Source organism: Scomber japonicus, chromosome 12, assembly GCF_027409825.1.
Source record: "Scomber japonicus isolate fScoJap1 chromosome 12, fScoJap1.pri, whole genome shotgun sequence".
In the NCBI taxonomy this organism is placed as follows: Eukaryota; Metazoa; Chordata; class Actinopteri; order Scombriformes; family Scombridae; genus Scomber; species Scomber japonicus.
The window spans coordinates 20,072,076-20,216,254 of record NC_070589.1 but is presented as its reverse complement, the minus strand read 5'-3'; the positions used below and the strand labels follow the sequence as shown (position 1 = coordinate 20,216,254).

Below are 144,179 nucleotides of genomic sequence, written 5' to 3'. Positions count from 1 at the left end.
CTGGCACCCCCATCGTGTTTCCAGCCGCTCACGCTTCACATGATTGGTCCGCCTCCCGCAGTCTCAGCCACCAGAAGCACCTCCTCTCATAAACCTCGTCAGAGCGGAGCAGCGTTTCCCATTAGACTTCCAGGAGAAGCACAGGCTCACAATTACGGACTTTGCTTGCGACTTATGGCACACGACTAACCAACAGGTATGAAAAGCGTCTAAATGTCTCTTCTTTTTTTCCCCCTCACTCACTGTCTTTTTTCCTTTCTCTCGTGGCACACACAGAGCTGGTATATGAACATCTGGCTCGGTGTGAGCAGCAGGATCTAAATAATCATTTCGAGGCATTATTGTTTTATCGCTCCAGCCTGCCTCTAGGCTCTTATCTGTTTTGGCTCTTATCAAACGGTTATCTCTTTTGCTGTGAAGACATATTGCGTTTTGTTTCCTATCTGTTCTCTCTCTCTCTCTCTCCCTCTCTCTCTCTGTGTGTGTGTGTGTGTGTGTGAGAGAGAGAGAGTGTGTGTGTATGTGTGTGTGTGTGTGTGTGTGTGTGGGAGGACAGGGATTTGACACGGATGGATCCAGTGCCTCTTAAGAGCGCTTGATGGGGTTGCATGGCAGTCACTGTGGTTTTGGGTGTGTTTTATTGGAGTTGAACAGATGACACGAGCGTTGAAATGAATAATCAAATATAGTAAGGTTAAGTATTTTTATAATTATAGAAATATAATCTGCGCGTTTAAAGATGAAAACAAGCCGTACATCAGCGGTGCGTCATTCTAGAAACTTGGTGAGTTTCTACCGGGATGTTTTGGTGTCCGTAACTTTGCGCCATACTAGCAAAAACTAATTTTTCCTCTCAGTTTCCTATTAACACAACGATTCCCAATCTTTGTTTCAGGGTAGACGACTCCCTCACCATTTTTGTTAACCCCTACGGTGTATGGAAAGTGCTCCTGGATGGACCTGGGCGATAACAGCTGGTCCATGGTGAAGCGAGAAGTATCCAGCAGCCCAGGGTCACCGGCTGAACAGACCTACCTGCCCGGTGACAGCAGGAGGGACGGTCACACCCCTGATGAGCTGAGGACACCGGCGCCTCCGAGCGAGCTTGACGCACTAGGGCATCGCCGCTCCGACGGCAGATCACTACACTCCTACGTTCACTTCGGACACCATAACAACACCCTGACCACCGAGGACATCCCGCTGTTTACGGATTTAGACCAGGGCAGCAAACTCGTCCTCTCCAGCGGAGCGCACAAAGCGAGCTTGCTAGTGGACCCATCCGACATGTACCAAACACTGGCCATCGCCGCAGCCCAGAGCCAGACTGGATATGATTCCTCCTCTGGCGGTTATATGCACTCCAACCCCAACTCTCCCGTATATGTGCCCAGCTCCCGGGTGGGCTCCATGATACCCAGCCTCTCTTATCTACAAGCCAGCGGCCCTGCGCAGCCCAGCCACGGCGTCTCCAGCCACTCGGTCTGGTCGCAATCCACCCCGGAGAGCCCTTCGTACAGCACCGGGAGCCCGCACACCTCCAGCCGGTTCCACTACCCTCCAAGCCCGCCTATGAATAACGGGACGCCCAGGGACAGCGGCTACAGTAATACGCTGAATGTGAGCAGCAGAGACCAATACGGCCTCTCTCGGCCCCTCAACGGAGCCTACCCGAGTCCATACTCTCCGTATGTGGCACCACAGCTGTCCCAGTTGTCCTCGCCTTGGCCCGGGGGACCTTTTGATAACACGATGCTGCACACCTTGCAGAGCAGAGGTGCGCCCTTGATTCGAGGACCAAATGGAGGTAAGGAAAATGCAAAACACTGGTGGAAATAATAGTCTCAGTGTCTGGGGGGAAGCGATAATGATTAAAAGCCACTATCCACTAATGCTCCATTGGACTCTGTTTTTAACATAACGTGATCTCTCTGTTGAGGTCAGAGCTAAAAAAGTATTTCTGAAGAGTTTAAAATAAAGTAGGCTACCATAAGAAATATTCTGAAATGATGATGGATTTCGCCCGAGAGACCGTGTGTGACATTCCTATAAAAATCGGCCTATTTGTGTGCGCGTCCACGCAGGCCGAACTGACCCAAATAGTCTGTGTCAAACTTTGAAAATATAAATATAAATCGTCACAAACTTTTAACAAAGTACGGCGATACTGAAAGTGTCTGGTTTAAATATTTTACTACATTAAATTGGTGCCAATGTTTTATCAAATTCACCTGACACATGCGTGCCCGCTGAAATAAACTCACCTCTGGCTGTTTTTATGTTTAAAAGTTGTGTCTGTGTGTATATGTGGCTGATTTTTCACCTTTTCTTTTTCAGTTTCAGAGATTTTGGATGACATGGGGGAGAGCAGAGAGTGCGTCAACTGCGGCTCCATCTCCACGCCGCTCTGGAGGCGCGACGGCACGGGCCACTTTCTCTGCAACGCCTGCGGCCTTTACAGCAAAATGAATGGGCTGAGCCGGCCATTAATTAAACCACAGAAACGGACGGTAAGCAGGGGACCACTTAACAGCTCCATTTCCTGCCTAGTTATTTTAAACGTCGAGTTGGAGAGGTCATCACTGAGGATATTCATAGTATGCTTACATGAAAGGAGACCCGTAGGCCATGTACCAATCTGTATTTTATATTTTTGTTGTTTAAAAAAAATTGTTTGAATACATCTGTGATTGATGCTGAACCCCCCCCCCCCCCCCCCCCCCCCCAACACACACACACACACACACACACACACACACACACGCACACACATACATATATATCATTTAGGATCAGTGCTTTTTGTGAAAGATCGTGACACATAATGTGTCCAATCATTAAGCACAATGATCATTAATAATAATAATAATATATCAATCAACAGTCATGTAAATTAATTGGGTACAGGGTTGGGAAATTTTATGGCGAAGAAGGCTTTTAAATGCACCATTTTTTTTAAAGTTTCGATTTTAAATGAATTGAGGACTCTGATTTAATTGGACCAAACCCATCTCTAAATGGAGGGCGTTTACTAACATAATCAATCATTCTCTTAATTTCTGTCACTCTATGACGAAGTGAACCGACAATAAGGTTAAATCTCTTCCTGGTGCCATTATGGCGCAGCATTACGCATAGTTTTTAGTGGGAAACCTGGTCACGTATCACTCCATGAAAATGAACATCCTGTTAAAAAAAGCGTGCGTAAATGGCAGCTTAATTGACATCATAATAGACAATGTGTTATTAATAGGAAATAGGCAGTGAATGGCCGGATTGTTATTAAATAGTTTGAGTGTGTATTCCACTTAAAACAAAAAACAAACAAAAAATGGAGATTAGGCTAAAGACAACGATTCCAAGTCACGTCGGTTTGACAAACCTGTTCTCTATTAATGTACTGATTATAATGATTCATTTTATTTTACATTTGTTACCAGTCAACGTCCAGAAGGATCGGCCTGTCTTGCGCTAACTGTCAAACCAGCACGACTACTTTGTGGCGCAGAAACGCGGAGGGGGAGCCGGTGTGTAATGCGTGCGGACTCTACACGAAATTACACGGGGTGAGTCCACATTTTTTCATTTCATATACCATTAAAAATGTATTCTTTTATTTTTATTTTTAGCATCACTAAAAACGATTAAATTCTCTACAGGTACCTCGGCCACTCGCCATGAAGAAAGAGGGAATCCAGACAAGAAAAAGAAAGCCGAAAACCTTGAATAAAACGAAGGGGTCCTCTGGTGAGTTACTGCAGCTATGAATGTGACTAATTCTAATCAAAATGCTGCTTTTATAAGAATACATTAACAACGTTTCTTTTATTAATATATTTTTTAAAGGAAATAACAACGCTGTGTCTATGACTCCAACGTCCACCTCTTCATCCAATTCTGAGGACTGCTCGAAAACCAGCTCTCCGTCTGGGCAGGTGTCAGGGGTAAGATTAAAAACATTTTTTGAATTAGAGCATCAAATACTTTCAGCTTAGCCCATACGATTGTCTAATGTGGTACAGACAAATAAAACATGTGTAGGCCTATGTAGGATTTATAAACTGAGACATTAAATTCTAGCCCTTTTTTATATGTGAAACTTTGCCCACACTATATTCACAAGGTATTATCTCACATACTCTTTGCTACAGCAGGTGTTTTGCCAAAAAAACAAAAACCCTCATGATAGCAGACAGCTACTCTGGGATGATGATTGTTGCTATAATGAAGAATGGGTCACCATATTATATCAAATTAAGATGAGTTTCACATTGCTCATTATGTGGTGCTTTTTCCAGCTGTGTCATGCAAGTGGCATCCCAGTCCTAACACTAGTCACAAATTCCAAATAAGGCTAAATGCTTATTTTACATTAAACAAGCAACGTCTTGCTTTTCAAACACAGCTTGGGACTAATATGGGACTAATACTTTGTCCTCTGGTGCTTCAGGTCAGTTCATCTGTGCTGTCCAGCTCAGGGGAGGGAACAGGCTCTGGATCAGCAGTGAAGTACCCGGGACAGGATGGCCTGTACACCAGCGTGAGTCTGTCCCAGCCTTCAGATGTAGCTCCAGTGAGGGGTGAACCCTGGTGCCCCTTGGCTTTAGCTTGAACATCTAAATCTTTGAGAGGACAGCATTTTCCTGGACCCTCTGTCTGGATGTTAAGTAGTGTGGAAGTATTCGGGGGCAATGTTTTTTTTCCTTCCTCACAGCTGATACAAGAAGAGGTGGACAGATGGAAAAGAAGGGTGATCTTCAGTCACACTGCAAGCTTGAACCGAGTGTGGAATATGTGGGTTTCAGATTGGTGTGGGGGATCTTGTTGCCTTAAAAAAACACAAAGGGAATCTTCTGGGATGAGGCCAGATGATCAATCAGGTGGCCGGGCTGTGGATGGTTTCTGGACCTATCGTGCACTCGATATCTCTTCCATCCATGGCACAGAACCAAATGTTGGTTCTCAAACGAAAGCCATCGTGTATATAATGGATTTCCTCTCTGAAGAAAACGCTGGTGATTGGATCCCGGTGCTTCATAAAGCGCTATATTCTTTAAGAACATTAAGATTTTTTTGTTTTTTCTTTCCACAACTGGAATCACACCACAAGTGCCAAGACAACTTTTATGAATCAAAAGAAAAAAAATATTTATAAATCTTCCATTGTTGAAAACATGGCTATGATTGTTAATAAAGATATCAATATAGAGTAGAAGTTAAACCATTCTGATGTCTTCTTTTCTAATTTTTGTTTCTTTTTAAGTGGTTGTTTTTAAGTAGTACAGTAGTGTTGAATATGCACATGTTTTCCACTGAAAGCTCTTACTGTATTTGACTGAAACTAGTTTGGTTTAAACAGGGTATCAATGACTATGTCATCTAGTATTTTTGTTTAATTATTTTCAAAAAATGCAAATAATCAGTTTCTCCAGACTAATTTTTAATATTGAAACATTGTAAGCTGTTGGGTAACAGTAAAGGACAGATTCACAATTTTTGAAGTCTGTCTTACAACAACAGTCATTTGCTGAAATGAACACTGAAATAGGTTTTGTTAGCTGTAATCATTCTTCCTGTTCATACTGACCATCAGAAGATCCCCTCCAAATGTGATTACAGTGTGAGTGATAAGGGACAGTCCTTGTTTTCAATAAAAATGTATTCAAAGGTTTATCTTAAGATAATATTAGGCATCAATTGTCTTAGGTAGTAAAATAAAGAGGGTATCTTCCCCAGTCTTTTTATTTAAATAAATCCTCTTTGTATTTCCACAGTAAATGTTTTCCTGTTGAACTACCTGTTGAAGGATAATATCAGAAAGAGGCAATTTGGCACTAAAAAGATGTTGAAACATTGAACACTTCTGACTAATTTGGATGAGCAAAGTCTTATATGAGCTTCAAATAAACTTGCATTGAAAGTGCATTATGAAGGGGTCTTCTAATGGCCAGTATGAACAGTGATTGATTACAGGAAGAAAAAAAAGTGTCAGTGTTTATCTGGGCACATGACTGTTATTTTAGGACAGACCTGAAAAATTGTGAACCTGTCCTTTAAGGTACTATTCTTATAGCCATGGTGGACTAAGAGCAGAGCTACAAAAACTCTTTTACACGTGAAGCAGTTCAATGGCTTGTTTGAACAAAGCACACCCAGAATAGCTGTGGGCCTACACACACTGACCTTTATGTATGTTTAAGACATAAACTGCGAAAGAAGACTGTTGGCTGCTTTACCTGACTCTATAAACCTTCCACACTGCACACAATCTGTTTCATAATTTTTACACTAAAATTAAAGCAAAGTGAAGGGTGAGGTCACCTCTGAACAAATCCATGCTGCGGTGATGCCTTTAACTAATCCATGTAAGGGTTAAAGGGAGTGTAATGGCCTAATAGTTTAACATGATGAAGCACAAAAGTGGACGATTGAAACCAATTCCAATACTTTTTTCCCCCATCAGAATGTATCCCCAAGTGGCATAAAAATTTGAATGGTATGTTTGATTCTTCACACTGTACGTCTCCATGTCCTGCAGCAATAGTTGTGGGTGGAGTCTCGTTGCAAATAGCCATTTTGGACCACAAAACAATTCTTTGCTTCAGCTACATGTTAAACTAAACTAAACTAGCAAAAAAGGGGTAAATGCTTATATTTAACACACTTCATCCAAAAAAAAAGAGCATGTCATTCATTCTTCTGGACTTATTTATTTTCTTTGGAAATATAATGTTTATTTTAGCATTGTTTTGTTTAAATACTTCTGTTGTTTTTTTTTTCTTGCTGAAATTATTTTTATTTAAATGCAGTCCAATAAATTGTCTTGGTGATGCGAATGAGCTTGCATTTACCCTGTGTTTCAAAGTAAGAGCATCAGTATTTCGAAGTTGTGGAAAGAACCGATGTTCTTGCATAATGATAATATTACTCAGGCATATTTCTGTATGTGGCAATCACAGCCTTTACCTACCCATTGCTCTGACTGAACAAAGACTGGATCACTTTGTGTCCTCAGATGTTTAAATGGCTGTGACGGAAGCTAAAAAAAAAAGAGTGAAAAAAAAATTTGATCATCAAAAAAATGCATTTAAAATAAAATAAAAAAACATGCTTTTTCTGGATGGTTTGCTTCCACATTCTGCTTATGTTTCATTAAAGCAAGCCTTTACTCTTTCTGACAGCTTTTTTTACTTAAGAGTTTTTCTTTTCTGCCGGCCCCACAAAGGCTCAAAGCAAAATCCACTTTCCTGTGTCCTCTTGAACCAGCAGCTCAAAGTACCTGTCACAATGTTTACTGTACTTAAGCGAATATGGCCTATGAGTAATACCACATGAAAAGATTTTGGAGATGGTTAAGATTTATGTCTGGGCTTAGCGTTATCTGTCTGCTCTTTGACACATTGATTTAGCCGAGTTTATTGAGTGTTGAGGAATGCGCTACACTGCACAACAGCCACATCCACGTTTTGGAGATGAGCGTTGTTATTGCACTTCTTTCTCTTTCTTAAGCAGAAGATCAATAATCTTTGACATCTGATTGGAAAGATACAGCCATTACAGCCATTTGTTTTCGCCAAAGATCATTCATCACAAACTTTTATTCTTCATTGTTAGTCTTAGTAGTGAAATGGAAACGTTTGGTATGTGTTCATTTACTGCTGGGTGTTATATAAAACCCAATTTGACACAAAGACCACCGGGCACAGGTCCTTGAGCTCCCAAGCAGCTAAATCACCGAACCACCTTTAGATATGTAAATTCAAACTAGTGTTGAACTCAAAACAAGAGCAAATATTTATAGCTTGCTGGATTTATGAAGTGGCCCTACCTTGGCACTGTCTGACTGGTATCCATGGTGCTGCGAGGGAGGAAATATAAACACAACATTGCAGAAATCCTCCCCGCACTCTCATCTGGATAGATGTGTGTCGAGGTGAGGGTCACATCAACAACCATGTTCGCACAAAGGGATGCAAACGGCAAGCTTATAGTTATTATCTGTGAGAGTGATGGAGTGTTAGTGATGTTTGTCACAGAGTTGCAGCCTTGGGACAGAATGGCGTAGGTGATCAAAAGCTGGAAAGAGGGCGACAGAAACAGAGGCACACACACAGAGAGAAAGAGGGAGCATACAGAGATCTTGATGGCTGTGCAGGGTTGAAAGTCCTCTGAAAGTAAACAACACAGACTAGCCCAGAAGCAGCAGCAGACTGCAGGCCCCAGGGCTGTTTGACCATGGGGCAGCAGCATAGTATAGCCCAGCAGCTCCCTCAGGAGATACCCGTTGATCTTTCCATGCTGCCTTTCAAAGGAGAACACCGCTGGCCCTGCCTCCGGAAGAGATGGGATCTCTGACTCAGCCCTTTTGGGTTTCCTCGACAGACACGGGGGCACATTCTGGGAGAAAAAACATTTAAAAACATGATAGCTGGTCCTGCTTGTGGAGACTCTTTAGATTTGGAGTACCATCAAAAGATTTCCCTAATGGAAAATTAACTGTTTGTGCGTGTAAACGTTTCATCATTCTGGATTATTATTTGATTTATTCACCATGTCAGTTTCATAGAAAGCCAACTGGTGCTTTCAAAGCTTTGTCCACAGAGTGTTTCACCTCTTCAGTTTAGCAAACATATCCATAACTGTAAAGGAAAGAAAAAAAGAACCTCCTCCACCCCAGTCATAAACTCTGTCAGTCTTACTCACATGAAGCTACACGCAAGGGTAAAGTTCAGTTCAAAACAATAAGTAGTGGTGTAACTCCTCTCTCTCTAATAATAAAACAGCAGTACTGTTGTTGAAACCAAAATTATTTGAAATACTTGGCTCTGCATAGTGTCATGATGATATCATATCACTATGTATAGTCAAATTAAGTAATTACAGAAACCGTGGGAGTCTTTTCAGGGAAGGTTGGGTGTTGGAGCGAATGACACTTCTGGTGGAGAAACGTGAAAACCACTGGGTGGGACACAAGTCCTTTGCCTGACTCTGAGTGTGTCAGAGTATGTATGACACCATGTATGTGTGTGTGTGTGTGTGTGATGACTAATGCCAGGAAGTTGTATACTGAATAGGATCTAATGGAGATATGATTGAAGTTTGGAAGTGGAGGAAAGGAGCAAAGGATAGTGGATTTATTATGTGGACAAAGGAAACTTTCCTTGCCAACTTGTAACCTTTTAACCTGACAGTGAATCAGAAGCTGAACTGGTTTTATGGAAACAAGAGGTCAAACATAATGCTGTCACGAACCACAGTACTTCTGGGAAACTACATCATTTTTAACTCTCTGATAGCTGTCCAAATGAAAGAAATGTTTGTTATTCACATAAATTATTTGATTTGATGCTCTTTCATAAAATTCAACTGTCAGTAATAATTGAAATATGATTAAATTTTTCAACCATCCAAATGTTTCACCCCTGATAATAATTCCAACATGGACCTGATACCAGTGCCCTCTGTCACCAAAATGTAATATCTGTGCCTTGCTGTGTGCTACTTATTTTTGTAATCTTTATGTTAATATAACATGAGAGCAGTGATTGCTGTTGCAATACAAAACTGAATCGTGAGCTGCTGTAACTGAATAATATAACCGATAATGGTTTGTAAACAATACATTAAAATGCAAACATATGAACTCTGCTAAATGTAGATTTGTCATGTTAAGGCTCATATCTGGTCCACTTATCTATCAGTATAGCTATCACTTAAATATCTGTGGATGTATTAAGCAATGTGGGCAGTGTTGTAGATTAATGAGACTATTTTATGGTAGAGTTTGACTTCTTAAAATGATTTTTGTGTCAATGTGATCTTAAAATGTCAGGTTATTTGGTTGAATTGTTTGATCAACCAAACTGACATTCCTGTGTGGTCATTTGCCCTCCATTGACAGTTTCACAGTTAATTTTGATGATTGATCTATGCTACAGTATATCAGTTACATATCATGATATCAATAAAATGTCACATCACATGTAGTGCCTGTTGCCCTCTTTAATTTGAAACAACATTAAATGGTGTGAACCATTCAATCCTAAATATAAAATATGGGCCTTATATCTAATGCTGGGTTGGAAATGCACAATATTTGCTTTACTTTATTTATCAATCAGGGAAAACACACAATAATAATTTGATGTAAATGTGTCATATTTAGCCAAAAGGCAAATTTTCATCTGCAGTCTGTGGGAAAGTTGACGTTGTGCATAAAAATTGACAAACTTCATTGCTGGCTTCATTGTTGATTTTCACTGTGCTTCTCTCTCCTATCCTTTCTTCCTGTTAAAAGGGAGTTTTTTCTTGCCACTGTTGCCAAGTGCTTGCTCAGATGGGAATTTTGGTACTCTTTAAAATTAAAACCTGAAGAGTTCGGTTTAGAACCTGCTCTATGTATAAAGTGCCTTGAGATGACTTGTTGTGATTTGGCACTATACAAATAAAGATTGTTTGAGATTGATTGAAACAAGACAAACTAAAAAACAGAACACATATAGGAGCATGATGCATACATGAAAAGAAACCTAGTTAAAACCATTGAAGAACAATACAAAAACAGATACTACACATCAAGAACTACTAAACTATTGTCCTACAAGAAATTACTAATGACTGATGTTTAAAAAAATCTTTTCATGCTAAAGATCTTATTGTATTCCAAAATATTACAGCAGTCACTTAAAAAAAACATTACAATCTCATGTCACCTCATCTGACAATGTGACACTACTGGAGGTAGTTGAAGGTTTGGCCTGCCATTTACTTGAATATTATGTTAAACAAATTTTGACCTGTAAAATTACCAGAAAAGAAAGCCATTGTCACCCCTATTGTCAACACTATATGAATTAAGACACTGAATTCAACTGAGTGATTGACAAAGGCTGCACTGGCTGATTTGAGACTCATTGATATTTTCTTTTACAAAGAAATTTAAAAAATGGCTTAAATGTCCTCCAACCTTAAAGTATATTCCTGTAATTGAATATTTTGGTATCTGGTACTGGAAGCTCAGTCAATGATCTGCATTCAAACATTCAAAACAAATAATATGATGTTGTGATTCGTTCGTGGCATTGCAGTGAAAATGTTGTTCATGTTCTGTGTTTGTTCAGTCTGTTATTCCTTCTAAAGGTGCTGGCTACTGAGAACTTTCTGCAATGAATAGTGTACACTTGCACTTGTGTATACAGAAACACACACATTCGAGGTCATTGTGAAGGGTGGATGACTGAAAATTTGATTTAAGTGTGAGGTGCAAACATTTTCTCTGTATGATGAATTGTTTACAAAAGCTAATTACAAAAAGATGCATAGAAAATGTTTTACTTCAAGACAGACAACCTGCAGTGTGGACATTTGTGTTGTTTTGTGGATAACAACCAAAACATTTTTCGTCTACAGTATCATGACTCAAGATCTTTTTGCCTTCCATGATGAGATTGAGGAAGGGACCCAGATTGGATTGTTACAAAGCTTAAATAGATGGTGCCTTGGAATAAATGCTCTGACAGGGCTAAGATACATGCCAAACCCTTACTTCTGCCTTTAATGCACTTCCCAAAAGTATCATAAATATATAATATGAATAATTTAGGGCCTAACACAGACCCTTGAGGAACCCCACAAGTTACCTTCAATTGATTTGACTTTACATTATTTAATTGCACATATTGATATCTGTCATCCAGGTAACTTTTCATCCACACGTATGCTAACCCTCTTATACCATATCTCTCTAGTTTATTCATCAATATACTATGAACAATAGTATCAAATGCCTTTTTTAAGTCTATAAAAACACCAACAGTACATTCCTTGTTATCTATTGCAGTAGATTTCCCTTCCACAAGTTCCATCACTGCCATTGAATTGGACCTTTTTGCTCTGAAGCCATATTGGCTATCACTTAAAAGATTGTGTTTCTTAATATATTTATCAAGTCTATGAGCAAATAATTTTTCTAAACTTTTTGAGCACTGCGGAGGTAGTGATTGATTACTTGTGCATATGGTTTAGATATCTGTGGGTAATGGTCTTTTACTTGTGCATTCATTAATGCTGCTCATGCTTAAGTTCTTTTTCTATTTATTAACAAGACTAAAGGCTGATTTATGCTTCTGTGTCGGACCGACGGTGTAGCTACGTGTAGCTCTCTACGTCGACGCAGACCCCTACGCCTTAGCCTGATGTGTACCTCCAAAAAATCCTAATTATGCGTCACGGCAAACGCGGACCGCAAGGACTGTGATTAGTCCAGTCAAAGCGTCAGTTCCTCCGGCAGTTGCTTTAATAATAATTTTAAGTTGCTTTATATTAATAATGAACAAAAGGTATGTATTTTCTGTTATTAGCGCACATAGCGCAATGCTACATGCTACTGTGACCGGAAGATAAACAAGGATACAGATAGAGACTCCTCTGAAACCACACACACACACACACATCCACACACACACACATGCACACACACACACACACCCCCTAGCAACATGTTCCCTCGACGCAGAACTTCGAAAGGACAGGAAAGTGACCGCATAACAATGACGCCGTAGCAACGGCGTCGCTCCAACGCAGAAGGATAAATAAGCCTTAAGGGTCAACAGCTGTGCTAATTGAGAAGCTCAACTTTTAGCGTTTGGCATCAATGTCAACTTAGTGGCTCGCAACACCAATGCTAACTTGATGATGTTTAGCAGAGATATGGTTTATCACGTTCACCATCAGTTTAGCTTGTTGGAATGCAGCTAGCACTAATTAGTACAAAACTAAAAGTGCAGCTGAGGTTGATGAATGTCATTAGTTTTGCATGCTAATGGACAAATTCAAATGATGTGGATTATGTGGATGTGTATCAAATTTCATGGCAATACAGGTAGTAGTTGTGACATTTCTTTCAAACACTTTTAAACCTGGAGGTGGCACTAGATCTACATCACTACATCGCAAAATTGAATGGTAATCCATCCAATAGTTATTGAGATAGTGGCGGCCTGAGCCACACTGCTAGCATATTTGACTTCATGACTGACTTGTGATTTCTGATCTGTGTTGAGCTGCTAATGACATAGAGCTGCTAAAACATATTCATATGAAAATGTTGAGGATTGTTATTCTGACAAAAATGCACAAACTTAGATGGCTGCCATATCTAGCCTGAGGCAGTTTGATTCAGGAAATTATCCCTAGCTAAAAATAAATCAAATACATGGATATAAACCAATATAACACCAAAATGGTTAATGACTGATATTTTGACTATAAAATGTTGTTGCTATGCTCTGTTGTTGTCAACTATCCAGTAAACTCCCTTTTAACGGTAGAAGTTTCTTCTAACACAGTGTGAAGTATGTGATGTATGTGACAGGCTCGGCACAATTTGACTATCAAATCAATCCCTAATACTAGACAATGCTGTGCCAGCTGTGTCAGGTTGAGCTCTGTTACTCTTTAATGGAAAAGTTATTTCATTACCAAGCTCCCTGCTGAAAGAGGTCTGGGCTTTGAAACCCAGCCACTAAATCATGTAACTCGTGTAAGTATTCTCTGCTGCCGTGATCCAAGCAGTACGCTGAGATTCTTGGGAGTTCAGAGCAAGGTTATGACTATCTCTCCTCTCCTACTAGGAGACAGTCAGCCTTGTGTCCAAGGCGTTTTGAATTAAGCTCAGTGCTCTCGCGTATGGGAACCTGAGCTCGCCGCCAAATGCAATACTTCCCGGAGTATTTCTGTCAGAACCACGGCCTCTAAAAACAAAACATAGTGAAATCACAGCAGGCCTGTTTTAATCAATTAAACATATGTCAACAAGCAGTATGCTGATCATTGCCTCGACAGGGAGAGCAAATTCTCTCTTGGTGATGTATGATCAGAAGTCAATTATGATTGTGAGAGGACTTGCAGATGTAACTGAGAAAATGTACCATGTGGATTTGTGAAAATAGTTGTTATGAATCTGTCTAAATTGTTTAATTTCCGTTGCTGTTATCTTAATTTTTCAGTTGTTATGTCAAGGAGACAGAACAATAAAGCAAGTCATAGAGAGGTGGTTTCCATGCCTTATGATGTGTTTGTTTGCGTGTCTATGTTTGACTTGGATGATGCGATAAGTGGAAACTGTGCCCTCCTGACTGATATTGGTTGTTTAGCTCACCAAACTTCTAGAGAATCATGGAGTAAAGCTTTAGTCACTCGGTCAACTTGAGTGTAGTTTGGTGGGGTTTTTCTTACCAGCCCCTCCTTGATCCTACCCAGAATGCAACACCGCATCTCAGACTTTTGGACCCACACTCTCTCAGAACGAGATATGCTTGTGTAAACACCATGTGGCCCACTGAAGTCTTGAAATGTAATAAATTTTCATCTGGAGCTCAAGATAGCAGCAAAGCCACTACACAGCGAGGATAAATTGCAGGATGCTGAAGGCAGCCTGACAGAAGAGCCCAGTGAGGCTCCTCCTGCCTGCTGATTGGACGGCGCCCCGCTGAGACCTCTTATGAACACTCCTGATAACCAAATGAGCATCCTAAATAAATAACAGGCTGACGCATGGCAGACTTCCAAACAGAAGATACAGCCGCTCATTAAAATCTCACCACAGTGAAACTAGATTTTTTTAAATCTTCTTACAAATTTACAAAATAACTACCTATCTAAAACAGACAGGGTTGAATGTTATATATTCCTTTTTATATATCCTTTTGAACTGAATATACAAAGAAACACTGCAGCTTGTTACAATTTTGAATTTATTTTCTATTGATTATGATAATATTGTATTCAACAAATTCATCTCAGAAAGTAACGATACTGCTTAAAATAGATCCACAAGGCAACAAACACAAGTAGTCACATGATCTTACAGGTTGTAAACAAACCCCCGGGTCAGTCAAATTTATTTTAGAATGAAAGCGGTCAGTAAAATTACAACCCAAACTGTCCTTTGTGAACGTCAACCACAGGTTATGACTGTTAGTGACTGCTACATTCTGCGCAAGGTGTCACATGACCGTTGGGGGTAGTTGAACTAGCACTACCACAATGGAGCTAATCTACTAGCATTTTTCCTGCTAGCACATAATATCACAGTGCGACTTATTATTACAGTGTTCCATAACAAACCAGCCTGGCTGTGGTCTAGACAATGTTGTTTTACGTGTATTTTTATGTTACAACAAATATATTTCAGTAGTAATTGATATGAAAATTACTTTTCTGGCTGATTACCTAATCTATCTAATCCTTATCTAATGTTTTTCTGAGACATGTACAACGACATTGTCAAGTCAACGTCATTTCAGCAAATGCCCTGCGATGACTTCAGTTTGTAGTCAAGTGACAAAGCCCACTATGTCAAAGAAAAGCTGATATCATAGAGCATTTTCTTTAAACAGACCACTGTTCATTTCCCGAACTAAAAATAAAACATGCAACGCTGTAGTCTTCCTTTTCCACAGTATAGACTGTTTTAAGTCTTATGTGAACCCAGTGACTGAGCTCAACAACAGAGCTGCTTCCTTGTGCTCCCCTGACCAGGCAGACCCTTTGGCTGAGGCGACCAATTAATTATAGACGTGACTTTAAAACTTCCTGTTTTTCCCTCCTTAATTAAGCCAATCTGCCCCGCTGCTCTAAAGAGAGGAAATACCTCAAAATAGTTCCCAATTTCAGCACATTCAATTATTTCGTGCCCAGTACAGATTGCATCAGTCGTGTTAATGCACAGATCAACAATGTTTGATCACAGGGAAATGATGTCTGTCATTTCTTCCTGCTTCGCCCCGAATAATGTGGGAATTGTGAGGAGAGTCTGTGCCCGAGGTGGGCACAACCCGCTCATGGATTAGCAACTACGTGCCTTCAGTCAGGCCCATCCAACATCAATCTCTGCCTGAGATGTTTATTATTACACTTATTCTGAGGAGAGTGGGAAAAAAATTCCCTGATTTATGCCTCCACTGTTACTCTTTCCTGTCCTCATTTATGAAAACAAAATTCCAGTGGATTCCTGTCGTATTAACACTAAGCAGTTATGAGGTCAAGCTTTCACTTGCACTGCACAATTCGACCGGCCGGCCACATTATGTGCACAGATATTGTGCTGTTTGGTGCAACTTTGCTGTATAGCCTTTCCACAGCCATGTAAACTGAGCAAGACAGTCGGCACATAAATGTAGAAACTGACCTTGACAGCAGACATATCTCTTTTTCTGCTTTTCTTTTTTTTCAGTTACATTAAGTCTATAGCCAGTGTTCAAGAGCAGCAAGTCAACTTGACTGTTATCATAAATGCACAACACTTGCTGAATACCTGCCAGGGTTTTTCAGTGGTGCCCTTTTCAACTTTGAACTGAAACTCACCTCCAGGCCTCACCCTCACTGTTTTTCACTAGGAAACAGGAAAAAGGAGGAGAAAGTGAAGACGTACATGGACGCAAAAACATGGCTGGAACATTTTAAGAGGGGGAATTTCTTTAACAGTTTTTTCTTTAGAAATATCTCGAAATTTGCCTTTTTTTAAGAATAGAGCACAATAGAAAGTGACACATTCTTTCATGAACCATATCAGGTGAATACTTTCTATTGTTCTTTTCTGTGGTATTTACAAACCAGTGACGTTGACAGTGGATCTACTGTGAGCGTCTGCTCTAACACGATCATAGAAAATTACATACAGAGTTTATTTGTCACATAACATATTTATATGTGAATACTATGTCAATATTGTTTATTCTAAATCAAAGAATATCTGTCACTTGTTTCATGTATTTCTTTCTTCTCCTTTCCACATACAAATATTCTCTTTTGTCTGTGACACTTACAAGAAACATCACCTGGATGCGATGAGATGCATCATCAGTGTTGTGACCTGGGGTCAACAGGTGTTTCGGGTCTCACAACATACACCCTCGCCCAGGTGACCCGGCTGAGGTTGATCAAGCCCCAACCTGCGTCCCAGCAGCGACCCATGGATCAGCCTTTGGTCTGTGACATATGATTATAAAGCAATTTCCTTAAAGGAAACTGCTTTGAGGACAGTTTTTTTTTTTTTTTTTTTGCAACTTGGGTGGTGCTGACACAGAGAGAGCCGAGCTTACCTATGTACTCACAGGTTACATACACATAGCATTGTTCTCACATGATTCATTGTAGAGAACGTTAAAGTGTTAAACTGCAAAACAGCTTTGAAAAAGGAGTCCAGTGAGGCCATGGAAAATGAGGGCCTCCGATGGCTTTTTAGGGATAATATAACTATTCTATTACTCTTTCAATTCAATTACATCTGCCTTTGGCATTGTAGAACTGCTTCTACAGGTTGACCAAATGATCTATTTATCACCATGTAACATATCCATGCACAGTGCTGGTTTGTTTACGGTGGCATGTGACCACGCTTCTGAAATTGAAAGGTCATGTAGTTAGTCTAAATTGTTTCAAGCTCATATTTTTGGCCCCTCTGAGCTCTTTTTTAAGGCTATGCTATGAACTCTCTACAATGATAGTGGTTAGTAGGTGCAAAACCAAAGCATTTTTCCTAAACTTTGAGTTAACAGTTTTGTTTCAGATAGGTCAATGAGCTCGGAGCAATTGCTATATTAATGCAATGCCAAACAATTTACAGACAAAATATTTTTTTTGTTTCACACAACACCATTCTTCAAGTGGCTGAATTCCTTTCATTCTTCTAGGTCTGAAGAAAACAAAAACATACTTGTAGTAATTTGTTAATTGAAACAAGGAGGAAACAGGCCTGCTGATGTATGACTTGTTTGGCACGATTAAAAGGATCCTGGCCTTGAATTAAGAGTACATGAAGTATTGAACTGCAGTTATTCCACAGAGATTGTCATTATGTACTTGTGCTTGACCTGCATTTCTAATTTCATTGTTGGTACAGTACCATAGAAAGAAAAATGTCTTTTTGTTAAGAAATATTTTTTTTTAATGTTGTGCCACTGACTAGATTTCTTATTTGACGTGCCGGCATATGACATCATCAAAGAGGAAACCCAAGCAGGCCTACTAGATGTCCTGCTGGAGGCCCCTCAATAAACAGACTGGTTATCACATCACTAACATTTATTTAACCCCTCCGCAGAAGGTGTTCTGTTAGAGAGTGTGCAAGAGAGGGAGCTGTACCCAAATTTCTTTGGCTGACCTGTAAAAAACCTTAACTGAAATTCTAAATAAGGGTAACGACACACAAGCTCATACAACATAGCCTTTGCAGATTCATGCAGTATAATGTAGTGCAGAGACACATCGCTGCTGTCTCCTTTCTGCCATTAAGTGTTTCAGACTGCTCTCAAGACATCCCCTTACTCCCTTGAACTCCACTACTCTACATCTCCCACTTCATCCAGTCCTCCCAAGTTTGGCTGTCTCTCTGGGACAGAGGACTGAAAACATGACTTCAACAAAGCAAAAGCATTTTAGGGTCAAGAAATGTAAGGATGAGGATGAGAGGATGAGGGGAAGGCTTCTGTCCATGGATACTTCACGCCCAGACACCCCCAACTCCATTCCATTCCCATTTCCCGCAGTGAGACAGTGCGCACAGCTCTCTCCCACACATCTCCACATCCCAGAGCCAGGCCATGTGTTTTCTTAATTCATTACTTAAAGGAAAGAAATGTAGCCCATACCAAAATAAATACGGCTCTCTTGGATCAGACCATGTGTCATAGTGCGATAGCTCCTCGGAAAAGGCTGTTGTTTTAACCGGAGGAGGATGGAACTCTTTGGCTCTGCAGAGCGTCTGTCACTCTGCTCTTTGTCTCCGTCACACATCACAGACTCTCAGTGCACACTCTTATCGCACGATTTAGGCCTAAATACATTATTTTTAAGTGGGCTGCCTGCGGCTGCAATGATCGGCAGTGCAAACAGATTCACTAGGTGTCACTCTGCAGTTAATGAGCTGAGCCTAACATTGAAGTCTTTTGTTGTTTTTATATTCTTTAACCATGCTAGTGGCACAGCTCTGCGTGACATCAATCGATTGGTTGGACAGTTGGTAAGTCACTGCACCACTTTGGCCCACACTGAAATATCTCAACTATTGGGTAGATTGTCATGAGATTTTGGACAGACGTTCATGGTCCCCCTGTGGTGATCTGCTGACTCTTCCTATAGTGCCACCAGCAGGTATAAGTTTTCACTCAGTCTGAGAAACATCTCATATCGCACAAACCCTAACTCTAACCCAAAGAAAATCATGGTTTCCAGAAGATATCCTAACAACTTTTTTGATCTTCTGACTTTTCCTCTAATTTGTGGATTTGGATGGTTACCTCCACAACTATTGGATGGATTGCCATGAAATCTGGTACAAACTTCCATGTTCCCCCCGAAAGAATTGTAACAGCTTTGGTGATTTCTTAAATTTTACTTCTTGCTGTTTCACTTTTTTGAGTTTGCATTCACATTCATCTGAATTTAAAATGTATACTTGCAACTTGAAGCCTCTGGTGCACAAACACGGTGAATGGACTTTTCAGTGAAGCAGGACACATCTGGTGTCCAACAGGTATACTTTTTAAATGAGTAATATTTGTTGAAATTAATTATATGTTGGATTTTTCACTAAGGGAGAAGGAGGGTTAAATTAACTTTTTTGTTGAAATAGACATTTTAGAGACTACTTATTATTCAAAGTAGAGGCCTTTATATAAACATTAAAACATATCTTCAGAGGATCTTTATTTTTTTTCCAGCATCATCATCAGGTCAGAACATCTATGATCAAATTCCTTCAAATCAAAAGACATTCACATCAGCCCCAGTTACCTTGTGTTTAGTGCTATTACCAAATGTTGCATGCTAACACGCTAAACTTCAAAAGGTTACCATGGTAAACATTATAATTGCTTAAAATCATTGTTGGCATAATTTCAATCTCAATTTTAATATTAATCTAGATAATACTTGCATATTTGGGGATATGGTATTTGAAAAAGTTTATTGTATTGTATTTCTCAACTAATGCATGTTTATATGACACAAACCTTCTCTCCATTCCTCAGTGACCTAAGTATAGAGTGCAATTAAATTCAAAATTATTGCTTTCAGTTAACTTAAAACTGATGATAATGTATGAAGATCAGGGCTTAGACAATTATTTTATTCTCATTTAGGCTATAGTTTCTTGCTATTAATTTCAGATAAACCCAAGCACTTATTATTAGAAGTGTGTAGCTGTCATCATGGATTATTCGCTTCGGGTGAGGTCTGTTAAATGGCCAATTGAACGCTCTGTCAAGCAGAACCTTCCTGTGACCCTAACATACACACATATACACACACAGACACACACGCACACACGCACGCACGCACGAACACACACACACACACACACACACACACACACACGCACGCACACACCCAAACATTTACTGCACTGGCAGAGTCTAGCACAATCCTTTGCTTGAACATCAATAGTTTGTTTATAATTAGCCCTGGCACCTCTTGACTACTTAGAGAGAGTGATTGTTTTTGAAAATGGCCCCTGGGGTCCTGTTGACTGATTGGCCTGAAGTTTGGGGGGGGGGGGCTGAGGAGGGGGGGGACTGAGGGTCTGCAGTTGCAGTAGAGGGTCTGTGGCTGGCCTGCAGTTGTAAGCTGCATTCCACTCAAGCCGCTCTGGACCCTCGGCTGACAGCCACTCCGATAATATCCAAGTCAGATAGAGTCGCAGGGGCGGCGTGTCTGAGCCCTGTTCTGAATCACTCAATTAGTGCAGCGGCAGGGGGAGGAGGAGGAGGGATCTGAAATCTCTTTGTTCAACAAAATCCACACTAGCAACACAGAGCAGTACAACACAAACAGCATGAGCTCAATTAATAGCAGCAATGTTTATGCAGAGAAATGCAAGGTGTAAATACAGTTTGTGTGGTCTTGTGGTGAATTCTCTGTTGGTGGGAAAGAGGTGTGGGGGTGTTTGTGTGTGCTTGTGCAGAATCTGCTACTGTTTATAGACAGTAACATCTCGTCACAACTTGACCCCCACATTGATGCCAACACCTACATAATACATCTACCACCCAACTATGAATTTAAAGATACCTGCTTTTATTTGCATGTCAGGCATACATAGGAGAAAATGTGCCTTTAATTCTACTGATGAAAAGTGAAGAGGATTATGGTTAGGGTTTATGGTATTGTTGTAATATAACATTGCATGAACTGTACACTATGTTAACACTTTTATCGTTTTGAGTTATAAGAATGATATAGGCTTGGTTAAGTATAAATTAGTGACAATAAAAAGACCTCAAATGTACAGTATGTGTGACAACATTAGCATTGTTCATCAGCAAGAGTTTGCTCAGTTGTCAGTTGTAATGGATCTAAAACTGTTTTAAACTTGTTTTACAGTCCAACTTACACTCCAAGTTTGGCTAGTCTGGAGCTTTCTTTAAAACTTGCACGACTGCTCTCCCCAGTAATTACTATGACTGTGAATATTTCTGCATGGTTTCTGAGGTGCATTTCTTATGTGTTGCCAAATTGAATTGCATTTCTTAGTTTGCTTGTGTTTTACGTATTTACAGCTTTACACCTTTAAATTAAGCCTTTTGTTTTTAAAGTGAGCAAGCTTTCATTTGCTTGTGTTTTGTTAAATTGCATATATTATCTTAAAGGACCAGTGTGTAAAATGTAGTGGCATTTAACGGTGAGGTTGCAGATTGTGTTAAACGGAATACCCCTCACCCTCTCCTTCCAAATGTGTAAGAGAACCTACGATGGCCACAAAATTGACGAAAAACATTTTAGGAACTCTCTGGAGCCAGTGTTTGTTTTGTCCATTCTGGGCTACTGTAGAAACAACAGTAGGTTGAACGTCATGTTGGAGTGGCAGGCTCCACTGAAGAGGACCCACTACCTATGTAGATATAAAGAGCTCATTCTATGGTAACGAAAACAATTCTTATTTCCAGGTGATTATACACTAATTAAAACATACCGTATTCATGAATATTATATTCCATTTCTGCTGAGTCTGTTCCACTAGATGCCACTAAATTCTACACACTGCACCTTTAAGTTGCAGAGCATTGACCTCTCTCTACCACTATAAAAAGAAATAAGACCCGAGGTGTAGCAAATTGCAATAATCCTTTAAAATCTAGATTGGGAAAACAGGATTTTAAAAAATTCCCCTGAGATACGTGTAAGCCTAAAATGAAGCAAAACATTTTTAAAGAGCTGAAGTTATATGAAACTTTCAGGAGTGTTATGGGAAAAGAAAACTCATGGAACATGTCTTGTTATGTTAGCCTGTTCATTATAGTATTGTCAACATTACAGGCAATTTATATTGATATTGGATAAGGTTTACATACTTTATATGTGTATATATACATTATTCTGTTGTGGAGACTTTCTTTGCTGTTGCAAGTTGTACAAATACGTTATGAAACCAGCATCTCAACATCATTGCCTATCACAGCCCTGCAGATTACTCAGCCAATACCTTGATGAATATGTCTCCTCTAGTTTATCTCGTAATGAACATGCAGCGGTATTTGTTGGGTCATTTTTCATCAGCCACAGTGGGAATATTTGGTTGTAAAGGGCAGTGGTTTAATTTCAGCTGAGGTGGACGGGGTCAATGGTAAAAACTCTCGCCCTGCCCATCCAGTCAGCCATCAAGTTTTCTTCTCTGGATGTTTATTTTATTTTATTTTTTTTTTTAAATTCCTGCTCACTTTAGCTGCTCTGCCACCCTGTGACTGAACCCTCACCTCCGACTGACCTGTCACCTGCAGACACCCTCTGCCTTTGATGTAGTGTTTACTCTTATGTACAGTAGGGTTAATCGCACACCTTGAGAGACTGACGTGGAATTCCATACAATGGGTCCGCTGGCCTGTGTTGTCTGAGGGCTAAGAGAGGGATTAGAGATTAAAGGGCAGCCAGTGTGTGAGGTAAACAGCAGAGAACAATATTTTACCCACGCAACGTTTAGTCAGCGGATGTTGATGTCAGTCAACTTTCTTTCTACTATCTTTAGTTTGTTTTGGGGTTTTTTGAAAGACTGGTGGCTGCCAGGCTTCCAGTTCATTCATTCCTTGTTGTCACTTTTGACCTAGAATTAGTGAAATCTCCTAACTAGGTGTAAAATTGTTAGTTAAGATTCATTTTTTCAAGAAATTTTACAAAATCAGACAAGACAGCAGGTTACATACACACAGGATCACAATCACAAAACAGTCATCATACACGCTCACAGAAAAACTAATTAAAACAATAACAGAGGATATTAGAGTGAGTTTAGATCTTTTTAGTCTCCACAGAAGAACATATAACAATGTCCATGGTCTGTTATCAACCATTTATGGTTCATTTCAGGAGTTATCCAGTATTTATGGTGAAGTTTTAAGCAATTGAAACAAAGATGTATTTCAGTGAAACCTGTGGCTTAATCATAACCACGGCAAATACATCACATCTAGTGTTCCCTTCTCAGTCTCAAAAGACTTTTGGAAAAAGAAACACCAACCAAGATCATTGATCTTCTAATCTGGGAAGTAGCCCAACATTTTTGTTATATTCATTCAATCTTTAAGCTTTGTTGAAAAAACTTGCTCATGCTGAAAGACGAGCTCGTAGGAACAGAAAACATATTCCCTCGATTGTTAATCGCTATGCTCAGGAATGGCGCTGTTTACTTGGTAATTGTAACAAGACACTCCCTTTAGAACATGGTGATTCACATGCTAATTGAAACTGAAATACATGAGTTATAGTGTAATGATTTCTCATATAAAGTGCCATTAATTTTTATGACAAACGAAAACAAACTAAAACAGTAGATATCTCATGGGAAGATATCTGCAACACACAGAAGAAGTGAATGGCAAATGCATAACCCAAAAGATGAGCTGGTTTCAGAAGACAGTTAGTTCATCACTTCTCTTCTTGATGCAGACCACCAACAGTGGTGGAGGGAGTACTCAGATCCTTTACTTAAGATAATTTTTCAAAATGGAAAAATATTTCATCACAAAAAAGACCAAAAGTCCTCATTACGCACAATATCTGTCTTCAGTGTGTTATATTATGATCTATGTTACAGTGAGTGGATTATTTTTGATGTATTAACAATGTAAGCAATATTTTAATGCTATAGCTGGTTGATGTGGAGTTAATTCTAACTGCCATATGCTGTTGGTTAGTCCATCCATCCACTCATCCATTTTTTTTTGCGCTTATCATCTAGTCTAGCGGGTTGGGGAAGTGGTAACACTGGGCGAGAGGCAGGCTACACCCTGCCCCCCCCCCAAACATATATGAATGCAAAAAAATCAGGAGGAAAAAAACCAACTGGCAGCTGTAGCTTCCCATGAGGTTTAGAGGTAGTGATAGGCAAATGTTTTAACTTCAGGCAGAGCCAGGCTAGCTGTTTCCCCCTGCTTCCAGTCTTCATGCTAGGCTGGGGTTATTATGCTACAATTTAGCTAGTAAATTACATAGAGTTGAGATATAATTTCAAAGTCAGAGGATTTTTTTCTTTAAAATGTTTACACTGAGAGCATTGCTTTTTAACATGTCTGGTCACATTAACATACACGCTCAGTATGCTCATCTGAATCATCACTCTGCAACAGTGTAGTCATGGTATAGCTGGCCAAAGTAGTGAGCTTAGTATGAAACCAAGTAGTCTCAATATAGTAGTTAGCATTGACTTTATCGTCAAACTCACATTCAACAAGGATGCATGCAACTTGCTGCAGGTTTTAACTGGTGTGCACTCTGACCTCTGTGGAGTTTTGCACTACTTCTAAAGGTGTTAAGAAACAGGCCCTTTATTCCACTGTAACAAAACTATATGGAACATCATGTGCATCCTGACACCAGACTATAAAAAGAATTTGTTACACTCCTTTTATGACATTGAGAAGAAAAAAACAGTTCCACAGTGACAGCTGATGATGGAGCTGTGCTTTTTAGTCATAACACCGCCAGTGTACTTCAAAATTTAAGGGTGAATCATGTTATGACAATATTTACCCTGGATCACAGCCTCTCACGTTGTGCAATGCAACAGGAAATTCATGGGATGACAGTAGGGAGTGTGGCTGCACACAACATTACATCTGACATTTTATTGTTTTGTGAGCACAGTCAGCGACTTTTTCACATCCGCACGGTCCTGTCAGATGGGCTAATCTGCCGCTATGGCCTACATAGCAACTCTTTCTCATTGGCATGCTGTGGGTGTGATGGTGATGTTTATTAAAGAAATGACTCAATAAAAATGTGACCTCTACCATTTTGAGTCATAAGTGTCACTTTCAATAACAAATTGGACAGATAAAATACTGCTGTAAATATTAGACTTATTTTTAGGATTTACAGTATATGCTTAGAATGCAGCTGAAACACATGAAACAAAAAACAAATAAAAACAACCTTTTTGTTCTGTGACAATCCTGATTTCTGGAAATGATTCCTTGTTTAACACTGACATGGATGAGGGTCTGCTTTCAATTGTTTTGCTTTTGTTGTCTGTTGTCACTTTGTTAAATACAAAGACCACGCACAACTATGAAGTCAAGGGCTATTTTATGAATTTAGGATTACATAGTATTTTTATTCTTTAAAAAAATAGTTTGACAATTTGGGAAATGCACTTATTTGCCATGAGTTACGTGAGAAGGTTGATACAAGTTGCGCATTCAATCTGAAGTTGGAGCCAGGAGATGGTTAGCTTAGATTAGCATAAACAGTGGAAATAGGGGGACACAGCTCGCCAGGTTCTGTTCGAAAGTAACAAAATCTGCCTCAGAGCACATCTAACTACTCTAAGTTTTTATATCAGGTTTGTCCAATCTGTACAAAAAACAATGTATAAAACAGCAATCCCGTTTCCAGTGTTTGTGCTAGCTAAGCTAAATAGCTTCTGTGTTGAGCTTAATATTGAACACATAAGTCCCTCCTCTCATCTAACTATTAGAAAGTTATAATGCCATTGTATGTTTTGTTTGTGCTTCATATCATGAGAAAATGGTCTCAAGTCAAAATAAATAAAAGGAAATAAATAAAATAGGGTCATTCACTCAAACTATAAACAACTTAAGTTTTTCCTGGTGAGGTGTGGATCTTTGGTAAAGACAGATGCAGCTCTACTGTTGCAACACAATCAATATTCTCTGGAAACCGAGTTACAAGAAAACATGAAGCGTTCAGGTTCAAAGGGAATTGCTGATGTGATTTCCTAGAAGAGGTGTCAGTAGGAGTCAGATCCTGCCTGCGAACAAGCCTAGTTGCTCTTTGCACAACGTCTTCATCCCAACCCTCCCACTGGAATCTGATGACAAACTAGGTTTAACCTCCCAGCTATGAGGAGCTGGGTTCAGCTTCGTATTGCTCCGTGTGTAGGAGTCACTTGTCTGGTGGGAGATGGATTCTAGTGGTGGGTTATGATTCAGGGCAGAAGGAGGGTTGGATTGGTGCTCGTTACTGTGGTTTGAATCATAAGTACCGTTACTCGTTAACTGTAACCATGACTATGCAAATTACAATGAGATTCGAATGGAAGACACAAACTTTCTGCGTTATTCAGTTGAAACCAAAAGTTGCATACCATAGACGTAAATCCTCATTTGAAGATGTTTAACTATAAATCTAAGAGGGGGGCAAAGGAAAAGCATCTAGATTCCTTTTTTTAAGGGTCTTTTTTGGCACTTGAAGACAAAACACTGTATAAAGCTGATTTGGCAAATAAGTTAGCAAAATAATTGTCTACTATACCTCCACCAGACAGAGCAACATTAGCATCCATTTTAACTAGTGTTTCTGGCCACTAAATGTATGTAAGTAAATATTCACTCTCCTTTTGTGTTTGATGAGGAAAGTATCAGGCTATTTATGAAGTTTTAAATGTAAGTCATGGATACTGCTTATAATACTTATAGTAATGTAATAAATGTAGAAAATGTGTTTTAACACTGGTAGAATATACAGTACTGGTACTGGTGTATATACTGAGAATAATGTGGACTGTACCTGATTTATGTTTTCAAAAGTCTGGCAACTGGTTTGCTGGCAAGGTCTAAATGATGCTGGCCAGTGCACACTGGTTTAAATATAGTCTCAGGAGGAGATAAAAACGAGTGAAAGCTCAATTATCTTTACTTCAAAGCAGCCAAATTGTCAATACTTTCCCCATGGCATTTCAACTTGTGCCAGTTCTTTCATCTCTGCCCATGGTCCTTGAGGGCCATGCACTTAGATGGAGTCAGGAAGTCATTGGTACTGCTAGGCATTCTGGGATGTGGGAGGACTGGCAAAGTGCTGTGTAGTAAATAGTAACAATCATCCTTGTTGGAGCATTTATTCAGCCAAGACCTTGTTTTTGTGTTTTATGATTTAGTGGTGTCCTTTTTCTCAGAGGTAACTTTCTTGTCAGCTTCACTGACTCTCTGAATTAATGACTTATAAGAGAAGAAGAAATCCTGTTGTATATTATCCCTGTTGAGGAAAAAAAACCTGAGTACACACAAACTTCTGAAGCTTTCTCTTATAGTCACTACTCGGTGCCACCAGCTACGCTATCACATGACAAATCATTCACATTTCCAGCCTAGGTGTTTCCTCTGAATGCATTTCATGAACAAAAGAAACCAAAAAGTGCTGATGCAGCATGAAGGATGGTGTTTTCATAAGTGGCTCGGCATCTCTACCACAAAGCCTGTCACACACCACTATCCATTATCTTTCGGTGGCACAGGGGAAGTTATCTTGGGGACCTATTGTGTGCTTGGCAGAGTTTTGACTATGTGTGTAAGTGTGTTTGTAGCACCTCTGTTGTGCATACAGGAGGTGTTGGAGAGACCGGGGGCTGCTGTCTCAGATCCCAGAGGAAAGTCTTGGCTCCAGGGGGCCTGTCCTCCCCTCTGGCCCCTGCCGGGCTGGGGAAGCCATGCATGGAGACAGTAGGATGGGGAGGAGGAGGGCATAGAAGCAAACGAGCAGAGGAGGTGCTGGGCCGACTCTTGCCCTCTCACTGACAGGATCTGGTCAATGTCCTGCCGCCAAGGGTCGCGGCCCAGCTTACGCACACAAACTTATCTCCAGTGCATCTGCCGGGCCGCCTGCGCAGTCAGGCTGTCTCCATTGCGGGCCACAAGCGTTTTCCTGCTTGGGGTGAGAGGAGGATGGTGGAAGGATAGAGGGAGGAAGGGAGAGGGTGGGGAGATCCAGGGGGGAGAGAGGAGTGTGAGGCAAGGAGGGGAGGGAGGGGGGGCGATTCGATGTGAAACTGCTCCTGCAGAGGCCTGCCAAGTCGCTGAGCTATATGGAAAACACGAGCCGCCTCCAGGGTAACAGGACCACTTCTGAATTTCTACAAACAAAAATAGCCCTGATGTCTGGCTACGACCTCTCTGTTCTCTGGCCCTCGTCGCTCTCTGCATGTCTGTCACATGGAATTCCCACACAAAGACCAAGCTCATGTTCGAACCTAAACAGCCCTCAAGAACAACTTCATTTACTGTAGAGCAGGGGGGGGGGGGCTGCAGAAATTCAATAATTGTGTGGAGCTCAGTGTATTTATCATTCCTTCTCTCCTCTCGGTCGGAGATGACCTCTTGGTGACCAATTGTGTGGACCTCAGTCGAGGTCCCTTTGGTGAGCCATTTCATCATTTGAACAGCACGAGTCCCAATTCTCATGACCTAATGCGTTGTAGAATGCCTGAAATCCACTGCTTGTGTTTTCTCTTCTCTCCCTCAACCCTTTCTCATCAACAGCAGCAGGGATACATAACAGGAATTGGTGGTTGACAATCCTCAGTTGTTGTGACAAGGTGGTAAGCTTGCAATTAAGTCTCTCCGTACCGGACTGAAATTTGTGCACTATGGAACACGTTTGTAATGTTAGTAACACATCATTTGCATTAATAATCACTGTTTTTCTGTGTTTTTCCTTTACTGAATAAACAGGAAACTCAAAGGGAGAGAGAGAGAGCAGTATGACATGTAACAAAGCTCTGCATCCAAAATCAAACAAGGGAGGTTGTGGTGATCTTGCATGCATGTTAGCCACCATTTATATAACACCCCCCCTCCCCCAATCAATTTCAGTTTATGTGCACCTTGGGCCTGTTCCTGTATTTCTACTGATTATGATTACATTGTGCTTATAATGAAAATAATTATTGAGTTCTAGGAACATGGTGAAACAAAGCAATAAAAGAGTGATCAGACAGTCAGGCAGTTGTAAATAAGGCAGTTTCAGTCAGTTTATTTGGACGTTAAACTGAAAGTGAACCCAGAACATCTGTCATAACCCCTCATTAAAGATGAAAACAGTGTACACACAACTACGACAAGTACAGCAGGTCAAAGTTTAACAAGGAAGTTGGTCTATTAACTGTGATGGATGCTTACAATGGACAATGGATATTGTTGTTTGCCTTTTTTTCCTCATACAAATAAGTTGGGCAACCTGGGGCTTTTGTTGAAAACTTAATCACCAGACCAGAACCATGATGCATTATGTCTAATGTCTATGTTTTTAAAATTCTTGCTTTCTAAAATGGACTGGACTGTACTTCTATAGCGCCTTTTTAGTCTTTACGACCACTCAAAGCGCTTTACATGTCATTCACCCATTCACACACATTCATACACTGATGGCAGGAGCTACCACGCAGGGTGCCAACCTGCTCATTAGGGGGGAATTTAACCATTCACCATTTCATTCATGTACACCATTGGCGCAGCAACGGGAGCAATTTGGGGTTAATTGTCTTGCCCAAGGACACATTGACATGTGGACTGGAGGAGCCGGGAAACAAACCACCAATCTTCCAATTGGAGTACGACTGCTCTACCTCCTGAGCCACAGCCGCCCGTAACCTTATCTCTGCATATGCAACTATTGTACAGTTAGGGTTCAGCAATTAAGGTTACTTGCTACACTCCCATCCAGGGATGGACTTTTTCATATTAGCTTGACAGCAAGATTTAACACCTTAATTTTGACCACTCTACACAGCATGGTATTTTTAATCACAATATTATGCAAACCCAGATGATAAAAGCTGACTATGTCGTTGCCTAAAAGAGGGGTAAATGGCAACCCAAATAAATGTAGCCTACTCTCTTGTGTCCCTGCTGCCTGCCACTTACCAGTACCTCTGCTATCTGTCCCTTATCATGACCAGCCTGTGGATGCTCATCAGGTTCAACTTCCACCTGGTCTTCAACACTTTTGCTGGGCAATTCAGTGCTTTGGTCGACGTCTAGGACGACATGGCGGCTGCTGCTCCTGGCAGTTGCACTGCAGTCAAACAGCTCTGTGACCTTTTTACATTTAGATGCATTGTCCCGAGACACTTGGCTTTCTTTTTTTTTAACTTTTCCCATCCACCCTAACCCTAACCCACTTTTCGAGAACGTCCATATTGCCAGTCCGCCCCTGCTCCCATCCAACCTTCACACGCTTGTTAACTGTATATAAATGTAAATACATAAAGAGCACACAACTTCCTGCATTGGCACTAAACACTGGAATTGGATAAAGGCCTAAATGATGGACATAATTCCTGGAGATACTGTTAAAATGTGTATTATCATGTTCTGTGAATTATAAGGTTTCTTTTCAACAATGTCACCACATTTTTTAGATCTTAGCAATAACTTTGATGAGCTCTGCATTATTATTACCAATAGGAATAGTGACCAAAACTACAGAAATTATACAAAATGTACATAATGAACCAGATTGATCCTTTAATGCAGCAAAAACTGCTATATTTATTACCTGTACAAACTTTTGATTGTTTTGCCATGGATTCTACATTCTAGTGCCAGATAGAAACAAAATTGACCATTTTTGGCTTGCAGATTCATCTGTGGTCTGTGGGTCAGTTACCTTTAAGGGTAACGTTTCACATTTGGGCTGTAAAACATTGCATTATTCCCCCATACTAATCCTTAAGTTCCAGGACCTGCTATAAATTCCCCAAGTCCTACATGACAGCACACCTGACACTGACACATGCACACCTATAAACTTTACACACCACAACTCCCCTCATCTGCTACTCATTGGGTCTACTGTCAAAGCAGGACCTTTAACACAAAGGTAAAACCCTGCTATGGGTGTTTACAAGGCAGAGTTTAGCCGTGTGACCTCCAATGCTAAAACCGTTGTGACTGAAGGAGGAAGGGAGCAGGAGGGCGAGGGCTTGATTATGGCGTACTGCTCTTCAACCTTTAAACATGCTCTATGTTAAGAAACAAAATATTGCCGTCAAATGGTAGCAGAGTGAATGGAGCCATATTTTGGTGATTTAGATTGTTTCTTATTTTACAGACTCAATGGTGAAGTAAATAGGAAGTAACATAAATGAGGAAGAGGTGAGTTAACCTATTAGGAACATTTAGGGAACCTTTTTTTTTAAAAACCATTGCCATAAAGTTAAAATGGAGGGTGCAGGGAGAGAAATAAAGTAGAAGAAGAGGGGAGGAGAGACGACCTCCTTAATGTACATTCTGTTCTGCTTTGGCTGTGATTCCCAAGGTTGCCTGTCTAGTGTGTGTTTGCGTGTGTGTGAGAGTGTGTGTGTTAGGTCGTGCCAGGCACAGTGTCTCTTCTGGCTCCTTCAGTGTTGACCCTGCCCTGTACTCTCCTCCTACTATGGGCGAGGCTTGGCGGTGCAGCACGTAGCAATACTGTGCTAATACTGATATGTGCATACACAGATAGGCGTGTACACTCACAGGCCAACAGGCAGAGAAAAAACTCACACAGCTACGTACACTCAAACAAAAAACAATAAAGATTGCGATATTTGCTCATTGCATGAACACATTTAAAGCTCAGAATCTGCAGAAATGAAGTCTTCTTTTAACCATTTCCTACTGAAATGTTGCTGCCTTTAGCACGTAGCAAATAGCTCAGTTGGATTCTTACATCATGCAAACTGTTACCTATGAATAAGACAATGGCTTGCATGCTGCCAATCAAAACAGAGTAAGGCCTTTTATTAATGATGAGGTGTAAAACTGTCAGCACAGGTCACATTTCTCTTCTACTCTCCAGTCATTATGGATCGACTGCTTCAGAAGAACAGAAGAATTCAAATAAAAGTCCCCCCCCCCCCCCCCTCATCTCACTCGTCCATTAACATCACCCGACACTCTCAACCACTGATTTTTATAAGTGAGACAAATATTCCCATGTGAAATGAATTGCAAGGCATGTGAAGGTACATTCCTGTGCATGTTTTACCCTGATTTAAGGCTTTCTTGTCCAAGGTTTTAGCTTGTTTAAACCCTCCACCTTCATGTGAAAGAGGCCACGTCGCCCCAGTTATAGCGCCTGATCATATCTTGCCACCAGTCCACTTTATGTCTCTCACCCACTCAATTCCAAATGAATATAAATGAGTGTTTTCTTTGTGAGACAGAAACGAAAACAGCAAAGTATGTTACCAAAAACATACTTAAAAGGAGCAAACTCGTCTAAAAGAAAAACAAATGTAGGGTAGTCTTGTAAAAAAGTTGCAGCCAAGTTGTTTTTCATGTCTGCGTGTACAGAAGCCCAAGCACTGGCAGACAAAAGAAAGACAAGGAAGACAATTTAAATGAAAATGAAACACATGGTTAATGATTAATTTTCACATTGTATTCCAGATGAATTCTATGTATTCATTTGTTTAGCTGTTGAGTTATCCAAAGCATCTGATAATAAGAGCAACAGTGAAACAAGCCCACATTCCTAGACTAAAAACATTACAAAGTAACTAATAGGAAGGAGTGCAAAGGTCAAAGCAACAGGAACATGTCACTGAATGTGACATGAATTTGTTCAAAAGCGGTTCAGATTTTCACGTACATGATTAAGTATAGATCTCTGCTTACTATTTAAAAAGGAAATATGAAAAAATAACTACCCTCATGTTTCCAAAAAGTGATTTCGTCATTACTGTGGAATCCTGAAAGATGCCAGGAACATGTCAGAAATATAAAGGAGGTTTTGAATAACTTTTACCCTGCCTGCTTCACAGTCTGACTCAAAGTATGTGCTAATGTGTTTATAGCATTAGATGATATTGCCGAGCATTTATGAGACACTCCAAAACCAAATTTATGTATTTATCAGTCATAGTGTGAGGGTCAGAATTTTTGTCTTGCAGCTTTCAGATTTGGAAGGCAGACGTCACAGAGCCTGAAAGTCGTTTTCTGGATCTTCCTACGATCTGAAAGTTGTCTCAGTGTAAATCTCTCAGGCCAGGACCCGAGCTGACCCTCAGAGTTAGCCTTTGTTTGGCAGACGCCTTAGACCCCTTTAATCTTGTAGAGAGATAAATCCTTTGATGGACCTGGCCTGACTCAGTTGAAAGTGCTGCCCAGCCATCTCCATAGATCAACATAATACGGCATGTTTGATGTTGGGGGGCTGTGGCGCGTGGGTGGGCTCTCTCCCTGTGACCTGTAACAAAGTCACCAATCCCAGGGCCACAACGGTAGACCCTACCGCCTCTCAACGCCTCCTGTCCCCTCCTCCTCCTCCTCTAACTGTGTGCCCGAGCCACAACCAGCCCTGCCCTCTTGACCACAGAGAGCTAACACTCAATCATGACTAGCATATCTGTCCGTGTCAGGCACAAACAGGCAAACTCTGAGACGGCAAGCTTTTGACACACAGACACACATTCCTGTTTCAAAATTATCGCTTGACATTTTTAGAAATATATATTCAGTTTCTTGCTCAGTGTTATTGAGGTAATTGGCTGTCAACCTTACGGTGAAAACAGTATTCCATTAAATTGTAATCCAACACATAATCCCTGTGAAACCATGCATCCTTGTTTTTACACTTTTTTGCCTGGATTGACATCTGTGAAATTATGTAATGTGCTAGATATATTTTGTTACTTGTGCACAGAGTCAGGCTAGCTGTTTCCCCTGGTTTCCAGTCTTTGTGCTTAACTATGCTAACCAACTGCTCACTGTATCGTAGCGCTACATTTACCATAAAAACAGCAGCATAGCAAAAAAAGCATATTTCTCGATGAACCATTGATCCCTCAATGACAAAACAACATGTTTGTCATCTGTACATCATTGAACTTAATTCCCATAAATTTCACTCTTGTGAAAGTGAAAGATCCTTGCCACAGAGTACACCAGGCTTTATAAGTGTCTTCCAAAAGCCTACGATTAAACTGAGGTGAACTTCAGGGAGCTCTTTAGATTCCTCTGATAAGACCCCAGTCCCATTAAGACGAGCCGTCCCTGTGTGAGAGCTCAATGCTGGCCTCACACAGTCGCTCTTATCTAAATCCTTCATCAACACACACCTAATCTGACCACGGCTGCTAATGTTGATAGATTTGATTCTGTGCGGGGAATATGGGAGAATTTCGGTGTCAAAAATCAAACAATAGCAAGTAATTTTATTATTCCAACATAGATAACATTAAGTCCCATGGTTTTGCCAAATTAAAGGCAAGTTAAAGTTATTATTATACTGCAGTTTTCTTGCTTGGATGCAGTAGCAGCTAAGGCACTCTGTAGGTGATGCTGTCATACTGCAAAGACTTTCTTCATTGTGTATGTGTGTGTGTGTGTGTGTGTGTGTGTGTGTGTGTGTGTGTGTGTGTGTGTGTGTGTGTGTGTGTGTGACGTATGCATGTGTCCCTGCAAGACCAACTAAGGCAAGCCACGACATTAGCACCCCTGAAATAGCTTGGCAGGCATTTTAATTGCTTTACCCTGCAATGGCTCAAAATGTTATTGGTATAAAAAAACAAAAGGGTGAAACCTTTCCCAGGCGTGGGATTAGTAAGAACACTTATCATACGTCACTGACAGGGGGTTTCTCTCAGTGAGATCTAAATTCCATAACTTTTGTAAAACAATAAATACCTGGATGACAAAACTTTATTTCCCAGTTGTTATCCCTGACCTGTGCCCTCTTCCTTCCACCTCTCCTTCTGTCCTCTCACCTTAATCCCATTTGTTTTTCAAACATCCCCTTTCATTATTAGGGCCATCATTATTTCCCTACTGTACAATATGTGACTAGCAGCATTGTGCTTTCTACATCTCATGGCAACAAGGGGAAAATTTATGATGCATGCTGGCATGTTTGTCTTTAATCATTGTGAAAAGTAATAGCAAAGTCATGTGCATGAAGCCTCACAATGAGGTGCTGAAGTACTTCATGAGTAGGAAACTTCACACAAACACAGGAAGCTCAGTGTTTCTCACCAAGGGCAGGAGTCTTTGCTGCAGCGCTGCAGGGACTGATGGGCTGCTCAGATTAACTGGGGCCAAAGAACCTGCAGTTCCTACTCTTTATTGTTGCCCAGGCTGTCTACAGAAAGACATCAGAGCACAGATCAGCAGTGTATAGTGTTAACAAGAGCTATACATTAAATGCCGATATATTGTACATTCTTTAGCATTCTGGTTTTGAATGCTGGAGACACTTTCTCAGAATAGTAAGTGTCCATGTGAAAGAATTAAGACTTCCTTGGGTGTTTTTAGTGAGAACAAATGAATTTTAATTAATATAAAAACAAAGGATGGCAAAAACCTGAAGATCAAGCATTTGTAATGGTGTGAGAATACTGTATATCATTACCACAACCTTTCAGGATGAGTAATTACTACCCATACAGAGTCAATTCATTCTAGTTTGGGTTATAGTACTAAAAACAAACACTCACCACCAGAGGTTTCAAGATACTTATACTCTCAGGTACTGACATCATGATGAGCATGCACCCAGGGGCTTTAGAAACATCAGGATTGTGTAATGTGCTCTTTTGTGTAATGCAGAATGTAGGAATCATGCAGATTTGAGGTCCAACAGAGACACCCAGTGGTGGAGATCAGTCTCTACAAAGCAAAAACCAATAATGCACTTTTGTTAAATAATGAAGTTAAATGAGACTAATTTAACATGTTTTTTTTTTATTTTGCAGATTAGGATATGATATATGTTGTGGCTTTAGAAGTACTTGTAGTATATAGAACATGGTAGTATATAGAATAGTATATGGAGGATCCCGATGAAGGCCACAAGCGAAAACATGTTGGTCTAATAATAGTACAAGTGTTGCTGGAGTGTAGACTTTTTTCCCCCTTCTCCATGCACCTTGGTGAAGATGTGCCAGAAACTCCTACTCTGCTTCTATAGCATGTGTTGTGGCTTTCGAAAATAGTCAGAAAATATATCTCTTTATCACATGTAAATGTTATCCATACCATGTACATACTGTACATTTTGACAGGTCACAGAATCAAAAGCACGTAACAAAATTTCAGGGTTTTGGTATTGTACACACTGGCTCACTGTCAGTCTGTTGTGGCTTTCTGGGACACAGAACACAGTGATCAAAGTAACACCTGTACCCACAATGACATGTGAAAAAGGTCTTTATTACCTTCTTATTTCAAACTAACTCTTAGTCATAACTACACTTAGTCTTCATAGGCTCAAGACTTTTGACAGCTCAAATTAGCACTCATTTTAATTGCAAAACAAAGTGTAAATAAAAATAAAATAATTTAGAATTTCTGTAGCTATCAGACGTATCTAATAATGCTGATCATGTCCCTGTACTCTAGTTCTGTCTTCTGATAGTAGCTGTATAATTCACACCAAAGTCAGGAATATTATTATTTATATAAAATGGTTTCAAGGCTTTGGGAAGAGAATCGTTCAATGAGGTTTAATCACACATTGTTGAACATAGCCGTTTCTGGGAAATGACACAGAGCAAAGCTGGCAAAGCAGGCCAATGTTCAAACTAATTGTACCAAAAGTCTGAGCTTTAATGTGTGTCAGGAGGTTTGTGGTAATCTGATGAATAGCCGATTTGTTTAGGAAGAAGAAGATAACTAAATATGGGGGTTTTACATTTTAGTGGCCAGTATTCTACTTTATAGATTGTAAATTAATCACAAACTAATTGTCAGAATAACTGATCCAAGTAGCCTAGTATTCCAGTAGCCTATAGTAGTGTTGGTTGTTTCATAATAAAGCTGACATATGTTCTCCTGCATATAAGAGCCCAGCAGTATTTTCCTTGTTGGAGCCCAAACAGTTTTTATCTGGCCACAAATGATGTGTTCAGGACTTTTTTGGGCAGTCCTAAAACTGCTGCACTATGACATTGATGACTAGCATGGCCCACGACTCACGACCCCCTCCAACACAACCAGCGTGCTTAAACATGGACTGGATGTGTAATTGGTCGTTTTCTAGTGGCAGCCTACTTTTCACAACAGTAGCTCGATGTAAACTCTCTGGACAGATAGAAATGTCTACACTTAAGTATGAGATATTCTAGCTTAGTGAAGCACCTCTTGAAATGACATTATGTCCATACACCCCTCTGGCCTTACCTGTGATTAGCTGTTGTGTCGGTATTACAGCTCCGGTCCACCGAGAGCATGTTCTGCTACCTGTGCGGCACTGCTGCAGGAGCCGTACCTGTGTAGCGGCCCTGTCAGCCTTCATCTCCAGTCCCAACCTCGCTGCCTCGGGCTGTGTTGCAGACATTGCCTTATATAAATATGAACAACAAGCCTCCCCACTCCTTACTGCTATGCAAAACTGAAGCTAAAAAATCCTGCTTTCCGGGAGCTGCCATCTTGCTTGTGTGCCGTCATTTGGAGCCAGTAGGCTCAGACCCGCGGGACACGCCCACCTTAGCCATCCCGCCGCTTGATGGAGGTTTGCGAGTGGGTGTCACAGCTGTCAATCATCTCTTTTAAGTCCACCTCCCATCCATCTATTTTCTGCCGCTTATCGGTGGAGGTGGCATTAGGCTGAGAAATGATGCCCAGGCACCATTCTCCCTAGCAACCAGTGGTGATTTTAGACCCTTTTTAGGGGTTGCTCAAGCACCACTAAATTTGGTCACAGCACCATTGATAATAAATAAATTATCATTTTATTTATTTTTTATTATTTGAAACAACTTTAATTATTTTTGTGAGCCAGTCTGTTAGATATGGGACACTTACAGCTTCACATGGTTTTATTATAACAGGTTTAAAGTACTTTGGATAGTTCTGTCATTGATAATCTTTCCCTTAGGGTTCATTAACCATCTTAGGGTCCTCTCTGTAGAAATCTGTGATTGTTTATTCTGAACCATTATTATTATAAATTATAGTAGACCACTCTACTTTGTATTCATATTTATTGTTGTAATTTACGTTATCCAATGAAATGAGTAATTTATTGAACACTTGCAGGGAATTGAACACTTGCAGGGCATTGTATGTCAAATTCTCAAAGATCTGATCCTAGAATCGCCCCTGCTAGCAACCCTCATAAACTCCTCCTGCAGGATCCCAAGGTAAGCCTAATCCCTCCAGCATGTTCTGGGTCTGCCTCTGGGTCTCCTCCCAGTTGGACTTGCCCTAAACACCTCCACAGGGAAGAGTCCAGGAGGCATCCTGACAAGGTGTCCAAACACTTACCACCTCAGCTGGTTCCTTTCAATGAGGAAGACCTGCGGCTGTACTGCTGGTCTCTCCAAGATGTCCAGCTCCTAACTCTAACCCTATCCACTTATGTCTAATAACTTATGAAACACTTAGACAAATAAGTACTTGGAGAAAAGTGACAGAAACCATTGTAGGGAAAAAAAGATTAGACGTTGACTTTTATTTATTTATTTGTTTGACTCATGTCCCATTGACTTAGACTACATGGAGGGGGCAGGATTTATGGCCTATACTGCAACCAGCCAGCAGGGGGGCAATCCAGATGTTTTGGCTTCACTTTTGGAGAACTGTCATGATGTCCATCTGAATACTCAAGGTGATTTTCAAAGAGTATGTTGACACTAAACTTCAATGGGGGGAAATAAATGATGGGTTCAGGGGACACATGCCAGCCTTTCAGAGCTCAGAGTAGCTACTGTTTGTTTTTCCATGATTTTGAAGCCGACATATACAACATTTTTTAATCGGTCAAATTTGGTTAATAAACACATTTTTCTGTGGTGTGTAAAACTTACAACACATATTTCTTATAGACTTTAAAATATAATTTCACCTGAGAGGTCAGCATATTTTGTGCAGGATGTGCTCTTTTTCATGCCCATTTCCACAAACAAAAAGTCATACTTAATTTGGGGAGTGAGTGTCATCATCCATAGGCTTAAATTTGCTACACACAAGGACATATTCATTTATAACTTTATTACATCCCCAGCACGGTCTACTGTAGCTCCAACACAAAAAACACTAGATGGCATGGCATATTTAAGAGAGGGTTATGTGGCCTAAAACAGCAGTCCACGTCAAGCAGACAGATGGCGATATTGCCACAGGAATGCTAACTTGCACAGTTCAGAAAATGATCTGTTTTCTCAAAACAAACGGAGACAGGCCCTATTCTATTAGAGATCATTGATCATTGTGCATACTTGTGAGGACTGAGGACGCATGCAGGCAGCTCTTTACTCGCCATGCCTTAGAAATATTTGGAAAGCTGCTCGCAAAGTTCCTAATGCCTTCATGTAAAAATGCTTTTAGTGCTGTGCTATGCAAACCAATGCAGAAGGGCGAAAAGTGTGAGTTAATAGGCTTATATGTAACAAAACTGGAGATTTATAATTCAGATTACACAGTGCGGTGACCAGTTTATGTAATTTTGGCGTAACCTGCTAGAGAAGCGAGAGGAGGCTTCAGCAGTCAGGAAAAGGTAAAAAAAACACATGTATTCCTGACAGCCTATTGGTCCAAATTTTCCCTGTGATGCCACAATACTGCACACACGTGACCTCCCTGTTTTCACCCAGTTAAACGCATGTACTTATAAGACAGGCCACTGCCATTCACCACCAACACAAGCACGATTAACACAATATTAATGTCAGCAAGGTAAGCTCGCTGCTGCCGGGACTCGGATCACTGGAAGTGGACCATGGCGGCTGCCACGAGCAGCAACACATCCACAGCCACGCTACAGATAAAACATTCCAGTATCGAGCATACACGGAAACGCATAGACCCGAGGAGGAGGCAAGCGGCGCTGTCTTTTCTCAGCAACATTTCTCTAGATGGGCGACCCGTGCAAGACGACGCAGACAATCACAATGAAGAGGATAACTCTCTTGAAGCTAGGACTAGACACAGCCTGGTTTCTCCGGAGCGCTCGGCGGCGTATGGGGCTCCTGGCGGGGCCGGAGCTGCTGCTGCTGCTGCTGCTGCCGCCACGGCCGCCCAGGCGCTCGCCTTTGCAAACCAGGCTCTCCTCGCCAGCAGCCGGGGCAGTTTTGGGACGGGTCCCGCAGCTGCCCCAGCTGGCACAGACACAGAGGGCGACGCTTTCTTGCCTTCTACGTTCAGCTCGCCTTTCTCCGCGGTCCCAGTCTCGACTAGAGGGAGGCTGCAGACGTACACTCAGGGAATCCTACCTGCCCCTTACTCCAGGCAAGCCTCCCAGAACTACTGCCTGGACGGAGGACAGATAGCCAACTCTGCCATAGAGCTGCAGAGGTCAAGGTAACTGTGTGAACAACGGTTTTACTTATGTGGGGAACATGCAGTACAGTGTAGATTGTGACATGATGATGTTAGAGGTGCAGGATCTGTTCAGCCAGGAGACTGAAATGTACATTGATCTGATCATTGCAAGTAAACAAACAGTGTTTTCCTGCCCAAAGATCCCAAAAATCTGACCAGCTGCATAATTGCAAGCATGCAAAGGTGCAGTCAGTCCTCATGCATGTTTAGTAAAGTCACAATTATTCCTACAGACAACTGTCAAGGTTTCTTGTTTTCAAAATCATGTTACACATTCACAGTTAATGAGATGCCACTGAGAAACCCCCCTTATTGCATTTAATTTGTCAGCAGATAAACAGCCAGAATATGATTAAATTTGCTAAATTTGAGTGGATCTGTAGTTTTTTGCGCATTTCATAACTTGGCAAATGCAGCACTTACAAATCAGTTATTAAATTAAAATCGCTCTCCTGTCATAAAAGCTTTTTTGTTCCTGCTACTTCACTTGGATGTTTGAACTTCACTGTGCAGGATGTATGTGTTGAGTTTGAAGCAGAGTTTTTCACATCCATCTGCTGCACATACATTGAGAATGGACTGCACAATGAAATAAACAACAATTGCATATTTGTATATTCTGGATTTTGATGAGGGAGGAGTAAACATGAAGTATTTTTAACAAAGTATTTTTAAATATTTGAACTTTTTTGTTTGTGTGGGAAAAAAACATATCAGACATATGTTATTAAACCAAGCTGAGGCTTTTTTATATGTCTTACAACATGACTGGAGGGGGCCTTTGAGGTTTAAAGACTGAATGAACAACTTATGTGGGACTTACAGTGTGTGAAGAGCAGAGCCCTGAATGAATGAGTCATGCAGTCAGCTCACTGGGCACCGCAATACACAGCAGGAGAAGAAAGTTTGCTGAGTCCATGCAGGTGGTTGTAGCCTTATGACTGGGGCACAAACATGTGATCAGAGGTCCAACAGCTGTGGACTTATAAAGTTGTTTCCTTGAAGAGCAAACTCAGCACACCTCATCTGTTTCTTTTAGTTTCTGTTTTCTTCTCTGTCTTACTTACTTGCTCATATGGTTATATGTGGACAGCTCCTGAATTATTTTTAGTGGATGTCATTCCAAAACCTGGCCCACACCTGCTGTTTCTTCCTGCATGATGTAAACATCCTGTAACTCTACACCCTTGTTCAGCTCTACATTCAACCGAGGCTTGCTCCTCCATGTGGATGCTTTTTTTATTTGCCCTCTTTGCCAAGTTGTCTTTGTGTCAGAGGCACGAGGAGAGTTTGGAGGGTCTTGCATCGCAGCGGGACAGCTGTCAGTAACAGTCGTCTCATGGTTCTCACTGTCAGAACCTGCTGTCAAATCCTCTCTGCTCTGCTTCCCACTCAGAGCCCTCCTCTTACCCAAATCCTCTCCTCCCTCTGGTGTCGCTGCCAGACTTCTCAGGAAGCTGTTTCATGGTGAAACACTCAATAAGCATCTAGTTCCCCTTCCTGACTTCATGGAAAAAGCGCCGCCAGTGTCTTTAATCTGTACTTTTTTTAATGAGGTGAATTAAATCAGTTATACATGACTCAAGACAAAGAAATTCATCTTTTTTGAACGCTCATAATATATTGGAAAAGGACAAAATTGTAGAAATTCGGTCCAGTACAACAGAACGAACTAAAGCTTCACAAATAAACTGCTGAATTGTTACAAAGGCTCAAAATAAATTTGGCCGACCCGTGTCAAACAAAACAGAAAATTAGACATTTGTATTTCCATGACAACTCCTTCTGCTGAGGAAGATTGTGTAATGCCATCAAAAGCTCTGGAACAGATGCTAAATGGACATTGTGGTGTGAACTTTGTGTCAACTTTCAGGCTCGTAGTGAACATTGTTTGGTTCAAATGGGCACATGGTGGCACTGAATGGTAGTGAATAGTATATGCATGTGGTATTGAATTGCGTTATATTGTATTTCACAACAATACCCACTGCATAGTTGAAATACATCTCCACCACAGTTCGCACAGTGTACCATTTGAAAAAGTAAGGCTGATACAATGCCTGAGTTTGGCTTGTGATTCCACATTAATATATTTTTAACAGTTTTCATTGAGAAGCATAAACATCTTTTTCTACAAAACCCTGTTTTTATTTAACAAAATGTGAAACACAAGCACCAATACTGGGAATGTGCTGTAAGAAAATACCATTGACATCTGGTAAAGTTAGGATTATACTTTATAATTAATACTTTTGATACTCATTGCAGTTGGTTTCCAAAAAGTATTAGGATTCAGTGCACAGCTCTAACCACAATGTTGCATGTTTGGAATGCCTTTTCCAGTCAACCGTTCAGTTCGTAAATACTGTATGAAGTTGTTAAAACCTGACTGTACTCTAATTTTGGAATGTGCTTGGAGGTCGTCCCCACACAAATTGAATTCTAACGTGGAGAAGTAAGCAACCTGTTGATGGAGCATGGCCATATTCCACCAACGTGCAGACAGACGAACGCTCTGCACAGTGCCTGGTTTGTTTTCTGAGGGCAGCTGGTGGAAACGTGTCCAGAGGTCCCTAGCTGGGAGAGGCAGGATGCCCAGGCTTTCTGAGAAGCAGCCTGGCTCTACACTCTGTATTTTCTGTCCTCCACTTCCTCTCCCAGGGGCATCAGAGACACACTCTCCCCTCAGACTTTTTGGCCTTTAGTCCGGCTCCCATTCAGGAAGTCACAGAGTCTCTGATGTGCCGCCAAAATGAACTTTCTGAGGCCAACGCTGCTTTAGACCATATCCTCATCAGAATCTAATGCATGAAAATGATGGATGATTTCATTCTCAGCTTTCCTTCCACTCCTCAGCATTCATCCATCATGAATCAGCACACTAAGAGCTATGCTTTAAATATAGCACAACTATTACCATCTGGCCTTGTCTGCTTAAAGTGTAGAGCAATCTTCACTTCATGCTTTCTTCTCTAAAACACAGCCAGACTAAATCTTCTCACATCCTGTCACAGTTAAGTTTCCATCACACTATTACAGTGCAGAAGCATGTACTGTATTTTAACAGCATTTTTTTAGAATGAGGCAGCAGAAGCTGTGGCTGGAAAACAAGCAGCACACCCATTATAATGGTCCTCTGGAGATTTTATATGATTGGGTCACATTCTTCTGGTTATGAGGTTGATTGTTGTTGGGTGAAGTCATGGTTGGCATAATCACAGGATTATATAAGAATGCTTCATTTTCCTTCACAGCGTCTCTCCATGCCTGAGCTGTCAGCAAATGCTCAGTAACCCCCCCATAGGGTATGACCCACTGCAAATATATGACAGAATAACAAGGGTCAGCATGTGTTTTACTTCATGCGGTTTCAAGATGGCCTCAAGAGTTGTCCTGTTTCTCACCCTGAGGAGCTAACAGTGAAGTACATTGCTATTGTCATTGTTTAATCAGTGTTTATGTATGTTATTTTTTACCATTTATTTTTCAAATGTGCTGATTTGTTTTCCCAGTGCATATTAGGACCAAAGAAGCTGAACTGCCCTCACTGGATTAAAAAGAGAATCAAAATAACCACATTTCCGTTTGCATGGGTCGTATTTATTGTGAAGAAGCCACGAACATTACATTAATTTTCACTCAGCCGCACTTCAGAAAAAGGGAAGACTATGTCCTGTGGCAAGCTGCCAACAGGGCGCACGTGTGAAACTGTTTAATCTCCACATCTCAATAGTCCACTTGCATTTGCTGTAGAAATCGGTAATGCAGTATGGGTTGTATTTACTTGAATTATGTCACTTGAGGCAACAATAGCAAGAATTGTTTCAGAGACACTGAAGGATACTTGTTGTTGCTCATTTACCACTAAGTTACACTGAGGCTTCTTTGAAGCGTCTGACTGAGCCTTGTTCATGTCATACTGGATAAAAAACCAACCACTCTGACCCTAGTTGGTAGCGTTGTGTCTGAAGTCAATGAGTGGCCTGGCCCATGGTATTGTTTTCAGGATTTTTATGGCCTGGAAAACATCTTTTGCACTAAAAGCACGTCCTGCTGCTGTTCATCTACAGAGGCTAAATCAAAGCGCTCATGCACAGTTCAACTGGAATTGTGACCTTTAGCCAAATAGGAATTTTTTCTTATGTGAGTCGTATATTAGTTGAAGCAGCACTTTTCAATGTGCACTGTGTGAGCAGCAAGATGCTAACAATGTCTGTCTGTTGTTTGGTACTAGGCAGACAGTATAGAGTGAGCGTACCTGAAGCTGATGAGGGAGGTGAGAGTGAACCAAAACATTAAAGTTGCCAGAACAAAGAGCTGAAAGACACTAAAACTTTTTGTAGGGCTTAGGGGAACTGCAGAATCAGGTTATAATTCTCTGTGGGTTCATTACTATGAGCGATCCCTTTCACATTACAAATGGTCATTTAACTCTAGTAAGACTATCAATTAGTACAGCTTTAAGTAAGCTCAATTCTAATTATTTTCCTTTCTCATTAGGTAAAGACAGTGTTATATTCCATGCCACAATCCAACTTCACCTGGAAATACATCAAAATACAGAAGCAGGATGCCATGTTTAGACTTTAATTTTTCAGAGAGCTTTATTTGGCATCAAGTAGTTTGGGTATCTGACTTAAATTGCAAATGAAGAACACAATCATCGTCAGAAAACTAAAAGCCTCTATTATCCTAGACAACCTGTAGTTGCGGATCCTTATCCGGCCAATCCATCTCAGGCTTGTCACTGGAAGGGGATGATGTAAGGCTGACCACAAATCACATGATCCCACACGTCTGACCTTCAGGCAGAGGTCAGACCCTTCATAATGACCCTTTCATCTCTAGTAAGCGGAGACAGTGGTGATTTCAGCTGCTCACTGGTCTTATAATTAGAGTTTTACTGCTTATGCCCTTTATCAGAACTTGATGTTCTTTGCTATAGTTTATGATCATTAGGGTCATAATATAAAACGCACAGGGTTGGCTGATATAATGGCCCTCGGTTTCTTGTCTGCTTCAACAGTCTGGCTCCTCATGTAAACAGTTATCCCACCCCATCTCCTCGGGTGTACAGCATTCACTCAGCTCATGTTGGTTTAAACCCAGGGAGATCCTCAAGGACAGAGTCATCTTTCGTTAATTTGTCCTCAAGCTCTGTTGTTTATTAACCAGCCACTCTGTGTTACGCTTCACTGTCTCTCCTCTCAGCTGAAATGTTCAGTGAAGAGGGGGTTGGTCTGGTCGAGTGTCATCAGTTTGTCCTCGTGCTGCAGGGTGTACAGCATTACAACATGTGGTGTATTGTGGAAATAGATGGTGCAAAGATGATGTATAGTGTGCATGGTGTGAACAGTCAAATGTTTGCACTTTTACTTGGCTTTTCCGAGTTGTAAGACTGCTGCGGATTTATTTAGCACTTGATGACGGATAGACCCCATGGGAGAATGAGTCAGGTTTTTTGTTATCTGACCAGTAATGTGTTAATTTTCACTCCTTTAAATGTGGCCACTTTGTAAAGTCGACTAATGAGTTGGATTACAGTGCTATTGTGGTACTAAACATGCAATTACAACCTAATTTTGGAACAGCTCAGGCATACTTAGCTATCACATGTGGGTTTGTTTCTGAAACTGGCAGCTGATCATAAAAAAAGTGGTGCAGCAGAATTAGCCTGTTGAGTCGTGCAACTAAAGTGTGAAATAAAGGCCATCTGTGACAAAAATGTGTTACACAAAGTACTTGCAGAGCCAACTCATTATCCTCTCAGCAGCTCTGATCCTGGAAAATTCTCTGTGATCTTCTCAAGATTGAGGAGTGATCATTGACCACACAGGCACATGGTGCTGTTGATGGATGGCGACGATAACTCAACTGTCCAAGACCCAATTTTGTTCATTAACCACAGAACATACAGGGACAGGTGATAATTTAACAATGGTGTTTGACTTTTGTTCCAAGGCACATGGTGAACACACATGTGCTTATTGCTTGAGCTGGGTATTGAACCATATGCTGAAATGCAGGGAGTATCGGAAAATACCATATATCAAAATTTGGCATTGAATTTTTACTGAGATTCTAAGGTTTGTTACCTTATTCTTGGATCAAATATGTTCTGATCCAAATAAATAATCTTGTATTTTATTCAGTGGTTTTACATGGTTTACGCTTTTATATTCCTCCAACTAAGGTTTTGAAGGTGGTTTTGTAGTGAGTATCAAATTGGTGCAAATAGCGAAAATTATTAAGTGACCCCCCAACATGAACTGTTAGTCACTGAAAGATGAGTGATATGCCATACAGTTTCTTTGTAGTTTTACGACCCACTCAGTGTGGTGAATGGCAGCTTTATCCACTTATTGAACCATTGCTTTGCACTAAGTCGGTACATGGAGATTTGGGTAAAAATTCCCTCCAGCTTTTGTGATTGCCGATACCTTGGTTTATTCTAAAAGCTAGACTGACCTCAATTTTCAGGATAATGACCTCTTATGGATTGTCAGTGCCCACTCTTGCCATTTAGGTATTGCTGTGGAATTGACTTTGGTGGTGTGCCTTTTAATGAAATTGCTTTGCAGCCCAGTGGCAAAAAGCTGTTTTTAGATTGGCAGTTATTTCTGAAGGGTTTTGTTGTGTTAATGGATGTTTCTTCACATCCTCTCACTTAAAACTTCTTCTCTCTATGTCTCCCTAGACGAAGACTCATCTCTCAGCGCTCTTCCCTTGAAACGCTCGAGGACATTGAAGAGAATGCTCCTCTACGCAGGTAATGATATTACATTTGCTATTACATTGTGTCATTCATTTGTGTCTAAAATGAGCCTTTCAGATCAGTGTAATGTTTTTTGACATGCTGATAATTTTTTTTGTTTTACATTTTAGATGCCGAACCCTATCGGGTTCACCTCGACCAAAGAGCTTCAAGAAAGTCCACTTCATAAAGAACATGAGGCAACATGATATGCGCAACGGAAGGTATGGAGGCATACAACGTTGTCCTTTAGTCAACAGACACATCCTCAGTGGATAATGGCAAGCTGCCCCCAGTCAATGAACTGCAGTTTGGATGTTTCTCACATTACACATCTCAAGCGAGCTGGCCCTTCCAATTCACAGCATGTCATTCAGATTTACACAAAAATGTAATTGATTGAGAATCATATCTACAATGAATTTAATATGTTGTGTTTTACTTCAATCACTTTTGTAGATTTGATATCACACAAGGAAATCACTAACTACCAAAAGCTAAATCACATATCACTGTCACAGTTGACATAATCATTTACACTCCAAATCTCTGAACTACATATTTTGGCACAGTGGTTGATGTTTTACAGCGTTTCATAAAATAAGTAAAGATTACTGCAGTCCAGGACAGGAGGGCTATGAAGTTTTAAGGCAGCTCTTGTACTTATTTATCATTATCACTGTCACATTCTTTGTATTGGAAAGATAATTCACTAGTTAGCCTTTCTTCTGGGTGTTTTGTCATGCAGAGTCTAGTTCTGATGCTATTTGAGTAAAGAATTCCTTTTGACTTGAATAATTTTAAGTGCAACTATACTTGCCAGTTGTCAGTTCTATTATTCAGTATTTGGTTGATTTGGAAGCATAAGAAGATAGCACAATAACTAAAGCTTGAGGCAGTCATCTTGTTTAGACAGTCAATTTATGTTTTGGTAAGTTCCACTTGTAAAATTAAGTCAACTGCTAGTTTTCCTCTGATGTGTTTTTATATCCAGATCCACATCTGATGTGGAAGAATGCTGAGATGGATTTTCCACACTATTAAGAACTGCTTGTTGATTAATTGGCATTTTTGTGACTCATGTGTTGTTTATATTCTGATGATGATTTTGGCCGAGTCGTAAAATTTATCAAGTGTCTGTGAGCTGCAGCTATTAAATGAATCTGCCCCCTGTGCTATTGACATATGGTCACTGGGGAAACGTCTCTGATTGGATACTGCATTCCTGTTTGTAACATGTAACAAAAATGCATCATTTTTTGCTCCCAAACCACTGACTACATGCTATATATACTGCAAAACACACTCAATTCTCAGTTCATTCTCCTCATTCTCAATTATTACTGTACACTCTCTCCAACTTTAACCTGTGGATCTTGTCAGATAGATATTGATTAGCTTGTTTACCATTTTTGTTTTTATAGGATAGTCCTTATCAGTGGCAGAAGATCCTTCTATAGTGTATTTTCTGTCCTGCCCTATCGAGATTGTAGCCAAGCAGGGTATGTATCCTACAGCATGCCAAACTTCGTAACTTCCTCCAGCCTGTGCTCCCTCTTTCCCTTTGTTTTCTCATCCCTTTTTTCTATGGATGTACTCTCCTTTGACTGGTGCATACATCACTAAGGGTTGGTTTTGGTGGATGCATTTTTACCTTTGTACGGTTTAATTAATAAATAAACAGTGGGTTGCAATGGGCTTTCAATGCTTAAATTTGAAAAGAGTACACTGTAGCCTAATGCTTATTGCTTGTTGCTTTTTTTCATAATGGCTCTGGTGGCTTTTTGGCACTCATCCTTTTTTGTTCAAGTCAACCATTTTTGTCTGTTGCAACTGTCGCTAGCTTTGCTGTGTAACATTTAAGATTCACCTCTCCTGAGATGCCTGCTCTTCATAGATTTTAAAATTTTACTCCTTTTTATACCTAAGCAGGGATTCATCATTAATTTATTGTCATCTGTTGTTCACTGGTCTAATGATTCTGGCAGTCTGGAGTTGCTGTTGTGTTTTCACAGCCATCACAGTTTGCCATTAACCATTTTTGTTTGTTCTATGTCTGGGTTAAGAGTTTACCTCTCTTGGCACTAGAACAAAAACATCTCTGGCTTATGTGTAGACATCGCTTATTTTCTTTTTTTACACAAGACTGTAATGGGAGCAGGTGGGAGTCTCTCAAAAACTCCCACCTGGTTTACATGGGTATAGCTCTGTTACAGTTGTGGTCCTGATACGCCCCAGTCACATGAAACGGTGTGTTTTGGAGGAAGTCAAAGAGAAAATGGACAGATAAACACCAGAGAATACAATGCACAGAAAGAAAAGCTCCATACTGGGGCTTAGTGAAGAGCATAAAAGGCTCAATCCATTTGCGGAATTTCCTAAGCCAGCCAATCAGTGCAAGGTCAAGGGTTAATAAGCCCCCAGGGCTATCCAATATGCACATTTGACTGCAGATTGTTGCTAATTGACAGTTTACAGTTAGACTTTGGCTGGCTCAGTCAAGTGTTGTAACTGCAAAACAACATTTTAATAGACGACTGTTTCTAAAAAGCTGATTGCCTGCTGCTTTGTTCTTCATATCTTTCCGTCAAATTTTGAGAGGTATAGTCTATATTTAAATAATGTATTCTAAAATGTGGGGACAGTTCATTTATAACAGCAACTGAAAGTATTGGTGTGGGAAATATACTTAGTTATTTTTCAGCCAAGATTTAGATTCTATGATCGATACCTCACTTGCATCTGCATGTAAATATGAGGCAATAGCTGGTCGGCTTAGCTTAGCATAAAGACAGTTGTCCTGGCTCTGTCTAAAGGTTAAAAAAATCTGCCTACCAGCACGTCAAAAGCAGGAAGTATACCGTAACATAGACCCATTAAAACTGCAACTTATCATTTTAACACTTCGGTTTTTATATGGAACAAAATAAACAAAAGAAGATGTAATGGAAAGAGTCAAGCTAGCTGTTTCCCCTTGTTTAAAGTTTTTATGTTAGCTTTGCTAACAGTCTGCCTTTTCCAGCTCATATTTAGCATGCTAACATGAGAGTGGTATGGATCTTCTCATTGGTTGGCAAGCATTAGGGTTGGGCTTATGTATACATTTTCAAACTGGTTTGATATTAAGCAAATTACCATACCAGTAAGACCAAATTTTACCACTAGGTCACATGCGACTCAACCGCTTCTGAAATGAACATAATGAGAGCCACTGACTGAGTGTGTAGCAGCACCAATTGAGTCACACATTGTGTTTTAATTTCTCACAACAACCACTCAACTTAACTTTTCTTCTTGTGCTACACCACAACTACACACTCCATGGCATGGATATGCTATGCTAACAATGCTAGCCATGATAATTACCTGCCAGCTGCCATTGCAGGCTGGTAGGCATGGCATGGCATGGCATACCTTTTGTATCTGCATGTTGTCTTTAAAACACAAACTGCTGTAGGCTGTAAGTAGCCTAGCTGGGTTTATTTGGGGTTATTGGTGCAATCTGGGCTGTTAGCCCAGGTCAGCCTACCTCTTCAAGTTCGTTTTTGGCGTCCAGCTGGGTAGACGGCAGCAACTGACCTTGCCAATGTTGGAGCCTCTGTGTGAAATGTGTAGCCCTCTCATAATTGCAAATGCTCGTTAAGTCAGTTCACATAAAACCAAACCGGTTTAACCTGGTACATCGGACCGGACTGGACCAGCAAAACCAGAAACCGACCCAACCCTAATAGTTATGTTTTCTAAAATGTTTAACCGTTGCTTGATGGGAAAGAAAACATTTAACTATGCTCACTGTTTAATTGGACATCTATTCATGGGGCAACACTGTCGTGTCACAGCTAGAAGGTCCCTGGGCTTGAACCCCATAGGATTGACCTAGGCTTTTCTGTGTGGACTTTGCATGTTCTCTCTATGTTGGCATGGGTTTCCTCCTTATACTCTAGTTTCTCAGATCATAAAAGACATGCATGTTAGGTAATACTTCTGGCAGTGGAGTAAAACTGATGTTGGTCCAGGAGCCAAAACAGTTAGACAGGGTCATTTTCAGGGTTCAAGTTTCCTCACAGGAATTTGTCAAGTAGAACTTATTAATTCTCATAATATTAGTGTAATGGGTGACATTTGGGCAAGATTATGACATGACTGCAAGCCTGTCAACCCAGCCCATACCTGATACTACATGTAGAAACATTTGGTAATGCACAAACAAACATTTGGTAATGCACTTTGCATAAACCATAACACTACTAACATCCAGATGTTTGAAGCCAGTGATTCCTATTCATGCATGTTACTAAGCAATGTGAGCTTTCGTTTCATTTCTCCTTCTTCTCAAACAACTGAAGCACAACCTTTTTTTTTATTTTCTGGATGGCTTCATAGAAAAGCTCTCTCTCTAGAAAGCTTTCCGCCTCTTATGTTTTCCCCTTTTCATTTAATCTCCACTGTCCTACAAGACGTCTGCTGCCTGGGGATCTCCATGTCTCTAATGCATCTGTCAACATTGTGTCCTGATGTGCCTGTTTGCCAGATAACACTGTTTTTATTCTAACAGTTTGGCTCCACATGTCATCAAAACACTGGGAGAGTCATGTGAGGGCCCACTGTGTCATTTCTTCTATTTATCTGGGCTCCACTTTGAACAGAAAGAAAGACTGAACCAGGAAAGATAAGCACAGAGTAGGAAAACAAGGCAGTATTACGATTCAATGTCTGCTGTCATTCTAAAATTTCAAATCAAATGTTGGGCTAAAATAAGGCAGAAGTTAGTATTACATAAACACTGGTGCATATTTATTTTTGATTTTTATTTTACTCTTTGGTTATAAGCTTTTATTTTTATTACTTAGTTCATTCTGCCATTCTGAGTATTGTGTTTTTTTAAGCGATCTTTTGATGTTACATTTTAGATTACCAGAAAGGATTAGTCTTCAGCCTACCATTAACTCTTTGATATCAGTTATTCAGTATGGCAGAGTGTGAAGAAAGGGGACTGCAGGCGTGTAATCTTTTCTGTCAGTGTTCACAGGCTGTATTAGCCTTTGCTGACTGTGACCTAAAATCATCAAGTGGAATTAAATCATAGCTGCAACCAGTGTTTAATTAGTTAATTTCAGTATTTGTATTACTGCTGTGGCTCATATTTTACTTTCCTTCTCATATTCAAACATAGAATTGAAACAATTAAATATGACTCAATGGTACACATACTGGCATATGTTAAATACAGAAATATTTGCTCCATACAGAATTTGTTCAGTTGAGGGCTTCCTACTGTTTGCTCCACTGACACACTTTACTCTCCAGACGTCTTGTTTTCTACTTCAGCAGAGCATTTGACCTCCTGCAGATCTCCCACAGCAGTATGGCATTTCAGGTGTTGGTGAGGAAGCAGCAGAGTTGGAAGAGGGTGGCCTGCTAGAAGGAAACTGTACTCTCCTCCATTCTTCCTCTCAAGGGTGCACTTTATTTCTGATTGCCCTGAAATGCACAGAAAGACACAGGCAATTAAAAAAACTAGGCCAGCTGATGAGCGCAGATCGATAGAAGGCCTGTTTGTGAGGTAGAGATGTGGAGGTGAGCTATAACAGACCTCAGCAACAAGGTTAAGGAGAAGGATGGGAGCTAAAGAAGCTGCACAAATGGTTTGTATGGTGAAAGCTCTAAAAGATCTTGTGCTTATCAGGGATGTAAAGCTGGAAGGAGGGCGTCAACGACACCCTTCAGGAGGGGTCAGTGCCAAGGAGATGGTCATTGGGCTGGAGGGAGTGGAATTAGGAGCTGATGGAAAGGTGAGAAACTGACAGAAATGTTTGTGTGGCAGGGGGAATGGTTTCAGCTTGTCTTCATTGTTGGTAAAAATGTGATTATAAGACTTTTTTTGTAAATATATTGCTGCTACAATTTTTAACTTAATCCTAGTATATTGTGTCTTGATTGATTTACTCACATTCAGTTTTGGGGAAGCTAAAGTTGCCAGTTATCTACAAAAGAAATGGAAAAGGTGCAGCAGAGTGGAAACTGGATAATATATTTCTTTGTAGCTATGAAGCTGCTGTCTGCATTTTGAGGAAAAAACAGGATTTTAAAACAGTTTTTAAAACACAAGCACAAAGCACAATAGCCATGGTTAAACCTACTACTCCATAATGTCTAAAATCTCTTATATTTAAAGTAGTTGACCTTTTCTAAACCCCATTTCACTAATAGTTCCCTTTTTAAATTACTGGCATAACCTTTTGGATACGGATTTTCTCTATTCACGCCTGCAGGTACATTGAGGAATATTTCTGTCTTGTGCCATGCCATGATAATTCCAAAATAGATGGAAAATGTTTTGTCATCCAGACAATCTGAAATGAACCCTTTTATCAGTTTCTTATCCCTGTAGGTTGTAACTTTCTAGAAAAAGACATTTATACCTGTATTCATTCCAAAACCTTCCCAAAGTAGAAGACATTTATGGTATTTCACCCAAAATAATGCTTAATCATGCTAAACAACTCTTTTGCACAGAAATGTCTCATTCATGATTTTGTGGATTGTGTATGCACATAAGAGCTTTGCTCAGTCACAGCTCAGTGCTTGAATTTTGATGAAAGATAAACTAACTGACAAGCTTGTTACATAAGCTGGTATGTAAGCCATCTAGTCAGCCAAATTACTTTGAATACACAGTAAAACAAAAAATACATACTCCAAGTTCTACATGTCAATGTGCTTATTATTCAATTCTCTCGTTATGTGCTAAATATATGCCCCCCTCCCCACCCACCCACCCACAATAAAAGTATTTTTTCTTTCTGTGAACCACTTTCATATTTTTGTATTTGGATGACAACAAGCTAACTATCTATTAAAACCATGCATGACCGCTTGTGTTAAAAAATGCTATATTATTATTATATTATGCTATATTGCTATATTCCATTTCACTGGGAAATATGTAAAAGTACAGAGGTCAAAGACACTAACTTCTGTTTGTGACTTTAGATGCTAAAATAACCTGTTTATTTATCTTACAAATTGTGCTGTGATTTCAATAAATTAAGAAAATAAACTCAGAAGACTTTTGTATTCCTGGTATGGTGTATAGCAAGATCATTTCTACAACTCAAAACAATTTTTTTATCATATTTTTCACAGCAGCATTTTGACATGGCAGGAAGCACTGGTACAATTTATTATATTAATAATAACTGTATTCATTTTAATTAAGACAGTTCCAGGGCTCTAGTATTGTGCATGCAGTCTCACTGGTATAGCAAACTGCTGCAGTTTTGATAAATAATGTTAGTACTGTGACCTTTGCCTTTACCCACTATGATAAGTCCAACTGTCTGCTGTGAACAGGTTTAACTCGCAGAGCAAGAAATGTGAAGATGAAACAGACATTATATCTAGATCTGTGTTGTTTTCAGACTGTGTCCTACACCCAGTTCTTATATCCTACTAATGTGCTGGGTGGCCGAAGAAACACTATCGACTCCACGTCGTCCTTCTCTCAGTCTCGCAACGCCAGTCACCGTAGCCTCAGTTTGGGACGAGCCAACAGCAACCAGAGCAGCCTAGACACAGGTTACTCATTACAAAATGTTTTGTTTCCCTTGCCTCACAGTTGTTTTCTCCATTATCCAGTATATTAATATTGGAAAAGAAATTGCGCAAATATTAATTTGGCTAAAGCTCTGTTGTTGTGTGTGTTGTCATGGCAGGGAATGATCTGGTTGACTTCCGCGAGTACGACCCCAATCTTCTGGATGACCCCCAGTGGCCCTGCGGAAAACACAAGAGAGTTCTCATCTTCCCCTCGTACATGGTGAGAAAGTACTCTAGCTGCATCTAACACGTACCACCAGCAACAACAACAACAACAGCAGCAACTGCAGCCTTGTCCTCTTGAGAACAGAAAGGAAAGGTTGTTTTATATCCAGGACACAACTCACTGAAATAGATCCACTTCTGTGTTGACATGTTTTGTTGAAATCTCCTACAATAACTCACTGTTAATGTTTTTTTTCAATGGTTATTTTTGTTATTAAAGATCTTTTGTGCTCAGTTAACAGCAACAAAGAACAATAACACACCGGAAAGATTTGTCTACCTCAACAATTTTTTCTTGGAATTCCTCCTGAATTTTATCAGCTGTTTTTGATAAGCAGCCAGGAGGATGTTTCAGACAGTTTTTATCAGCAAGGTCATTGGCTCAAACTCTCTCCCACCTTCTGGGGCCCAAATGAATAGACATACTTTATCCACATGTAGTTTGCATTGGCTTTTAGACAGCCACTCCATCAGAGCAACAGCTAGTGTTTGTGTCTCAGCAATAATTACTCTCACACTTTTCCGGAAAAGAACGGATGTTTTCTTGTGGTTGGCGGAAAAGAACAAAACCCTGACTAGACTCCCTCCTCATTCTTTCCTGGGCTCTGTTTTTGTTACGGAGACTGTCAGAATACACAACAAGGACTGACATAGTTGAAATGTTCAGTCAAGGCCAGGCTATGTTGGGTTTTTTCTTTTTTTTTGTCTACTCCCTTCCTCCAATTACAAAAGCCAGCGTTTCACAACAATGGCTATTGTGTTTACTGCAGGAATGGAACCAGTACATTCTCAGCATTTCACAGGTTTAACAGTGGTTGCTCAGAAGACACTTCTCCCTAACTTCACCTTCAAGTTCAAGCAGAAGATATTATTACAATTGAGGAAACCTTTATTCAAGAAAAACCTGCCTGTTATCATTAAACAATGGTGTTTATCCTTGGAGTAAAACAGAGAATAATATGTTTAATGTAGAGACATACAGCAAGTAAGGTTGATGCTGGTCATAGTAATCTAGATTGTCTGTCATGCAGAATCATGCTGCCCTGCTTCATGTTCATTTCTCAGAGCTACAACCATTGCTAAAGCATATTCGTTCTCCTTTGTGGGTCATGATCAGTAGCATGGTGTTTGGGGTGGATACCATTATTCACACTTCATGCAGTGCCTGCAATACCATACATGCATACTGACAGTCATACTCATATTTTTAGCACTACTGTATACAGTGTGTCTTCAGCACACACTGTGTAGACACATTATTAAAGGATCATTTCATATTTTTTGTACAACTTTTGTTTTATCGTCTTACTTTTGTCCATCATTTTTATTGGTTATTATAACATTATACACAGATCTGGGAATTGGTACAAAAAAATCCAGGCAAAACATGTTGTAAACAAACCAACACATTATTAATATTTTTAACTTGAGCGCAATTGGGACATAGAGGTCAACACAAGGTTACCACAGAGTAACTCTCTGCCATTGGGCAAAGGGTACGTGTGTGTTTTAGTCGAGATAAAAATTGTGTGTGTGTGTGGCATGCATGGATATACTGTGCATGTGTTCTGATCTGCCACTCTGTATTTAAATATCTGAGAGAGGAGAGAGAAAATAGAAAGAGGGCAGTACACAGGAAGGAAGAGAAAAGTGAGACTAAATTTAAAGGCCTTTGCCAAATCATGTATACCACTTTATTTGGAAGTCAAATAAAGTCCAATAAAATGCAGTGTGGAAGGTAGGAAGTTTAAAACTTGACAGTTGACAGACAGTTGAGATAATTATTTTACATTCAGATTTGCTAACCTGCAGTTTTGTTTAAAGCCTGTTTGATCTTCTCACTGCTTGTATTTCTTTGCTCTATTGTACGAAATAACATGGTTCCCAAATCTCAGCAATGTAAATATAACCTATAGGAAGAACAGCAAATGTATTTTTTTTGCCTTCAGAACAGCTTAAATCTAAAGTTTGATTCAACCAAGTGCTGGGAATGCAGGTACTAAGGATTTAAAAGGATTGTTTAACTCATGAAAGCACATGGAAAGTACTTGTAATCAACTCTGTTTTGTGTCCTCTGGGGTTTTTAAGATGCACAAGTAACACTAGCACCAAGTAAAGCCTCATTGTGAGATAGTGGAATCCAACACTAGCGTGTGAGGATCCAGTCACCTTGCTCTGTGCTGAAAGCATGGTCATTTTGACACCACCTCTGGTTTTCCTTTTCAGACCACGGTCATTGAATACGTCAAACCCTCTGACCTCAAAAAGGACATGAACGAAACCTTCAAGGAGAAGTTCCCCCACATAAGACTAACACTGAGCAAGATTAGGAGGTAAAGCAGGTTGAAAATGTACAGCTTCATTCATGAACAAATATAACCCCTGTGATTAAACTAAATATATGTATAATGTAGGAGTGAGCTGTTTTACTTATTTCTCCTCTTTATTTCCACCCATTTTCTGTTTTCCCTCCCTCATTCTCTCTATTTTACCTCCGTACAGCTTGAAAAGGGAGATAAGAAAACTAGCCCAGGACGAATGTGCTTACGAGGAACCGACAGTTGCAATGGCTTTCGTCTACTTTGAAAAACTTGTTCTTCAAGGCAAACTAAACAAACAGAATCGCAAACTCTGTGCTGGAGCTTGTGTGCTTTTGGCAGCCAAGATTGGTGGCGATCTCAAGAAGCACGAAGTGAAGCTGCTAATAGATGTAAGTAAGACCTTGTATTTACCTAAAAACAGGATGTGATGTTACTCTTCAAAATACTGACTGAAGCAACAGGTTCTGAAATGAGTGTCTTTCCTGAGAGTCTAGCTGTCAGGTCCCACTTTTCAAACTTCATGTCACCAGTTTACATCGCAGAGTTTTTGTTAAAAATTTGAAGTCTCAAGCCAAACCCGAGATACATCTGTTTTCACAGACTGAGTAGTACTTCCTAGGGCGAATGTGTAAGTGTGTATGTGTAAAGTGCCACTTTTTAATGAAAGATTTTACAGCTGCAAATTTACCCCGTTTAACTTTGTGATCTAGTTTTGTACTCTGTAAAGTTATAATACAGTAACCCACATATGGGTTGATCCTGGGCACAATGCAGTACACCTTGGCATGTTTAAAGTAGTAATGAAGCACGTAAGAGACATAATACAGTATTATTATATAGAATGTTTGTGTTAGATCATTTTTTTAAGGATGGAATACTTTTCTCAAAATCTTTGATATAAGGATGGGATAGCTATGTATTAATCAAGAAGAACACACTGTTTTATTATGCTTTTTGGAGTTTCTGTTATTTATATACTGTTATGATATGGGATACAAAATGCCCCCTTAAAGTCTAAGCTGTTCACCTGAACTGGTGTTTAACAATGTACAGTGGTGAATTGTGGGATACAACTGACTCTTATTATTGCTTGAAAGCAGTGTTAGGAGCGGTGGTGTTTTGAAGGTGGAAAAAAATGGTGCGCCAACAACTACTTACAACTTCTCTACAGCATAACTACAGATCTAGATAAATATTGCAATGTGACTTTCAATACAAAAGCTGTTTTCAGGCTGAAGAACACAAATAGGAGAAGAGAGGTTGTTGCATTTGCAGAGGAATGCATGTTTTAAAGATGCTATATGTAAGAACTGCCCACCTTTCAAATTCATACTCCACACCCCAGTTGGGGGCAGCATAGCACCAGAAAGCTGGTTGTGTTACATTACGTTAGTGCCAAATAAATAGTGCATTATCAGTGCTCCATTAGCTAGCAAACTAAGTAGCTTACTTGGACTTTGACCAAGTATTATAGCAGTATTGATTCAGTGCTAGTGCTGACTGTTTGCTTGAATAAATCCAACCTGCGGAAGGGCAGTGCTATGTTTTCATCAACTCATGCTAGAGAGGGCAGACTAGATGCTACAGTGACTCTCTATCACCTCTTGACGTACAAAGTAGTATTATGAGACAGGGCAGGCCGGAGCTAGCTGGTTAACATGTTTACTACATATCTCTGCAAAGCAATACATAGACATCTTTGACATAATTTCAAAGCCCCATTTAGCATAAGTTTTTGCCACCTGCCTTTACTGCCAAATATGGAAGCTGAGAATGGCCGTGCTTGCAGTTATTTTTTCAATGCTGTTATCTCGAGAAATGAGCTTGTTATGTCAAGATAAGAAGCAACTATTATCACAAGAACGCAAAAGGCATTTTTTCTTATTACATACTGTATACTATACATATATATATTTCTTTTTTTAACCCAAGACTGTTTTTCTGCGCGTGACGTAAATTGTTTTTCCGCTCTCATGAATGAAGCTGGCAGCAGTTCTCCAGTCTGGAATTTTTTCACAGTTTCCAAAAAAGGTCAAACTTGCTGTTTGCAGGCTAGATTGTAAATACAGGACATTGAGGATTATCATTATTATTATTCTCCCATCCATTCTGTGATCGGTGATCGGATCGGCCCCCAAAAATGCTGATCGGAGCATCCCTAATTTAAATAGCTGAGCTGTCAGTGTGAGGGAGAACTAGAGCAAACAGAAAAGAACAGATGAGAATGAGCTCTAGCCATGATTTATCTTGAGAAGTGAGCCTTTTGTTTTCTTGAGATCATTTATATCATTAACTCGTAATCTCGATATAGTGGCATTAAAAAAATGAATTGTTGTTTTCTCGTACTCAAAGCATTTAATCCCACATAGCTGCTCCTTGAGTCAAACGCAGTTCAAAACACCCTTTTTAAAACTATTGTATCGCCACAGACCTCAAATTTTAGAATAATGATAAATAACAGCAGCAACCAAGTAGTTTATGTCACTCATTATACATACATAATAATAAGTAATTGATTTCTAAATTACTCTAAATTACTCAGTGCCACTGAAACCACTTTTTTCTGTACCCATTAGGTACTCTGCCCCAATTTGTCTCAAATGACCCGTTACCACTGGTTAGGAGAAGTGCACATCAGTTGTGTGTTAAGTGTAGTGTGTGTTTTGACATATTTTGGCTGAGGGACACACTTGCCTACTGCCTGGCAGTGCGTGAACATGCACTTACATGCACAAGTTTGCAAGTGTGGGTATTGGGACGGATCCAACATTTCACCCCTGCCACCATTATGTTGTTGACTTAAAGGGATAGTTCGGGTTTTTTGACATGAAGTTGTATGACATCCTCACCATCAGTGTCGTGCATTAGCAGTGGTTTTTCCCCCACTATGTCCTGTGAGCGGAGTTCTGGCCGGCTTTTGGTGTTGAAGAAAGTAGTGCCGGTTTCTGGGCTCACAAAGATAAAGCGTTTTGCTTCGAAAAACAATATGTGTTCAAAAGAGTAATACATTTGCATCACAAAAATGTTGTCTGCAAAAAAGTCAGACCTCACAATCACCTGGCACTATTTTCCCATGAAACAGCTGATGGAAAGGTGCCCAGCTGTCAACAGGCAGCAGCGCACAGTGATACGAAGGGAGGGAAAATTGAGGGATTTTGTGATGCAAATGTCACAAAATCCCTCAAGCAATTAGTAATGCATTCTGTGTACCTATTGTTTAGTCATAATTTGTTTTGTTTCTGACAGAAACTGGAGGAGAGGTTCAGAGTGAACCGCAGAGAGCTGATAGCCTTTGAGTTCCCTGTCCTGGTGGCACTGGAGTTCAATCTGCACCTGCCAGAGCATGAGATCATGCCCCACTACAGACGCCTGCTGCAAACTTCCTAGCATTAGTGACCCATCAGGAGGATGACCATCAAGTTCTCCTCCTGATCTTCTGGTTCCTACAGTATCCATCCTCCCGCTTCTGTCCTCATCCCCGTCCCTATCTGACAGCTTCAAGGTACCCCTGGCAGCCGCTCAGCTGCAGCCACTCATCACTACCGTCAACACTCTCCTTCCTCTCAGAGACCTGAAATCAGCCAAAGGGACACACATTTTCAAAACTTATTTGACTTCTATATTCATCACTACAAAGACTTCTGAAAGAAAGGGTTAAACTGTCTGCAAATCAAGTTGTTTTTTCTAGTTTGCATGTTTCCCATCTCTTCATCTTCACTTTGTATATTTTAGACCTCTCTTGTTGATTAAGAGAGTTTTTCTGTTTGATTGTGATGGTGGATTTTTTTTTCTGTTAAAAGCAACAAATGATTGTACCATTTTTTTATCATCTCTTTTGATTAATCGCCTTTGTGTAAACTTTGGTATGATTGGTTGCCTCCTGGCCTGCATAAGATTTAAACAAAGCCTTTTTAAGTGGCTGGATTTGGCTGGACTGTTATTCTACAGAGTGACTCATCTTTTCGCAAGTCATCGTCTTAAAAAGTGCACTTTTTTCAATATTGCGAGAGACACTTGGGGGTTGGGGGAATTTTTTTTTCAGACTTTTAATGAGCTTGGGAACTGACCCTGAAAAATAAGCTGTGTTCATAAGCACCACACACATCATTCGAATGGACATTTTCATTGTTTTTCCCGATTTTCCAGCCACAACTACCCGCATGAAAAGTAACTATTGTTTGTACACAGGTACTTGCAGACAAGATGGGACTTCCTATTTTCATTGAAGTATTCCATTCATTTTCTACCAGTCAAATGCTTCCTATGGACTTACAGTGACCAGACCCACTTTTATCAGTGTTGTATTCCCTGTGCTCTATGTTAGAGTGTATTGCTAGCACATTTACAGTGCTGTAATGGGGTCAGGAAGGTAGTTCTTGTTCATGAGTGCTAAAATGCCATTAACCAGTGATCAGGATTTGGTATTTAGAACAGCAGAGTGCTCTAGTGTTGAAAGAGAGAACGTCTTTCACCTGTTGGATGCAGGTTAAGATCCTGTACCAGAAATGATCCTCCCTGCTGAAATGTCTTAGAGCAAGCCTCCGAGTCCCAGCAGGATTCAGGGACTCTGCTGTTGAGCTGATCCTGACCTCTGACCTCTCTGGAGAGGGGAACTCAAAACGAGATCCCAACAGGGATCAATGACAGGTCACTCATTTGCAGTGAACGTGAATCAGCATTTGTTGATTTGAAATCTATTTAAAAAATAAAAAAAACATTGCAAATTGACAACTTTAACAATGAACAATGAGACCAATTTTTTAAAGTATTAATCCATTTATTTGGCATGTATGTATCTCAACTTGATTTTCTTTTTTTGTATTACCTTGAAATGTTCTGGACTGAATTGTGTGGTACACAGTACAACAGAGTATTGAGAGACCACCAAATCAGAATTGCAGGCCTACTTGAAAAATGGTATTACTTGCTCAAAGTATTGATGGTATTTGAGTTCTAATGATCACAAAGACTAAACCAAATTGTAATGAGAGGAGGATGGATTATGCTGATTTAAAGTGAAAATAAAACTGAGTTTATTTCTGTTTGCAAGCCCAAAGATTTTGCTGTAAGATGCACACTAAAGACTGTGAGGAAAGACTCATGGGCGACACTTATTACCTGTGTATGTTTGTAAATAAATTGCTTTGCTTGTTTAATCAAGATGGGACTTTGATATGGTTTTTGCTTCCCCTGAATCCAGTGTATGTTGAGTAAAATGGAAACTGACTGGACTGTTTGTTCTTAGAATTGAAGGAAAACAGCATGGTTGTTTCATAATGCAAGATTACCAGTAAGAACCTGACTTACTTAGGTAAATCTGACTTTTTTTCCCAGAAATTTAATTTTTATAAAGCAGGTTTAAATAAATCTGACCTAAGTTACCATGGAAACGCATCCCCTTCAGACTAGCCTGGTGCAGGTCAGGCTAGTTTTCAGGCTTCACTTCAAGCTGAACCGGGGTAACAATCAATCTGCCACACTGAAACTGCATTTTCTCTCTCTTAAAGATCCTCTTAACTGCTTCACTGTGACCATGGGTCAGTTTATGTTACATGTCAAAGTCAACTTGCAGACATGTCACATTTATCACTTTACAACTTGAGCTGCACTTATTGCATAGTTCAAATCTGCACATTGTTGCAGTCAGCATACAGTACGTACACTCAGTGGCAATAAAAATGAAGCTAAAGTTCAATTTTGTCTGTCTGCAGCATTGTGATGAAAAGCATTTTCACTACTGGTTCTCCCTTAAAATTAGGAAAAGCCAGAAATAAGTATTCAAATCCGAGGGGCTGACAACTAATTACATTTCCAAGTTATGGATTCTGATATGTCAGTTATAAAACACAATTAGCAAGATCTAACTTGTAAAGAACAATAGTTTTGGTTAGAAAATGCTATTTATTGCAAAAAACTAAATTGCCTGTCTGGGGTCCTTTTTTTTTTTTTTTTTACATTATCAGAGAGTTACTCAGATGAGACTTGAAACTGCAATGCCAAGAATACAACAGTTCTGAGTTCATCTCTGCTTGTGTCAGAGCTCACTGCAGGTGTATATAAAGGTTATTTTCTGCTCTGTAAATGGTGATTTTTTTGTTTGTTTTTGTTTTATTTTTAATCTCCATATTATATGTTTAATATGTGCTACTGTGTGGCCTTGAACATCATGGCTGTGTCTTTACAGTTCTCTGTATCTGTTCTCAATGTCTCAAGTCTGTTTCAAATTCATGAACCAAGAATTCTTAAAGAATATTCAGTTTTTTAAACTCTGCCCAACTAAACTGTGACACATGTTTTTCTTGTTATAACCATTCCTCCTTTAAGTATTTATATAAAAAGTTTATTTGAAGCTAATATGAAGCTTCAGTCATCCAAATTAGTCACTATCTTTCAAAATGACTATCCTAAGATCTACTTTATTTGACTAATTCTGATGACTGAGGCCTTCTATTAGCTTCATATAAGCTTTTAAATACATCTTTAATATAATTTTTTTTTGCATATGGAGGGAAAATGCTGATGGTCAGTATGAAGGAAGAATAAGGAATAAAAACAGTGAGCAAAGCCTGTTTTAATGTTCATAGGAGCACCAGACTATTGTTTTAAGACAGACTTGAAAACATTGTGAAATCTGTAAAACAGATTGAAGTCCAGCTCTGAGTTAACTTTATGGTTCATTTTGTTCGGCTCATTAACAAACTGAAACACCTCACTGGATAATAACTTGTGCTTTCAAACTGTCAGGAATGATCACTTCAGTACAGTAAGTCTGACTCCAGGAGTCTTGACTGGAAATGAATTGCACCTGTGGCTCTGATGCAATCCAAGAGGTCAGTTTCTCATCGAGTGGGAACTCTCCACTGCCTGACACACATCCAACGTAAACAAGGCCCACAGTCACGCCAGTCTCGTGCTGCCATCAAAACAAACAGGCCGGGCACGAGTGTGAACACATGGCATACGTGGCTAAGTCCCCTCCATTGACGGCCTAATTCCCCCCTCTCCGCCTCATAAAGGGGTCTATTGACAGCCCTTCCTGAGCCCTGCTCACACATAAGTGACCCTCATTGTGAAAATATGTGTACCATCGTTTGGGGCAAGCTGCGGTCTATTGCCCTTCCCTTTAAAATAACAACATTTGGCTGAAACGGCATTTTGCCCCTTTCCTGTCATGATACTGTGACTCAGGGCTTTTCCACCTTTTGCAGTGGTTTGTAAACAAGGAAGAAGTGAGCACTGAGGTTTTGCTTTGCTTCACTTTAGTAGCAATACTACAAGATTGACTACACTTACACATTTTTAATTAACACAAAGCACAGCCAAGCCTCTAATGTGAAGAAGTGACTCTTATGCTAAAATCCACAGACTCCTCTCTTCAGCAACAGCAAAATTGTGTTTGATCTACCACCAGCTGGTGGTGAGGAGGGGAAAAAACTGTGAGGGGACCTGAAAATCTGATCCTCTCTTCATGTTTGACATGGCTACCTAATCCCTTTTGTTCCACCCCAAGAGTCTATTTCAGAGACAACTGAACTCACTGTAACAGAAAACCAAAGCAGTGACGCAAAGCAGGACATTAAACGCTTCTTACACTTATTTATTGATGGATCTTTAAAGTAAAAACACTCAGATCATCTTTTAAAGCAATGTGAGTTCAAGGTCATCTATGAGAGGAAGCACAGAGTACGTAGTAGCCTGTTAAAGAAATGTTTGGCAGAGTAAATTACTGCTAGTTAATAGCAGATGTGATGATTTCTCAGGAACTCAGGAAACAGTCCTGTTCCCATAAACTGGTGTTGAAAATGTATTAGGAGGCTGTTTGATGCACTCACATTCAAAACAATTGAGAACTTGTTTTATGAGCAGTTTTTGGATTTTCACTTACAACCCGACAAAGTTACCATTTCTGAACAGGTGTATCATTAAATTGGACTTGATTGCATTTTCTAAAAGTGCTGTGTTTCATGGATGAAACCTTTTTCTGGAGAAAATGAACAACCATGATACATCACTGATTATATTAAACAGTTAGTATGAGTTGCTGTGGAATCATTCTTAGATTACTACTCTTGATATCAGAGGTGGAAGTACTCATATTACTCACATTATTGAGTAGCTTTTTTGTTTACTTTTGAGTATTTTTCATTGTCACTAATTTTACTTTTACTTACACAGAAATTACGAGCAAGAGAAAACCCATCCTGGACCGGACATCAATCAAATGCATTTCATCAAAAACAGGCCAACTATTTGATCAATGAATGAAAATGTGCTATGTCAGGATAGGTCATTGGGATATGAAATGACCTATATCAGGATATGAGATTTTGGTTAAGATACCTCTTTTCCCCTTATTGAGTTCATTGCATGGGAGCACTCGTGTAAGGTAACATTGGGCAGTAAGTAAGTAACATGTATTTGTGTACTTTTTTAGTGAGCTACTTTTCACTTTCACAAAAAAAAAAAAAAAAGTTTTACTTTCACTTGAGTCATTTTTTACACAAGTACTTCTACTTGAGTACAATGTCAGTCAAGTAACAGCACTTCTACTTGAGCAAGATATTTCAATACTCTTTACACATCTGTTTTATATTTATAAACCCATTTGCATCCCACACATAACTATTACATTTAACAGCAAGATTGTTGTAATTACAGCTCTTGAGCTGTATTAGTTAACAGATTATTATTTTCTAGATTAGTCCTATTATCTAAGAGGGGAGGGTGGGGGGGATTAATTCCAGGGATTGATAATCCAGGGTCACCATCATTCAGACAGCAGGGAGGGAGATTCAGTTGGTGCTCAGCCTATCAGAGCAAATTATAAAATGAGAACTTCTTTCGTAATAATTCATCCTGAGTAACGTGTGCGGGAAATTACACAACGTGCTACAACTTTTAAAATAAACTAACCTGCTTTGAGTGCATATGTTGGTAGGATAGCAGAGTGTAATATGATGCAAAAATGCAACTCTGTATAGTCACAAAAACCTGCATTACTAATTGCATAATTAATTTCACTCTTTTGAATCAACTGATTTGACTGTTTTTCACTTTTTATGGAAATATCTTTAGTTTCACTTTGACTTTCAAAAATATTTATTTTTTTGTTTGCATTCATAGACCATTTCATTTTTTAGAAACCACTCTCAAAATAAGACTTGCTAATATTTCAAATAAATGCATCAGAGCATTACAATTTGCAGTAAGACTAATTTAAGGATATAATCATTTCACTGGGTTTGAACCTAAAACGGTAAAATTATCATTCTGTTGTCAGAAAATTATGCAATTTTAGTATTCCCTTTTTTTTCCAGCTCTCAAAATCTCTCTGCCTTTCTGGCCTAGAATACCCTGTACATGTGTGTCTCTTGTGTGTCATAATGAAAGATGGGCTAAGGTCAGAGTCTAGCGAGAGGGCGAGCGCTGCACAGCTTACATAATAGTACTCTCACAACCTGTACATTCTCCCCTGCAGACAGCACAGCAGACCTGCAGAGGAAATTAATATTTTAATCTCTCAGCCAGATTCAAAGAACAGTCCCCAGCTCTCACAGGGCAGCGGATAAATAAGTCATGAGGTGGAGGTTTGTGTGATAACAGGGCTGGACAGACAGTCACAACAACACACGCTGGGAGGAAGTGCACAACTGAGGGTTTGGCAGCGACTTTCAGTTGGGATGTGAGAGACTGATGGCCATTCAAGTTTTAGTGTAAATATCTTAGAAGCTTTAGATTTAGGTAGAGAACAGAGATATTTAAGGTAATAAACTCTGTTGTCTTTGCATTAAAAATAATGGATCCACACTGATATTTAATTCAATGACACTGTAAAAGCAATGCAAGGCTGTTTCTCTTCAAGACAGAAAAATTAGGTCACTCCCACTACACTTAAGTGAGCATGATGCAGGCAAAGATTCATGAATGGATTCAGGCGCCACACTGTGGTCAGTATGAACAATCTCAGCGACAGCACATCATTTTTTTTTTACTGTAGAAGCATTCACTGCAGTTACTGTATGTTGCATTGCATTTTGAAAGAACAAAACTACAGCAGATTTTGTTCCAAAAACATTTCTTCAGACAGAAGCTGAAAAGCAACACTATTAAAGAGAAACCTTTACAGTGGATTACTTTTAAGCAGCATTTCAGTCTACTGACACTATTACATAATTTAAAATCAATTGTACATCTGCAAAAACATTAGAAAAGCTCATTATATTAAGGGACAAATAAGTAATTCATAGAGGTGTCTCCACAGTAAAATACAGATGGGAATCAGGCTCCACTACATACTTTTCTGAAAATGTTTTAATATATGTTAAAATTGTTAAAAACTAAAGTATTCCAATGGTTGGTTTAATCTCTCTCTCTACAATCATGTTGTTCAGGATGAGCGATGATTCGTCTATACAATCAATGCACAGCACTGTTAACAAGCAGTTATCAAAATTAATGTTACAACTCTGTCAGTTGCTCAATAACATTTTTTCACATCCTTTCTTATTTTTTCTTACATTCCAAAAACAACATTACTGCATCATTGTTGAACTAAAACAAAAGGAATGTTACTGTTCCTTTAAGTACAGTACTTGCAGGTTTTATACACCTTGTGTAAAATGTTAACAACCTCTTCCAGTGATGTCCCAACCCTCTCTCACTGCTCAGCCTGTGGTTTTCCTTGAAACCCAAGGGACTGCCTGGAAGGAGTTCTGAGCAAGGAAACTGGAAGGGGGTTTTCACAGAGCAATGCATGACAACAAAATGTCAACAGTTAACAAAATAAAAAACAATAACTTAAAGATGTGGGAATGAAAAAGCCCAGGACTGTACCATTAATCCAGTATTCTACAGACTATTTAACTATATGTAAAGCTTTGTCATCTCTTGATGCAACAAAAACTGTGTTCAGTAACTGCAAAAAACTTAATTTCTGCTTCAGTAAAACCGATCCAAGCATTAAAGCACCCTTTACACCTGGCATGAACATGTATCTGTGACCATTCATGAAAGCTACCAACATGGTCATGCAATCACAAGGACATTAACTAGGTCTAAATTGAAATGTGACACAGGATAATGTAAATAGTGACTTAAGTGGAAATTAAAGACAGGGCTGGATGTGCAACATGCAATACCTGCATGGCGAAACACACACATTTTTGGACTGCTCAGTATTGGCTTTGACTATGAAGTTTCAGTTTTGAATGCATTTACATCTGTATCTGTGCAGAACGCTCTTGCAATATGGATGTGAACACCCTAAAAAACTGCTGAAAGTCAGCACTTTGCTCTCATACATATTGTTCCATTTTAAATCCAGGTAGTTGAAGTCAAAACAATAAAAACATGTCACTACCACTTACAAACTGCAACCAATAATCCTAATTTCTTCATGTGCAGAAGAAACACACATTATTGCTAGTTGAAAAATACCATAACTGACTTGCATGACTGTCTTGCCATATAATTATGTTGATAAAGCCCCATACTCCTGTAAATGCCAAATATAATGAGGGCCAATGGTATCAGTTGTGTTACCTGTTAGTCCAGGTGTGTGTGGTGTCCCGAGCGATAAACGATTCTTAAAACATAATTCTACAAAAGTTTAAAAAAAAAAAAAATCCTTTTATACAATGTTTTTTCTGGTATATATATTTTAAAAAACATGAAAAAAACTGACCAGTTTTACCCTTTTGAGTTTTCCTAAATCAAAATAACTCATAGCATATGGAACTGACTGAGTGTGTGTCTGTAAACTGATTGTGGGGGTGATGTCTCTGCTACTTCAACACTTTGAAAAGTGTTATTTTTTTGTTGCACTTGTGTTGCTCATACTTCAAATGATGAAGTTAAGCCTGCTCTGTAGTGTGAGGAGAAGGAAGAATGGTGTGGGTCCACAGTCTTCTGAGGAAAGGCCTCTGGTACTCCTGCTCCTGGGTATATTCCTGAGTTAAATCCATGCATAGTAGTGGCAACGATGATGAGTGTGTCAGTAACCACATAGTCCCTCCCAGACACATAGTTAGTTCATTGTTCATTGTCTCTGACAGCTTGCTAGTAGTTGAGGAGGCGCTCCCTTTCTGTACCTGCGTAGCGCTGGTTAGTGGCGGACACTTTTGCTTTGTTCACTGAAGGACCTGCAATAGCCGACACACACAGTATTACATTTAGTATGAACAAGCATTCCATTTGTGTTTAAATCTAGTCTTTTCCTTTTAAATGTACAACATTACTGACCTATATAACTGAGCAGTACAGGGAGGAAGATGAGACCGTGTGTGGCCCCCAGCAGCACTATAGCCAGGTACATCCTGAAGTAGAAGACCTGGAAGATCTGGGACTTGGAGAGCGCTAAAATCAGGATACCTCCAAACTTTGTTAATGTGATCCCACTGAAAACCTGGAAAAAGGAAACAGTATTAACAACGAGACATTTAAATTAAAGCTTCCTCTGAAATAATTACTGTATCCTGAAATCAACCGGCATGCAAAGTCATTATTCATACTCAACATCTCAAAAACTGCCTTTATTGGATTTGGTAAGGACTTACAGAGCTTCCCATGTGAGCCAGGGCGTCTTCAGCCCGCTCAACTCTGTTCCTCTTCATGCTGATGGAAAAAGCTCTAACGATATGACTGCAGAACTCCACCGAAATACCACAGCTCTGCAACAGACATGTAGCAGGAAACAACTCAGCACAAGAAACAAGGAAACACTGGAATGAAAGCCAAAACTATTGAAGTTAGTTTTTGCTGGCATGTGGTGAATATTTCATGGGTGAGATTAAGGGCAAGCTGTAGTGAGTTTTATTTCCGGCTGGTTATGACAACATTTCCCTTGCACATACTTGTGACAACTAGGGGCATGGTGACATTGCTAGAACAGAGTCCATTAGGCTAAGTGACAGGAAGGGTCAGACGACCAGACAGATTGCAAACAAAGCTGCAGTTTAAAAAAGAAAAAGAAAAAAAGAAGCACACTCTGTGCTCAAATACCACAAAAAGAGAGAAGCGTGTCTTGATCATTGTATTTGAATATATGTGTATGTTCCATGTTGCTTCTCACCATGACCAGGTTCACAAGTGATACTGCATTGAGGCTGATGTCCCATAGCCACATGACACCGAACATGTTGACCAGGATCATGGCGATGGTGATGCAGACGATAACGGCTGACCACAGCTCAAAACCTAACAGTACTGTCGTTACCACAAATATGGCTGCCAGGGACACGCTCAAGTTCAGAGCTGTGTCATACGCGATGGTCAGGTACTGCTCGTAGAACACGTAGAACACGCTGTAAAGGAAGAAAGAAAAGTAAACCAGGATGTGAACATGAGCAGCCATTAATCACACTGACAGTTATAATCCAGTGGCTATTTCGGAAAGAGCATACCTATACATTCAAGATTCAAGATACATATATTCAACAGTATATAAGACTTATATTTAGTAGATACATGTTCTTTTATTCAAAGTGACTGTTTGTTTATATAGGGTACAGGCAACAGGGAGATTACTTCAGTACTAAAGGTTAAACATTGGGTACATTTATATTGTTGTATTTGCTGTGTGTTTATCTATGACCTACTTCCCCCCTTCAGTGTCCTTGAACATTGAGTTCAAAACAAGCAAACCTTTCACCATAGAAAACGTGCACGGAAACCAGTGGGTGAAAGGCATTAGCACCTCAAAAACAAAAGTGATAATTGTATCATTTATGTAGCAGATAAAGCAAAGTCTACAGGCAATACAGCAGGATTTACCTGTAGGCAAAAACTTTGTGGTCAATGGACTGGCTGATATTGTTAGCCAGGATTCGGGCCATTTTCAAAGCATCTATGTAGTCTGGGGACTCCTTCAGGATGGTGTGATACGTCATGAAGTAAGTGGCTCCGACTGCTGTGTTGTCAGGATGGAGGTCAACTGCTGTGGCGTAGGCTGCGTGGCCACTGGAGAAGCATTTTGAATATAGAAGAGAAAAAAGACAGAGGAAATTACAAACTAAAATTAAACGTATATTGTGATGTGGTACTTTTAAACATATATGAAACAGAAGTTAAAGTGTTGAATGGCAGGTCAAGTATTTTCCATTAAAGAAAAAAAAAAGATTTAAGCAGAGCTCTAAAATTACCCTTTTCCACACTTGATGTTAGGATTGTCTGACAGGAACATGGGTAGAAACCGCATGAATTCGTCTCCAACAGGCCTCTGCTTTCCGCTAGCAGTCATGGGCCGACAGTGAACACAGGATGGGTTTACCACTGGAAAACAATACCCAATAGGATTAGAGAAATAACTCAAGTTTGCTCTGTAAGACGAAACCAACTCCTAAAACAGTGTGCCTTTGAATCATCTTTTCAGTCACAGTCTTGTGAGACCAGTGAAACATGAATCAAATAAACAATGACCTCAGAGCTGCACAATGACTTGTAGAATAAAACACAGTTGCCAACAAATCCACGCAGTACTGTCGTAAAACGTAACAGTAGGATAACAATGTTACATTTTCAGGCAAAATGATAGAATTTGATATTTTGATGATAGTTCCTGAAACTACATACAAAACCAGTGCCAAAGAATTTTAACAGCTTGTTTCCTCTTTTTTTCGTCCTCAAATAAGCTGTCCCTTGCTGTGACTCCAAGGTGACTTTTAATTGTAAACAAGTCATTTAATGAACCAGAAATGTCTTATTAGTGGAATTAAAAAAAAAAAAAGATCGGTGCCAATTAATGACAGAATACTGTGATCCTGTTAAACATGAATTACTTTCGATCACTTATAATCATTACAAAAAACATAATAATTGAATTATAATGACATTAAAATTTAGTTTTATTTTGTATTATTTCTGCTGTGCTTTTCAGATAATGACCTGAAATCTGTTACACTGCCTTTTTCTGAAGACATGGCAAAAATGCTTAACCTAAGTCAAACATCAGGATCACAGGACAAGGCCTCAAAGTATGTTGACATTGGATAAAAAATTTACCCGAGGCGTTGCAGAAGGCCCCAGTGCTGTTGTAGTACCGACAGCAGGAGGACTGTGGCTTCACCCAGTCAAAGTAGTCATCGAGCCAGGAGGACGGAGTAAGGGCAATGGTGGTGCTAGAAGTAAAAGCAAAAGTTAAGGCGATGGTTCAGTGTAATTTCGACCTAGTGTCATATGCCTAGTGTCATATGGCTTTTACTCTGCTGCTACTGCTAAAGCTGTAAACATTGTCGAAATCTTGCGCGATCACTGAAATTCCGTGTGGTTGGGCGATAGTTTGAGGTTACTATCGAATGTGTATTCAGGCTAAAATAGGTACGGGCAACCTTCAATATTGAGCCATTCATCTTCACGTTCGATGTGCTCTGTGCGGGATCTCGTGCAACCACACAGTATTTCAGTGATCGCGCAAGATTGTTTACAGCTTTAGCAGTAGCAGCAGAGTAAAAGCCATCAGGTAAGTGTTTATTTTAATAAACTCCTGGTGTACTTACAAACTTTTCAATGCATCGATTTATGAGTAAAGATTCTATTTGTACTAATGTAGAAGTTTGATAACAATCCAGGCATCATTAGTGGGGTAATTTACTAGATACACTGTTGGTCCCATCAGTGCCTGTACTAAGCCATTCAGCTGATGGCTCTAACTCCACCAGTTTGCGACCAAGGGAAATAAAAAGGGGGCGAGGGGGTATTTAGATAGACATCATGGTGCATCGCTTTAAGTCATCATAGGCTGGATTATAGTGACATTTTCAGGTTGTGGTATGTGGCTTTCACATAAAAAGTATACTGTATGTTCAATAAATCTGGTTTGTCAAACAGGACAATTTCCTAAATTTAATTGATTAATTAATTAATTGATTTTTCATTTCAATATCAAGTTTGTCTCATGCAATAAACCATCTACAATCTAATTTTGGTCTGAAAAATGTATCTGAGACTTACTAGTTACTGATGAGTGAGGCTTCATAAACCTGCTGGACCAGGGAGTTGTTGTTGCAGCCCACCCCTCCACACACAAGATTTTGGCCCTCCAGGCTACTGTAGTTGAGACCGTCTTCTACCACGAAGTACACTGGAGCTCCAGTGTGGAGATACATGCTCATGTTTTTGAAGTAGTCCAACACATAGGAGTCCTTGTTGAAGAGACAGACTGTCAGAAAAGACGTCTACATGTACAGGAGTGCAACCCAGGGTATCATACACATTCTGTATTAAAATTCAATCATGATACACAATCGATTTAGCTTATCTGACAACTGACAGGAGAAGTGACATCCTCCAAAGTAACTAAATCATTGAGAAGTGTTGCCGCATCTGATTATGAAGCTCCAGTCCAAACAATGTCCATTAGCAACCCATAAACACACACAGGTGATGGACACCGCGAAAGACTTACATCAGGCATGGAGAGTTTCTGGTCCAGTCCAATCTCTACTTTATTCACCACAGCAATACTAAAGGAGAGTATTCCGACAAACACAGCCACCTAAACAGAGAGGGATGAAAAAACCTTTAATGAAAAAAAATGTAGTCATCATAGAGTAAACGAACATTACATTCTAATCAATGAAAACACGCGTCTTGCAACATTGAAAAATACAAAACTGCTGTGTCTGTGTCATCTCTAGAAGCAGATGTGCGTGACAGAGTGTGACTGACTTACTACGATCGGTCGCACCCACTCTTTGAGGATGAATGGAGCATAGATTTTCTTGAAAAAACGGAAGAGGAAGCCGTCTGTCTTCGCTTCCTGACCTTCTGGCAGCTTCACACAGCAGCAGATGTCAAAACGATTTCCCTTTTAAATATAACAGACAGCGTAGCATTTCGTAAGTATACATATTTAGAACATACTCTCAGAGACACTCGAAAGCAGATTTTTACGACAGTCACTGTGCTAATTAACTTCAACCAGAGAGTTATCAGTTAAATTAGCTAGTGCAGTGTTTGGTGGGATCTGTGCAGCATAAAATTAGGGTTGTTAAAGCTGTAGTCCCTGACTGTCTATAACCCCTCTGTATCATTATGAATGTCACCACTGTTTTCCCTTTAGTCTCACCTCCTGTCTTCTGGCATCCAGGCCTAGCAAGCTGACAAAGCAACTGATCTGCAACAGGAAATCGATAAAAACAGCCAAGCCAGCAAACAGAGAGAAAGTCCTCACTGCAGGCATGTTGGACAGGGCTCCTGCAGAAGAACAAGTCAACAGTATTATCAGCATGTGACACATCATGGCACTTTTGGCGGAAAGTGTGTCAATCCTGTACACAATATCATTAAGAATACGTATTTCATAATTTATACAACAAATTGAATTTCATAAATGATCAATTTTACCCAGGAAGAAGGCCACTGTCTCAGAGAAGGAGGAGAGGAACATGCTGGGGGCGATGTCACCAAGAATACGACCAATCTGTTGATGAAGTTCCTCTTGAGGCATGCGCTCATCCCTCTGTTCAGAAATGAGAATGGAGAAAAAAAGCATGCAAGTTCATCTTTTATCTAAAAGAAAGATAATGGCACTGAGATTGCGATCACTTTTCAAATAATACACCTGCGCACAAGAAAACAAGCAGCAAAAAATATAATCTAATAATGAAGATGTATATAAGCATTAAACCACATGACATAGGACAGGGTAATGATATACTATTCAAATGGACTGGGAGAGATGAAGTACCTGGTAAGTTTGCACTATAATAAAGATGTTGTCCACTCCAACAGCCAACACCAGGAAGGGAATGACCTCAATGACAATGAGAGTGAGCGGGATACCAGCATAGCTAAAGATCCCCAGTGAGGCGGCCACAGAACTCAGCACAATCAGGATACCTGCTATACCTAGAGAAATCTTAGAGTCCACCTGTGTGGGGGAAAAAAGATAGAGGATCAGTCACGTTCTTCGTACCTGTTCTCTTTTACACATGAGTGGCAAGAAGTTGTCAAGCACGTTGTACAAGCTGTGTTGAATCAAAGCCATTAGTCAAGCTCTTACGTCACAAAAGACAGAAGACAAATTCCACTGACTACTATGTAAAACTATGAAAACAATGACGATGACGAAATAGCATCAGTCTCTTACCATTACTCTTTTGAAGCTGTGGATGTGACCCAGAGCCAGGGAGATGTAGATAAACATAATGGCATAGCTCATTACTATGGTGCTGATGTCACTGTTGCTCTCTCTGTTAATTTCATCTTCAATACTCCTCTCTGAAGTAAAGGCTACGGTCAGATTGGGGTTTTTGAAGTTTTTCATGAAGCTGATGAATCTGAAAGGCGGACACACGAAAACACAAAAACAGATCAAGTACACAAAATGACAATGAACAGTAACTTGTCTTGATGCTAGCTAGAAGACGTTTGATTAATTTTAGAAAAAGACTGATGTCTCACTCTTTCTCCCATGCCAGAGCTTTGCCCATTCTGACAGAGTCGTTCAGGTAGTTGTTGATAGGAAAGGTGATCACTAGAGCGGTGGCGTTGTTGTAGTTGGTCTCTGTAGTGTTAGAAAAAACCCCAGTTATATATTTAAACCATTGACAGAATCAAACACAGTAACAAATATTATGGACCTGGCAGTTAATTAAAATAAATGTCCCCAGAGAAGCATTGCTAACTTGTAATACAATTGGCAGTGATTGCTATAGAAGCCTGTATAATAATTTGAGGGATGATTGGGCAACTTATTACTTTATTTTCATTATCATTTCAAACAGCAAACATGTAAAAAGGTGACTATCTTGTAAATATCCTTCTTATTGCTATTATAGATACTTAAGTAATACCAACAGTTTCAGTGTTCAGTGTTGTTGACAGATAGTAGATAGTACACAATCATAAGTAGAGGAAGTTCAGTGACCAAAAGAGCATAGGTTGTTTTAGTGCAGTAAAAGATCTTCTAGACAGCCTACATAACTTTACAACCTCTGTAAATGAAGAGAGATTGCTACTTTCTGTTTCTATGCACTTCAACAAATGTATGTCTGGCTCACCATCGTAGCCACCAAGCGCAAGCCAAGGGAAGACAGGGCCCCCATAAGTGCCGAGACAGGGATCATGGAGGAGAGTGGTGTCATTGAGGGATGCTGGTGCACTTTAAGGCAAAAAACAAAAACATTGTTAAAAGGCCTACAAAAGTTCCAAGTCTTTATCAGATCAACTGTCATTTGTCATCATCTGTAATTTATTGTAGTACAGTTAAGAAAAGATATAGAAGCACATTATGACAAGTAATGAGGAAGTATGATTGTGCTATTTTGAAAAGATTACTTCACCCACAACAGTACTGAGAAAATACAGATAGCCATGTCTGGAGAAAATAGATTCATATGAGCCGCAGATGTTTCACACTGATTTAGGTTTTGACCTTTTTCCTCGACTGCCAGCAGCTTTTTGCTGGCAACTGACAAAAAGGCTAAATCTTAAAACTGTGAGAATGCCAGCTTGGTGGTAAACACATAAAGAAAAAAACATCTGCGTAAACATAAAAATCACCTGACACAGTAGAGGAAGTGGCTGTGAAAGTCAGCGTAGACAAAGAACTCGTCTCCAATGCTGTGATCCAGCACGGAGTGGCTGTTCTGGAAGTAGTTGAGGACACTCAAGATGGTACAGTTGTCATTGTATGGGGCCAGTGGAGCCAAACAAATGTCCTTCAAGGTAACATTTTTTCCCTCATATGTGGCTACAAGGCCTTCGATGGCAAGCTGCAGGTCCAGCACCTGGTTGGTTATGGTTGGAAAAAATGAGGAAGAAAAAGAAAGGAGAACTGATAAACCATAATTTCAGATGCAGCTGCTCTTCCAATATCATATTTTTAATCTAAGGAGAGTGGTGATGTGTATTTTTGAATCCTCATAACAGAACTGACTCTGATATCAACAGACGAATCAATACAACACAAACACACCTCATGCAGGATATCTTTATCAAGGATGGCTCCAAATGGGACAGTTGATCCTCCGAAGTAGGAATTGTAATCAAAAGTGTTGTTGGTGGAAGTGGTTATAATGAGCTGTGCGGTTCTGAAGAAGGGTCCAAAGTGGTTGTCAAAGTAGTCCTTCTCCTGACGTGCTTGGCTTTCGGGAGACGACCACAAGTCAACGGGGTTGGTGATAATGCGCATATAGACCAGGCCCCCGGAGGAGGCTACCACCAGTATCAGGCTCCCCAATATGACCACAGAGGGATAGCGCACACAGAAGGAACCCCAGGAGGTAAAGAGGATCCGCAGTCTATTCTCAAAGCGTTCGCCGAGCGTTTCACAGCAGGATGCATTGACTAAGAAGAAAAAAAAAGAAGACTGAATTTGGTTGTGTCATGGTGAAATATTGTTTTTACACTTACAGTGCAATTCAATTATTGGTGTCACAAAATTTTTACAAAAAGAGGAAAATAATTTAAATTATGCGTGAATTACCTTGGTCAGGATTATCACTATTGACAGACAGTGGGTTATTGCTGTCCAATATGGGGCCATACTCAGACATAATTGTCCTTTTTCTGTATGCACAAAGAACCAAACAAGCTAATTAGATATTCACATCAAAGGCAAGCATCAGAACCAATCATTGTCACAGATGTATGATACAGATCCCAACAGCATACGCCATGAGTGAAAAGTCCTTTACCTGTAACACCAAGCTGCCAGCACAGCACCAATAAAGATAAGCAGGAAGGCCATGTAAGAGATCCACATAATGACAGTCATGGCATCCATACCAAGGATTGTCCAGGGAGGGGGGATAGGGGGAGGAACAGGTTTGGGACCACAGGCCTTTGTGCAGTCCTGACAGGAGCAGGGACCTGAGCCATCCTCTAGGCCCTCTGTGCAGTCGTATGTCTTGTTATTCATGGGAGTATAACCAGAAACTGGGACATCTAGACACAACAAAAACACAGCATGCTGGATTAATCATCTAAAGAGTAGATGTTACAAAGGCATCAAACTGTTAAAAATGATGAATAATGTATTTATCTTAAAGAAATAAAGCAGGAGAGATGTTTTATTCTACAGCAAGTACGCAAAAGTACAATAAAAATGATTTACCTGAGAATGTCGGGTTGATAGGGAAGGGTGTCTGCCCATTGTTAATATCGAACATGTACTGGATCCAGTTTGTAGCATTGCAGTCCTTTGCATCCTTGCCACACAGCAGTGATAGGGCCTTCACATTGCTAGATGGAGCCTGGACGTCCTTACAGGCATTGTACATGGCTGAAAAAGTCAATTTTGATTATTTTGTGGCAATTTTTTGAGTTACTTTCAATTACCCATTCACACTTACATCTGACCAAAGTCATGACTTTCAGTTACCCACAGAGTTGCACAACTAAGAGCATGACTTCATGTCTAAGTAGGAACTGATCAAGGTTCCTCATGCCAGCTAAATATGTTGTTTCTTATTTGGCATGCAATTTGGGAAACCATGAAAAAGGGTGTTTTTATTAATAATAAAAAAGAAAAATCTGACTAAAACTTTGCAAACTCACCGTTAGCAAATGTTTTTCCAATATAGTACTGCACCTCCAGAACATTTTTTTCATCAATCTTGGTGCCATTCATGAACTGACTCTGGTGGGGGCTGCATGTCAGCTCACAGAAGAGGTTCATCAGATTGAAGAAACAGGCAGGACACCTGTACAAACATGCAGAGAGTGTCAGAGGCAAAATAATAAAAAAAATGTTTAAAAAAAGAAAAAAACTGAATCATAAAACAATTTAAAGTTTAAAGAGTATCTAACAATTGCAAAACAGTTGCAAGGAGGGAAACAAGGTGGTAAAAAAAAATCTATAAAGATAAGAACGAAAACATGTCAACCTTGGTTATATCATCTGTGTGTCAGTCTGTTTCTAGCCTCTTATTTGAAACATGCAACATCAAGGCTTTGCAGAGTTAGAACAACATATAACACTCAAAGTTGTAGTAGGACCAAAAGACTTCTCCCTGTCTACAGAAATTCAGAAGAGGAATGATCATGCCTTTCCAAGCATGTCATGTGCCTCGTTAGTTAATGCTATAAACTCTGCATACCGAGACAGGAACTGAAGGGGCAGCTGGAGACTCCCTTTGAGGGTGCGCAACTGGTTAGCATCACAGCAGAGCTTTCGGTCTCCGTAGTCATATCCGGGACAGAGCTCCTGCATTTAAACACAACAGGCGTCAGTGACGTCACTTTGATAGACTTTGAGTTTTTCTGCAGTGCGAGAATAAAGAACAGCTGGAAAGCAGAAGTATGATGCAGATGGTTGGTATGGGTATCAGCAGTACGGCATAACTGGACAAAAGCATCAATATATGTACCATGAGAAGCTCATAACCCTCAGGTTGTAACGGGATAGGAGGACCGGTGTAGTTGCAGTTGTACTTCTTTCCGGGCACCTTTTCAGACTCGCCGCACTCACCGTACCACACACAGTGCTGGGCCTCAACCTGATAGAGAGACAACAAAAACATAATGATCATTTGTGCAGCCTGTCTGCAGAATACATTTATTCAGCCTTTCAAATTCAGCTCCATAAAGTCTGGTGACTTTTATATAGCCTTTTCCTATCATGTGAGGATGAGAATAAGGGCTTGGCAAAGACAGATAACCCACATACACTATGAGACTTAGTTTTGAAGACTCAAGGGCGTTACCATCCTGATTTGCAGATGTACCGTTTTACCTTTAGGTTTTATATTTGCAAGGTTAAACCGCTGATCATTTTTCGTTTCCTGTGTTTCTAATATCATGTGCGTCTGAAAATAGGAATCTCACTTCTGCAAAAATTTTCCTTTGTGAGCCCGGCATTTGAAGAGCACAGAATAACGACAGAGCAGCCTTTAGTTTGGTCCTATTGTACAATATCAACATGACTAACCTAACATACACTGTGGTTAAATTGCCATGGCAACTGCAAATAACACTGTGACAGTTTTTGTTACAGTTACAATGAATTTTTTGTGCACTTGATTAAACACATTGAACAATGTTTTTTTTAGTGTTCAATAGAGTTTATTACCTTTCATAGCTACTGCAGTTCAACTTTTCCATTCTGTCAGCATCACAATCCTCACATGCTTTTTGCTGGAGGGTGGGGGGGAATTAGGGAAGTTAACTCACTTACTCTACAAACTGTTTTATGAGTAAGCCCAGTGTGACACTCTGGCCTACTTCTGTCTTGTGCTACTGAGTTAAAGGACAGCATTCAAATGTCATCAAACTTGCAAGACCCAAAACCCTACAAAACCCCAAATTTGACCCATTTTGATGCTTGCAGTAAAGCAGTAAAAACACCCAAAATTTTCCTTAAGTGGTGCAGGTTAGCATGTGTGTGTATTTCTGTCATTGGGACCGTAGAGAGACAGCTCAGCACAGACTTTGACCATAAGTCTGTATGAAGTAATAAATCAAATCAAACTCATTAATTCCCAAACGACCAACATAGTGACCCAACTTAGTCCTCCTTATAGTGGAGCGCTACCACAGCCACTGAAGCGTGCAGGACACACTGAAACTTGCTCTGATTAATCTGCAGTCCCACAGTCAATTTCACGAGGGAACAAAAGAGAGAGGGAGATGCAACTTCTGCACAACAACAAGCAGTTTTGTTTGTTTGTTTTTTTTCTGACTGTGTACACTTGACAGAAAAAGAGTGATGGTTTTCATGGTTATAATGAAACCTACTATCCTTCAACTTACATAATTATTGCTGTTTTCTTCGCCTGTTTTAGATGACATGAGATCATAGTATGATTGTGAATGTTTACAAGTAGCATCAAACCTAAAGAAAACCTCCTTTCTGCTCTATAAAACATTAATGACAAATAAATAACCCATTTATTAATGACTGGTGAGATATATATGGATTTTTGGTTCAAAATTTTGTATCCCTCTGATACTTGAGCTAAGCAAAAAACTGACCAGCTTCATACTATGAAAGATCAGGATATTAACAGTATGTAAGGGTAATTGTGTGTGGTAATAAACATGACAGAAACCTGTTGCACTACCCCCCCAACTCCACAAAACAACAGGCAGACACACAAGTTTATGGTTATCCACTCCCCAAGTAATCAATACCGTTTACTCATCCCACATCCCTGTTTTCCAAAGAAGCTGATAACTTATCTCAATGCAGTAAAGATTAATCACATTGAAATGTGAAGTTTTAGCATAGTTTCTCAAATGTGCAGCAGTCTGACTGAATGACCTGATGAGATAGACTACAAACAATGCACAGTCAATGCAAAAGCGCTATGAGGCTACTGATGACATAATTAATCTGATTAAATCAAATCATATGGATAAAAGACCAGCTAGTTTTGAAAATGAAATCTTCATCAAAAGTTGTTTCCAATTGATGATTACAAGTATAAAATATGGGAAAGTTTGATTTTGTACCTGTATTACACATTTATGCCCATTATTTGTTTAATGTGAATCTTTTTGTCAATTAATATAATCAAAGCACACTCCTAGACGCTGATTAGGTACTTGCTGAGTTTTTCTTTTCTCACAATGTATACTTATTTTTCTATTTTCTTGTTTTTGTATTAATTAAACACTGATTTATTCTTGAAGTTTCAGGCAATAGTTTAATAAGGCCTTCACAATATTACCCAAAATAAGTTACTTCCTGAAAGAGATATAGTATATTCAAATTAGGTTTCAACCTATCTTTGCTTTTAAATATAACCCAAGTTATCAAATAGCGTTACTGTTGGCTTAAGACAATCACAACACATTTAGTTTAGCTTTTTAGGAGTTAAAATAGATAGTTGCCCACTTGTCCAAGGCATTGCATAAGGAAACTTCTCCTGACCCCAGTTTGGAGTCTGGGACAGATCCTGCACTAGAAGCACTGTCTGATAAATGTCACAGCTAACGTGTTGTGTTGTGCATTTCAGGTTTATAGCTTACGTTAACGTTTCCAGCTTGTATTAGCTAACTTGTTTGAGGCACCATTAAACCAATTAGTGTATAACGCTATCCTTTACCTGACAATATCAAATAGCTACACTAAACTGGATCCTAGTTTCGCTGTTAGCCGCCCCAGGTTAATATCATCACTAGCATCGACGAACCGGGCTGAGTCATGTTTTAGTCACGAGAACAGGGACATTAAATTACACTTACCCATCGAAAATGTCCTTCTGACAGGAGTATGATAAGGAAGAGTACACATAAACTGCTTCTCTCTTGTAAGTACCCCATCCCTATGATTGAAAAGACCGAGTCGAAGTGACAGTTCAGGTGAAGTTTCGCATATTTTGTTGTTGGTTTCTTTTTCGTTGGATTATTTCGGGGAGGAGACAAACTGTTCCTTCAGTGCTGCCACCAAGCGACGCTGATGGCGAACTACACCTAAATACCATGTTTAAATTTATAGTAAAACCTCAAAGTCCCTCAAAACTATTTCCAATCTTTTTTTGTTTTGTTAGATTAGATAGAACAAACAAACAGACAATCAAACAAACAATAATATTTGACTAAACATCTGGCTATATTTGAATATTTGTGTTTATTTATCTGTTTTCATCTGTAATTTAATGTGCCTGGCTGCTAAAACAATTTAATTAAAAAAAAAATAACAATAAATGAATAAAGTCAACTATCTATCGGTGTTATACATACACAAATATTTTACATTTACATTGCAGTGTTTTCAACCCATAACAAGGCAGAGACAGGCAATCAACATCTGTCCTAAAGAAATCTGAGCATTTTTTAAGGGAATTTAAAAAGCAGTTATTGTATTGGAATAAGATGGACATTCCCAGCCAACGATTACAAACATCAGTGTACCAACACACAGAAACACGCACGCACACACACACACACACACACACACACACACACACACACACACACACACACACACACACACAGACACAGACACAGACACAGACACACACACACACACACACACACACACACACACACACACACAAACACAAACATTAAAATATCCACTCACCATACAGCACTTGTTAGGGTTCACATTTGCCTTAAAGGTAGAAAGGTTTGACTCTCCCTTAATTAAAGGAGGCAGTTCATTACACTCCAGGAATCAGCATACAGGAAGAAAACCATGCCTTGGATCTATTAAGTCTGCCTCACTGACCCTGTTGTTATGACTTCTCCAGGCTTGTAGAAATACTGTTGGTGAAGCAAAGCAAAACATTGTCATGCAAAAACTTATATAGTGAAGCCAATTTAACTGAAAATAATTAATAGACTTTTTATGCCAAAGTTAGAAAAATATCTCTGTGTTTGTGTTATTTTTCTTTGCTATTATGATTAGAAGGGGAAAGGGCTAGAATTGAAAAAGGTGATTTCATGGATATCCATACATCAAAGCTTGTCAAATATGTCAAAAATACTATTTGGTTCCAATTTATCAATCTATTATAACTATAAAGCAGATTATCTTAGTGTTTGAATGCTAAATTGGAAATTCTTAATATTTGAAACCAAAGTTTCAGGTGTTTAAATCTATAGTTATAAATAGTTAACCCAAATGTTATACTGTAAACCTTACAGCCAAATGTATGTTTCAATATAAAAAATGTAAAAACCTTAACTGTATAACAGATCAATATAACCCAAATCCTCAACTCCAAACATCCCTATAATAATAATAATCTACTATAGTTTTAAATCAATTCAGTTAATCAGCATACCAATTTCTAACCTTAAACCAGCATTTAACCATCTGTAATTTAACCACTTTAATAGTTTATTGTAGATTGATTGCTCATTACAATTTAATTTTTTTGAACAATTTCATGGATTTCAGGTAAGTATTTAGATCTAAACCATTTTTCTATCCCAAGCACAGCACACATCACACCATATCCTGTCCTGGTAACACCCTGTTTATTTGATTTAATGACTAAAGATCCTCAGTTAGTAGATAAGACCCCCTCAGAATCAGTTTAACACTATATTCAGCACTATAAGGGTAGATAGAAGAGCATCTCCTATACATCGAAGCCTGCCTTTGATCTATTGAGATAAAAGGTCATTGATTTATTCTATGAACATTACATTTAACGTATACAATGAAACTATTTTGTCCCCTAATACTTAATCAAGCTTGTTTTATCTTAGAAGGCACTCACCAAGAGATATATGTGGATTTCAATCAGTTTTAGTGAAAAAGCAAAGCATTAGAGTGGATGCAGCTCTCATTCAGCTGCTTATCCATTGAAGGCACTTCATCAAATTGTAAGCTGAAGTGCTGCAGGCATCCAGATAAAAGACTGAGTGGATGAGTGAATCATCCTCATTTTAAGAGAACAGGGGCTTTGTGTCCCTCCTGTAATTATTCTTTACTTACCAAAGCTGTGGAAATGTTGGTGAAACAACAACAAAACACAGATAAGATTTATTTCCATAGAAAAAAGATTTATTCATATCCACTTTTGAATAAAAGAATCACAATTCAGGAATAAGTGCATATTCACATATGATGTGGCAAAACCAAGTACTGATAGTATAAATTATAAGTGACTATTTAAAAGGTATATTACAGCATAAATCACTGCTATCTGTACATGTACCTGTGTAAAATCTGCAAAGGTAGGCTTACAGGTTGCTACAATAGGTATATTCCTTTAAAACTAGGAATAATAGTTGCAAAGTTAATGCTCTTACAATACTACAACACTTTAAAGCTCAGAGCAGATTCATAGGTGCCAACCCCCTGTGTCAAACAACAGTCTATACTTTTGTTATAAAAAAATACACAAGCATAGATACACAGATTACACACATCAGAAAGATGTGATATGGAGTCACTGAAATAGTCTCTAAAGCATCATAATGTTTATGGGGAAATACCACTTTTATTTAAAAATTCAGACAAGTTACTCATATAGGCTAAGACAGTTCAACAGGACAGAAAAAGGTCACAAAGCATAAAAATAGTGAAAACGGAACGTGTTTGTAAGTGGTGACTGTAAACCCATATTTTGTTTTAGTTCCTCAGTAAAAACTTGATAAGCTCTTGGTACACTCAGAAGATACCACCTGTGCGAAGTAAATAGTAAAAGAGTAAAAGTAAAAGACCTTTCTGGGTACAAAGCCTGATGTGCTATTCTGATGTGGACTTGAGAGTTTAGCTTTCTTCGTGGGTCCACACAAATTAACTCCAGGCTACAGGAGTCCTGCAACTAACCAAAGCGTGAATATGACCACAATCATATTTGCCATATTTAGCATTACATCGTCCACATCTATAGTTAGTGTGACACACAGGGGGATATAAGAAACTCTACTCTCTTCGTGAAATCTAAGAGAGACAGTAACAAAACTGAACTGTCTTAGAACATAAAGGTAACCTATTTAAACAATGTGAATGGCCAGTATTCATCAATTCAACTGGCTAAACTTTGTAGACATTGCAACATCTTGTTTCCTCACTGACTCATCCCTCAGGAAGAGTGTCATCAAGTCGTCAAGCCAGCATTGTACTATGAAGAACTCCTATTTTATCTTCTTGACTTCACCACAGGACAAATGCTCTGAGGCTTCACATCGTTGTCAGGTGAGTGCATCACTGTGTGTACATCATAGCTGTCCAACTCTTTTCAATCCAACTGTTCAATAACTTTTACCGATTGCGTCTTGATTGTGAGATTCTATAACACATGTACCTTAAGTTGTGTTTTGGGATGAGCTGCCAGTTTCTGTTCTTTGCAGTAGAGCTTTTGCCACCTTAAAAAACATGGAGGCATTTGTGTCCTTTTTATAGCATTCCCCCACTGACACAATTTGATGGCAGCATTTTGCGCACAACATTCAGAGATCTTTTCAGGAGAAGATTTTCACTTTCTGACAGGGGTTACTACGTTTGGATGACGTGCATTTTGTCTCAGGTCAACTGAGTCATTTTGTAAAAGTCAGCTTTTGTCCAACTTTCATGAAATCATCTGTAGTTTGGTTGTAAAGGAAGAAGTCTTTGGAATGACAAATATAACTGCATGTGAGCAACACGGAAAGCTTCACATAGTGTCACCTGGCTCCTTATGACAGGAAACAACAGACATCATTGTCTTTCTTCTAACGGAAGAGGAAACAGTCTCTTATTTATTGTCTGTTTGTCTATTCAAATCAAAAACATCAAATCCTCAGTCTGGACCCAGATACTCTGTGTTCTCCGCTGCTGGGATGTGTCCATTTGTGTGGGTCTTGAAAGTGGGGGTGAAATCCTGTTGGTAATCGGGGTTGTCTATGCTATTCTGGGGCTGGTATTTCTGAATACTGTGGACTGTGCCGTTGGAAGTGAGAGGGAGAATAGCGGGGTATGGGACCTCATTGAGGTACTCGGGTCCGTTGGTCCCATTCTTAAAGCAGTTTAGGTACTCAGTCTCTGTGTCATCTGAAGAGATTGTGGGAAGAAGGGTACGAGGAGGACCAGGGTGCTGGTAAATGGGATTCATCATGTCTGAGACTCCATTCTGGTTCATGTAGTCTGTAAGAAAGACAGCTACATTAGCAAAGATACAGGAAAGTTTGGAATTTAGTGTATACACGGCTAAAACAGAAACTACTAGATCATTTATAATGGTGGATTTACATATCTTATCCTTTATATACAAATAATATCATTGCAATGCTGGTCATTTTCAAATCCCCAAGTACCTTCGGCAGTTAAAGGGATACTCTACCAATTTTTCAAATAAAGGAATAGTAAAATGCCTTTGGAGATTTCTGAAGTCTAATAAGATACTGAAGATGTCATCAGAGATATCTTGGCTTCTGCCATAGTGATTTTGATATAATCTAAATCTGCCTTTTCCCAGTTTTTGTAAGTGCACTGCCGAGTCAGTGGAGTGGTCCTTTAATGGCAGCAAGTGATGAGAATCAACAGACAGACTTGAAATGTGCCTTAGACAACCAGCCCAGATTGAATTTAGTTTAATTTGCTTTAATTTCAAATCAAAGTTTGATTATTGTCACATGACAATGTAGATGTGAGGAGAGACTTCTGAAAAATCGTTCCTTGTGGTGCATTCAAGGAAGTGGTTTGCTGTCAGAAAGCATTGTATTTATGAACTATGATTTCCAAAAAATCCAAATCATTAGTAAACTTTGATTTAGTTTATTTTGCAGTTGCCTGATGTTAAACTTTCCACTAAGGAAAAAAGAGAGAAAAGAAATACATCTATTTGGTTTTTAAATATCTTAGATTTATACACATATTGTACTGTAAAAAGTGTATTGGCAATATGCTCTTTTGTCCACTAGATGTCCCCCATTCACTCGGATGACAGAAAAACAGCCACTGAGGGGTTTTGAAGTTGATGGAAACTTGCCTGGAGCTGGCTGGAAGGCGTCTTCTAAAGTTTTGTCTGTGGGGTCAGGAATATACCGAAGAACCATGCTTCCATCTCTGCTTGGGAATCCATTCTGTAAGAAAAAATAAGATTTTTAGGGCTGTTGCACTCTCAGTCATTTTCTTTAAGTGTTTCTTAAAGGATTATGTTTTTTTTCTTACCAATAAGCCATTTCTGCCATGACATGCTCCAATGCTACTGTTGAGGCTCTGCCATAAAGATAAAGTAAACTTTCGTTAATATCTCCACAGCAAAGGCTATGCAGGAATAGTGTTTTATAGAATTGTAACACATTTGAATAAGTGTATATTCACCATAATGCAGACACTGTAAGTAAGGAAAGGTTTAATATGCAGCCAAACAGACTATTTCAATGAAATGCATGACAGCAACTTGGTCTACTGTGCTTCATTTTGGACTTAGGCAAATTATTGATTCTCACTTGCTATTATTTATAGTTTTTTCTGTTTGTTTTCCTTTAGTCATTGTGATTTATTTTAAAGCAGTGGACAAAAAGTTCCTTTTGAATAGTGATAGTAATGTGTTTTTATGGTATCCGAAAAGCCATAGCTGTCACCTCAGTACAAGCTGATAAGGATTGAAATAAATGTCCACCAAGCAGATTCATATTCATTCAAGCAATCTGGCTTTGTTGTGTCTGTCAGACTCTCACAGTCAAGCGACTGTAAATGGTGTTAAACCATGGAAACCGAGCGAATAAAGAGAACAGAGTGACAGCTGTGGCAGTGCAATTACTTTCAACAAGAAAAGGAAATTGAACACACTGAATGAGTGGCCATCTGTAAAATTCTTGACCCATACTGGGCCATGCCCCAACGATGATATTACAAAAACAGCCTCACTCTGAGTTTTTATTGGACAAAGATTTGAAAGTTTGCATGGTTGTCTGCAAAGGTAATTAAACTTGAAAGCTCATATGAGCTAAGCAGGCTGTGAGTGGCCAGCACCGAACCCAGGTAGAAAAGTCAGACCTACGCATGGCTTTCACTGAACCAGAGGTAGAAAGGGATCTCATCAATCAAAAGGCACCTGGGAGGAAATGTGGGAGAAGGGATGACGACGGGGCAGAGTGGGCAGGGATCAGAAACAGGAGAAATATTCCCTTTGGTGACCATTAAAAAATTAGGGTAAATGGGGTAAGCGGGGTTCAGGCCAGGTATGACTGGACAGTCCAATTCAAGTCACTGTTCTGCTTCTTCTGCTTGAAATGAAAGCTAATTATTTTCAACAAGCTGAAATATGACTATGTTTATTCCATTCTGACTCGCAGGGTAATGATTTATGCAGAAATCCCATTTCCCAAATCACGATTAAAATAGCCCAATTACATTTTCAAACAGTTCACTGCATGTTGGTAAACTGTGCACTGCTGGTGTGTGTCAATTTCCTAAATCAATTAATGTTGCTTGTTCTGGGAAATCAGCTGGTATTCCTCTTTCACTTGTTTGGATAGAGACATTGTACAGAGATGCATGGTGGGTCTGGTGTGCATCTGTAGTAGTACCTTTGCCTCATTACTGTACTGATTCACTCTATACTGGCTGTTAAGTAAAGTAGCAAAGGGTCATGGCATTAAACATTGTGGCAATATTTGGTTTAAGGTTTTAGATTTCTTTAAAATCATTGCATGATTAGAAATAAATGTGTCGGGCCAGGTCAACAGCTGGTACATTTTAAGTGTAGCTAACTGTAGCTCAGTGTTTCCCAAACTTTGGGGAGCGATCAGCCCTGTAGTAATACCTATGTTTTTATAGAAATTTGGTATTTTACCCTCCACGGTAAAATCTCACACCCTGGTTTTCTTAAGATTTATCTTAGTTGTTTCATGCTCTCTCCAGGACTCTGTCCTATGTGTGATTTAGGGGCCAATTGTGTGGAAATTAGTGGCGTCTAGTGGAACAGACTTGATCACCTGAAAAAAAAGGTAAGAAGCAGAATCCTCTTACACAGAGGCCATCATGTTGCACCACCACATTTCTCAGTAGCCTAGAATGAGGCCAGATATGACTGGACACTTTGCTAATCCAGTTGGTTGTGCTTGGTTGCAATATACTTCAGACCACTGGTGTCACAGTTAGGCTTTTTGAAGTTAAAAATGTCTTTTAATTAATACAATTTTTCTTTTTAAATATTTAAATGCCAGATCCCAATAAATAAGTAAATCACCAATCTTCAAGTTTTCCAAATATACAGAGATACATTTTTTTATTTAAATTTTGAGTTGCCAAAATTTTGACCATAGTAGCACAAATGTAACCTTAAAGCTGCTGGACAGACAGTCTGATTGCATGTGTATTTTTTGCATAAACAAGCTTACCGTGGAGTGCAGCAGCGGGGTGTGAGAAGTGCTTGGGCTGCTGAAGAAACCATGTTGTGGTACCAGGTATTCATCTGCATCGACTGCATCCTCCATGTCCTCCCCGCTGATCAGGCTGCGGTAGAATTTAGTGTCTGTAGGACTCGGCAAGTGCATGCGGTCATCACCCTGAAATAGAAACAGAATTAGCCTGGTCAGCTTTGCGAATCCAGTTGGTCACAAGATTAAATAAACTGCAGATTTAAGCATGTCAGAATTTGTGGTACCTGAATGACAAGATAACGAGAAGGATCCCGAGCCATTTTTGTAAACTCAGCTATTAGTTCCCTGAAACGAGGTCGGCTATCTGCATCGATCATCCAACCTGTACGGACACATCAGCAGATATCATTATAAGATAGAAAGACTTTACAAAAATATTCTCAAAAGAAATTACAGAGGGACATAACCATTATCTCTGGGGAAATTATTAGAAATTGGCTGTAGCAACCAAAACAGTAAATTCAATGTTTTACCATGAAACACACTTTAGAAAAGCACAAATATGGATTGTGATGATTATACTTCTGTTATAAAACCAGCATTCCACCAAGCTTACATTTCACCATGATCATATACACATCGATGGTACAGATTGGTGGTTGAGGCAGACGCTCCCCTTTCTCCAGGACACCAGCTATTTCACTGGCTGGAATCGCATCATATGGTTTGGTCCCGAATGTCATCAGCTCCCAAACTGTAACACCTACAAAAAGCAGGACAGTTGGTAAAAGTCAGTCCAGTGAGCTGTTGCTGACTTTGTTTTCCTCCCCATAAAAGGGAGGAAATGAGAGTGACAGGATGTAAGCTTAGCAAATATCACACAGTATCAAAATAGCTATGTTGACAAATTGGAGTGGGAGTCAGCAGGATGCATCTCTGTGTTGGAGGAACAGAGAAAGGGAAAAGGAGGAAAGGAAGCCTGTCACTTCTGCCAGGGTCTGCTGATAGTTTTGCCATATTGAACGGAAGGCATGATCAAACCCCCGGGAAAAGAAGATTTGGATGGTTGGTTGTGTGTGTGTGTGTGTGTGTGTGTGTGTGTGTGTGTGTGTGTGTGTGTGTGTGTGTCTGTCTGTGTGTGTGTGTTTGTGTGTGTGTGTTTGTGTGTGTGTAGGCATCTGCACCTATGTGTGCTTCCAAGCTGGAAGCACTATTTATGTGGGTTGAAGCAACAAGCACTTCTGATGTTATATTGTCCATCTGAGACTGCTGGTGTGTAGGTGTATGTGTTACTGTACCTGTGTCCTAGAAATTGCAGATGCTAGCAAGATGTTCTTATTTTATGTTCTTGCATTTTGATAACTACATCCCTATTACATCCAAAAACAACATCCGATCTGAAACTGACCGTCCTCTCTCTGCCTCACTAGCTGTTAAAACACTTTATTTAGCAATGAATATATATTCCTTCGGTGAGACTGTCACCAATATATCTAAAAAGGTACAGCATGCAGGACTCATGAGTTACCGGATAAATCATACAACATGCATTCATAATAAGAAGACTTACCATAACTCCATACATCACTCTGGTGTGTGTACGTCCTGTTCAGGATAGATTCAAGAGCCATCCATTTTATTGGTACCTGTGAAATTGAAGTTTAATAACTTAAATACTGTAATAATTTTGCATTTGGTGGTAAAAATGCAAATTCTTTTTCCTCTGAGCACCACAGATAGATATATTTAATTATTCAAATTATTCAATGATATATTTATTTATTGAGTGACAGCTACAATAATTAATTATAACTTAATAACATCTTGTCACATTTGGCTTCTTTACTCAACGTAGCAATGGATTCATTACATATTACATATGTAATGTAGATGTACTGTCAGCTAGTGGATCAGAACTGAATTAAAAATGATAATTTTTATATATTTTACATATTTCACATTTATAAATATAAACTAAGGTACGTGTAGACTTTATTATATTTACAGTGTGTGAGAAGCAATGTGAGGCCATCCGGCAAGGCTTCTTGTGATGTTTTCAGCACAACTCAACTGTCCTTTAATATTTAATTTCCAGCATAGTTTAATGTTGCAACTATAGTGAATAAAGGAAATCTGAGCAGATACTTTGTCCAGATGTATTGGCACAACATCAGTGCAGTGTCAACATCTGTCTCTCAAGTGTGGGCAAGTTATAAAATACAATGTAAATCTCTGGACTACAAATTAACAGTATATCTTGATTATCAGTTACTATCATTAGTTTGGAACAAATGACTTATGTTATGTTTTTTTATATTAATGGGTACTACAGAGAGGTGTGTGTGGGTCTCCCTGTAGTTTCTCACAAGCACATTTTTCTGCGGGTAAAAATAGTGCTTACAATTACACAAAGAAATGCTGATAAGTGAAGGAACTTATCTGATTTGTCATTTCTCTTAGAACTAAGTTCACTGACATGAACTATTTATACCCTATCACTTACATAAGATGTAATCTAGAACAAAACTACAAATGCAAAAATACAATGTATCAGAAAGTCATCCATCAAAAAACCCACCCATTTTTTCAATCATAACAGGCTGGAAATACACAAATAAAAATATGTATATGTGTCTTTTTGTTTTGTTTTTAAAATTAAGGCAGCTTTGTGTCTAGATGCAACATTAATTAATGAAAATTACGCAAAAACATGAGTTTTAGCGTGACCATCAAACCCATAGCAGAATGTAATGATCAAGAAGGCCAAAAACATCAAAACTGGAGAGAGGAATGTTCTAAACTTTAAACACTTTAGACAATAGTCTATTTTAATCTCCAACCAACCTTTCCTCCATCTGCATGGTATTCCTTCTCATCTGCATTGAGAAGCTTGGCCAGACCAAAATCTGTGATCTTGACATGTTGAGGAGTCTTCACCAGGACGTTCCTGGCAGCCAAGTCACGGTGTACCAGGTGGCGCTCCTCCAGGTAGCTCATACCCTTTTGTCAAACAAAAGATGAAATACTGGTTGTTACATAAGAGTGGTGCTATATAGCAGTAGCTGTCTAGTATACTGTAGCTGGATTCAAATGTGTCAAAACATATAAACTATGCTTGATCAGACAAGATAAAAGATCAAAAAATGCTGAATAGCATCATGAAAGACTTGTCATCATCAAATGATTATTCACGTCATTCAGCAATGTTTCATAGTAGTTAAAGCCTGTGTGCACTTTTCTTTCTAGTGGTGACAGAAAACCCACACAGGTATATTATTATTACAGGTAATGATGATAAAAAAGAAAGAAACCACTAGATACCTTTAATTATTTTAAATAATTACTATCAATTTACTATTAATAACTTAATTCTGCATACTGCAAGTATGTAAAACAACCACTACATAAATGTTGAATCTATTGAACAGACGTTACCATGTAACTGAATGCCTTCTTGAGCTTTCTCTCTTACCTTTGCTATCTGCACACACCAATTGAGAAGGCACTGGGAGCCGATATTGTCCTTGTTTTCTTTGACATAGTCCAGCAGACAGCCGTAGGGCATCAGCTGGGTGACGAGCTGCACTGTGGAGGTCAGGCAGATACCCAGGAGACGACACACATGGGGATGTTCAACACTGGCCATCACATAAGCCTCCTGGAGAGAGCATGTAGTGATAAAAAATGTTTTTCTTCTTGTCATTTAATGGGCAGTCAGGTCACACAAACATCAAAACCCAACACTATTACCGAGTGTATGGGAGGTGCAACGATACATAGCCTTTATGCTATCTTCCAATTAACAAATATTGATAAAAGGAAACGTGTATAATGGCATGGCAGATACTATAGCTTGAGAAACATAACATTTGCAATAAGTTTCTTAGCAGTAGACATACCCAGATTATGTGGGTTGGAAACTCACCGTCAGCACAACAGAAAAGCGACTTAAAAGAAGGAGATAATCCCCACTGACCTAAAACAACAGGCATCCAACAAGGAGAACCATGCAAACACTTCAAACTAAGCTTTATTTAGCACATTTCCTATCATGAGTACCGTACATTAATTGTATCCAAAATATTTTCTACATGCCTATTACATTGTTTAGTGAATTACCACTTAAATGCTAGGGGCTCTGTAATTCTGACAGTCTGATGAGAATGGGTTTTCAAAGCACGTTTGATTTAGTTTTTTCTTCAAAAGACAGCCTCTTCCCTTAAGCCATGAAGTTCAGTGTTCACCACAACTTCCACATGCAAAGTGACTGAGCAACACAACCACAAAATCACAGGATCTAAGATGCACATTCAGCTGTTTGCATAATGCAGTTTTAACAAGCTGCTCTCTCAATGTGGTTACAGGCTGCATTCCTTTCCAGAACACCTCAGCCTTGGATTACACACCAACGCCCACACACGGTCCTCCAATGAATTAATCCTATTTCCTACAGCCCATGAGAAGGCCACCATGTTGAAACATGACACATTCTCCATTACAAAGAAAATAAGAAGTCATTAGTTTGAAATAAAGGTACATATGATATAAATTGCAGGACACATTACAGCTAAATTGACATCTGGCGGGCAATAATTGTCATTCACTTGGTGCAATACGAATAGATTCTTTTGAGCCTTTTAAAGGACCAGTGTGTTGGGTTTAGTGGCATCTAGTGGTGAGGGTGCAGATTGTAACCCCCCTTAAGCATATAGCAGAACCTATAATAGTCATGAAACCCTTGAACAATGTGGACAAGAACTATCTAGATTTGTTTGTCCATTGTGGGCTATTGCAATTACAGTATAACAACAAGGGATGGTTATATTCCATTACTCAATCAATCAATCAATCAATCAATCTTTATTTGTATAGCGCCAAATCACAACAGAGTTATCTCAAGGCACTTTACACATAGAGCAGGTTCTAAACTGAACTCTTCAGGTTTTAACTTTAAAGAGACCCAACATTCCCACTTGAGCAACTACCAATCAATACCCCTAAATATTACACATTTATCTTTTAGATCAAATCAAAACAAATATATAAAATGTGTGTGTTCAGTTTCTATGTTTCATATTTTGCTCTTCAGCCACAGTCCTTTCACATCAGTAGCACATACTTTACTGAAGTACTACTGGGCAAGTAACATTTCAAATGAATAGCTGTTTTGCTTGTGACATAGTATTACTGTAAGTCTGAAGTCCAAAAATGTACCACATAAATCAGTGAACTTACGTCTAAGATCTCTTTGTTTGCTTTTGGTGATGTGGCCTCTCTCAAAACCTTGATGGCCACTGGGATCTTCACATCCTCTCCCTCTGGAACCCACTGGCCCTATAAGGACACAAAAATGTGGTTTCATAGGCTTTAATTACACCTGAATCATCAAGTGAGGTAAAATACAGCCAACATTAGAGCTTTAACACACACACACACACACACACACACACACACACACACACACCTGACAGTATTATTACAAATATGGACATGCATATACTGGATGAGTGCAGCCGTCCTGAATGTATTCCATTGTATTCTGTTTTATATTTGTAATGACATTTCCACAGTCCCTAAACTCAGAGGGGGGATGTAATTAATTACCTTTAGTCAAGTACTGGAGTACTACTTTATGCTTTTACTCTATTACATTTCAGAGGGAGAAATTGTACTTTTTACTTAATTTTAGATGCACAATATATGATGAGCTTATATTATAAATAATAGTTCAAATTGGTTGATATTTTTCCTTTGGTAAAATATACCAGAGACTAAACCTTCCCTTAAAGGTAGAATATGTAGAATGAGCAGAACAACGCCATCTAATGTCTCGAGATCGTAGTCACAACAACCAAAAAGTAATTCCAGCAGTCGGGTTGCCAGGTCCGGTGCCGGATTTTATTTTAGCTCTAACTCTGTAAATATACCACTTTATCCACATGTCTAACCTTTTTAGGCGGGAAAGTAGCCCTTTAGATCCACAATGTGACGCTAATTTGTCCAAATAACATCTGCTTAAAGTTTTGTTCCTGCGAATTCGGAGCCACTCAAGTTAGCCGTAGCGAGTAATATACTTCCGGTCATTTTCACAAAATAAAACACCCGTTGCCTTTTATTATTAAGAAAACCATAACGATAGAGTTGGTGCTTTTATTTTGAAAACAGGAAGCGAACATACCCTCGCTGACTTGAAACCACCGAGGTACATTACATTGTAACACGCCAGTAGGAGAAGCAGCAATGTCTCTGCACGTACTGCCTAATCCTAAACACCGATTGGCTTGTGTGTGGTGTCGTCAGAAGCAGAAGAGGCTCACGGTCGTAAACATCTAGTCACGTGTACTCTGAGATGGACGCGCAGGTCAGGAAATGACGTAAACGGACCGTGTATGGTTTGTTATTTGTGTTATTACGTTACGTGTTGGACTAAATACATGGACATATTGAGGAAAATATTCCGGTTTTATGGAAACGGATTTCATATTTCACAAGAATGGATACTTGGCGAGCTGTACATAAAGTCCTGTGTCATAAGATGATCGTTGTGGATAAAGGGAAGACTTTGAAGGTATGTAGGCATTATAGCTTTTCTCACTTAGCTGAGGGGCTAGCCAAGCTAATCGCTAATACTGTTATGGCTGTGAGCAACCATATAAGTCGTGAGTGGTCTTGAATGAATCAGAACAATCTAAGATTTTCAACAATGTACGGCATGAGTATATATGTTTAAGGGTTGATGTTTAAAACATTCAGAAGAACGTGTGGCTACCTCCTAACATCCGTCCCGTCCCGTGAACGGAACAGCGTGCGTTAAGAGGTTAATGATCAAATATCAAAATCCGAATAGCATCAGAAAGTCAACCCACTCTCCACATTTCCATTGCTACCGTTTTGATACTTCATGGTACACAAACAAATAGCATCTCATATGAAAGCTAAGACCCTGGCGAGTTCAATAGTACCACTATTATTGCGCTAAAAACTCAGTGAACCAGCAGCATACAAAGGTAAACAACCACTTATTTACAGCGACTAACAGATATTCTGTCTTACCTTCGAAGTTTTGTGATGAAAAGTTGTACTTGAGAGCAAAAAACGCTGGTTTTAGTAAGTCCAACACGGCCGTGTTTGTTTACAACTCCATTTCACCCAGTGCCAGCCTACAGTAGCTGCGCCGGAACAACAGACAACCCTGGCAACCCGCAATTCCGGCCGCTAAATGGCTGGTACAATGTACACAGAACGTGTCAGAACGTCATTGTCGAACCCGTCTAAAAATATTAATTCAGACTAAATATTTTTTTTATGGAAAAGCAATACTTTCATTCTGTACCCCTCAAAACGCCCCGTGGCTGTATTATTTAAAAAAAATATATAGCTTTTAATAAATATTCTACATATTCAACCTTTAACAGAACTACATTAAAACTAACCTTAACCAGATCCAAAGTTTTAAGCTTTAACCGTAAAACCGAACCAAACTATTTGAAGAAATGAAAATAGTCTAAAATATAACGTCCACGCTGTCAAGGACTAAATTCTAAATTATCCTCACAAGGATAGATATACAAGAATACAAACATATTTGTGAAGACATTGTGTTGTTGTGTAATTTAAACTTAATCCTACCCTTAACCTAAAACAAACTTGGAAATAAATGTTCAACCTTCTGGAGAGCAATGTTTTTCCCCAGACACAGAGGTGAGTCCTCATAATGTAGTGCATACACAGATGTCCCCACAATGTGATTAATTCAAGTACGCACAGTGAGAGTGAGAGTGGAGTCACTCATGCATGAGCTTACAAGTTAGAAATGTGTCTTTTAATTGAAAAATTGACAACAGATGTAGATGAGCGAAAACACTGATGGGTGTTGGTTATAAAAACTTGGCACATGCAGTACTGCAGCTTTAGTAAAGCTCAGCACTAGAGAGGAAGTTTGACAACAAGGCATTTAAGACAAAAACCTGAGGCATGTTTTTTTTTTTCTTTTACCTTGTAAACCGTCCCAAAAGCCCCTGATCCTAGGACTTTGATTTTCTTAAATTCAGGTTCTTTCAGGATCCGCAGCAGAGCCTGGTTTGGTGCCTCGCCGCTGGGAGTCAGTGGTTCAACCAACTGAGAAAAAAAAGGCTTGAATGTTTCAATTCTGTCTCACAAACAGCATTAGTGATTCGTTTACAATGAAAATGATCAAATATAGTAGGAGATAAGAAAGCTAAAAATTGTTCTCTCTGTATACAGCAGACTGGTAGCTCTATAAATTAGTCTTTACACCTTGATGTCTTAGTTTCCTCATCTTACCTCTCTCTCTTGGAGAAGTCTGCGCATTGTCCTCTTCCTCTTGATGTGGCGTCGGCGTAGCAACACAAAGACAGACAGGCCTGCAACAAGGACAGCCAGCAGACCACCGACAACACCGGCCGCAATCATAGAGAGACCGGAAGGGCTGAAAGACAGGTGATTTAAGAATACAGTTAGAAAACAGAGCCAAGAGTTAATTCAATCAAAGAGGAGTGATGAAATTAAAATGAGTCTATCTTCGGCAGAGGCAGCATTAACAACCAGTGTTATTTACTTACCTTTTTCTCTGGCAGCCTTCAAGACCACGCCCAATGCACCTGTAAACAAATCAGTACAAAGAATCTAATGTAACTATACCATCACTGCAAAGTCCTTTGATTTCCTATAAAGCTGAACGATCAGAAAAAGGGCTTTGCAATCTGAGTCCATCAAAACATACCCCAACATATCTGACTTAATGGACAGTACAACCATGTGCACACAAAATAGACTACAAGCAAAAGCATCCAAATTCTTTTCTACAAGTCTAAATGCCTCAAATGTATGCATCAATCACTGAGGTTGACTGGAGTCTTTTTTATTTTCATTTAGTCCAATGTAGTCAGGAAATACCAAACTGGTGTCATAAAAATAGAACAAGACAGATACTTTCTTTTAGTGGTTGAAAAGACAGGATATGATAGTCTAGTATCCCACATTCCCACATTTATCAGTATACAACAATGGCTGAATGTTGGTAGTCCATCATAGAGAATATTAACTACACTTTAATATCTGTCAATTATTATTAGAGTTATTATTGTTTTGTTCTATACTGCAAGGATGACTTACATCTACAGAATACTGAAATGAATAGAAACCAATGGCAAACTGGAAATTACAAAATAAGCATTCAGAAATTTTCTAAAACATTGTATGCTGTGGACAGGTCAGTACTATAAAGCACATTTGAGCTGTGAATAGTGAATAGGCAAAAATCCAAAAGCCCAAGTATGGTCCGCAACATCTCTGCTAAATTGTCCGATTTCATCATTAATATAAGAAAGAATTGCCTCATGTTGAAAGCCAGCTTCACTCTTCAATCTGTGCCAACAATAGAAGAGCCTTCTGGCTTGGAATGTATTTCTGCTTGAGCATTCCACCATACAAATGTTTGCAACATGGTGGAAATGTGCTGCCAGTTCTCAGGTCAGTTGAACAATGCTTTTACCCTTGAGAGCAGTTTTTGTGACATAGCTGGCACACTTTCATCTCATCTGCGTATTTCCACACAAGTGTGTCGTCCTCCCCTGGCACCCCTTGAGGACAGCGAGACACACAGAACAGTCCATCTCTGAAGTTGGCACACTTGGTACAGTTTCCAGAACCCTTAAAGTAAAAAAAAAAAAAAGAGAGAGACTCATGATGTTTACAGCTCAGTTGAGAGTAGTAGTAAATACTGTGTAAACTGCACTCATAGTAATAATTTCTCAGAGTAAGCTGTATCCATCTTCTTTATATAGAAGGAAAAGTCTGGCAATGAAAACCAGGAGGTCAGGTGCTTTTAGTTTAGGCTGAGACAAATCAGTAATCTGAGGCACTCTTTGCAATCAAGTGCTGTAATTTAATACTTTGTGTATATTTGCCTGTTTCTCAACCTGTCTACCTCTATTTCCAATGCCCTATTATTTCCCTGAGTTATATTCAACTGCACTAAAAAGTTGCCTGAACTTGTTGGTCTCAGTCAAAGGTGGGATTATGAGCACATAAAAGAAGACCGTTAGCCAACTAGATGACACAGCCACACCCTTTGCTCAAAACAAAACATGTCTTGAGGCTGCACCGCAATGTGGTCTACGGAGGCTGCTGTTGATGGAGAAATTGGTAGCACTAACACTTCTGCAACAAATTTCATGCAGTGTAATTGTTCATTTGTGGTACCCTTTGAGTTTGAGTGACCGGCACAAAAACATGAAATTTACTGTTGACATTTTAGATTAAATAAAGTTCACAAAGCCGTTTTACAAGACTTCAAGGGGATGATTATAATAATAACAGTTTAGTTGTCAGTGGCACACGTACAGGAGCACTGCAGGTTGCAGTCCCATTCATTCGCTGACACTCCGGGTGACACTCCATGCAAGTTTTATTCACGACTGCCTCCCGTGGCTCTCTGTAAAAAACAATAACAAAGCTGACAGACTCTCACTGCTGGCACACCTCATTTCAAACAGTTACACGTGAAATGAAATTCTTGATCCTTTTTTTGAGGGCAGAAGTTAAATTGTAAGCACGTCGCTATTCAATGTTTGACAGAGATCTGCAAAGATAAACAGATGTGAGTGAATGTGCCATTTCAGCTACAGTGTTTGTCTTATATCTACTGAAGGTTTAACTTCAAAATACCGTGGATCATATTTGGTCTTAGCATTGCTTCTATGATCTAATATCATAGACGCTCATTGTATGAAAACAGACTGTAAAGGAGTAAACAGATCTGATATTGAGGCTGTTTGCTTTCCCAAAATAAGGATCACTGCATTTCAGGGCTTAAAAAAGGCAATGAACCCCAGATTCCTCCCTTACCCTTCCAGGATGTTGCAGGAGTCAACACAGCTCCCATCACGGCTGTAGTCACGACAGGCAAAACACATATCCGGACCCGGGCCCCAGCAGCCTTCTATGGTACACTTCCTGTCACAAGTGTTGTTCCTCAGGGCTGAAAACAAACATACAATCTCAAGGAAAGATCTTTCCCGTATAATTATCCAATTTTTAAATTAGAAATCATTAATTAAATCTGGCTTGTGCATTGCGTAATCAGAAATTGCCAAACAACACAAGGGATACAGTCAGATCCTTGTGTTTGGCAATTTCTGATTTCTGATCTACAGTATATCAATTTACCACATGTGGAAGTATCAACATTTTCCCCTAAAGTAACACTTTGGCTGTCTGATTTGAAGAGCCGTGTCCAGTGGCTTTTGTTGGTGTAGCAGAGGTTCTTGTTCTTCATGATGAACACATCTCCATCGCTAACCTCTTTGAGGGAACGAAGGCCCAGGTAGCTGACACTGAGCTGAGTCACCACCATGCTGCGGCTACCACTACCAAGGGAATAGATGCAACAGGAAGAGAGGAAGAAAAAAAAGGGAAAGATTTTATTACAGCCTTGAATAACACTCTGAATCTACGGGTGGGGGCGGGGGGTGGTCTTCACAAAGAACATACCGTTTAGTTCGTCCTCGAATGATCTCCAGATTCTCAAAAGGACTGAGTGAACTCATGCTCTCTGGCCACGTTTGAATCCACAAGTACCCTGAAGCCACAAATGTTTTGTTAATTGTTAGACGCTTAAGTGTGCATTTATTGTGTCATGCATTACTCAGGTCTTACACAATCTTACCAGTAATTTCTTTAACGGTCTTAAATACATCAAGCTGAGCAGGGTCCATCTTTGGCGTTTTGGTGTATGGATCCCTAAAAATAACAAGAAAATATGTTACCTGCCATAAGTAAAGGTGCCCAGTAATCTATTGCAAATACAGTTTATATAGATGGGCATGAAGGCTGTAATGTTGTTAATGTCCTTGACTTACCCATAAATTGATGTGTGAATGAAAGCGATGTTACCAGTGATTTTTGTGCAGTTTTTAAAGGAATCAATGTTGGTTGCATTGATGGACAGGGTGTGAGTCAGGTCTCCTGTTCCAAGTCCATTACACACTGTAAACAATTAGGAAAACAAATATAAGTACTGGAAAAATGTTAGCCTTGTTCTGGTTTGGAGAAAAACCTAAACCAAAATGAGCAGTGCATTCTAGAGAAATCAAACTGTGACAGAAGTATTCGGACCCCTTAGAAACAGTATGAGACAATAGTAATGTGAAAAAGTTTTCATGCAGACAGTGTGCCCCTTTCAGTTTTACATTGTTATATTATAATATTGGCTTATTAATACTGATGCACAAACATGTAAGAGCATTTTAATGTTGCAGTTGGCAGAGGTGGAACTTTATCCAACATATTATTATATATGAATTAAATATTAAAAACCTAATGATAAGGGTTGTTTGTAAAATACAAATCTAGTAAAGAAAAAGGCTGTTTTCTTGCTGAGAGTTAGATTAACAGATTGCTAACATTCTCATGTCTGTATGCTAATAATGAAGCTATTTAAAGCATCCAGTTAGCTTAGCTTTTGCACAAAACAAGGAAAGTGCTAGCTCAGCACAAAAATTAACACAATCTGTCTGATTGTACATGTATAGCTCACAAATAAACACATTATATCCTTAGAGTTTTAAGGGGTTAGCTAAACTCACATACATAGCCTATGTCAGTCTTTAGGCTAAATGTAACTCTCAGCAAGAAACAGAATAAGCATATTTTTCACATTTTTAGTGAACTTGAGTGAACTTGCATGCTCATGCTTTAGCTCCTTTAAGTATACTCTATGGTAGGCTACCTGTCAAATTAATACTATGGCATAAAAAGTACAATATGTAAATGTCCTTAGTCCACCACTGCAGACTGTATTAGCTGTATGAGTCAGAAGAATGTACCCCGGTTGCGCAGTGATAGCTTCAGCATACCTTTGGGACACAGTCCGTCACATTTGGCGCACTTCCTGATTCCTCCCTCGTCCACCTCGTATGTGTTACCACTGCACGTCCGCACACATGCTCCATGATCAGTCACAACATAGTTATCTAGGATGATTGCAAAACACAAGACGTTTACTTTATAATAACTTAATATTCATAATTTACAGGCTAATTATTGTAATTATAAATATTGTAATTATTGCATTTTGGCACACAAAGCCAAAGAGACAATGAAAAGCAATCAATTTTGCCTTTCTGTTAAATAACTTTAAGGTACATAGCAATACTGTAGGTCAATACAGGGAAATGAACGGTGTGAGTTAAACTGAAACAGAACAGTTGTTGCATTAACACGCCCTGAAACTCAATCATTTTCTTTTCATGTTTATGCAGTTTATAATTAAACCAAGACAAACTGTAACTACTCAATGTCTAACAACCCTGAAGGACAACCTGGGCATTTGCTCAGCATACCACAATGCATCATGTGTTTCACATTGGCAAGTGAGGCCTGCTAGATTTATTTAATTTATCTTGACTGTCAAGACAACAACTACAGTGCATGCTCTTTATGTATGGTAGAAAAACATCAATATCTAAAAGTAAAAAAGGAAGATGAGTTTCTCTGTTTATAGTCACTCTTACGTGGGCAGCTCTTGACACAGGTGGCCCCAAAGTTGTACTTTCCATGTGGGTTGGGTACCAGCTGGTGCAAGTTGGGGTCGTAGCGCAAGAGGCCCGGACAGGAGTCTTTACACACCCCGTCATCCTGGAAGTCCCGACAGGCCTGCAGCATAGACAACAGTCATCCAGTACACTGGGACCATAACTGAGCCCCACACTAATGAGAACACTGCATTCCTTTATCACAGCCTTGGCTTAATCTTAAGAGTTGGACAGAGAGAAAGAGAGAGCAGAAGCTGATACCTTAGGCACTGCCAAGTGCAAGATTTAATCAGCAGTTATACGTCTCAGTGGTACGGAAACCAATAACAATACTTCTATCATGAAAAACAAATGCCTCTGAGTGAGAGCTTTGCTTTCTTAGAGGCTTCTCATCAATATGTGAGGGAGAAACATTCAGTTTGTCTTCTTTGATCACCATTATGCCTGTCCCTCATATGAAGGTGTGTCTTTCTCTCACCAGACAGTCAGTGGGCCTGGGTCCTGTGCAGCCTGCTGCACAATGTTCATTACAGCAGTCACTGGGTGAAGGTCCTCTGCATCTCTTGGAGCACTGCTGTGCACAGTTCAGCTTTGTTACTGGAGATAGGAACAAGACAAATTTAGTGAAATGACAATTGATTTGTCTTTGATTCTGAGATGATATTAACTATCTTTGTCAATGTTCAAATCATGGTAATTCATCTGGAATGTGTTTGCCAAGTTTCACCTTGCTGTTGCTTTCTGCTAAAAATGTTAATAACCAATAAAGCAATGCAAATATAAATGTTTTCCTTTGTTAGACAACAAACAAATTGTCTAACAAATTATGTTAGACAACATTGTTTTTTGGTAATATAATATATACAGTATACAATCAATGTAATATTAACTAAGAGGATTTACAGATTTCAACCATAATACAGTATCCACTATGTAATAAGTGTTTGTTTTACATAATAAAGTTAAAACAGAGATCAAAGCTTACAGGTCTGACAATTTTGAGGACCAGATGCCCAGCATGAACCATTGAAGCAGCTTGAGTCACACTTTTTACCTATAAAAACAGACCACGAGAAACAGGAACAATGTTTACTTAAAGCCCTTGAAAAGAGCAGATCTATAATGAATTACTTCCAGTTTTTTGCTGTAAAATGTGTTACTCACAAAGTGGATTGTTGCTGGCCATGGGGAGCTCCATGTTGGGTTTGTTGTCAGTGTTAACAATATCATACCACTGTATTGTCTCCACATTGCATAGCTGGTTGGTTCCAAACTTCACACCTCCTTTAAGAATTTCTGTAATGAAAAACTGCTATGTGAATTTTACACACACCAAAACAAAACCACATTTTAATATTCACATTTTCACTAAAACACTGCACTGCCATAATATGAAATAAAAGCTGAGTTTTATTAGAAGACTTTGTGAAAAATCCTGTCACAGAAAACATGAACATGGAGAAGTGGACTGACCTGTGAGGCTGGTCAGAAGAAGCTCACTGGTGCCTTGACCTGTGGTTTTGTTACTGTTAGCAAGCACAGCGAGGGCAAATGCTCCCTCATAGAGGGAATGACCACGGATGATGCGCAAGTTATCCAGAGAAATCCTAGAAGCTGTGTTGAGGGCAATCAGGACATAGCCTCCCACTTCTTCAATTGACTGTGAACATGAAAAAAAACTGGTTTGATGATGAAGAAGCATGTGCTTAAGTTGACTAAATGAATTGGCAATGAATAGAATTAAAAAAAAAAAAAATCTATTAATCTTTTAATGCAATATGGTGAAATCAGTTATAAAGTACTGTATTAGTAATGCACTACCCCTATTTAAAATAATATTTTGTTTGATAGACATATTTGCATCGTCACTAAAAAGATCACTGTACTTTATTGGGTTTGATTAGTCTAACAACTTTTTCAGAAAACATATATAATAATACACACTGTTACCTGTAAATGAAAATATACTGTAGATAAATAAATAATTTTTTTTTAAAGTACCAAAAGTTCTTGTTACCAATCGTAAACCTTATTGCAGTGAGCGTATGGTAACAACTGAACCATGACAGTTCAATTATAGAGGCTTTATTGAGTAAAATCAAACTGAAACTGCAAAAGTGAAGTAAAAAACAGGATTTTAAAAAGAAGTCATGTGCCCACGCCCCAGTGGAAACACTCTTAGAACTAAGGCATGATATGTGCTGACTGTATATTATTCTGTGTTTTTGTGTACATGCAGGCTTGTGAATGTGGGTGATCCCTAATCACATCTGTCTGGCGTTCACAACATAGTCATTATAGCTGGAGTTCAACCAGAGCGTTATAAACACACTCCACCACCTGTCACTACAGACCCACTCTCCACTGATTTTCCTTATCTGTACCGAAGCGATAAGAACGGTGAAAAGCCTGCAAAGATCCAAGATAGATTGTCTGGCAAAAGTGCTTCAGACCACCAAGGAGACAATAAAAATAGATGGTATGGGACCTTCTCCTATCTGTGGTGTGTATGTTTAGCCTCCAGTGCTAATAACGTGCAGTCTTTACCTTGAGGAAGGAGAGGTCACGGTGCTCTTCCATGTAAGTGACCTCCAGATTCTCCAGAACCACAGTGCAGTTGCTGTAAGTCTTCACCATGTTCAGGTAGTGGTCCTCTTTAGAGCCAAGAAGGTTTAAACGGTTGGTGATACCTTGACATACTGCAGAGAAAGACAAAAAAATGGGTAAAGTCATTTGAATAAAACTTATTCAACAATAAGTTGTAAATCATCTGTAATTACAGAGCAATGTCACAAAAGCATTTATTCAGCACCCACAGTGCTATCAGTCAGCTTATGTAATACACTGGCTCAGTTTATGACTTTCTGTGTCTCTGTTTGTGAATTCAGTCGGCGCAGTCATAACTTGGCCAGCTTTCATGTAAAAATAACCAATCTGGGATGCATCTACAATAGAAATCCATTCTCCACGACGCAGCGAGTTCACGCTCATGAGTCAAAGTGAGCTGGCTGTATTTATACTGGCAAAGGCCTGTATCTTTCCACTGCTAGGAAGGCTAGTTAAAACAACTACTGCGACTGGCAGTTCCAGGCTGTCGTGTCATTTCAGAGAAAAGATTTGGTGTGTCACAGATTCCATGGGATTTGTAAGTGCATTTCTTGCCGGAACGTTAGCTCTTTAAATCTCATTATAATTAACAGTTTCAAGAACCTCAGCCTAGTTTAAGCATCAGATTTTAGGGCAAGGTCTTGACATGACTTAACAACAAATGGAGGCTTAAATCAAATGCAGATCTGTGCACTTTCTCAAGTTTTCAGTTCCAGTAACAACAAAGCCGTTGATAGAGAGATTCCTCTGTTGCGTGTACAGTAACCTTCAAGCTGGTCAGACGGGTTCTGACTGGTACTGGAAGAAAGAGTCAGCTGTGTTGAACACTATGACTCCCCTCAAACACACAGCTATACGTACACGCAACACTCTGCACACACACATAGCAATAATAATGATAATAATAATAATAATAATAATACTATAATTTATTTTCTTCTTTCAAGTCTGGATTTATGGGTGAAGGTTTAATGTGTGAAACAGGTTCATAAAAACAAAAAATTCCTACTCCTGTTTATTACAAATGATGGCGTTGGTGTAATGTCTCTTGGGTCACATTCCACAACATGTCTGCTCTTGAATGCAAAGAAAGCCAAAACATGTGCTCCAGATTCTTACACACACCTCACAACACTGCACGTAACCGTTCACATAAATGCAGGCATTTCCAATTTGTCACATTAAAAGAAAAAGAGAAAATCTCACATTTAATCTTACTCAGTTTAATACCAGGAGTCAACATTATGTTAACTTCCTTCTCTGCAGTGTGTTTTACTGTCATGATGTTATTTTGAGTTCACACAAACCAACAGCGAGAGGCACCGAATCAGCGAGAATTAGGCACAAACAGCTGTCACCCACCCTCCCTCTTCTTCCTCCTCATTAGTTTGTCCCTGAGGGATCTTCCTGACATGAACCCCAGTCCGCAAGCCTAACGCCTAGGCAACAGAGGCATACTAGCGAAAGCAAGCTGACCGTTTTAATTAGAGGAGCCATGTGATATGTAATTAGCCCTCTAATTATTACTCATACTGAGAAACCAAACTGTAATAAACAAAAAGGTTGTCATGACTGTGCGGCTGTGAATATTAATCAACCTGATTTGGACTTCCCAAATGACAGTTTGCTAATAGGGATGCTGATTATGTTTAATTGGTTTGTTGTTATGCCATGTACAGATCAACTATATATATATATGTCAACTGCATACAGGCTGCTTCCTCTCTGAATGTCTTCTTCTGTTAACATTTATGATGAGCAGTAAAGGCTTATTGTAGCAGGTGACTAAAGGTACAATAAAACTTCCCTTACCAGAGGCTCAGACTTGTGTAGCACACAAAGAAAAAAAAAACTGTTTATTACTCAAGCGAGCGAGCAGCAGTCATAGAAAAGATACTGCTTGTCCAGTTCTTGATTTAATATCACTATTGCAGGTGGTAAATGACCTGATATTCTACCACCATAAACTAACTTCCTTATCAGACTACACATGATAAAAACAAGTTCAGGTTGTATTATTGTAGATGTTTTGACTGAGAGATGTAGTAGTCTCATACAGTAGGGATAACCAACTAAATAATTTTAGCTAGTTTTATTTTCTTTTAACTCCTGTGTATTAATACATGAGTAGGTTGTAGTCATAAAAAGGTTGCAACTTACAACTGACGTATAACTTGCAAACAACATTTCTGCTTGTGGAGAGAGACAACAGCTAGCAGGCAAAAGAATATGCAGATTGGAATTTACAAGAAACCCAATTTTTCCATACCACCTGAATCAATTTTGACTCATCAAACAAACTAAAAACAAAACGTACTGTCTGCAGTCTGCTAAAATACAAGGGTGAGGCTTGTGGTGACATAACTGATACCCTGACAAAGAATAATTACCCATTGCTTCACTTCCTCCAGCTGTACTGTCGTCACAAAATGTCCAGGAGGTTACTCTAGGAGTAAGGAGTGGCAGTTCTGGTGTATCTCTACCTCAGTACTGTATGTATGTGTATGTGTATGTGTGAGTGTGTCAGTGTGTGTGGGTGGGTGTGTGTTCTGGCATGTGTGATACTCTTGCAGAGAGACTGGGCTGTAGAAAGCATTCCCTGGATTGCACTGTGTTGATCAGCACCCAGTCAGAAAGCTTGACAAAAGACTCGATAAACCCGATCATTAGTCATCTAAGCTTGTTGCAATGTGCGGTCGCATATCAAACTTTTGATGTTTACTTGGGGACTAGTGTTGGAAGTCAAGGGTGTGTGGGTAGATATTCATTTCTTGAGGCTATATCTGAGCAACTACAGGAAAATAAACTGTCCAAGCTTGTTGTATGATTGAATAATTAGTTCATTGAGAGCATACTGTACCTCTTTTTTGAAGCAAAGTTGAAAACTGACATGCTACTGTTACAGTCAAGGCAGGTAAAAATCTGGAATAAGTACTTAAGTCTCCCTATATGGTTCTTAAAAAAGTTCAAACTTTACTTTGATGATGTAAAGTTGTGTATCTAGAGGCGAAAATCATGTTTCAATGTAAAGAATTCAATACAACATCAGAACCTACCAGCAGACTTTTGTATTGAATCTCAATGAAAAGTCTCAGCTAAATTTAAACTTGTAGCATATGTTTTTTTTTTCTATTGTGTCTATTTTGTCTCCTTACTTGAGCAGTGTTGGCACCAAACTGTAAGATTTTAGCTTTGAACTTTGAAGGCGAAAAACTTATTTGACAGAAAAGCGGGTAAAAGTGAAGCAGGGTATAAAACCAAAGTTACATTGGAGAAAGCTACAGTAAACTTTTGCAACACTTTAAGTAAACATGGTAGGCTCAAATGAACAAAAACCACCCACGGAAAGGGGTGAAATTACATTTTGAGGTCTCATTTACATGTTTGGGTGAAACTTTGTATTTTTCTTCAGAATGAAATGGGAATAAATAATGAAAGTAAAAGCAAACCAAACTTTCCTGGGACATGACAATAACTTCCCAAACCTATTGTATGGTTTTCTTTGGCACTCTAAGTCATCTACTATACATCTAAATAATCCTACTTTAGACTTTACTACAGACAACAGAAATGGCCCTGCCGCGTTCTCTTCCTCTCATTCCCTACCTGCAATTAAATTACACTGTGTCCAGAGTCCGGTAATCACATTTTCGGAAAACTTATACATAATTAAAGGGAAGTACCAATGCTAACTGACATTCTTGTTTATTTCTCTCTCCGAGTCAACAGCATTACGGCAAAATATCTTATGTAACTCAATCTGCAGTGTTCCTCCGCTGATAGATAACAAATCAATGCCAGGATTAATTCCCTTATTTAGGTGTAAATAATGGTTAACCCCCTCATATTTCTTGGCAGATGTACGTTAAGAGGATGTTGATGAGAGGAAATAAATGCACATTCTGCTTTTATTGGCCTTTGTCCGGGCTACTTTGAATTTCATTATATCCAGACCTTCACATTTCAGGGAAGCATAAATCTCCCAAAGCCCACTATCAGTGAATGAAAGGGAAAAAAACAGACTTCCTGTTCTCTTCTTTCTGTGCAATCAGCTCCTCCTCTTATATTTTATGGGCTGAGATTCAGAAGATGAGAGATCAAATGTCATATAAAGACAAAACCAGTACAAACAAAATAGTCATATGTGGATTCTATGGAGGTCTACTATATTTGTTAAAATATACTTTGTAGTTGGACTTAAACATTCTTGATATCCTGCTCTCAGTACAGGGGAAATGCAGTCTTCCTTTGCGTGGGAGATGGATCAATCCCTTGGAGAAAACATCTTGGGGCCTCTAAAAAGAAAAGGGGGGGGGGCAGTAAGGACTGGAGGATACCCCCACCTACTCTATCCCCCATCCCTATTGAATGCAACAACACAAGCCCTCTGACATCTCAGGAAGTTGATCTTTGCAAGGGGTCAATTCCAGGCGGCTACCCTGCGATGCTGAAACAAATGGTAGCTGATTGTCATCTCCAGGGGAGGAGGACAAGAGGACAGTCTAAAACTAATGTACCACTGGAGAAAGGAACGGGATGGAAAGGAAGTGAGAAAAAAAATGAAAAAGGAGAGTCTGGAGTGGTTTGTGGTTTAGCTAACAGACATGTAGATGGGATGTAGTGGCTGGCTGTTGGGCCAAACTGCGGAGAGGGCGTGTAAAGCCTCAGATATGATGTACGAACATGGCTGACCTTTCTTTGAAGGCTTACAAAGAGGGGAAAAAAACTTTGGAGCACCCAGCTGTGGCACACAAGCAAATGAAGCATCTCACAGGATACGTCATGTCCTCTTTAACAGTTTAGCTCCTGTGACTGGCCCCTGCCTTGAGTTTGAGCACATGTCAGTGGAGTTTGGTCTACTAAAAGCTAAGCAAAGTGACCAAATAAAGACCAAAAAGGCTAATGTTTACTCTCCGCTCCTGAAGAGTGCTCTCTACTCGTGAGTGAGACACTCCAGATACCTGTGGCTGGGTCCATCATAATGTTTACTCTCCACCTCAGCGTGAGGAAACCGTGGATTTAGTTTCCGCACAAACACAAGAATACAGGGGTATAATCACACTCTTGCATACAGTGATCAGCATTTCATAAAAAAGTAAGTGTTTGGTAGCCATGTTGGAAATTTCCAATTTAGTTTTGAGATATTTGTTGTATTTCTGCTGCTACCACAATACATTCAAGTTGAACAGATTTGTTTAAATGTTCATAATAATAAAAGAAAATTCACCAAGAAACTGTGTCTTTATCACTCTGGATAATCCACACACCTCACTGGCAGCAGGTTTTATAGGAACCACATTTTTGGTATGAAGTAGTTCCACTCAAACCTGCTTCAAGTGAGGTCTGTGGATTATCCAGAGTAGGAGTGAGACCATTTCTGGAGAATTTCCTAAAGCTGCTGTAATCATTAATTTTATGATGAGCCAAACAATTACGTGTTATGGAATCGCTTGTAATGGCAAACCGACAGTGAATTATCAGCAAATCTTGCTGTTCTTCTTGGCTCTACAGATTTAAAGCATCTTTCAACTCATTGCTTTAGTTTTATTACCTGCAACTTTAACTGGTTTTGACTGCCACCATTCTTATCGGTGTAGTTTTTGAAAAAAAGTTCTTTCAAACCAACTGTCTACTACCTGCCAGGCCCCAGAACAGCACACTGACATAGTCAATGGACTGGAGCATTTACTGTAGCACCTAAAGAGCCAGGTATTTCCCCAAGCATTAAGAGAGCACAGAACAGAGCTAAAAGAGAGGAAATATCAGATTTTTCTTCGCCTGCAGGTCACAAAAAACAATCCAATAAATGCCAATGTTGCTCTGTTTTCTAACATGTTCGACCATAACAACTTTATAAGATGATAATATCTTAATGCTGTGTTTAAAGCTTGTTGCTTTGCCACCAAATGGAAAAAAAAATTACAAAGATTGATTAATACAAGTTTTAAAAGCTATGGGCAACAAAAACTAAATTAAATCCCCCCTTTCCCATAATAAAAAGCAAACATAAAACAAAACTATCTGCAGGGCTACAAAGTACAAAAGGTAAATGAGAAAATGTGAATGAACCCTTTAATTTAGAAAAAGACTAATCTATGCTGTGAATAATCAGCACACTGCACATTCATCTCAATAGTCAATGATGCCTTCATTACTCAATAGCGATATCCAATAAAGAACAGATATATACACCATATACGATAGAACATGAGTTAAAAAGGCATAAATTACAAGCACTAAATTGATATATTGTAGTAAGGTAAACACAGCTGCACTTTTATTACCCTCCAGCTGTAACTAACATACGAGGGGCCTGACATGATGGTCCTAATAATCAAGCAATACATATAATTAGCCAGATCATTTTCCCATGCACATGCCCTGTTGGAAAGTCCATTAGTCATCCATAAGGGCACCAAACAACCCCATTCCTGTTACCCAAAACTCACACAACCTCTGCTTGCCCCAGCCCCATTTAAAGTCCAATAATGCACCCACCATTCTCTTGAAATGTTCCAACATTCAACCCACTTCCTCTTTAAAGTCCAGACATTCTCCCTATTGAAGACCATTCAAGCCAAGGCAACCCCCCCTCCCCTTATTTTCCCCTTTTTCTTCTCTCTTTCTCCTTCCCTGTTAAAACCATCCTCCTCTTCAATCCCACAGGAAGCATGAGAGGAAGACTGGAGAGGGAGTGGGCGGCAAGCGCACTGCCGCTAACTCACTGCTCAATGTCTTTTTCTCCCCCCTCAACCGACCGTCACTGAGCCTCGCCTGGAAAAGAAGAGCTGAGGACAAGAGGCAGAGAGAGAGAGAGAGAGAGAGAGAGAAAAACAACAACCACAAGCAAAGAAACCCACACATTTCACACATCATTCCAGCAGGAGAAAGCAGCTGTGATTTGGGAATCCCCTGTTGGTTTAAGCATTCCCAGCTCAGAGCAGAAACCCCAGGTTGGAGCACATCAACAGAGAGGACAGATAACTCTCACTCACTAGACTCCTCACAGCCTTTCTACTTAAGGGTTTCTTATTTTAGACCGATTGCTGAGAGGCTCATTTCTGTGTAGGTCCAACCGCTGTTTTGCAGCGTTGTCTGCCAACAACTCTGTTACGGCTTTAGTCATGTCTCTAGCAACTCTGCCCCACTGGAGTCTTCACAGAGAAAGACCCCATAAAAGGAATATTCCACAAAAGCCCCAGGGTTTGCGTTAGTAAGCTTTACTCTGTTGCTCAGCCCTTACTCACCATCTCAACCTCTGCTTTACACATCAGCAAGCCGTTAAATCCACTGATGAGTAGTTTCTTCCTCATGCACACTGGCAGAGGGCAAGAGTCAGGGAGAAATGGAGCCCAGGGAATTAGTTTGTACAGCCGAGGAGCTCTCATAATGTTCAACACTGTGAAAGGGTATTCTGTTACATTTTGTGATGTACTCGCCAAAAGCATGACCAATTTAATTTGCACAAGGAAGCTCGCAAGAATTTTTAGCAATGTCTTCCTGATGACACATCAAACTGAAATGCTTAAAATGTAAAGGAGTGTCAGTGCCAAGCACTTGGGGCCCCAAAGTACTCAGTTATAATCTTCAGAGTATTTTCAAAACATCTCCTGCATGTGAACAACAACAACTGACAGAAAATGTTGCTAGTGTTTCATCAAGCCCACGACTCAGATTTCAGCTATTGTTAACACACGGGGCGTTATCCTGTTCCTCACAAAAAAAGAACATCACACATGGTTAACAAGCCCCGAAACAATGTGTTAGCTTGTTTAAGATGATTATGACTGAGGAGGGTGGTTGTTTCAAGGCCGCCCCCTCACTCCAAAAACACAGAGGGGCTTTAGCACAACCTACGGCCTGGCTGCTTTGTGTCAGTCATCAAAGGCATCAGACTTGGCAGACTAGACCCTTTTCTCACTATCAGCTACACTGCTGAACACGAGTATCCTGGCTCACCATCTCTGTGTACGAAACACTCACTACAAACTCTCAATACTGCTCCAGAAAGTGGACAAGCCAGGGTACAAGCCAGGGTACAAAACCTCTCCAATGCTCCAACGATTAAATCAAGCAGAATTTAGGTAAAGAGTACAGCGAGAAACAGGCTTCATTTGATCTATTATACATAGAAAATTCAACTTCAAATTTAAGACAATGAGTACTTTAATATGGGGGTTAAACACTGTGGCTCCTATTACACAACCATTATAAATATGGCGAGACAGTTCATTATTGACCTTGGAAGCAGTAGTTGACACAACAATGTCACCACAAATTCCATTTAGCACTGTATTTGGTCTAGACAAGAGCATTTGATTGTGGTACACAATCCTCCATAGCTTTTCAGCAAACACAAGCAAGAAAGCCATTAATGTGCACTTAAAAAAACAGAAGAACATCAACAATTCTGTAACAACAGTTGGTCAAACTCTATCTGCTGAGAAAGACTGTGATATAATCAAAAGCTCCAGCACACCAACTAAATGGAAGGTGTGGTGGGATAGTTTTCTCAATTTCAGACTTGATAGAAATGACTTGTGTCATCCATGTGTTACTGCTTTCAAATATCAGCTTTGAATAAATAGCTCAAGGGATGTAATGTTGTTTCTAGCTCTGGATTCTGGCTCTCATTTTGGATGCTTTTCAATGGTATTCATAACTGTCCAAGAGAAATCTTGGACTGTTGAGATCCTCTTCTTGGAAGCATAAGACGTCAGTGTATAAAAAGTATCCAAAATGCTGCCATACCATGGAAGAATAACAAGAAGAAGAAAAGGAAAATTTACTCTGCCAGTCTAACATCCATATTTCGAATTCCTTCTGATTGACTGTTCAAAGAAAGCAATTATTCAGAGGGTTGTTTATATGTCCTTTGACCCAAAAACCCAATTCGGTTTTAAGTATTTTTAATCTCTTGGAAATCTTCTGGGTGCTGGTTTATTGGAATAATGCTCGGATAAAAACTAAACAAATGAATTCATATTAAAAAATCCCAGACTACCTTCTAATCAGCTCAGCGAGAGGTTGTTGATGTAGTGGATATAGTGCAGGTTCAGAGCATGAATGTATTATACAGTAAGAGAGCTAATCCTCACTGCCTGGCACTGGTCCAACTATGCACTATTTCTACCAGGGAACCCATTCTCCCCCTAGCCACATAGCTATCAAACTGAAGTGGCTTGTTATGAAAATGAAAGGAGAGTAGTAGATATTGATCATTTATCAGTGATGCTTTAAGTGTCATGGGGCTGTAATATGATATACTACATGGGTATATACTTATAATATATGGCCTTCACTAATGGTTTAGTGTGCAATCGTGCAATGAGAGGGTCAATTCCACATTTTTTATGGAGGGAAACATTGCAAGTAAAGCAAGCTGAATTCCTTCTTTTTATTTTTACAGGCCTCTGGCTTCAATTATGAAAACATGTGGTAATGAAGATGTTCCGCTCAAAGTCCCACCAGGAAATTAATTCTGAGCTCAACGAAGCATAGGTGCTGTTGAAACTTGCTAGGAAATTAGAAAAGGTACTACAGAAGGCGTGTTGTGTTTAGAGCATATTACATTTTAGGGCTCCGGGAGTTAAACAAATCACAGATCAACTCCGTAGCCCAGTCTTGCCACTGCTACGCTATTATGAACAATGCTGTCAGCTCATCTGTAAATGGCTAGGCTGAAATGCATTTAACGATGCTGATGAAATCCCTAAGAGGTGATGCTGGTTTGTAATATGCTGGAACCATGTCGAGAGAAGGGCTGACATCTTGTTTTCCTCCTCTAACACACCCCATCACAATAAACTGCCAGCAGCCCTATCATCATTGTTGTTGTAATTCAGACTGAGCTTTGTCATGAAGAGGAGCATCTGTTATTTGCTTGCCAGACTTATATTTTACTAGTCTATGAGATAAGAGTTCTTTACTATATTTAGGCATATACAAAACTCCCTGGTCAAGCATGAAATACTTTTTTAGCCATACTAAAAGGTGGCTCTAGGAACCTCTCTACCACTTTAGTCCAGATGGAAATATCTCAAAAGCTATTGGATATATTCCAGCAAAATTTTGTACAGACATTCATGGTGCCCCAAGAATGAATCCTGATGTAGGTGATCCCCTTCCAGCACCACCAGCAGGTCAAAGTTTTTGCTTATCCAGTAAACTATTTCAACATCTACTTGCGGGCTTGGCACAGCATTTTGTACAAACATTTGCAGTGCCCTGGTTGCACCAATGGGCAAATGTTAGGTTGCCATCATGCTAAAGATTACACCTGCTGAGCATGAGCATGCTAACACTAGCGTTAAGTTTAATGCACTGTTGTGGCAGCCTCACAAAGCAACTAGCAGGGCTTAGTCTTGTTGCAACTTCAATGCATATTTTGTCTACTAGTACTACTCTACTAATATTTATATGTTGAATTAGATACATTGATCCAATATAAAGCTCCAATACAGCTGAACAGCTCCTGCTACCATAGCCTTATTAACTGTAGTCAACAGGGATGCCTTTCTCCTCACTGTTGACACAGGGCTGTAAAGTCGTGTCTACATGCCAAGTTAAGGTCAAGGAAGACAGATAAGCCTGTGTCATAGAAGACAACAAAGACCTGAATAAAGAATCTTTTGTCTTTGACTTGGGGTTTCTGCAGAAAAGGATACACACATTCAAGTTTGGTCTACACATGGGGAACAGGGGCTGAATGCATTTGTCTCATACACGTTCTTCTTTTTGTGTGTGTTTCTCATTCATGCATGCTCTTTCATTATCTTACTTAGTACCCAGCCACCCACTCACTATGTATAAAGGGTAATTTTCAGCCTTATCAACATTTTCTGTAGGAAACTCTCCTGTCAGGAAGCAGACCACAATAGACACAGTGTCATTTGAGAATTCAAGTTTAACACTGCAGATTGTCAATAAGGCCTTTTCAATGATGTGACAGGGGGTCTAGACCAGAAGAAACCTGGGGCAATACAGGTATCAGTTAACAAGTGATTCTGCATGTGTGTAGATGTTTACTGAGATCATTAGAAACCCTACTCTGTAAAGGTTTCCAACTTTCCTGTGCACATGCAAACTAATTTTCCAAGTTAATAAGCCGCATTTCTCTTCATGCTGGAATCCAAGTGCTGCTGAATGCAAGATAAAAAGGTTATAAAATCACCTTCATTTAATTTATTTTTCTTGCAGAGACTACTGAAAGTACATGATACTCTACAAAGACCAAACATGGCAAAACACCTTCTGTTTGTATTTGAATAGTTATTACTCAAAGCTACAGTTACATACAGTAGGTCTTGATTGACACTCTACCACACCCTTGTAATGAAGCATGTAATGCCTCAGTAGCATGAACAAAAAAAGACAAAAATAACACTAGCCTTTTCAGAGGTAGTCGAGCGATGAAAGCTATCAGACAAGCCTTGTCAGGATTCCCTTGAAAGGCATAAATAATGACATCTTATATAAATTGAGCAAATGCAGTTTAATATATTCACCCTCACCCTGACTGAACTAGTCAGTTGTTGTAAATTCATGTCAAAATTTTATCGTCACGTTTCAACATCATTTACAGGTGTGAGCATGGGAAAAATAAAGCCTTTATCATCAACTGACTGCAGACCAGAGCCAATGCAAACTAATGGAGAATACCCTAATGGTTCAGGTTAAAGCTGCTGAAGAGTTCCAACATCCTTTTAATCAGGATGTAAGACAGGAAGGCCCCCCTTTTTACGCTGCAAATGTAGATTACAAATTAAACATCCTGGATCTGAATCCCAATAGCGTTTGACAAATGCTGGAATTCATTTACAAAATTGGACAAATTAACCATAATGTACAACAAGGTCCAAACTCACTCAACGGTGAGTCAGAGTTTAAAACACACCATTTAGTTTACTAGGCCAATGGACCACACAGGAAGAGGCTAAATGCTATTAGGGAAGCAAGTTTCAGAGATCAGCCACCTCCCTCCAGCCAGTGCTTTCTTCTGAAATATTTTGAGATGGGGATTTGTTTGGAAAGCTATTGTTCTCCTCTCTATGGGCGATTCCTCTTTTGGACGAGCAGTGTTTGAAGCATTGCTCCTAAGAATGGCCTGTGGGTCATTAGAGAAGACTCATCTCCAATTTGGACTCTAAAGTGAAGCAACATCAACGAGAAAGAACAGTTTGAGGCTTCTTTGATAAACGATTAAATCACAGCAGAAATACCAGTCAACATCTTTCACCCTGTCTTTCTGATGTTTGTTTGTGTATACTCGACTTTCCTGTTTTTCTTACGTGCTGTGATTTATCCTTTGATCTGTGCTTCACCCTTGTCCATCTCACTGACATCTCCTGCATTTGCGTTTTAACGCAGAGATCCAAAGAGCTAAGCACTGAATACAAATGGACTGACTCGTTGGTCTGTAAGGAGAAAAAGGCCTCAGACTCCAACTATGTCTGCTCACCATCCTGAACTGCAAATTTCAGGGTTATTCAGGGTTTTAGCAGGGCTTGCAATGTGTTATAGCCATGGTTTTCATCTGAGATGAAAGCCTCCAGGATGGAAACATGTTCAGTGCCCACTTTCCATCTTACTTTCTACAAGCACTTACTGTTTCAGTTTGACAAGACATTCACAAAATGCTTCGTGAAGCAACTGGAAAAGTGGATTTCCCCCACAACAGGAATTAAGAGGAGAAATTTGTAGAAACTGCTGCAACTGGTATAAACGTAGAGGGTGTGTACAGTTAGCGTACTGGCAAACATATCACAGCCAACCAAAAGAGAACATTCACTTCTTTATTTCAACTAATAAATTGACTGTAAGTCAGTCATGCATTTTTTAACTTTCTAGACCTACTAGTCTTTAAAAACTGTAATATGGAGATAAACATGTACTGTATATTCAAATACAGATAACCACTGAAATTAAGCAATGCACTAATATGTTTTTTATGGATGGTTCTTATATTGTGTCTAATACTTATTTGTCTACACACTAATACTAATGTGCATTTTTGTTACAATGTTGTAACAAATGCAGATGGGAAAACTATTTTAAAAAAAAGTATTATTTAGGTATTCAGTACTGATTATTTTATTTGTGTTTGATTTCTCAATAATCATTTGTTGCATACAATGTGTGAAAATGACCAATTGCTATTTCCCAAAACACAATGCGATGTCAAGATATTCATTTTACTATCATATAAGACAAAGAAAGGCAATCAATCGATTTGAGCTAGGGAATGTATGGTAATGTCTGTGGCTTGAAAAATGCCTTAAACTATTAATTACCAAAACAAGTTTACCAAAAATGTTATGCTGATCAATTAACTATTTCAGCTGTAGTTTTTATTGGCTTTATTTAGTTGCTTGTTTAAAATCCCTAAACAAAATATTATATAAGTCAATGCAAAACAAAATGGGACCGATCAGTGAGTCATGTTTTCCAAGATAACGTTATTCCCCCTAAAAAAAGCCTTAGCATTTCCCAAAAAGGCAAAAAGATTAAATCAAACAAAATTATGACCACTCCTCAAGATGTGTTGGAGGAGACAGACCCACATGGGCTTATTAACGCAAATGGAGCTGTGGCCTCTTTCCCTTTTAACACGATACCACACCTGATGAGATGGGAAGATAGCAGGAGGCCTTTTTTCCAACCTGAATTCCTTGGTCTCTTTCCACTGGAGACACTGTGCGAAGCCAGTGGATCATGGAAAGGCCATAAAATGCAGCGGATGACTTTGTTACCATGTACAAACAAAGGACGCAAATCAGCTCAATGAGTAACCACATTCACTCACTTATTCATGCTGTGTTCTCAGTGGATGTATACAAGCTAACGAACATCTATGAGTTGAAGTACTTGCAGGGTCCCATACAACATCATAAATGCTGGCTTACTTTGATTGACAAGCCAAAAGAAGATCTTTTAATAATTAAAATCAATCATATAGAAGACAGCATTTTTTAACCCATTAAATATTGATGTCAGACATGAAAACAATACATAAAACTTAATTGTTTGTGGTTTGTTTAGACTGAAAAGCACCAGAAACTGTTGAGATATCCATCATGTGTGTCTGGAGGCATGTATGGTCTCAGTTTTCTTTAAGATGTATAGAATAGTGTAATGGTGTTATAACTAAGCATCCTGGGTTCACCTAACTGTATACATTTAAGGAAACAATAAACATGAACGATAGTCCAAACCTCTCAATTTAAACATTTTGTTGTATTGTGCTGCACAAACTAAAACCCCTCCCAACTTTCCTCTCCTCTCCAAAACAAAAAAAAATAGTTGAATCTCATTCAATTGTCCCTCCCAGCTCCCTTACAGTAGAGATGATGGCAAAAAACACCAAAAATGTATTTATTTATTCATCTCATATCGTGCCTAACTTTAATGCATTATAACATATCAGTAGGCTTTCCGCCCATCTGATCGGCTATATCGGATCAGCCGATTTTATGCAATTTATGAGATCGGCTGTAATGTCTTAATTCGCCAATCCAATCAATGTCATCATTGACGTGTTGAAACTTTTTGCACAAGGAAACTCATGGAGTTTATCGTGCTGGCCAACCTGCCATTTAATATTGTGGAGAACCCGGCATTGCAACGTTTGCAGGCATACTTTGCTGCAGTCATATTATTAAATAGGTGCTACAGTATTTTACTGTTAAAATTAAGAACAAAAGCTGCTTCACTTCCCTCTCAATGACATACCCGTCTGGCCTCGGGTGCGTCTGCTGCACAGCACAGATCTCAGTTGCTCTACAAAAGTATCGGCCCTGCCAGATAACCTGCCCTCTACAGAGGCACTATTGTCTCTGAGTGAAACCAAAATCCTGCACCTCGCCAGCAGCTCTCTAAAATCTCTACCGCTCAGACATGATGCAGTTTATCAAAGCCAGGAGGGAGGGCGGCGAGAAATGATCCTCTAGCTCCCACGGCCCATAATCAAAAAGCCAAATTTCCAACAATGGTTACAGCAGATGGAAGTCTGGGAAGGTCGTCAGAGAATCAGCAAGACACAGCAGCAGCAGTAGTAGCACCAGGCCCACTCTGAACCCTAAAAAGCAGACTGGAGATTCTAGGATTACACAGGATCCTAGCCTATATTTCACTACTTCACATCCATCTAGTCCAAGAGAGTGGGCTTTAATGAAAAGAAAAGGCATGGTTTTCTGGAAGTTATTGGGAAAAAATAGGTGACTGATGAGGGAAGTTGGCTTGTTAGATCCCAACACAATGCAGAGGGAAAAGCACTTACTCAGAATGCTGAAATGCACTGCAGGACTGAAATTGTCATGATTCAGCTCAACTGTGGCAGGTGTGCAAGCACATTTAAATGTATAAAATGTATGTATAAATGATGGGGCTGAACCTTACCTACATATATCATCTTCCATTCTCGTTCCAGTGAGAACTTGAATAATGCATTAACATTGAAAAAAACATATTGATATAAGCGGGTTATCCTGTGCCTTAAGCGAAACTGGAAAGCCTTGCTTTAGAGATTAAGGATTTAGCCACCAACATGCCCCTGAGATGAGTTTGATCTTTCACAGGTAATCTCATAAAGACCATTTAGAGGAACTCTCAGACAGGTTACACTCATATCTGCACTCTGGTAGTTTGTAAAAGTGACATTTAACAATGAAAAGGTAGAAGAGTAAGAGAAATATTTAAGTGTACAATAAAAATGTAAATCATCACTTTTACAGAAGAAGTCTGATTGATTCCAAGACCGTTTAACATTTCATACAGGAAATAAATCATCACAGTTATTACTTGTGGTTGGCTGCTGGGTGAAGCTGTGGGCATTATTTACAACCTCCTCACAGATGATGACAGTTAATAACCGAGCATGCCAGCAGCGCAGGACGAGGAGCTTTTCAATTATTCAGCAAGTCCTGTCTGACTCCCACTGAAGCCATCACGCCCTGCAAGGTTGGCTGTCACTGAGCACAGGACTGACAGGTGGGCTTCCTGAGGGAGAGGCTGCTCGCTGCCAGGTGTATTAACAGAAACCTCAAATTCAATTCCAACAGGCCCAGATGTCTTCCCCATTAACAGGGTTTAAAAAGAGGAGGGCTGAAAGACAGGGCAAAATGACAGTTCACTTCCCTGTGGATGTTTATCATTTAATAACTTTAGATATCCATCTTTGATTAGTGAAAGGGTTTATTTATTTGTTTCAATTTCATGACATGCACGATTTCTTTTAAATACTTTGTCAAAACTGTCCTGCAACTTACTGCAAAAAAAGGCACATTATTAACAAACTGACCGTTCATTAGTTGCAATTACAACAGCTGAAGAGCTTTCCAATTTTGCATGTCACAAATGCAGTTTACGATGATAATGGTGGCAGATTCATCTCACACAATGGGCCCTTCATTTCAGACAGAGGTAGACAAAAAGGTTTCTCGGTTTTAGCCAGTGACTGTGCTGGCTGAAATGACAACTGTTGTAGATTGTATCAGCTGTGATGAGCTAGAGTAACTAAATAAACTAACATTAACCGCATGACTGAAAATGTTTTCTCCAGCACCAATTAAAATCATTTCAGCAAGTCTTTTACATACAGCATACTGTATTCAAAATAAGCATGTTATTTGTTAAAAATAAAACCCAAACTCTGATAGGAGCCACTTACTTCCACATGGTGTAAAAGTACTACACAATGGATGTTCTAGTCATTAATAGCACACACAGTTTAATCCATTCCTTACATGTTAACTCCTGCTTATTTGTTTTTGGAGAAAACCTGAAACCCTCCAACATTTATTTAATGCCTGATGAGCCTAGATTCAGATTTCAGAAAGAGGATTTAGCAATGGTCAATTAAAAGCTAATTGTCTGTATCTACTCAGTTCAAATGTAACTGTGTCTCTGACAAAGTAAACACTGTAACATGAGTAATATTTAGTTGAGGTGCCCTCCGGCTCATTGATCCATCCACAGTGGAAATGTTTGTATCTTTCTGGAACACCCAAACACAGAGCAGTGTGCACCAAAGGACACACTGCATCCACGATGTCCATCATTTTGACAATTTTTCTCAACTTGAAAATCTTTTGCCACTTCGAAGTGTAAACAGCTGCCCAGATGTTCAACCTCGGTTCTTAGCAACACAAACTCTTCCTGGTCAAACAGTCTCTAATTAGATTCAATAGTTAACCATGCTTGAAAACCATCTCTAGGTTTGGTGATAACTCAAAGGATTACATGCTCTTTTGTGGGTTGAGGAAATTATCCTTCTTCTTAAGGTTTATAAAACCCTTTCAAACCTCACTGGATTATCTCAGATATACGTTGTCACTAAGCTTACAACAAGACTATTTTTCTTTCTTTTTGTTCTGATATTTTTTTCACTGGAGAGTGGTCTCATATCACAGGAACACAGCGTGCCAAGAAAATATACACCTCTGACTATCAAAGCAAAAGCTATCTGATGTCTGTTTGGGCAACCGTCTCCAAATCCAGTGACCATTACACAGTGACTTTGTAACACAATATTTCATGCAATTTTTTTCAGAAAAATCCCATCCAAGGTTTTATTCTGAGTTAATAGTTAAACCAACCTTAAACACATTGTGGAACCCTTCAGGTACTCTTTCTTTAATCACTAACAACCATTAATGTGTGTGCCGTGTTCATCAAAATGAAAAACAATCCGCATAGCCAAGCTTTGGTCTTTCAGTTATGAGTTTTGATGTCATAGGGACATAATTGGCATTTGACATCTTGTTAAAATCAGGTTGGACTGTTACGGACACTGTGCGCTTGGAAAACAGCCCCATGGCCAAAAACAGATACCAACAGCAACAACAACAACTAAAACTGTATCTCATACTACAGCTGCATCGCTACTTCTGCTCATTTCTAATTTTCTCTGGTCTTAATAAAATACCCAAATCCTTATTTACTGTGGGAGACTTGCTGCTGCATGAAATGTGCGCTGTCTAGTTTGTTTAGAAGCCCAGAAATATTTAGGAACTCTGTCTTTTTGGCTGACAAACACTTTTGATTTGTTATGGTTTTCCTGAAACCGGCACTGGTTGTTACTTGTTGGAGCAGACAGGAAAGATGCAATGTGCATGTGTGCTGCTGGTGCTGGACACGCTGTGCTTATCTGCTTATAAGGAGGAACAACAATGTGCAACGAGTGTGGACACGATGATGATTCATGAGAATAGGAAGACATAGTAAAGTGATACTTCTGGTCACTTTCTCTCCTCACATCTGGCCTTTATGCGGTCTGAGTCACCCAAATTCCATGTGGAATAAATCTGACTATTTTTGAAGTGTTTCACCTTACAGTAATAGTTAGGAGATGTGTCCATTTATAGATTTCACACTTGGGAGTATTTAAAATAAAGATATCATTTTGTGGAACATGAAAAAGGGCTGAAGCGAGGGTCAGAACAGTGCTGTTTATATATAAAAAAGAAAATGATTTATGCGACCTTTACTTCAGGGCCAAGAGAAAGCATTAAAATAAGCAGGGCAAGAGAATCCAAGAAACCGGCCACTTCAGCACTAGCTTTGATGTTTTCATCAGCCTCCGGGCTCTCTGTTTTATGTCATATCTTATAGTTAAGTGACTGTCTTCACATTTTGATCTAATCTCTTCTGAGGACCAGATACAAACAGCACACGTGCACCAGAGTCCTATCATGTAAGAGGATGCACAAAATATAAATATAAATAAATAAATGCGACTAGCTGAAAGGGCAACATATGTCAGCCATCAAAGTGAGGTTTTGAGTATAAAAAAGGTTAGAAAATAAAACAGCAGCATGTCATAATGTTGATTTAAATTTGGCGTGTACAGAAAACAAAAATGTTCACATCACATCATATATACAGCTACGAAAGAAACACTGAAGGACTAGAAAATAAAGTATGCCAACAAATTGCACAATCCACATCCCCTCCCTGCAGCAGCATCATCTTCAAATTCGCGTACTTGAGTCATCGTCATTACACATGGGATGTTGCTAAAATACGTAATTTACGCAGTTCACTAATTGGCCGATCAATCAAAACATTTGCGCAACATGCACACTACTTTACTGTGATTATCAATAACTGTGTCGCACATTGAAAGTTTACTGAAACCTCTCTTTAGCTTTCGCCAGGTCACAGCCTGAACACCGACACTGTGAGAAACTTTTCTCCCACGTTGGATTAAGTTTCTCGGCGGTTTTCAGCGACGATTGTCAATTCTTTCAGATTTATGTAAATGCTTGGCGCACACACAGGAAAGCGAAAGCCCTCTCCTTACCATTACAACCCAGCCACGTACGTGTAGCACAACAGCTCCCTGACATACCTTTCTTTTCCGCTGGAAGACAAGAGCCCAAGCAGAGCAAAGAGGTGAGAATGATCCACCTCAGAAAACGCGTTGCCATCGTGTTTTTGAAGCTCCTGGTGAGGAGGTGTCAGTCCATGCCAACAATACGCGATATTCCGCTCTATCAAACCCTAACAATATTTGAGGTTTTTCCTCGTTAAGTGAAAGACTTTTCCTTCTCTGGGAAACTCAAACTTTGACAGCTCCTCCTCCTCGCAGATATCTCCAGCAGTCAGGGCTCAGGCAGCGAGGACAAACCACGTCGTCCACCACCTGACGTCAGCAAGAGGGAGGCTAGATGCGACTCTCAGGCGCTCAGGTAGAGGCAGATGGATGTATTTTGAAAGAATAGAAAGAAAAGAAAACCCCCCCTAGTGAACTATTAGTGTACTATTTTCGGGAAGTGGTCTGAAATATGGTGTATGACACATAATTTGTATGGAAATGGGAAAAAAAACAAATCCTGCACTGATTTTTTTTTTCTGCATCACTGAGACGAAACCAGTTTCTCTCAGCGATGCAATACTAGATCAAACCCGGATAAACTTGTCTGTGAGTATATTTTGGCCACAGACGATAACCCCCCCCCCCCAAAAAAAAGGTACTTGAAGAAAATCTACAAATCTACTGTATTCTTCCATAAAAGCAGACTACAATTTACGTTTTTAAAATAAATTAAGAAATATAGAAAGAATGTTAAAATCAGTTTACAATGACATCAATCTGTAGAAAGCAGAAAATCCTGAGAACATTTGATGGATTTAACAATCAATAGACAATCAAAATTTGGCGTTGATTAATTTTCAGTCAAACAACTAATCCAGTCATCATTTCAGCGCTGCATATAGGCACAAGAGTGGGAAATTTAATCCTGTTAAACACACATTTCTCAAGTTTTAAGTGCAGATAAAGTTGATATTCACATCTTTGTACATTAACTGTGCATATATTAAGTCGCTGTGTAAATTTAAATTAATATAAAATAAGCTTTTATTCTGCAGTTAAAAGGTTTAATAAAATGTATTAAGCAAGTTTGCCCTCTGCTTTTTCTCATGTAGCTATGGTACTGGAATGTGTCTTTAGCTGCCCTTAGCTAGTCTAAAGTTCTGATGAAATTTCAACCTTTGATATGACTGCACCCTTTCAGTATGCATATAAAAAAGAGAACTAACTATAAAACATGTCATCATTAATTTGCCATGAACAAGATGAAGATAATAAACCTATAAAAGACCATATAGATTAATTATATAGAAAAATAACTATCATAAGTATCTACTTTTAGTTACATATTTATCTCTTACCAAGACACAGAATCTGATGCAACTTTCTGCTGAGCTATTTTCGTTGAAGATATAGAAAGTAGGAGAAAAGGGTGAGGATGATTCACCTGAGATGTCAAACCTAACTTTGCTAGTTTCCATTGAGTTTGACCCATTACAGCAAACCTGTACAGTAAGTTCTGGCACAGTGAGTTCTTCACCCATATTTTGTGTATTTGTTGATGTGAGTGAATGAAAAACAGCCCTCATTTTCAGTGTCAAACCGGGGTTGAATGGACAAAATGTCTAGACTGTTGACAGAGTGTCTGTCTCATTGGAGCCGAGTCTAATTGGATGTCAAGCTGCTTAAATGTGTTTGTTGTTGTACACAGATCAGACTCTATGGGGACAGGAGTGATAGAAATCATTTTTCACAGTGGTGTTTATTTCATTACCGCAGCCTAATGGCTCAGCAAATCGTCTTTGGTTTTACTGTTGGAGGAAGAGGTTATTGTGTTGGGTGAAATTATGACCATTCTCCTCTGAGGAGAAATTACCTAATGTGAAGCTAACGTTTCACATGAGAGAGCACAGCGAGCTATTCAGAATGTGCTGTGGATCTGATGCCACTGTCAATTTTACTGTTAGCTACTGTGCTTGAGAAAAGAGAAAAAATCCATGTTCTCTGTCATTTAAGTCAGTAAGGGGAAGAAAATGTTAACTGAAGGTGCATTATTAAGTGAGAAAGTTATTTGCTTCTCAAGGTTACACACTTTAAATGGTCCAAGGCTCATGAAGAGGATCAAGAGAGGTCAAACATGTCAGTCTTTCTTAGTGAAAATCAAATTTCAGCCTCATTCAGTGTTAAATAATTGAATCTGACTCAGGAATTGGTTTTAAATGTTTAGAAACTAAGGTTTGCCACATACTAAGCCACAATGGAGGCTCATTAGAAGAAAAAGAAAGAGATCACCTTGGCTTTTCACCAGCGGCTGATTTCTACACTGCTGGCCAATGTCTCAATTATGAAATGTTCCACAGCAAGAAAGAAAGAAGTCCCAGTTGTTACAGTCTTTCATACCACTATCCATCGCTGTCCTGAGGCTGTGTGCATTTTACACAGGCCAACCCAGAGCCTCAGACTATAGCTGCTTGTCAGCCAAGCAGAAACACCAAACGAACATTGAATAATGGCCATACCAGTGGGGAATTCAAAAAAGACAGGGACAATAAAAAAAAAAGAATGAGTGTGAAAGAATGAGAGGAGAGATGACAGCTACTGGCTGGCAAAGTAAACACATGTTCCACCTTGCAATACAGTATTTTCACATTTATGTATCTTGTGTTGTGTTCTGGTATTCCATACCTGAAGGCAACTTATGGATGTGTTAATTAAAGCAGCACATTTTTGAGGCGCAAGTGCTTTCAAGTACAGTGAAAGCCTAACCATCTATTATTACTTATAAGAGCATTTCATTAACTAATGTGAAGAAGTCTTATTAAGTGGTTCAGTGAAGCAGAAAGGTTATGTGACCATGTTGTGAGAGGAGAGAGGGTTATCCTGAATGCCTGATGTCTGATCTGCATGACAGAGCCCAGATAGACCAACACCATCTCGGTAAAAAAAACATGCACAGCAGACACCCCTACAGCACCAACACCACCACAGCTGACATTATTCTCTCCTCATCATATGGAGCGTGTCTCTTATGAGAGGACGAGCACAACATATGTTTCATATAGGATTCACTCGGAGGCATAACATCTGCCGTGTCAACCCAAACAGACTTCACACTAGGTTTTAGAGCAGCGAATATGAGAAAAAGTAGAGTTGAATTTCATTGAAAAAAAATCTAACTTCAGACTGAGTATTGTGTTAGTGATGTTGTTTATAACACAAATGCATTTCATTTGAGCATTATTTGCAATTAAAATCATGTACTTATTTTTTGTTAATTTATTATTATTTATTATAATTCTCTGGGAAGTTAATCAGCAACATCAATTTAATGCCCATGTTCATAAATGATCCAAATGCCAGGGAATTATGCAGGAACTCGTTTCTCAGGTTGAAAACACATTCGCAAATCCATTAGCTATATTACATTTCTTAAATGTATTCATAAAATGAAATCTTCAATTTCTGATTAAGTCGTTGTTTTGAATCCTGCACTATTTGGGGTACTTGTCATTGCTGCAATGACACTGACATGTGAGATAAGACTTAGATTAGATGTGACTGAATCCATAAAATCTTTAATAATAGCTCTCTAAATCCTGTTTTCAGCAGTATGTTGAAAGGCCTTTAGGCGTTTAGTACAAACTGTCTAGCACCAATTAATTAGGTTTAATTAGAAGAGCCAGTGAGATTACCTTATATTTTACCATCTGCCCTCCCCCTTAAGGAAAGTATCCCTCAGCTAAACTTAAATATTTGAATGCATTGTTGTTTTTAAATTGGGAGTACACACACACGTGTGCTCTTTGTTTTATCAAGAACCATAAACCATGTCATATTGCACAGTATTGTGTTTTACCGTTTCTTGAAGAGGCCCCCGGTCTTTGGCTCTGAGCCATGTTCACTTGCCAGAACATGTGGTCTCCATGGCAGCTCAATGGGTTACAGTAAACACCTCAAAGTAAATGAATGAACCTGTTTTAATCCGATAGGTATCCCTTTCTCAACGTCTCAACCAGTCACATCCTGTTTCAAAACATGGAACACCTTGTTATGAGTAATGTGAATGATTTCCAGAATGTTCTCCTGTGTGAGCGCACAGGTTTCAAAGATAATTTTGCTATATTGATTGAGAATTCTAAAATTTACACCACACTAGTGTCAACATATTAATATTAAATATTTTTATTTATATGACACTCATCAAAATGAATGAGCTATTTACAAAAGCCAAATATAAAGCAATAAAGCAATAAGGAACATCAAGTGAACAGTAAAACATTAACCCTTATGTTCTGACCATTTACAGTATATCCCCATATTTAGTGTATATTCCAAACTTCTGAATCAAAAATCCACTTTTCATTCATAAATGGCTTATCAGGCACTGATTAATCCCTAATCAGGTGTTTAAGGAGCAAAATAATGTGTTATTTTACAGTATTGTTAGTATAAGTTTAGTATAAGTTTTACAGTATTTATTTATGGAGATAAAACAGTGGTAACAGAAATAATGATTTCAATCAGTCTGTCTGTCTGGTGTACAATTTCTTTCAAAACAATTGAAATATTTCCATGTTTGAATATTCTGGGTCACTTTAGGAAATGTCAGAACATTTCAGGCTTAAGGAGTGGTGTATGATGTGTTTTTGCTGCTCTCAAATGTTAAAAAGGGTCAAATTTGACTGGTATAAACAGATAGATCTAATTGCAAGAGCAAAATGTGGAAAACTGATCAATAAAATTTCAATATACCATTATGCACAGTCATTAGCATATACAAAGGCACATATGTTAGCTAGATAAAATTAAATGATACGAATCGCTGATGATCTTTGGGTCTTTGGAAGTGATTAAAAGTCTAATTTGATCATACCACAGTCATTATTTTAAATATTACAGATAAAAGATGACACAAGCTTTCTTCATGGTTTTTAAAAGGCCCATTATGGATTTTCCCTCAGTTATCATAGCTGTCAGGGCTGCTGGTGCTGCAGTCCATTTGATCCCCAGACATTTAGGGAATGTGCGTGCAGATAAAAATACGGGCCTTTTGTGATGGTCTTGGACAGGATAACAATCCACCGTTGAGGCCAGCAGCGTGTCCAGTTTGATCTTGTTAAGGTGTCATTCCCCCTTTCATACTGTCCTCATGGTTCAAAGGGCTTTGACTATACCAGCACAAACGTATTTGATTTGGTTGAGGGTCTGCATTCCCAAAGCTCGTGCCATGGCCCCTTTACAGTAAAAGCTTGGCAGATGATATTCATTTGACTCATTTCTTGTAATACGAGTGATTGATAGAATGAGATCATGGATGTAATCAGCTCAATTTTTTTCTACAGGTAGTTGCACTCTGTCACAAAATGAGGAGCTCAACAGTCTGAGGAGTTTTCAGAGCCATGTCACTGATCCATGAGGACACAGTTGAACTCGCTTTGGCACCTATGATGCCTGCAATGAGTGACTCATTTTGGAAAGCCATTGACAAAAGACCCAGGACACCTTGGGGGGCTTAAATCTTCACCAGGCCACTCGATTCTCCTTGATGCTCCCTCAACATGAACAGAAAAATGGGTAGAGCTATATGTTATCCTGATTTATTTGGCATATTAGTGACACAAATACATACACATAGAAAAAAAACATACAAATCACCCAAACACCTGCACTGGCTATATTACTGTAAACATAAAACCCCTCAAAGGTATAAAGATCCTGTAATGAGCCTCATCTCTACGCCTTACCATATGCCCTTTCTGCTTGTCATATCAAATCAGTTTCTCGACTCATTAGTGGGGTGTATTCAGGTCCCACAGTGTGTCCTGTGTCCACTGAGATTTGCAAGCAAATAGCTGGGGGCCAGATTCCTCAGTGAAACACCGCCATCTTGTGGACTATTTAGCTTGAGGCAGGTTGTTGCAGCTCATATCTGGGCTGTTACAAAAGTGTTGTTGGAGCTATAAATGTCTTGCTGTCAGGTCGTCTGTTTTGGGTCTGCAGGCCACAGATCAACCCAGGGGTAAACTGTGGGACAGATATTTTAAGATATTAGAATTAGGCTAATGAGAATATTTTAGTATACTCAGATGTGTAATGATCATGATATTATGATAATGAAGATTGGTTGATATTGGATATTATTGGCAAGGTATAGATTATATATATATAATATATTATTATAGGCTAGGGCTACAGTGCATTAATGTAATTTGGTTTAACAAGGCATCAACAAGGGAATGTAGGCTACATCAGTCCATAATCTGGATCCCTTTGTTTACTATCAGAAATTTAAACTCAAGCTTTCAGACAGTCCGTGTGCGGGTCAAATTGCACAGAGCCGTGGACTCTGCAATGTAAAAGTCAAACGCATAAGCAGTGCTTCAGAATTGTATTTCATCTCTCGTGCACTCTGTAGGGCAGCTCTCATGATGCTGCCAAGCAGCGCTGCGCTGTGTGAGAAATCAAAGCGCAGGCGTCGAGTCGGGAGGGAGCCTATCTTGCGCAGACTGGGTACTGTACATGGCCATTGATGCTGCTGGATAGATGTAGCCCGTGATGTAAATAAGAATGGCGAGGGCAGCGGGTCTAACATGCCGCGTTATCTCTGCTTGACATCGGAACATTTTATGCCAGCATCGGGATTTTATAACAACGCGGGGTCTTTTTCTCGTTTTCATCTGAATCTGCCTTGACAGCTCACCTGATGGTTTTCATTTGACACAAGAGCCAAAAGCAGACGGGCGGCTTCTTCTAATAAACACTCGGGAAAAACAGGTCATTATGACCTTAGTATCCTCCAGTAAAAGAAAACCATCGGATTGTTTTTACGCGGCAGCATTCTGCTTGCATTTTTTGCTTTGGATTTCGTGTGCAGTATCCGGAGAGGAGGATCATCAGTTCAGCGTTGAGGTAAGATATATGGCCTTCCCTCCCTGGCTGTCATAAATGACCGTGCTCTCTCCTCCACATCATCAGTTTCAGCGTGAAAAGCATATATATTGACTCCCCACGTTATCCGTGGGTACAATTACCATAACGCATAACATGGAGACATTGTAAGCCTATCAGGACGGCCCACGCACTGAACGGCGAAAATGTCGCGAATTCTTCATTTGTAAGGTGCAATGAAACAGAAGGATGCTCATTTGAGGTTATTACACTGCGGTCCATGAGCTGAGGTGATCCAGACCACTGATCCCAAATGTGCAACACAGATATAATTGCACCTAAAGGTCTATATCAGCAGTCAGAGATGCCTTACAGCACAATGTTTTCATGGCTGGATATAGTTTTGTGACAGGCCAGCATGAAGTCAGACATGCTTTGGCAGCATCATGGTGTTGGAGGAGATTAAACATTTACAGACACAAGTTGCATAATAGGATTTACTTTTTTGTACCTTATTAATTGATGTCACTTTCATCCTCACCACAGGCTCCCTTCCCACCACTCTGAAGAAATTAAATGCTGAGGCTGACAATCACACAAACACACACACACACACACACACACACACACACACACACACACACACACACACACACACACATCATTATTCAATTTTATGGCTCACTGAAATCTGCCTGATATCTCTCTGAGAGATCTGTGCCTTTGGACAAACACAACACACACTGGAAACACATCCACAGGAGAGAGAGGAGGGAAAAAAAAGGGATAAACAAGGCGTTTAGCTCAGCAGAAAGAGGGATAGATCAGAAGGGGGAGGGATGGACAGATTAGCTAGCTGGAGCATATCTCACAGGCTGTGTTGCAGTGATGGGGAGGCAGCTGGCTGGCGTGTGGATAGCTCTGGATAGCGTGGGCACCTCGTGGCCTACAGCATCAGGATTGAGTCTGGCAGTGACCCCTGGATGATGCTCAGTCTCACCTCTCTCCACTTTATCACTCTTGCTTTGTAGGGCGAGCAGAGGCAGGGCCGTAGTTCTGCACATGTTCACTGGCCGGCAGCCGCAAGACACAAACACTGACTAAGGTCACTAGCAGGAATTCAAATGCAAACAGCTGGATTTATTTCTGAGCAAACAAACACAGACATATTTAAACCTGAACTACTGCTGGATAGACAATTAACACAAACAATTGAATGTCATTTCTATTAGGAACCAAATTAAAGCTTCTAAACATCCCATCCGCTCTGTGATATTAAATATAAATGTAACAACAGCAGCTCATTCTCTGTGCCGTTGGTTTTCTGCTGATAATAGCGATTGTTAGCAACTACTCAGCCTCTTGTGAGATGCAGAATAAATGATGCATGGCCATATTCTTATTGCTTTTTATTATGGGATTAGCAGTGGACGAGAGGTTGAAAAGGCAAGCTGGTGGTTGGACATGTGCCAGATTCACCCACTCTTGCTGTGAAAAACTGGGTAGGGTAACTCATCAAACAGCTATAGTTGTGGTGCCCCTGATCAAAGCACCCTTAACAACTGCAGTGGAGGAATGTCTGTGTGTTTACTAGACAGCCTAGCGTTAAGTGAAATATAATTGTTGAAACAGATAATATATTGTGACAATTACTGACAAAGGAAAGACACAAGGGAGCTGACTTTTAATAATAATACAACATAACACAACAGCTTGGGTAATACGTGAGCATTTTAATAGTGATTAACCCATTATCCCTTTACATTATGACTTTTTCGTTTATTTTGAATAAGCAAGTGCATCCTAGTGGTTAGGAGGACAGTTAGATTCTTTCTCTTTCCTGTGAGTTTTCTAGTAAAGGCAAACAGTTTAAAACAAGTCTTAAAAGACCACAAATCTTTCTTTTTGTTTCCTCCTGCTAGGGATGGCTACAGAGGTATGGATACCTTCCCCGCACAGAACCGGGAATGTCCGTCCTGCGCTCGGCCCAAACCATGCACTCAGCCATTGCTGCCATGCAGCGCGTTTATGGTCTCAATGTCACAGGGACACTGGATGAAAGAACTAAGGAGTGAGTACACAAACACACACACATGTGCCACAGACATGCTGAGGTGAACATGCTCTTTGATTATGCCGTTGACCTCATATAATACAAATGCAAAAAGATTTATTTAAAATCTGGAAGAGATGGCTATTAATATTTCAAACTATTAGTGAAGTACAGAAATAGAAGATGTTAACTTCACCCGCCATCACCTCGCTTACAAGAACCTCGGGTGAAGGTTTTAACACTTTTCCTTCTTCTCATTTTGCATGATGCAGTGATATCACGCTGAGGTGAGAATTAATGTTTTGCCTTTGTATCGTGTGTGTTATTGTACTTGTGATATTCTGATGTGGTATGAATGAGAAACCTTTGATTTCCAATCAAACCCTCATTCAGGTACTGCTCCATCTGATAGTAACTGTAGTTTAGTTGTAGTCTGCACAACACTCCCTCATTTTTATGCTGTGATACGTTGGCACCTGTCAGGAAGAGAACTACTGAGTTCACTTCACTGCTTCATGTTGTTTTGTGAAGATGGTTGCCTCCCGAATTTGAGTCAGCAAACTTGATTCACCTTCTTCTCTTCTCTTCTCTTCTCTTCTCTTCTCTTCTCTTCTCTTCTCTTCTCTTCTCTTCTCTTCTCTTCTCTTCTCCTCTCCTCTCCTCTCCTCTCCTCATTTCTTCTCTTCTCTCCTCTCCTCTCCTCTCCTCATTTCTTCTCTTCTCTTCTCTTCTCTTCTCTTCTCTTCTCTTCTCTTCTCTTCTCTTCTCTTCTCTTCTCTTCTCTTCTCTTCTCTTCTCTTACACTTCCTCTTTTACTTCCTCGTCTTAACTGTTTAAAGTTGGATGCAAAAACCTCGCTGTGGAGTTCCAGACAATTTCAAAAGTGCTTCGAAGTCACGGAAGCGGAGATATGCGCTGACAGGACAGAAGTGGCAGCGTACGCACATCACCTACAGGTGAGAGACAGTGGAAGCAGTTGTCATAACGACCATTGAGTTTAGCTGCACTTATTGTAGAGTTCAGACGTGCCAGTGTTAATTTTCTCAGCTCCTCTCTGTCTCTCATCTCCTCCTCTTCAACCACCTGGGATCACATGCATTGTGTTGTCATAGAGACTGCACAAAGACGTCACATATGAGGGGGCATACCACACACATACACACACACACACACACACACACACACACACACACACACAAACACAACATAGTCAATATCGCACATTTAGAAACACTTAGATTAACACATACATTTGCCCATGTGTGCTGTGAGTATGTATACTTTCCAGTGCATAAATAGCTTACTGGAAAAATGAAAAATGGAATCAGGCAGGTTTTTTTTAAACCCAGTTTTTCTAATTTATTCTTTCCTTTTCATAAAGCAAAACAAACAGTTTTAGCTGAGTAGCATGAAGATTGAAGGCTTTCCTTTTGTGCCTTTACAGTAAAACTGTTTAAAATCCTGAAAGTAAATTGTCTGTAATCTCAGCAGAAATATTAAAACTCTCATCTTATCTCTCCTGATTAAGCTCCAGTTTTTAATGGGTTCTGAGGAGGACTGATAAACGGGTCCCCGGCACAACTGCAAATTGACAGGTTACAGCAGTAATTGACGATAACACTGTCAATTTATTCAAATCCTTCCTTCCTCCCCGAATTTGAATTGATGAGCCACCTCTCCTAATGGAATGTCAATCAGTGCTGAGCCAGTGCTGCTGCTGACTGCACTTTATTCATGAAAATGAGTGGCAAGAGAGAGAAGATTTCCCATTCCTCTCTGCCTGCCAGGGACTGATAACGACTGCTGTGTTAAAAGTTCAGTGAAAGCTGCCGGGCTTGAAATAGTTGTGTCAAGTAGAACTTCTTTTCAGTGTCTCCTCATTTTGAGAAGTAAAACTCAAAATTAATGGGATAACGAGGCATGGAGTTGTCTATTTTATTTTGTTCACAGCAGTTTCAAACTATGTGTGTGTGTGTATGATTGTTGCACCATTTACATTATATTTATTTTATTACAACCTGCAGATCATTTTCTCAACCTGATAATGCCTATCTCAATTACTTATTTTCCTCCTGCAGCATAAAAAATGTCACACCAAAGGTGGGCGCCAGGGAGACACACGATGCCATTCGGCGGGCGTTTGACGTGTGGCAGGGTGTGACTCCCCTACGCTTTGAGGCTGTTCCATACAGTGCCCTGGAGACTGGCAGGCGTGAAGTGGACATCACCATCATCTTTGCTTCGGGTTTTCATGGAGACAGCTCACCTTTTGACGGGGAGGGGGGATTCCTTGCACACGCCTATTTCCCAGGCCCGGGCATAGGAGGGGACACGCACTTTGACTCAGATGAGCCCTGGACCCTTGGCAACCCAAACCATGATGGTAAGTGGATGAGAAAATGGATGTAAACCTGAATCCATAGATAAAGAGTAAGAGAAGATGACAACGTTCCATGAATAAATGAGCAAGGAAAGCATGAAAAGCTAGAGCAGGACAGTGGAAAGAAAACTATTAAAGGAAGAGATTAAGAATAGCAAAGAAAGGAAAAAAATGGAAAAAAGTAAGATTGAGGTAAGTAAACAAGTAAGGCATGTGGAAGGATTGAAGAAAGCAGAAAAAAGCTCAGTCATTGGTTGGAGCAAGATAAGGATTGATGGAAAGCAAATAATGGAAACAGAGATGGCTAGGCAGCAGGGTGATATGACAGAGATGGTATCACAGGGCAGGGCATGAGGGATGCTTAACCAAAGACAAAGAATTCAGAAATGTCTTTGATCGGGCTGTGCTCTGTAAAGAAGCATCACCCCATCTGTCAGGATTTTGATGTTTTTTTCTGCATAATAAGCTCTTCAGATGACAGGATAGAAAGCCCTGCTATTTTAAGACATTGGTTGCCATCACATGATTATGGCTATTCTGTTTTTCTGTGAAATGGATGTAGCTCAGTGGTATGGACATCTGCAGACAAGTAACAGATAAATACCATCACTTTAACAAAACTGAAACATTACGTCATGTCATGTCATGTGATATCATGTGTGTTACGTTGTGTTGTCTTATGTTATGTTATGTTATGTTATGTTATGTCATTGTTATGTCATGTTGTGTCATGTCGTGTCATGTCGTGTCTTGTCGTGTCTTGTCGTGTCTTTCATGTTTTGTTATGTAAGAACAGGCTAGTTTAGTTTATTTTAAGTTATAATACAGAACAGTGGCCTACATAACATGTAATGTGGGTCACACAGCCAGTGTAGATTTTGGCTGGGCACTGCAGCTGCCCAGAGAGGGAGATTAGATCAGCCTTTCTTCACCATGCATCCACACACACTTTAATTATGCTACCTACAGGGTGCCAGGCTTGTCAGAGCACCATCAGGCTGCTTTGCTAATACCCATGTGCCACACATCACCTTTCTATCCTCCCATTAGCGGGAAAGGAGGGTTACAACTCACATTGTGTTTGTTCTGGGAAGCTGCTTGCCACCCATCAGTTCCCCTCCTTTTCTTTCTTTTGTTCTCTTCCTCCAATGATAATTGTCTCAGACTCCAAAGTCAAATTCATGTTCACCCTTGTGCAATGTCCCATAGTTATCCATGTGGAGTGCTGTGGCCGATTCAGAAAAGCTTATGTATCTGGAAAGCTGTGCTACCTTCAATGGGCTTTCACAGCGGTGTAATTATAAATGTTGCATGTTGACATGTGCACTAATGGTAGCCCTGGTCTGCCTCTTGGGAGTCCTTATGGGACATTTTTGGTTACGTGGAAGTGGCTGGATGTGTTAGATAAATGGAGGAGGGGGAGGTGTAACCTTTTAGCTGCTGGCTGAGGGTCAGTGGTTGTTCTGTACTGTGCTTCTGGCAGGAGTGGATATCATGTTTTAAAGGGCAACAATCTCCTGGGGACAGCTTCAGTCACAAGCTGTACTTAAATACTGTACTTCTTTCTAAATCAGGTTGACACTTAAGGCTGCGTTCAGACTGCAGGCAAATCTGATTCAAATCTGATTCCTTCTCAAATCAGACTGGGCCACATTATTGACCAATCTGACAGGTTGCTGTGGCAACGTCATCCGGTGGAGGCGTCATCTAGTGCATATTGTGTGATGTCATATAATTGTGACAGCAAACCGGATGTAATGTAGAAATGTGTTCAGGTGCTTTGTATGAACGTGTTTTCTCTTGCCTCGGGCAAAAATGTGAATGTGTATCTCTACTCTCTGTGGCTCACATGTGGCTTATCTTCTCTTATGGAGCAAAAAAGAAAAAGTGCTCATGCTCAGCAATTTACCCAAGTAATCTTTACTTGCACAGCATTGCACAATAATAGCTTAATGGATTGAGTTACTCTGAACCCGAATGCTGAAACTAATGATTGTTTTCATTGTTGACTAATCTACCGATCATTTGCCATTATTAAGAATTTTGTTTATAAAATGTCAAAAAGTTATGGGAAATTCTAAGGGTACATTGTCAGGTGAAAAAAAACCCTCAAGGTTTATAGTTATGATTATATGATTGTTTTTGCACTTTTAGTAAAGCTGTCCTTGTCTCCTTTTCAGGTAACGACCTGTTCTTGGTTGCTGTTCATGAGCTGGGTCATGCCCTCGGTCTGGAGCACTCCAACGATCCCACTGCTATCATGGCTCCTTTCTACCAGTACATGGACACAGAGAACTTCAAACTACCTCATGATGACCTACAGGGCATCCAGAAAATCTATGGTAACCCTCAATCACACATTTGTCTCTCACTTTAGTCTTTATAGCCTAGAAGATATTGAAGTTGAACAAATGAACTCATATCTTTGTCTGTAAATTTTAGACAGTAAGAAAAACACTTCACAATGTCACACATTTATTCTATTGATCCAATAGTTGTTTTGAAGCTATATCACACAATTCTAATTTTAGAAAATGAATTTAGGCCTCAAGTAACATAATCTCTATTACAATTCCCACTACAGTATAATATTGTATTAGGTTGAATGCCAATAAGCAGCATTTGTCAGCTGTTAAAGAGGCCTGGCAACCGCATGAGTCAGCTAGCAGAGCTCCAAATAGGCCAAATCATCTGTGCCAAAATTAAAGGTGACTTGGTAAAAAATAGAGACAATGGAAGAAAGATGAAATACATTCTGTTTTCGTCTCTTTAGGTCCACCAGATAGAGCCCCACAGCCTACCAGGCCCCCACCTACAGTCCCTCCTCCTCGCTTCCATCTTCCCTCAGACCCCCGCAAGCATGACCGCCATGCCAGGCCTCACCGCCCTCCACAGGGGGCTAAGCCCTCCAACCCCAACTCCAAACCCAACATCTGTGACGGAGGCTTCAACACCCTGGCCATCCTCCGACAGGAGCTTTTTGTGTTTAAGGTAAAATTGGTCATCAGCAGGAGTAAACATGGATGCAGGTCTTAAAGCAGTTTGATGATGACAAGAGTGATGATGATTGCACCATGTCCATTTCTATAGGACCAGTGGTTCTGGAGAGTACGGGATAACTCAGTAGTCCCTGGCTACCCGATGCTGATCAATTACTTCTGGAAAGGCTTGCCTCCCAAAATTGATGCCGTCTACGAAAACAGCGAAGGAAAATTTGTGTTTTTCAAAGGTAATAAAAAAGAGATTTTCATTCCTTTTTTTACTTTTTTGTGTGGAGTTTTGGCCACATTATCGTATCCCTAGTAGCACTGTGAAGCAGTGTTTTTTTTTCTACCACTTGTGTCACCCTTTTTTGCTGATTGATAACGGGTGGCAGTAACATGCCAAGTGGTTGTTTAGTGTTCTGTATGGTAGCAGAACAGGTGCAGGTCCGGTACAGCTGTCTGTCCATCAGGCAGATTAACATGACATCTGTCACCCAGTAGGATCAGAGTGCCTCATGCTTTATTTATTCACTCAGGGGGACTTAACTGTGTGTGTGTGTGTGTGTGTGTGTGTGTGTGTGTGCTTGCGTGTGTGTGTGCATTTGTGTGTATGTTTGTTTGTGCGTGCATGTCTGTGTGTATATGTTTGTGTGTATGTTTGTGTGTGTGTGTGTGTGTGTGTGTGTGTGTGTGTGTGTGTGTGTGTGTGTGTGTGTGTGTGTGTGTGTGTCTAGCTACTTTCTGTGAGCACACCACCACACCAGCTCTCCTCACTCTGCCTGAGGCACTGATGATCAAACTGAATCAAATGCAACAATAGCTTCAATAAAACTCAAAACAAGTCTCAGTGGAGTTGCCTTCAGAGCATCATCTTGCTGTTGATTGTATTATAGAAAACACTGCATAGATTTTCTGTTGTGCAGACATTTTGTATTTGTAACGAGATGATACATCTGACCTTTGATATCACATGAAGAGAAATAAATAGACTCACTTGCAAAAAAACCTACACAGAAAGCTTGAATGAGCAGAGAGCCGGCGGTCTTTCGTCTAGCACCATTTTTGAGGTCATATTTATGATAACGTCTTTGTCCTAGAGCTGCCTAACTTTATGTGTTTATTTTAGGAAACCGTTTCTGGGTCTTCAAGGACACAACTCTCCAGCCTTCGTACCCTCAGGATATCTCGTTGTTCGGGAGCGGCATGCCCACTCAGAGTATCGAGACAGCTGTCTGGTGGGAGGATGTCGCAAAAACCTACTTCTTCAAAGGAGACAGGTCTCTGTGGAAAGATTATTAGTACTTTATCTGTTATGAAGTTAATAACAAACAGTCGGGCAGAACTGGAATCTCTCAGAGCAGAAACGACTACTCTGAAAACCTCAGATGTCTTAAATATCCATTCTTCTGTTTTGATGATAAATTGTCTCCTTTTAACCAAATATAGTAATTTTATATTTTAGGTTTCTAAGTTTAATGAAGTATGTAGGATTCCTAGAGGCTCATTTTCATCAGTTCCTCTTTATCAATGTAATTGTTTCTTCAACATAGTTATAGGACTGTTCTCTTTTGAAATATTAAATAGTTTCACAGGTTTGTTTATCAATGCCTCTTCAATGTTGGCATGGATTCTTTGGCATCCTTGGCGCTCTGTAAGCTGCCACAAGTTTGAAAATGGCGATTGCCGCTTTTTACAGCTGACGAATGCTGCTTATTGGCATTCAACCCAGTATGGCTCAATGTTAGCAATGGTTTTGATGGTGATAATATTATTATAAAGTTTAAATGCTTTTCAATCAAGTATTTACATTACGTTGTATATATTTTTGGCGTTATTCTTGGTTGTACAGTAGTTGGTGATCTGAAGCTGGTAAAATCAGAGAATCTGTTGTTTATGCATCTATGTGTGTTGTTGGGGTCTTAAAGTTTGAGAGTATGCCAGTGTGACTCACGTGTTTGTTCAGCTGTCATGATAAATCATACCCTAAGAGGTCAGGGTATCCTGTGGTGAAAGCTGACAAAATGCTTTGTCATGGTACTGTCATCCTTCAACCTGCTGCTGCACATCATGACAAATGGGACGTTCAGACTCCATCGTCTGAAGCATGATTTTATCTCTCCCCCTCTGTGTGACAAGGTGGTGTTTGTTCTAATCTGAAGAAATGACACTGTGTAGCATGATTTATGTGTGTGGGCGCCAGTGTATGAAAAGCAGATCAATCACAACAACAGATCCGTGCTGCAGATAAATGCAGTATGGATGATTGATTGATCACTTTCATTGGTCATGTGAATTAAGTCAGTTGCTGATAATTACTTGGTCAGATAGAGAGTGAAGACTGACTGGCTGTGAGGTACAGATTGTCACTGTAAACACAATGTACAGATATCCAGTGCAATGTCAGATTTTGACATCTTTGATATTTTTGTCCTTGTCTTCTAGTCTGAAAATAACATCCTCTGAGCTGAGTTGACTTTTTTAGCTGGGTTATATGAAAAATAAAATAATCCGCCTTTTAAATCCAACTCAAAATTGTCTTGCACTGAAGTACTGTGTTAAAGATAATGGACAGTATCATATACACATGGGTTGGCCTCAGAGGTGGTACATGTCACTAACTACTTGCGCTCATAAACCTTGGATCTGTACTGACTGTCTATTTCTGTCTCCTGTTGTAGATACTGGAGGTACAATGAGGACATGAGGACCATGGACCCAGGTTATCCCAAACCCATCACTATTTGGAAGGGCATTCCCGACTCTCCACAGGGGGCTTTTGTAGATAAGGCCAACGGTATGCCAACTTTACTGACTATATAACCAGTTAGTGAGATTGCTGCCAAGTAGTTTCACAAACAAAGATATATGATGCTAGACACTTATACAAGATCAATCTCAGTTTAAGAGCAACACCTTCAAACTTGGCAAAGCTTTTTGCCAGAGAGATGTTTTGATTGTGTTGTTGAGTATGCGTCAGGATTGTTTAAGCCCCAAATGCAACAACTTGACAGAAATAATATAAAAAGATGACAGAACAGCATTTGCAACAACTTGTGCTGCAATTTTCTGGTTTCATTTTCTTAGAGGTCAGCATACAGTGAAAGGAATAACAGGAGAGTGATAAACAATGGAAAACAGAAACTCAATGCATACACGGCTGTTGCAATACACTACACTCCAAGCAGTTATTAGCAAAGCATAGTGTTTTTACATGGCATAAGTTAGGTAAGAATTAGTCCTTATAAGGATTCATTATTACCTCTGCTGCAGTCAGCAGTAAATTTCTGTTTTCTCCCTATTTTTCTCAAAATATTATATTATCAGCTGTTCTTGTTTCTCTTGTTCAAAATGGTCTTCACCTTTTAAAAAATTGACACAGCAGTAATGGAATCTTTGTTTAAATGGAGACTGAAAGACAATAACAGACTAATTTGACTACTTTACTGTGCTATGGGGTGGTGTAAGCAACTGAAGAATGGTTGGTGTCTTTGTTTATAAAAAATAATCACTAACTCTTGTTTCTCACAATCCCTCCATCCAGGCTTTACCTACTTTTACAAGGGAAAAGAGTACTGGAAGTTCAACAACCAGCTGCTTCGTGTAGAGCCTAGCTACCCAAGATCCATTCTGAGGGACTTCATGGGATGTGATGGTCTACCTGCGGATCCCGACTGGGACTGGAACCCTCCGATAGCAGAGGAGCGCCACTATGACAATGGTGATGTGGATGTTGTCATCAAACTGGACAGCGCTGGGGGCACGGAGAAAGCAGTGGCCATTGCTATCCCCTGTGTGTTGGCGCTGTGCATGATGGTCCTTCTCTACACTGTTTTCCAGTTCAGGAGGAAGAGCACGCAGCGCCACATACTTTACTGCAAGCGCTCCATGCAGGAGTGGGTCTGAGGGGATTGTTACTGCACTGTATAGAGAGAGGTGTGAAGCTCTGATAAAGGTCTAGTTATTGCTTGAAACCCTAAGCACAGCAATTGGAAGCACTGTAAAGGTACAGTACAGGAAGATTGCCATGTTGGCAGATTTTAAAACTGCTCGAACTCTTAACGTGCAAGTGGCAAGGAAGCGAAACGATCAGCAGAACTCAACTGATGACAGTGTGGGAGCCACATCTCCTATGTCCAACTAATATGTATGTATCTGCTTTGACTTTTTTCTGTATCTCGGAATGAACTCAATTAAGTGAGACAGAGCTAAGCTACTGTAAGTGGGACCTTTGTCTATCCTTGTCTCTGCACGCCACTTAAAAAGCCCCTAGCACTAACTTCAGTGGACAAATTAGATATAGGCTTCTACTTCTCTTGCGT

General features: G+C 39.6%; 5 protein-coding genes and 1 long non-coding RNA gene across 7 annotated transcripts in view; 4 read left to right on the top strand and 2 right to left on the bottom strand.

Moving 5' to 3' along the window:
• gata6 (GATA binding protein 6) overlaps positions 1–6,744 on the top strand; it is a 6,818-nt gene extending 74 nt beyond the window's left edge. The window contains exons 1-7 of the mRNA XM_053329445.1: positions 1–196; positions 896–1,807; positions 2,338–2,510; positions 3,441–3,566; positions 3,660–3,747; positions 3,847–3,944; positions 4,451–6,744. The exon at positions 1–196 is cut by the window's left edge and continues 74 nt beyond it. Of these exons, the coding sequence (XP_053185420.1) occupies positions 955–1,807; positions 2,338–2,510; positions 3,441–3,566; positions 3,660–3,747; positions 3,847–3,944; positions 4,451–4,612 (1,500 nt within the window). The 5' untranslated portion in view covers positions 1–196; positions 896–954 and the 3' untranslated portion in view covers positions 4,613–6,744. The remainder of the gene's footprint in view (positions 197–895; positions 1,808–2,337; positions 2,511–3,440; positions 3,567–3,659; positions 3,748–3,846; positions 3,945–4,450) is intronic.
• A 33,099-nt stretch (positions 6,745–39,843) lies between these two features.
• Positions 39,844–62,294, top strand: cables1 (Cdk5 and Abl enzyme substrate 1). 2 transcript variants are annotated; one of them, XM_053330034.1, is made up of 10 exons: positions 39,844–40,505; positions 47,224–47,295; positions 47,412–47,504; positions 48,705–48,782; positions 52,967–53,072; positions 54,702–54,858; positions 54,996–55,099; positions 57,331–57,437; positions 57,607–57,814; positions 60,672–62,294. In XM_053330034.1, the coding sequence occupies exons 1-10, from the start codon at positions 39,925–39,927 to the stop codon at positions 60,810–60,812; spliced, it is 1,647 nt and encodes a 548-aa protein (XP_053186009.1). In that variant the 5' UTR covers positions 39,844–39,924; the 3' UTR covers positions 60,813–62,294. The 2 variants fall into 2 exon arrangements, with proteins under 2 accessions (XP_053186009.1, XP_053186010.1); XM_053330035.1 differs by lacking the exon at positions 48,705–48,782.
• Positions 62,295–67,104: 4,810 nt separating this feature from the next.
• npc1 (Niemann-Pick disease, type C1) lies at positions 67,105–82,690 on the bottom strand. Its single transcript, XM_053329792.1, has 25 exons — positions 82,554–82,690; positions 79,736–79,864; positions 79,466–79,572; positions 78,924–79,069; positions 78,481–78,648; positions 78,062–78,311; positions 77,851–77,933; positions 77,341–77,711; positions 76,926–77,152; positions 76,424–76,524; positions 75,825–75,927; positions 75,511–75,700; positions 75,109–75,291; positions 74,766–74,880; positions 74,488–74,615; positions 74,092–74,226; positions 73,825–73,914; positions 73,371–73,561; positions 72,423–72,538; positions 71,564–71,693; positions 71,196–71,381; positions 70,495–70,726; positions 69,980–70,093; positions 69,666–69,828; positions 67,105–69,565 (listed from the first exon to the last, which is right to left on the bottom strand). Exons 1-25 carry the CDS (start codon positions 82,629–82,631, stop codon positions 69,483–69,485), a joined length of 3,819 nt encoding a protein of 1,272 aa, XP_053185767.1. The 5' UTR covers positions 82,632–82,690; the 3' UTR covers positions 67,105–69,482.
• LOC128368889 (uncharacterized) lies at positions 74,246–74,837 on the top strand. The gene is made up of 3 exons (XR_008321992.1): positions 74,246–74,257; positions 74,482–74,678; positions 74,770–74,837. It is a non-coding gene; the product is annotated as an uncharacterized LOC128368889 (long non-coding RNA).
• A 3,780-nt stretch (positions 82,691–86,470) lies between the features above and the next one.
• egfra (epidermal growth factor receptor a (erythroblastic leukemia viral (v-erb-b) oncogene homolog, avian)) lies at positions 86,471–125,805 on the bottom strand. The gene is made up of 28 exons (XM_053329377.1): positions 125,592–125,805; positions 106,184–106,335; positions 105,110–105,296; positions 104,801–104,932; positions 104,622–104,690; positions 104,115–104,233; positions 103,616–103,757; positions 102,959–103,075; positions 101,963–102,089; positions 101,770–101,843; positions 101,595–101,682; positions 101,271–101,470; positions 100,950–101,082; positions 100,446–100,536; positions 99,595–99,752; positions 98,663–98,701; positions 98,385–98,529; positions 98,076–98,198; positions 95,316–95,414; positions 93,553–93,738; positions 92,925–93,080; positions 91,651–91,726; positions 90,697–90,843; positions 90,365–90,462; positions 90,099–90,266; positions 87,922–87,969; positions 87,740–87,833; positions 86,471–86,895 (listed from the first exon to the last, which is right to left on the bottom strand). The coding sequence occupies exons 1-28, from the start codon at positions 125,668–125,670 to the stop codon at positions 86,552–86,554; spliced, it is 3,591 nt and encodes a 1,196-aa protein (XP_053185352.1). The 5' UTR covers positions 125,671–125,805; the 3' UTR covers positions 86,471–86,551.
• A 6,608-nt stretch (positions 125,806–132,413) lies between these two features.
• On the top strand, positions 132,414–143,763 carry mmp16b (matrix metallopeptidase 16b (membrane-inserted)). Its single transcript, XM_053329378.1, has 10 exons — positions 132,414–132,464; positions 134,366–134,514; positions 135,336–135,452; positions 136,575–136,879; positions 139,057–139,218; positions 139,650–139,867; positions 139,967–140,105; positions 140,987–141,137; positions 142,539–142,654; positions 143,402–143,763. Exons 2-10 carry the CDS (start codon positions 134,411–134,413, stop codon positions 143,761–143,763), a joined length of 1,674 nt encoding a protein of 557 aa, XP_053185353.1. The 5' UTR covers positions 132,414–132,464; positions 134,366–134,410.
• Positions 143,764–144,179: the final 416 nt, after the last annotated feature.

Bases quoted from the DNA above. Each gene is read 5' to 3' on its own strand.
- npc1 (XM_053329792.1), bottom strand. From the start codon at position 82,631: ATGGGGTACTTACAAGAGAGAAGCAGTTTATGTGTACTCTTCCTTATC. The intron at 77,153-77,340 runs GTGTGTTTGTGT...ATAACCAACCAG, and splicing joins ATAAAGATATCCTGCATGAG to GTGCTGGACCTGCAGCTTGC. The intron at 74,227-74,487 runs GTGAGACTAAAG...TATATTTAAAAG, and splicing joins TGGATGCCAGAAGACAGGAG to GGAAATCGTTTTGACATCTG.
- cables1 (XM_053330034.1), top strand. From the start codon at position 39,925: ATGGCGGCTGCCACGAGCAGCAACACATCCACAGCCACGCTACAGATA. The intron at 47,505-48,704 runs GTATGGAGGCAT...TTGTTTTTATAG, and splicing joins CATGATATGCGCAACGGAAG to GATAGTCCTTATCAGTGGCA. The intron at 57,438-57,606 runs GTAAAGCAGGTT...ACCTCCGTACAG, and splicing joins ACACTGAGCAAGATTAGGAG to CTTGAAAAGGGAGATAAGAA.
- egfra (XM_053329377.1), bottom strand. From the start codon at position 125,670: ATGGCAACGCGTTTTCTGAGGTGGATCATTCTCACCTCTTTGCTCTGC. The intron at 104,691-104,800 runs GTGAGTAACACA...CTGTTTTTATAG, and splicing joins GGCCAGCAACAATCCACTTT to GTAAAAAGTGTGACTCAAGC. The intron at 91,727-92,924 runs GTTGGTTGGAGA...TCAATTTCACAG, and splicing joins ACCATGCAGATGGAGGAAAG to GTACCAATAAAATGGATGGC.
- mmp16b (XM_053329378.1), top strand. From the start codon at position 134,411: ATGTCCGTCCTGCGCTCGGCCCAAACCATGCACTCAGCCATTGCTGCC. The intron at 135,453-136,574 runs GTGAGAGACAGT...TTCCTCCTGCAG, and splicing joins CGTACGCACATCACCTACAG to CATAAAAAATGTCACACCAA. The intron at 136,880-139,056 runs GTAAGTGGATGA...TCTCCTTTTCAG, and splicing joins TGGCAACCCAAACCATGATG to GTAACGACCTGTTCTTGGTT.